Source organism: Nomascus leucogenys, chromosome 12 (genome assembly GCF_006542625.1).
Source record: "Nomascus leucogenys isolate Asia chromosome 12, Asia_NLE_v1, whole genome shotgun sequence".
Lineage (NCBI taxonomy): Eukaryota > Metazoa > Chordata > Mammalia > Primates > Hylobatidae > Nomascus > Nomascus leucogenys.
In genome coordinates this window covers 103,357,913-103,482,965 of record NC_044392.1, presented here as the reverse complement: position 1 = coordinate 103,482,965, position 125,053 = coordinate 103,357,913, and the positions used below count along the sequence as shown (strand labels likewise).

The 125,053-nt window shown below is 39.1% G+C and overlaps 2 protein-coding genes across 2 annotated transcripts; one reads left to right on the top strand and one right to left on the bottom strand.

Moving 5' to 3' along the window:
- Window positions 1-4,644: 4,644 nt before the first annotated feature.
- On the bottom strand, window positions 4,645-94,733 carry ANKRD13C (ankyrin repeat domain 13C). The gene is made up of 13 exons (XM_030823142.1): window positions 93,937-94,733; window positions 79,833-79,874; window positions 68,938-69,042; window positions 59,584-59,669; window positions 57,883-57,928; window positions 50,424-50,490; window positions 45,341-45,485; window positions 40,693-40,824; window positions 36,988-37,149; window positions 20,677-20,756; window positions 18,589-18,687; window positions 14,705-14,805; window positions 4,645-6,888 (listed from the first exon to the last, which is right to left on the bottom strand). Exons 1-13 carry the CDS (start codon window positions 94,364-94,366, stop codon window positions 6,758-6,760), a joined length of 1,626 nt encoding a protein of 541 aa, XP_030679002.1. The 5' UTR covers window positions 94,367-94,733; the 3' UTR covers window positions 4,645-6,757.
- Window positions 94,734-94,762: 29 nt separating this feature from the next.
- HHLA3 (HERV-H LTR-associating 3) lies at window positions 94,763-105,199 on the top strand. The gene is made up of 3 exons (XM_012500407.2): window positions 94,763-95,134; window positions 103,618-103,708; window positions 104,793-105,199. Exons 1-3 carry the CDS (start codon window positions 94,983-94,985, stop codon window positions 104,874-104,876), a joined length of 327 nt encoding a protein of 108 aa, XP_012355861.2. The 5' UTR covers window positions 94,763-94,982; the 3' UTR covers window positions 104,877-105,199.
- Window positions 105,200-125,053: the final 19,854 nt, after the last annotated feature.

The window sequence follows — 125,053 nt, the reverse complement described above, 5'->3', positions numbered from 1 at the left end:
TATTGGGTACATAATGAAATGAAGGCAGAAATAAAGATGTTCTTTGAAACCAACAAGAACAAAGACACAACATACCAGAATCTCTGGGACACGTTCAAAGCAGTGTGTAAAGGGAAATTTATAGCACTAAATGCCCACAAGAGAAAGCAGGAAAGATCCAAAATTGACACCCTAACATCACAATTAAAAGAACTAGAAAAGCAAGAGCAAACACATTCAAAAGCTAGCAGAAGGCTAGAAATAACTAAGATCAGAGCAGCACTGAAGGAAATAGAGACACAAAAAACCCTTCAAAAAATTAATGAATCCAGGAGCTGGTTTTTTGAAAAGATCAACAAAATTGATAGACCGCTAGCAAGACTAATAAAGAAGAAAAGAGAGAAGAATCAAATAGATGCAATAAAAAATGAAAAAGGGGATATCACCACCGATCCCACAGAAATACAATCTACCATCAGAGAATACTATAAACACCTCTATGCAAATAAACTAGAAAATCTAGAAGAAATGGATAAATTCCTTGACAAATACACCCTCCCAAAACTAAACCAGGAAGAAGTTGAATCTCTGAATAGACCAATAACAGGTTCTGAAATTGTGGCAATAATCAATAGCTTACCAACCAAAAAGAGTCCAGGACCTGATGGATTCACAGCCGAATTCTACCAGAGGTACAAGGAGGAACTCGTACCATTCCTTCTGAAACTATTCCAATCGATAGAAAAAGAGGGAATCCTCCCTAACTCATTTTATGAAGCCAGCATCGTCCTGATACCAAAGCCTGGCAGAGACATAACCAAAAAAGAGAATTTCAGACCAATATCCTTGATGAACACTGATGCAAAAATCCTCAATAAAATACTGGCAAACCGAATCCAGCAGCACATCAAAAAGCTTATACACCATGATCAAGTGGGCTTCATCCCTGGGATGCAAGGCTGGTTCAACATACACAAATCAATAAACGTAATCCAGCATATAAACAGAACCAAAGACAAAAACCACATGATTATCTCAATAGATGCAGAAAAGGCCTTGACAAAATTCAACAACCCTTCATGCTAAAAACTCTCAATAAATTAGGTATTGATGGGACGTATCTCAAAATAATAAGAGCTATCTATGACAAACAGCCAATATCATGCTGAATGGGCAAAAACTGGAAGCATTCCCTCTGAAAACTGGCACAAGACAGGGATGCCCTCTCTCACCGCTCCTATTCAAAGTAGTGCTGGAAGTTCTGGCCAGAGCAATCAGGCAGGAGAAGGAAATAAAGGGTATTCAATTAGGAAAAGAGGAAGTCAAATTGTCCCTGTTTGCAGATGACATGATTGTAGATCTAGAAAACCCCATTGTCTCAGCCCAAAATCTCCTTAAGCTGATTAGCAACTTCAGCAAAGTCTCAGGATACAAAATCAATGTACAAAAATCACAAGCATTCTTGTACACCAATCACAGACAAACAGCCAAATCATGAGTGAACTCCCATTCACAATTGCTTCAAAGAGAATAAAATACCTAGGAATCCAACTTACAAGGGATGTGAAGGACCTCTTCAAGGAGAACTACAAACCACTGCTCAATGAAATAAAAGAGGATACAAACAAATGGAAAGAACATTCCATGCTCATGGGTTGGAAGAATCAATATCGTGAAAATGGTCATACTGCCCAAGGTAATTTATAGATTCAATGCCATCCCCATCAAGCTACCAATGACTTTCTTCACAGAATTGGAAAAAACGACTTTAAAGTTCATATGGAACCAAAAAAGAGCCCGCATCGCCAAGTCAATCCTAAGCCAAAAGAACAAAGCTGGAGGCATCACGCTACCTGACTTCAAACTATACTACAAGGCTACAGTAACCAAAACAGCATGGTACTGGTACCACAACAGAGACACAGATCAATGGAACAGAACAGAGCCCTCAGAAATGATGCTGCATATCTACAACTATCTGATCTTTGACAAACCTGACAAAAACAAGAAATGGGGAAAGGATTCCCTATTTAATAAATGGTGCTGGGAAAACTGGCTAGCCATATGTAGAAAGCTGAAACTGGATCCCTTCCTTACACCTTATACAAAAATTAATTCAAGATGGATTAAAGACTTAAATGTTAGACCTAAAACCATTAAAACCCTACAAGAAAACCTAGGCAATACCATTCAGGACATAGGCGTGGGCAAGGACTTCATGTCTAAAACACCAAAAGCAATGGCAACAAAAGCCAAAATTGACAAATGGGATCTAATTAAACTAAAGAGCTTCTGCACAGCAAAAGAAACTACCATCAGAGTGAACAGGCAACCTACAGAATGGGAGAAAATCTTTGCAACCTACTCATCTGACAAAGGGCTAATATCCAGAATCTACAATGAACTCAAACAAATTTACAAGAAAAAAACAAACAACCCCATCAAAAAGTGGGCAAAGGACATGAACAGACACTTCTCAAAAGAAGACATTTATGCAGCCAAAAAACACATGAAGAAATGCTCATCATACTGGCCATCAGAGAAATGCAAATCAAAACCACAGTGAGATACCATCTCACACCAGTTAGAATGGCCATCATTAAAAAATCAGGAAACAACAGGTGCTGGAGAGGATGTGGAGAAATAGGAACACTTTTACACTGTTGGTGGGACTGTAAGCTAGTTCAACCATTGTGGAAGTCAGTGTGGCGATTCCTCAGGGATCTAGAACTAGAAATACCATTTGACCCAGCCATCCCATTACTGGGTATATACCCAAAGGACTAAATCATGCTGCTATAAAGACACATGCACACATATGTTTATTGCGGCACTATTCACAATAGCAAAGACTTGGAACCAAGCCAAATGTCCAACAACGACAGACTGGATTAAGAAAATGTGGCACATATACACCATGGAATACTATGCAGCCATAAAAAATGATGAGTTCATGTCCTTTGTAGGGACATGGATGAAATTGGAAAACATCATTCTCAGTAAACTATCGCAAGGACAAAAAACCAAACACGGCATGTTCTCACTCATAGGTGGGAATTGAACAATGAGAACTCATGGACACAGGAAGGGGAACATCACACTCCGGGGACTGTTGTGGGGTTGGGGGAGGGGGGAGGGACAGCATTAGGAGATATACCTAATGCTAAATGACGAGTTAATGGGTGCAGGAAATCAACACGGCACATGGATACATATGTAACAAACCTGCACATTGTGCACATGTACCCTAAAACCTAAAGTATAATAATAAAAATAAAAATAAAAAAATAACAAAAAAATACAAAATTAGCCGGGTGTGGTGGTGCATACCTGTAATCCCAGGTACTTGGGGGTGGCTGAGGCAGGAGAATCGCTTGTCACTGCAAAACATGATGAAAACCAAGAATGATTAACAAGCACCTTCCTCAGATGTTCTTAAGATTTTGCTTCAATATTTTTCAGTGTGTGGAAAAAGCAAAACTGTAATTCTATGTACCATAGGTACCATTATGACTGAAGTATTACTCTTCTAAAATGAACTATAACAATTAAAAAGCTCATCACAAGGTAAGCTCACTCCGTAAGGATGGTTTGCATGATGTAAAAGATGTGATACTTAACATGTTATGAAATTTTTAGGTGGCAATCAGAGTTACTATTGCCCCAGATTTCTGACATAAAATGCTTTGCAGGAGTAGTTTCGGCTAATTTATAGTATACAAACAATCATGGGCTTTTACCAAGCTTAGTTCTGCTATCTTTACAAGTGACTTAATACCTCCTGTCCATTTCTCTAATAGGGGCAAGTTTTACACCAGTTGTTTTTCTCTAGCATGTTTGTAAATATGGGTAATATCAATGAGCAGAAGGAAGCACCTTTAATTCGGCAGTTAAACAACACAGGTTTGGACTGCACGGGTCCACTTATATGCAGATTTTCAACTGAACCCCTAGCCTCCACGTTGTTCAAGGGTCCACTGTACTTATTTACGTTATTTACTTCCGTCCTTCATGGCCTGGAAACAGGATCTTTGTCTTCTGCAGACTTAGGGAAAACTAGGAAGAGGGCTCATTAAATAATCATTATTCATCACCCTCCCCCAGGGTGTGAATAATAAACCGTATGTGAATAATACTATAAAAACCCATTTTTATTAGCATGAGTGGGGCTTAATTCCAGTTCTGAGCAGAAGGAAACTAGTTTTTCATCTACTAACAAACATGTATCAGCAGACAGATGTGACAGTTTCCAAACCATCATATGTACTTATACTCACAAAAATCAGGGCATCTACTTCATACCACCCTTTTATGAAGTTTGGCAATTCTCTGTATGTGAATGTCTACAGAGGGCAAACTGTCTCATCAGAGAATTATTTTCTCAAAGATGGAAACTGTATCTTCTCTGGATACCATACCAGTGGGCAAGAGTATTAACCATTTCTAAATGGCCACTGAAGATGACTATACAGTGGTCCCCCTTCCCAATTTAAACAGTTTCAAAATCACAAATGGAGAAGAACATAGAATTTTGTGTACCTATATTGCAGAACCTTGATTTTTCATGTGGTATTATGAAAACATATGGTGTTTTGACTTATTCATTTGAAACACTGCATATAGCTTCATTCATTAACTGGATTAAAAGGCACATTTTGAAAAATCTTCATTAAAAGTAATACTGTGAAAAGTTTATTTGCATCGATTAATTCCTTTTTTTCACCATCATAAGAGAGATTGACATTTGTTTGCTCTTTGTGATCAGAGAAAAGACATTTTGGAATGGATAATCTGTTTCTACCATTCTTTAAAGAAAAAAGCTTTAAAGACAAAATTCAAGTGCAAAAATTTCCAGTAGTCTTCCTACCTCCAGTGTACCCCAGCAAAATATTCATAGCTGTGCTGTTAGGAAATTAATCAACCACAAGCTTCAATTACCCACGTTTTTTTCCTCCCTAAGGTGTCTGTACTTATGAAAACATATATAGCATATTCCTGAAAGTATACCATATTCCTACAAAGTAAGGGAGCCTAGAAGCAACAGTGATCACTGCCTTTCAGTGTCTCCAACCCCACGTAACCACTGATAGGATAACTCAGTCTCTAAGTCATTTGATCTACCCATTTCCTAAATAACAGGGATCAACTTCTATTCAACAAAGCTAGTCCGGGTTTACTAACACGTTCCCCCAAAATTCAATAGGTCCATGTAAGGTAGTAATTAGGTCTTTCAGTTTTTAACTATGATTATTTTTCTTCATTATAAAATGTATTTAATGTCAACATATGCAATGCATGTATCAGTATGGAAGATGCAGCTTTAAAGATGTTTATTTAAAATTTTTCTTACGGTTTATGCTTTGGATTCTTAAGTCATATTTTCAGTAAGGGTCTCTAAACTCCTTTCAAAGTACCTAAAATCCTGGAAAAAGTTTTAAGCTACTGGTCAGTCTAAAAAACTTGACAGATGCATTCTTAAGACATTTATCAGGATACATTTTAAAAACATCGATCTAAGAAAGCTCTTTAATACATGATACTTTATAACTGTTATACATTAATCCCCCTAATTTATTTTCATACTTGGACCTTCAAACCATCTTGGAATAAATAAGAAAAATTTTAAGTGCAAAAATGAGTAATACATGTTTTTATCACTTTGGAGACAATGAAATCAATATTTTCCTTGATTTAAAAAAAAAATAGGAGTAATCAATCTTGTGTATACTTCTGGACCTTAACTTGTAACAAATATATTCTGTTAGCATATAAAATGTTTTTATCTTATTTTGAAGTGATTAAATATGTAGGGTTGTCTAAAATATGTGTATTGTTTTTTAAAACTGACACCAATGCATCCATATTCTACTAAAAACAAAATAATCAGACTGATGTGCACTTATTAGGAAGCAAGTTTAAAAATTTGGAATTTTTTTAAAGTGCTGAGATTTGGAAGAGGAATACTTTAAACATGCTAACCATTACCTTATGATGAACGTAACAAGGACTCAAACTCGAGTTTAGAAAAAAAAAAATAGAGGTTCTATGAAAGGAAGATTAGTAACAAACATTCAGGTAAAAACAAATAGCACCACAATGAATTGCACTAAGGTGCTAAAGGAGGTACCTTATTCCCTGCAGAGTGAACGCTCCTTCTGAAATGTATTGCAACATATAAATGCAATTGTTTAATGGTTACCATTTGGTTCATTCATCTACAGAAAATTGCATTCCTTCTAGTTCATTATATTGAACAAACATTCAAATTACTGAACTATACATAATGTTACATAGTTTACATTTTATGAAAACAAAGCTCGAAGGAATATTTATAAATGTCACCTTGCATAAAGATGACAAGTTTAAAGGGGCTCCATATCTCTTAAGACATTTAATTTACGTTAATGGTCCAGGAGTGTTTTAGATATAGATATAGATATATTTATATGCATATATATTTCAACAAGAAGTGTAAAAATTTTTAAAAACAAATCACAGCACTCATAGCTGCTTTACATACGAAGGTCTTAGGGTCATTAATGTGTCAAACTATTACATTTATAATATGTATATTTTTAAAAAGACCAAAAATGGCACATCAGAAAACTCGCTGAAATTCTTAGTAGAGGCCCATTTCACTGTATCATATTACTGATGTGTCGATTCAATGTGCAATTCCCTTTTCTTCACTGAAAGCATTTGTCCCTTCTATTTGGATCCACTTCTAGGGTCTCTGAATTTTCTTTCCTTGGTTTGACGGCATCCTTTTCCACGTCAGTTAAAGATCAGGAAAACGGCTTGGGTCTTCCTTGTAGTCATCAGGTATAGTAAAGATGGAGCCATCAAATTCATCGTATCGAAACTCCTGAAAAGTCACAGTGGCTGTGATTGTGGGAAACACAGGTATATCTACAGAGAGAACATCAATGATAACACTGTAAAATCCAATGTTAATATTCATAGACTACAAAGTACTATTGGAGATGTCCATACTCCTTAAAATGCAAAAAAAAAAAAAAAAAAAAAACTCAAGAGCTAGAAGAATTCAAATATACATAGTACTGAGTGTGTGTTTCAGGGAGAGTTCTGGGTATTGATTAGTGAGGAGAAACAGACATTCAGGCATCCAGCATTATATGAAAACTCAAGATCCCATGCCTTCTTAAGAAGTCTTAAGAATATAATGCCAGATTCTACCAGTCTTTTTTTCTTTTTCTTGGGGCAGAGGGACAGCTACTTTTGTACTTTTTGCATTCTGACTTTTTTCTCTTCAGATTATAGTATATTTACTATTCTGACTCTTTGAGTTGATTTATTTTCATTCTTACTAGCCCAAGTAAAATACTCTAATCCTTTTTTGTTTTAAAACATTAAAAACAACCTATCACTTAAATACGTGGGATAAAAACAGTCTCATCAGAAATGGAAAAATATCATACCACCACAGCCTAATCTTCCAAATGAAATATATTTCTAGCTGAAATTGTAAGTAAAATCTAGCAATTAAAATGAGCAAGTTAATGATTACATAAGAATCAGAAAAAGTAAAATAAATAAAATGAACAAATACATTAAATTAAATGTTTAGTTTTATTCCTCATATGAGTTACTGACATGAGTACAAATCATAAAGCCTGGATTCAGATTCCTATAAATCATTTTACTCATGAGCCTCAGGGATTTCATATGTAAAATAAAGAAACTGAAATTCCCTTAAAACTCTGAAATGAGGTTGGGTGTGGTGGCTCACATCTATAATCCCAGTACTTTGGGAGGCCAAGGCAGGAGGATCACTTGAGCCCAGGAGTTCAAAACCAGCATGGGCAACATAGGGAGACCCTGTCTCTATTTAAAATAATAATAATAAATGATTTTTTACAAAACTCTGAAATGAGTATATGAAAGCTAATTCAAGTGTCTGCCTAGGGTAAGGACACAGAGTAAATTAAGTCTAACTGATATAAGCTAGTATTTTATTGCAGAAAGTTATGTTCTTATGTCAAAAGGAAAACAAAATACCTTAATTAGATTTAAACACAATAAGCAACATAACAATTATAGAGTTTCCAGTTATTTCTGGAGGAAAAAATTATTCCTTTGTACCTACTATATGCAGGTGCTATCCTAATCCAGGGGTCTGTACACTAAGTCCTATTGCCAGGCCTATTTTGGTGGGGCCCATAAGCTAAGAAAGTATTTTACATTTTTAAATGTTTAGGGAAAAAAAAAGAGTAGTATTTCACGAAGTGAAAATTAGGCTGGGCGTGGTGGCTCACGCCTGTAATCCCAGCACTTTGGGAGGCTGAGACAGGTGGATCACTTGAGGTCAGGAGTTCAAGGCCAGCCTGGCCAACATGGTGAAACCCCATCTCTAACAAAAATACAAAAATTAGCTGGGTGTGGTGGCAGGTGCCTATAATCCCAGCTACTCAGAAGGCTGAGGCAGGAGAATCACTTGAACCCAGGAGGCGGAGGTTGCAATGAGCCAAGATTGTGCCACTACACTACAGCCTGGGGAACGGAGCAAGACTCTATCTCAAAAAAAAAAAAAAAAAAATTACATGAAAGTCAAACTTCAGTGTCTGTAAATAGCTTTTTTGGAACACAACATGCCCACTCATTTACTTACTATCTATGGCTGCTCTCATTCTCCAAAAAGAGCAGTTGTGACAGAAACCATAGAGCCCACAAAGCCTAAAATATTTATTATCTTTCAGACAAAGTTTGCTGACCCCATTCTAGGTTTTGGATACACATCACTAAATAAGAAACAAAATTCATGCAATTATAGAGATTATACTGGTTGGGAGGGGCAGACAACAAATAAATGATGATGAGTATCTAGAAAAAAATAAAACATGACAGCAGAATAGGGAGTCTCAGTGTTGGGGGTACGAGCTGTTGAATAGGGTGGCCAAAGGAAAACCTCAATGAAGGGACTTTTCAGTAAAGACCTGAGATAAGAACAAACCATGCAGTTGCCTGGAGGACGAAAATTCCAAATAGAAGAACACAAAGTACAAAAGCCCTAAAAGGAAGTATCTGGTTTATTCTCGGAACAGCCAGGAGGCCAATGTGGCTGCAGCCAAATGCATGAGAGGAAGATTAGCAGGTGATGAGGTCAGAGGGGAAATAGGCTGCCAGATCAGGTGGGGTTTAGGCCAAGAAAAACGACCTCAGCTTTTACTCTGGATCAGGTGGAAAGCCAATGGAAGGGTATGACCGGGGTAGTACTATAACTGGAGTTTTGGCAGATGTAGTGAGAATAGAATACAAGGTGACAAGAGTGAAGAGGGAGATGAGCTCCAGAATGTGCAGCCAGAGAGGGAGGAAGAAAACCAAGAGAGAGTCTATCAGAGAAGTCGAGGAAAGTGCAATGACTTGTCTCAGTTATTTATTGAGCCAAGGACTTCAAAATAAGAAAAGTCAAATCTTGAAGAGATTAATATAAAAACAGAAAAGTTTCTACTACATTTAACAATAAGGATCAATAATAAATAAACAGGAAGAGAGAATCTGTAATGAACTAAGGAAGTGAGTATGCTTTTTATTTTGAGACAATTACAGATTCACAGCAATTTTAAGAAATAATACAGGCCAGGCACAGTGGCTGACACCTGTAATCCCAGTACTTTGGCAGGCCAAGGTGGACAAATCACTTGAACTCAGGAGTTTGAGACCAGCCTGGGCAACAAAGTGATGAGACCCTGTCTGTATGACAAATACAAAAATTAACTGGGTGTGGTGGCTCATGTCTGTGGTCCCAGCTACTTGGGAGGCTGAGGTGGGAGGATGGCTTGAGACTGGGAAGCAGAAGTTGCAGTGAGCCGAGATCATGCCACTGCATTCTAGCCTGGGCAACAGCATCAAGACTCTGCCTCAAAAAAAAAAAAAAAAGAAAAGAAAAGAAAAGAAAAAGGAAGGAAGGAAGGGAGGGAGGCAGGGAAAGAGGATGGAAGGAAGGAGAGAGGGAGGGAGGGAGGGAGGGAGGGAAGGAAGGAAGGAAGGAAGGAAGGAAGGAAGGAAGGAAGGAAGGAAGGAAGGAAGCAAGCAAGCAAGCAAGGGAGATTTCCTGTAGCCTTTATTCAATGTTATCCAATTTCCCCAATGGTAACATCTTACAAATAATACAATATCAAAATCAGGATATGGACAGTATAGTAAAACATGATGAATATTTCCATAAGCACGTTGTCCTCATGTTGGATCCCAGCGTTGCCCTTTTATAGCCCCAGTTGCTTCTCTTATGCCCCTTCTGTAGTCCCTGGCATCCACTCAACTGTTCACTGCCACAGTTGTTTTCACTTTGAATTCTTTATATAAATGGAATCATACAGGATATAATTTTGGGGATTGGCTTTTTTCTACTCAGTGTAATTCGCAAGCAATTCATCTAGGTTGTTTCATGTATTAACAGTTCATCCTTTCTATTGGTGAATTGTATATCCCATGGTATAGGTGTACCATTGTTCATTTACCTGTTGAAAATTGTAGTTTTGGGCTATTACAAATAAAGCTGATTTAAAATAAACATTTGTGTACTTTTTTTGTATGTGTGAACATACTCTTCATTTGTCTGATCTAAATGCCTAGCAAACTAATACAGCTATTCTAGCTTCTTTGCCTTTCCATCCAAATTTTAAAATAATCTTGCCTATGTCTATAAAAATATCTTGCTGGGATTTCTCTCTCAGCACTGCTTTAGCTATGTTCCACAAATTTTGATATGTTGCAATTTCATTTTCATTCAGTTCAATTTATTGTTTTATTTCCTTTGAGACTTCCCTTTGACATATAGATTATTTAGAAGAGTGCTCTTTAAGTTTCCAAGTGTTTGGACATTCTCCTGTTATTTTTCTAATATTAATTCCTAGTTTAATTCCATTGTAATCAGAGAACACACTCAGTATGATTTTCAGTTCTTTTACATATATTCAGGTTTGTTTATAGCCAATATGGTCTACCTTGGTATATGTTCCATGGGCACTTGAAATGTATGTGTATTCTGCTGTTGTTGGGTGGAGTATTCTATAAATGCCAGTTAAATCCTTTGGCTTATGATGTTGTTGATTGTTCTACATCCTTGCAAATTTTCTGTCTGTTGTTATATCAATTGTTGAGAGAAGGGTGTTGAGTCTCCAGTTATAATTGTGGATCTATTTTTCCTTTCCATTCTTTCAATTTTTGTTTCATCTATCTTGCAACTCCTGTTACTTGGTATATATACATTTAGAATGGTTACATCTTCTTCATAGATTGACCCTTTTATCACTAAATAATGTCCCTCTCTGTCTCTAATAATTTTCTTTGCTCTGATATCTGCCTTAATTTTAATATGGCCAATCCTGTTTTCCTTTGATTAGTGTTTGCATGATATATCTTTTTCCATTCTTCCACTTCTAATCTGCCTATATCATTATATTTCAAGTGAGTTTATTGAAAATAGCAGACAATTGGATCATGGTTTTTGTTTTGTTTTGTTTTGTTTTTTTACTGAAACAATCCTGCTCTGTCACCCAGGCTGGAATGAGTGCAGTGGCGCGATCTTGGCTCACTGCAACTTCCGTCAGCCTCCTAGGTTTAAGCAATTCTCCCACCTCAGCCTCCCAAGTAGCTGGGATTACAGGGATGAGCCACTGCACCCAGCCTGGATCATGTTTTTTAATCCACTTTACCAATCACTGTCTTTTAATTGGTATATTTAGACCATTTACATTTAATGGCATTATTAATATGTTAGGGCTTAGGTCTGCTATGTTATTTTTTGTTTTCTGTTCATTCTCTCTGTTCTTCATTTCTCTGTTTTCTTTTTCTTGCCATCCTTAGGTTACCTATTTTTTAGAATTTAATTTATCTATGGTGTTTTTGAGGTATCTCTTTTTACAGCTTCTATAGTGGTACACATTATTGTGTGTATGTGTGTGTGTGTCTGTATCACAATTTCCTGGTGTCATAATTTTACCAACTCAAGTGAAGTAAAGTTGTCTCCCTTTATGTCCCTATACCTTCCCCTCATTTAAAATATAACTGTAAATAGACAGTAAGAATAGAGAGACAAAAGTAGGCTTTCAAATAGCTTGGCTGTGAAAAGCAAAGATTAAAGCAAGTGCTGATGGAATTACAGGTGGTTTTTTTTTTTTCTTTTTAGTTTTTTGTTTGATTTTAAAAGGGGAGAGACCTGAGCAAGCCTAACGACTGAGAGGAAAAATGCAGTAGAGAGAGGTAGAAGGAAAACGAGAAATCTGAAGTGACTCATACAGCTAGCTTTTTTTTTTTCCCCTTGAGACAGAGTCTTGCTCTTGTTGCCCAGGCTGGAGTGCAATGGCGTGATCTTGGCTCACTGTAACCTCTGCCTCCCGGGTTCAAGTGATTCTCCTGCCTCAGCCTCCTGAGTAGCTGGGATTACAGGCACCCGCCACCATAACTGGCTAATTTTTAGTAGAGACAGAGTTTCACCAAGTTAGCCAGGCTAGTCTCGAACTCCTAACCTCAAGTGATCCACCTGCCTTGGCCTCCCAAAGTGCTGGATTACAGGCGTCAGCCACCGTGCCCGGTGATACAGCTAGCTTTTTAAAAGAGCTGGGAGGGGAATAGATCCATAATACAAATGAAGACATTACTCAAGCTAAGAAGAGGGGTGCCACTTCCAGTGAGACAGGAAGATGAAATAAAAGGTTGGGCTTGGGGCAGAAAAATCTGTATGGGGTGTTGGAAGTAGTAAGGGAGGTCCCATTTCTGATATTCTCTTTTTGTATCAAAGGAAGTAAAAATCATCTGCGCTTAGGTTGTAGGAGGAAGTGGTGGGGGAGGATGAAGATTCGATGATGAAAGAGGGTCAAATTTAGTCTTTGAGCAAAATGAGAGAAGAAGCCAAGCAGAGAAAAGACCATTCACAATCAGCACTTAAAGCTCTGGCTGATTCTGAAAACGTGTAATTGTGTTAACAATAATTTCCAAATTTTTATAATTTATCCCAGTTGTGTTTTCTAACCTGAATGTAGAAAAAGAAATGATGAAAGATTAAACATACACAGGAGGAAGTTTTACAGGGTTGGTTCAAAAGAAGGACAGAGAAACAAAAGAGAAATAGTTAAACAAATATCCCATACTTTAAGTATACAAGCAAAAGATTATTCCTTGTTAAAAAATGTGGTTCTACATCAAAGAAATGCCTGCAAAAAGAGGATTGCAGATATTTTTCTTCTCATATAATGAAAATATTTCCTTTGCATAAAAATAAATGTATTGTGGGGTTTGATTTGGGTTTAGAACTTAAAAGTAGATGTGAATACAGAGATTGTTTGAAATTCTCATCTGTTTAACTCCTGTTCTCTATTCTGGTTTGTCATGGGTCTCTTAACAGTACCTAGAAGGGAGTCTAAAACTTGAAATATTTCCCTCACCATAGAAAATGGCAGTGGAGTTCTAAACTTCTGCAGAAATGCTAACACAAAGATCCCTTATGGCTATGGCACACAGCTCTGAATTGCATTAGTTTTCTAACCATTTCTGCCTAAGATCTTAACACTGATTTCTCCAAGCAGACACTGGGTTCCTAGTGCTTTTGAACTGCAAAGGGCAACTAGAGTGACATTTTGAAAATCATTTATTTAAAAGTCATTTTTCATCTAGAAAATATTTATTTCCAAGTGTGCAAAATTGTGAAGATCAGGTTTAATTTTTAGCAATGAAAACATTTTGGCCTAAGTATTCTGAGATGTGGTTTTAAAAATATTGAATAAAACAAGATACATCTGAAGAATTATAGCACTCATTAAATACTGAGTGGTTGAACTGATGGATAGTGTTAAAGGATCTCCTGAAGCTTGAATTAATGCTAAATCTAAATCTAAACACCCAAAACACCTTTTAATAGTGTCTTCTTCCTTGGTTTCTGATATGTTAGAAAGAAAACTATATGCAAAAATGAATGTACTATTTTAAAGATCATTGCTTAAGATGAAATTAAACATTTAGGGCTGAAAAATAAAATGTATGAGTATTACTTTAGCCATCAACAGTAACTGCTTACTCCAGAAACATTCTCACTGCACAGAAACTCGAAGCATAGCTGAAAATCTGGACTAATCTCTAGTCTCCCTATTTCACATGAAAGACATTACTACAATACATCATTAGTTTACCCACACTTTTCTTGTGTGAAATAGATCCCTTACATTTAATTTAAATCAAGTAGAATAAGAATTCTCATCAGGCACTTTAAATATTTGACAAAACATAAATAAATGCATATAATTACTCAAAAACTTTACAAAAATGTAAGCAACTATGAAATCTGTTTTCCTTTAAAACAGCAGCCCCCAACCTTTTTGGCACGAGGGATCTATTTCGTGAAAGATAATTTTTCCACAGACTGGTGGGGGTTGGGGGTGGCTCTGGAATGAAACTGTTCCATCTCAGATCAGGCATTAGATTTCATAAGCAGCATGCAACCTAGATCCCTCACATGTGCAGTTCACAATAGGGTTCATGCTCCTACAAGAATCTAATGCCACCACTGACCTGACAGGAGGCAGAGCTCAGGCAGCAATGCTCACTAGCCTGCCGCTCAGCTCATCTCCTGCGGTGCACCCCACTCCTAAAAGGTCACGAACCAGCAGAGGTGTTGGGGACCCCTGCTTTAAAAGAAATTGCTTATTAAATGCTAATAAACAGCTCCATATTCCTAATGGACACTAAAATTACATCTAAATTTTTCTCTTACCTAATTTTACAGGAAAGCCTGGAGGAAGCTTCATCTGAACAAATTCTCTAAGCTTGTTAAAGTGCTTGAAGGGAGCTATTACTTCTAAAACATTCAATAACCTGAAAAATGGAAGAAGAAAAAAATGTTTTCATTGTTCAAATTGCCTAGGGTCCTTATGCCTTTTAACTACATGCTTCAAACCTGGACAGCAGTATTGACTTCCAGATACTAAGGATGAGTAAATTACAGACTTTATTCCTCCTAACTTTTTACTCTATAATGGTTTATAACTTTTGATTGTGCAGCCATAATTTTCACAATTGTTTGATTTTAGGCCCATATTTAGATGGTCTCAAAGCTAGTAACTATATTCACTGTTTGGGTAGCTGATTTCCACTGTCAATTTATTGTGTGTGTAAAAGGCTCTTATGTGCTTAATATTCCTTGATTTCCTGCATATTTGATAAATGATTGCTTCTTATCTTTATATTTAAAGGGAAACTTGACTCACATAAAATTTCAGGTTATACTATCTTTCCCTCTGAACTACAATTTCATAATATCTCTTAGCATTCTGTATCATATTAGTCATGCTATAATTTCTTTCATCTTTTGGTTGGATGGATTTCTTTGTTAAGTAGTAGTATTTTTCTTTGAAAAAAGTCCTATGACTGCTACGTTTCTTGAATTCGTTTGTGCCTGAGAATATCTTCAGTTGCCTCCATACATAAATGAAAGTTAGAAATACTGACAGATCACACTTTTGTTACTTCAGAAAAGTAAAGATATATGTAAAAATGTAAGGCCAGGCTGATTTTACCCCTTTTCTGCCCAGATGCCTTTGGATTTCTTTATCAACGACTGAAGCCCAATAGTTTGATCAGGATAATTTTTGTTACTAATCATTCTGTATCAATTTTTCATGGAACCTAATGTCATCCTATAGATTTAGTTCTTCATTACAGAGAAATTTTCTTCTATCATATTTTGAATATTATTTTGGTTATACTTGGAGGCCTTTTAAGTAAAACATGAATGACTCATACTGAATCATTTTTGTCCTCCATATCTATTGCTTGTGTAATTTCTTTAATCTCTTCTACTGAATTCACCAAGAGTTGTCAAAATTTAATTTTCAGTTACATCTATTCTGTTCATTATTGTTTCTACTGTATTTGTTTCGTAATAGTGCTCAATTTATTTCCTCAGCTTTACAATCACATTTAGTGCTCAATTTATTTCCTCAGCTTTACAATCTCCTTTTCATTTCATTTTACTGTCTTATATTCTCATCTCAGAAAGATCTACTTTACTGATTTCGTGTTCTTTCTTGTTTACTATGGCATTTATAGGCAATTTTCTTCTTTTTTTTTTTGACCTTTTAGAACAAATTATTTGTCTGGCATTTATATGCTGTGTTCTGTATTTCTTTTTTTTTTTTGAGATGGAGTTTCGCTCGTTGCCCAGGCTGGAGTGCAATGGCGTGATGTTGGCTCAACGCAAACTCCACCTCCCGGGTTCAAGTGATTGTCTCAGCCTCCCGAGTAACTGGGATTATAGGTATGCACCACCACACCCGGCCAATTTTGTATTTTTAATAGAGACGGGGTTTCTCCATGTTGGTCAGGCTGGTCTCGAAATCCTGACCTCAGGTGATCCACCTGCCTCAGCCTCCCAAAGTGCCGGGATTACAGACGTGCGCCACCGTGCCTGGCTCCTTATTTCATTTTCTTTTTCAAGAGTAGTGGTTATAACTGCCACATTTTATAAATTCTAAGATATTCTTTTTTTTCATGTAACATATCTGAAATTAGGATAACTCCTAAAATGGATGACATCTTAATATTAGCTGCAGTTTTCTTCTTTATTAGCAAGTAGAATATAAAATTGGTGAATCTTTGGCCAGGTGTGGGGGCTCACATCTATAATCCCAGCACTTTAAGAGGCCCAGGTGGACAGATCACCTGAGGTCAGGAGTTTGAGACCAGCCTGCCCAACATGGTGAACCCCATCTCTACTAAAAATACAAAAATTATCCAGGCATAGTAGCACATGCCTGTAGTCCCAGCTAGTTGTGAGGCTGAGGTGGGAAGATCATTTGAACCTGGGAGGCAGAGGTTGCAGTGAGCTGAGATTGTGCCACTGCACTCCAGCCTCGGCAACAGAGTGAGACTCTGTCTCAAAAAAAATAAATTAATTAATTAATTAATTAAATAATAAAATAGGTGCATCATTGAGTCAACTGGGTCCTAGATATGACAAATTTTGGCAGATCTCTGTGTGGCTAACTCTCCACATTTTCTGAGACTTATCTCTCTCTGACATAACTTGAGGGCTGTATAGAACAACCTATCTACTTATCTAAAGCCTAGATATGGAGAAATCTCAAGTATGTATGTACTTTTTAAAAAAATATGCACCCTGCTCTCTTCTCCGATCATTTTTTAAAAATGTATTAGGCCGTTAAAAAAAATTAATGCATTAGGCCAGATTTGAAAGGGAAGGAACTAGTAAAAGAAAATCGCCCAGTGCTTCATATCCTCCCTCCCACTTTAGTGAGGAGCCTAAAACTATAGTTGTATCAGTCAGCTCTTGCTACCCATCTCTCATTCCAGCCATCTCTCCAAATTCAGTATTTTTAAAAAGGAGCATCCAATGAGTACATGTTTGAGAGGATATATTCAATACGTTTACCACAATATTGTTGAAAATGGTGACAAACTACAAACAACCAAAATGTTTATCAGTAGATGAATGATAAAACAAACAACAGTATATCAACACTACAAAATACCAAGGAAAAAGAATAGACGAAAATATAATCACTGTAAAACTTCAAGACACACTCATTTTTTCTTTTCTTTTTTTTTTTTAATTTTTTTTGAGATGGAGTCCCCAGGCTGGAGTGCAGTGGCACGAACTTGACTCACTGCAACCTCTGCCTCCTTGGTTCAAGCGATTCTCCTGCCTTAGTCTCCCTAGTTGCTGGGATTATAGGCACACGCCATATGCCCAGCTAATTTTTGTATTTTTAGTAGAGATAGGGTTTCACCACGTTGGCCAGGCAGATCTCAAACTCCTGACCTCAGGTGATCCGCCCACCTTGGCCTCCCAAAGTACTGGGATTACAGGAGTGAGCCACCACGCCCGGCCAAGATACACTCACTTTTAAATGAAAACAAGAAATACACAGAAGAAAACATGAACCATTCCCCCATTTTTATTTTTAAAAATGCAAAAACATGGATAACTCTAGATAAAAATACAACAAATAGTCATTAATACTGATGTGTTAAAATATCACATTTTATTCTGTAAATTTCCATACTTTTGGATTTTTTTAAAACAAGCATGTATTCACGTATTACTTTTTATAATTTAAAAACCTACTTGGCTGGGCACAGTGGCTCACGCCTGTAATCCCAGCACTTTGGGAGGCTGAGGTGGGTGGATCACCTGAGGTCAGGAGTTTGAGGCCAGCCTGGCCAACATGGTGAAACCTCATCTCTACTAAAAATACAAAAATTAGCCGGGCGCGGTGGTGGGCACGTATAATCCCAGCTACTCGGGAGGCTGAGGCAGGAGAATCGCTTGAACCTGGGAGGTGGAGGTTGTGGTGAGCCGAGATCGCACCACTGCACTCCAGCCTGGGCGACAGAGCAAGACTCCATCTTAAAAAAAAAAAAAAAAAATCTACTCAAAACTTTATCTGGTGAAAGTAGTAAAAATCAATACTTTTGTGAACCAGAAAATTTCTAGAACGGTGCACACACTATCAAGGCAATGGCTATTTGCTTTTCATTTCAAAGGTCTCAAATGCACCACTGGGGTGCAAATATTATTACAGCCTTTAGGGTTTAATAGTTTCTTTCATAAACATTTGTAGTTAGTAACAAACTTACAACTCTATCCCTAAGGGAAATTCCTGGCTCATGGCTATCGTAGCTTTAAACGTTTTCTTACTCTCTTTGCACACCAATTCTCTACCCAGATGAGGAGCTCTAAAATGGGAGGAAAAAAAATGTTAGGGAACTTTTTCCATAGTCTATCACCTTCCTAAGAAGCATCTGTCATCTTTCAATGACATTAATTAATATTTCAATTTTTCTTACTCTGTCTATAGAAATAAAATTATGCTAAAAGGGAATAAGATATGTATAAGAAATTAAGACAAGGGCAATAAAAAAGAATAGCAAAGAGTAAAAGTTCAGAAATTATCAGATCTAAACTAATTTCACATTGAATATAATTTTAATAATCACTATTTTTAGGAATAAAGAAAATCATTAGTAAAAAAATTTTTAAGGTATCATTGTATATCTTTAAAGTCACTTATTCAATTCAATCTTCTTTACTATTACAGCCTCTGCATTGATCAATAAGAAATATTGTGAAGAATAAGGAATTCTATATTAACTATTATCAAAAGAAAATTATCAATTTAGCATAAAGATCTAATTGGCTTTTATTTGCAATTCTAGCACAGGACAATACCTAATTCTATAAAATAGAATGAGTGTTCCAATAAGCTGAAAAGAGGAGGTTAGCTTTATAGACCGAAAAGGCTGAAGTGGAAACAGTGGGGAAAAAAGGTGATCTGGTTATTTCAAAGTTGCTTTCCTTAAACAGTTAAAAAAAACAGAAGACTTAGTTACTATGTTGACTCAGGTTGCCTGGAATGTCTTTTTTTTTTTTTTTTTTTTCATTTTAAACTGGCCCATTTCAAAGTTCAGTTTAATTGTAAAAGTTCAGTTTAAATACGTAGTACTTAGCAGAAGTAACTACATTCTGGTTTGGTATGGCCTGCTGCTGCCCAGTGCATGCAGGAGGCTAATCTAATACAATAATACCCTCATAAATTTTGTTTAACACTATAAAATATTAAGGTCAGGCACAGTGGCTCATAGCTGTAATCCCAGCATTTGGGAGGCCGAGGCAGGTGGATCATTTGAGCCCATGAGTTTGAGACCAGCCTGGCCAATATGGTGGAAACCCTGTCTCTACTAAAAATATAAAAATTAGCTGGGCATGGTGGAGCGCACCTGTATTCCCAGCCACTCGGAAGGCTGAGGTGAGAAAATGGCTTGAACCTGGGAGGCAGAGGTTGCAGTGAGCTGAGATCACACCCACTGCACTCCAGCCTGGGCGACAGAGCAAGACTCCATCTCAAAAAAAAAAAAAAAAAAAACTATAAAAATATTAAGATGGAAACATCTTGGAGAATTTAGAAAAATACAACAAAACTTTCAATAAGAAAAAAAAATGACAACTTCTTCATAAATAGGAGTAGGAAAGTCGTATTTTATATTTTATTCTCCACCAAAAGGAAATAATGGCTGGCCAGGATACTTTTTTTTACTTATCTATTTATCTATTTACTTATTTATCTATTTATTAAAAATAAACCCTTTATTCATTCATCATTCTTTTAGTCAATAAACATAAATTGAGTATGAGCTATGTGGTAGGCACTCTACTGTTAGTAAATTACTTCGGCAAAGGTCCTATGGAAGGACAGTGAGAAGTAGTCTAGCACAGGTTGAAATTAAAGGATAATGACAGGTGAGGAGCTTGGAAAGGCAAAAAGAAGATAAATAATGAATGGCCTTGCACACTATGCTAAAAAATCAGGATAATCACAACATAGAAAAGCTCATCATACAATGGGAAATCTCAAATAAGCAACTGTCCTGCACAATTTCCTACATCGTATTTCCTTAGAACAGTGTCCTTTAGTTTTTTAGGTGTGTATAAATTAACAGGAGGCATACAGAAAGATCTACAACCATTTGCAAAGAGGGTACATAATTTGGGACACTTTGCCCTTATCATATTTAATCCATATTTTTAAAAGGTAGAAGAACTGCTTCAGTCAAAAATATACCAATAATTATCTCCAAAATAATTTACACCAAAATATTCACATAATCAGTTTTTACAAATTATTCTTTCTAAAAACCAAATAATACATAAACTAGAAAAAAACTTACTTTCCATTTTCAGCAGATATATATTCTTCCCATGTAATAGTGTTCTGAGGAGGAGGTGTAAGAGACTGTCTTCGAATCGGCTGCCAAAAAAAAAAGAAAGAAAGAAAGAAAGTGGGGTGGGGAAGAAAGAAAAATGTTATTTTTTAAATATAAGATTAAAATACATCATAAACTATTAAAACTAACAATTTACTTAATCTCTTCAATATAATACTTGAAAAGGTTCCTTCCAAGATCGTTCCATGGTGGTTTAAGCTCTATTGGTAATATTTATTATCAATTTTTTTTAAATCCCAAAAAGACAAATATCAAAATAATAACACCCATTCATTCAATGTTTCAATCATCTAAAATGTTCCTGGCATTATACTAGCTGCTGAACATGGGAACTACAGATAAGTGTAAAAACTAACTCTGGGCCAGGCATAGTGGCTCATGCCTGTAATCCCAGCACTTTGGGGGGCCAAGACAGGTGGATCACAAAGTCAGGAGTTCAAGATCAGCTTGGCCAAGATGGTGAAACCCCATCTTTACTAAAAATGCAAAAGAATTAGCCGGGCGTGGTGGTGAGTGCCTGTAATCCCAGCTACTCAGGAGGCTGAGGCAGAGAACTGCTTGAATCTAGGAGGTGGAGGTTGCAGTGAGCCAAGATCGTGCCACTGCACTACAGTCTGGGCGACAGAGGAAGACTCCGCCTCAAAAAAAAAAAAAAAAAAAAAAAACTCTGATTCAAGGAATTTACAATTCAGTTGGAAAGAAAAAAAAAAATACAGACATGAACAGTTAAACAGAAATATAAAAGAGCATATTAATAAAGGCCAAATGAGATTACAGAAAATAGAAAATATATCAGAAAAGATGGCAATCTTCTGTGGGTAATGATCAAGACTATGCAATTGGACTTCAGATTTAAATGAAGATGAAACAGAGTGTTTTTAAGACAGAGAAAATTAAAGGTAAAAAACACAAGACTGATTTAAACTCAGATGGGAAGTTCAAAACGGAGATCAACAGTATATGGTAAAAATTGCAAAGGTCAGATTTTAAAACTTTCACCCTATCTTTGCTAAATAGAATTTCAATCACTGTAAGATGAACTGGCAACAAGGAACTAAACTCTGGAGCAGAAATGGAAATTGGGAATTCCTGGGCCAGGTGCAGTGGCTCATGCCTGTAATCCCAACACTTTGGGAGACAAAGACAGGAGAATCACTTGAGCCCACGAGTTTGAGACCAGCCTAGGCAACATAATGAGGCTCTGTTCCTTTAAAAAAAAGAAAAAAAAAAAAAAAAGGCCGAGCATGGTGGCTTACACCTGTAATCCCAGCACTTTGGGAGGCCGAGGCGGGCGGATCACGAGGTCAGGAGATCGAGACCATCCTGGCTAACACAGTGAAACCCCGTCTCTACTAAAAATACAAAAAAATTAGCCGGGCGTGGTGGCAGGCACCTGTAGTCCCAGCTACTCGGGAGGCTGAGGCAGGAGAATGGTGTGAACACTGGGGGGCGGAGCCTGCAGTGAGCCAAGATCATGCCACTGCACTCCAGCCTGGGCAACAGCAAGACTCCGTCTCAAAAACAAAAAAAAACAAAACAAACAAACAAAAAAAAATTAGCTGAGTGTGGTGGTGCATGCCTGTGGTCTCAGCTACTTGAAAAGCTCAGGCAGGAGGATCACCTGAGCCCTGGAAGTGATGCTGCAGTAAGCCATGATTATGCCACTGCACTCCAGCCCGGGTGACAGAGTAAGACCCTGCTTCACAGGGAAAAAAAAAAGAACTGGTCAGGCCAGGCGTGGCGGCTCATGCCTGTAATCCTAGCACTTCGGGAGGTCAAGGCAGGTGGATCACTTGAGGTGAGGGGTTCAAGACCAGCCTGGCCTATATAGTGAAACCCCCATCTCTACTAAAAATACAAAAATTGGCCAGGCGTAGTGGCTCGCACCTGTAATCCTAGCCACTCGGGAAGCTGAGGCAGGAGAATCACTTGAACCCAGGAGGCAGACATTGCAGTGACCTGAGATCACGCCACTGCACTCCAGCCTGGGAAACAGAGTGACTCTCTGTCTCAAGAAAACAAAACAAAAAACAACCTCGTAAATTAAAAAAGAAAATTCTTTTTCAATTGCTAATGAAAACCTAACAGGACTATGGAGAAAAAGACAATAAGTGAAAGACTAATAAAAATAATAAGATGTTAATAACATTGAGAGGCTCTCATTCAAGAAACGTGGCTTCACATACAATTAGTGTAAGATGCTAATGAGCCATACATTAGAGGTGTTAAAATCAAGGACTGTTAAGACACAAAATTGAGTTAGAACCCCAGCTCCAATACCTGGTAGTTGTGTGAATGTGGGCAAGTTACTTTCTATTATGTCAACTTAACTCACTTGCAAAATGGGAACTGGGCCACTAACTCATAGTTAAAAATTAATGGAGATAACATAGGTAAAAAGCTTAGTGAAGGTCAGGTGTGGTGGCTCATGCCTATAATCCCGGCACTTTGGGAGGCCAAGGCAGGTTGATCCTTTGAGCTCAGGAGTTCGAGACTAGCCCAGGCAGCATGGCAAAACCCCATCTCTACAAAAAATACAAAAAAAAAAGTAGCCAGGCGTGGTGGTGCACACCTGTGGTCCCAGCTACTTGAAGGGCCAAGGTGGGAGGATTAATTGACCCCAGGACGTGGAGGCTGCAGTGAGCCGAGATCATGCCACTGCACTCCAGCCTGTAGGACAGAACACGACTCTGTCTCAAAAAAAATAAAAAATAAAAAAAAAAAAGAGAGAGAAGCAGTAAATGGAGGAAAAGCTTTTTCTCTACCCTCCATTTTCTGCCTAACTACAGAATATAAATTTTGCTTCACTGGAGATAACTCTATACTCTTACTAGCCCAGTGACAGCACCAGAGGAACCTGCAAACAAACCTTACTCCTTTCCTGTCCTTGGAAACCTAAAATCACTTTCATTTGTCCTGTCATTTCTCTACAAATTTATTGTTCTTTGTTGAAGATGCTATATAAGTAGAGTTCTAAGCCACTATTTTGAGTCACTTTTTTTTTTTTTTTTTTTTTTTTTTTTTTTTGAGACACAGTCTCGCTCTGTTACCCAGGCTGGAGTGCAGTGGCACAATCTCGGTTCACTGCAACCTCCACCTCCCAGGTTCAAGCAATACTTCTGCCTCAGCCTCCTGAGTTGGGATTACAAGTGTGCATCACCAAGCACAGCTAATTTTTGTATTTTTAATAGAGATGGGGTTTCACCATGTTGGCCGGGCTGGTCTCAAACTCCTGGCCTCAAGGGAACTGCCCAACTCAGCCTCCCAAAGTGCTGGGATTACAGGCATGAGCCACTGTGCCCAGCCCTTGAGTTACTTTTCACTGGGGTTTCTTGTGTGGTGTGCAGCACGCATTAATAAACTTGTTTGCTTTTCTCTTACAAATCTGTCTTTTGGTACGAGAGTCCATCTCAACTAAGAACTAAGTTTAGAAGAGGTAAAGTTTAGTTTCCCTTACAGTATAATGGAGGCCAAAAGAAAAGACTGTTTCAATATCACACTACAGAGACTTTCAGGAGCAAGAAGCCTGAAAAAGGCCATACATTTTGTTGGTTAGAAGTCATTGATGATCTCTGAGCAGCAGCTGAGGGATGTGGAAAGAAAGGAAACAGAGTTTTTGAGTATCAGGCAAGATGAAAGACAATGCTCTTTCCCTGAGAAGCTTATCAAGAGGCACAAAAAGTAAATACTTATAATTGAGGGTGACAGGGGCTATGATACAATTGAGGGTGACAGGGGCTACAGAATGATATAAACATGCACATAAGAGGTTGATGACAGACTAGGGTAGCCAAAGACATGGACTGGTTGACTCCTGAGTTGAGGAGTCTAAAAGAATAAAAGAACTGGTTGAAGGAACTGGGGAAAGGAGAATGGTGAGAGAAAGCATGACATACTGGGAAACTGCAAGTGTGGTGTGTCTAGTTGTACGAGTAGTATACATGAAGATTAGTAGTAAGAGATAAAAGTGGCCAGACACAGAAGAGAAAAAGTAGCCTGAAAGGGTTTTACATATGAAGTAGATCACATTTTACTCAGGAAGCAATGGACAAATATTTTGAGCAACACAATATAGTAGCTAAAACACCAATTGTGGAGCCAGAGTGATCCAATTCTGACTTCAACAACGACTGGCTGACTTCGAACAAATTGTTCAACCTCTTTTGCCTCAGTTCAGTCAACTATATAACCTCAGAGGGTTTACTGTGATGATAAAAATGGGCTGTTAAACGTAAAGTGCCTAAAACAGTGCCTCACACACAGCAAGTACTGTATACATTTTAGTTACTGAGCATAGCCAGTACATGATTCAGTCCATCTCCGGGTGATTACTCTGGTGGCAGTGTATTTAGGAAGCTATCTCAGTAATCCAAATGAGAAATGATAAGGGTATGTTGTTTTAAAATGGAAGGACAGAAAATAGACTAAATAGACTCAAGAGATCCTTAGGATTTTGTGATTGATCAGATATAGAGATAACAGGAAAGCTAAGAAGTCTAAAGAAGAAATTTCAGGTGGCCGGCTGGGGTAAATAGGGAGATGATGGGGTTACTACCTAAGACAGAGAAAAGACGAAGGAGGATGGCCGGGCGCGGTGGCTCACGCCTGTAATCCCAGCACTTTGGGAGGCCGAGGAGAGCGGATCATGAGGTCAGGAGATCAAGACTACAGTGAAACCCCGTCTCTACTAAAAATACAAAAAATTAGCCAGGCGTGGTGGCGGGCGCCTGTAGTCCCAGCTACTCGGGAGGCTGAGGCAGGAAAATGGTGTGAACCTGGGAGGCGGAGCTTGCAGTGAGCCAAGATCGCGCCACTGCACTCCAGCCTGGGCAAAAGAGCAAGATTCTGTCTCAAAAAAAAAAAAGAGGAAGGAGGAAAGAAAGCATTATCTGATTTAGACACACTAAATTTTAGACATCTATGTTTATCCAAGTAGAGGTAGGCAAAAGCACCATAGATGTGGTGATATGAAGGAAGAATAGAGTTAAAGGTACATATCTGGTTGACAGTTACCAGTGTTTATGTATTCCCTGATGAGATGTCAGAGATTGCCAGTTGTCTCCCTGGTATCTGTTCTCCCATTAGTCTTTGTAAAAGAACCTCTCTTCCAAATTTTTGGATGAGCACGTGACTTCCTAGAATAGACTTCTAGTCATCCTTGCAGCTAGGTGTTATCATGTGACTAAATTTTTTTTTTTTTTTTTTTGAGACAGGGTCTTGCTCTATCACCTACACTGGAGTACAGTAACTCAATCACACCAAACTGTAGCCATGACCTCCTGGACTCAAGTGATCCTCCCACTCAAGCCTCCTGAGGAGCTGGGACTACAGATGCATGCCACCATGTTCAGCTTGTTTTTACTTTTCTTTTGTAGAGACAGAGTCTCACTATGTTGCCCAGGCTGGTCTTGAACTCCTGGGCTCAAGCAATCCTCCCACCGTGGCCTCCCAAAGTGCTGGGATTACAGGCATGAGTCACCATGCCCGGGCTAAATACTAACCAATGGGATGTGAGCAGAGTGATGTGTACAACTTCAGAATGGGTTCTCAAACAGAATAGGAATGCCTTCTCCTTTCTAATTAGCACTTTGGGAGGCCAAAGCGGGCAGATCACCTGAGGTCAGGAGTTCGACAACAGCCTGGCCAACACAGTGAAACCCCGTCTCTACTAACTACTCAAGAGGCTGAGACAGGAGAATCGCTTGAACCCAGGAGGCAGAGGTTGCAGTGAGCTGAGGTCATGCTACTGCACTCCAGTATGGGCAACAGAGGGAGACTCCATATCAAAAAAAAAAAAAAAAAAAAGAATTACTATTCCTGCTGACTGGAATATGTAACTGGTACATATCATCTTTTTGTTTTTTTGTTTTGTTTTGTTTTGAGATGGAGTCTCGCTCTGTCACCCAGGCTGGAGTGCACTGGCGAAATCCCGGCTCACTGCAAGCTCTGCCTCCCAGGTTCACGCCATTCTCCTGCCTCAGCCTCCTGACTAGCTGGGACTACAGGTGTCCGCTACCACGCCCGGCTAATTTTTTGTATTTTTTAGTAGGGACAGGGTTTCACCATGTTAGCCATGCTGGTCTTGATCTCCTGATCTCGTGATTGCCCGCCTCAACCTCCCAAAGTGCTGGGATTACAGGCATGAGCCACCGCACCCGGCAATATAAATCACCTTATACCATGTGGATGGAAGGCCACATCCTAGGAATGGCAGAGAAGACAAAAGAAAAAAAGCTGTCTGGGATTAACTCACAGAGCAGAGAAAAACCACACAAACTCAGATTTTTACATGAGAGAAAAATAATCTTTTATCTTGTTTAAGTCACTGTTCTTTTGAGATTTCTTATAAGCAGCCAAACTTGTATCATAACCAATACCAAATTCCAAATTTACAGTGGGAGATTATACATAATCCTATGACATGTAGCAATGGCTTATCAGTAGAATGATGAAGAGGCTTAAAAGCTAGTTAATGACCCTCACAAATGCTGTGGCAAAACATTAGGTAAAATAGTATTTAGTGATATGCTAGAAAGCAGAGAGACATGTGTTAATAGAACCTTTAATTTTAGGGGAAACCGTTGGAAACATTTAAGATTGCTGCTCCAACCTAGAACCACAGCAAAGACTAATCCCATACCCATTGAAATCTCTATCTATTAATATTTTTAATATTATATATATAACATTTTCATGGTAAAGACACATTTGTCACATGATTAGATAACATGGCATGTCACATCATTATATTTTTTAAGGTAATAACTTTTCCAAGTAAGTTTCTACCATTTCCAAATAAATTCTTTCTAAACAGTACATTATACATTCCCCATCTTAGTAAAGACTGTAATCAGTGTAATTTAACCTTTTATTGAGCACTTTATCTCATCATTATAAATATCAATTATCATATTCTAAAAATGTCTTTCTAGTTTAAGTTTATTCTAATTAGTCCTTTTTTTTTTTTTTTCAAGGAATCCCAAATAGATTCAAAGTCCTTTATTATATACTGACACTTCTAGCTGAATCCTTCAGTGCCTCCTCTATACTGATGCCATGGCTATCTAATGAAACAGGAAGACATAAAGGTTGGTGCGATACCAGAAAACTCTTTAATGTTATTTTGCCAAATCAATTGGCTCTGTAACTGAAATGCCTTCAAGCCTTTCCCTCATAATTAAATGTAAAACTTCTGACGACTATTTTCCTTGAAGCATATAGGAAATACTTTATTCCTATGTTTGTTATTATTCTAATATTTTATACGGCAAAGCTTTCTGAAAGTTTAAGATATTCATGTATTTTATTATGTATTCCTATTTAGATTTTTAAATAAAGAAAAAAAATCCATGCCGGGTGCGGTGGCTCACGCCTGTAATCCCAGCACCTTAGGAGGTCAAGGCGGGTGGATCCTGAGGTCAGGAGTTCGAGACCAGCCTGACCAATATGACGAAACCCCATCTCTACTAAAAATACAAAAATTAGCAGGGTGTGGTGCCCGTAATCCCAGCTACTCAGGAGGCTGAGGCAGGAGAATTGCTTGGAGCCGGGAGACGGAGGTTGCAGTGAGCTGAGATCATGCCATTGCACTCCAGCCTGGGCAACAGCAAGAGTGAGACTCCATCTCAAAAAAGAAAAAAAAAATCCACAATCATGAATAGGGCTTAACCCAATATTCTGAACATATAGTTGGCACAGTATAAGTGCTGTTATCAATGACTCTAAGGTATAAACGGAGCATTGTTCCCTACTCCAATGATAACTGGTTACAACAAGTAGCTAAAAATACAAGAGCAACTACCCATGATTTAAGAATTTCTGAGCACTTAAATTTCGCTATCAAAAATTTTGTCAAAAATATACACTAAATACTAGAACTACATCTGGGAAGGAAGAGAAAAAAAGGCAGAAGAGGCACAGTAAAAGTAGTCAAATGGCAAATAATTCCTTCTAAATACTACCTATAAGCCATTTCTTGCAGAAATTGAAATAAAATTTTGGCTGGGGATGGGGGACAAGAAGAAACCCAAAAGCTATTTATTTATAATAAAGCATATAAATTCATTCCAAAAAGGAGTAGACATTTATTTTTAAGAATGGAAATTCTATTAAAACATGGCTTTAAAATATATAATTTTAATGTATTTTGAAAAAAATAAGAAATCACATATATTTTCCAGATTTTTGAAACTTTTACTAATTCTCCAAAATCAAAAATATATTTTTTACTATTATGTGCTCTACTAGTTTTTACTACATTTACCAGTAACATATTCCCAGGATTATTTCTTAAGGGTTTCCCCACTCTTTCCCGACTTCAACTTGCCAGTATTTTGAAAGAATTGCTAAGATGTGTTAATACCTGGATATACAGAAAGAAGAAACTATAACCAAGACAGACTAAGAAGCCAAGAACTTAGAGCAAGAACAGGCTTGCAGTCAGGTTCCTAACATAAAAGCCCATCTCTGCTTCTCTATCTTCGTAACTCACACTAATTAACTTACTTAAACCTCAATCTCTTTTTTGTAGAATGGGCAGTGGCATTCACCTCTTTAGGTCATTACAATAACTAAACCAGATAATATATGGAAAGTACTTAGTACAAGGCCCATGCTAACAACTTCAATGTTTTAAGCCAATATCAATAAGAAAGAAAACTTTGTTGAGGTGTATATGAATTCAGTTTTTGTTGCTGTTGTTTTCTTTTTTTAGCCAGCTACGAAAGACATCCAATAAATGTCATTTTTAACCTGCAGAAGCTGAAATTGAGCTTATGGCACTCAACTCAGAGTAGGCCACTGGAGAATCCTTCATTACTCTCTGATAAAATATAATGCTTTCCACACAACTGCCATTAATTAAATACATCTGAGTTACTAACCTACAGTTCACCATGACTTAAAAATGAATATAGCATATGTCTATTTCTACACTTGATTTGTTCTTATATTGTCAGCTGCGACCTTGAAAACATCAATTTTCAATATTGATTTATAATGTCTTTTTTTTTTTTTTTTTGAGATGGAGTCTCACTCTGTTGCCCAGGCTGGAGTGCAGTAGCATGATCTCGGCTCACTGCAACCTCTGCCCCCTGGGTTCAAGCAATTCTCCTGCCTCGGCCTCCCGAGTAGCTGGGATTACAGGCACGCACCACCATGCTCATGAATTTTATTTGTATATTTAGTTGACATGGGGTTTCACCATGTTGGCCAGGCTGGTCTCGAATTCCTGACCTCAAATGATCCAGTCGCCTCAGCCTCACAAAGTGCTGGGATTACAGGCGTAAGACACCGCACCCAGCTATAATGTCTTTTAAAACTTTAAATTTTTAAATCTAGTTCACCATTAAAATGGGAATGTCTCTTGAATTTATTTGATAGGTCTCTCCTCTTTCACCCCCTATTGTTTAACCTCACATTAAATAATAAACTTTTTTTTTTTTGACAGTCTTGCTCTGTCGCCCAGGCTGGAGTAGGGTGGAGTGATCTCAGCTCACTGCAACCTCCGCCTCCCAGGCTCAAGCAATTCTGCCTCAGCCTCCAGAGTAGCTGGAATTACAGTGTGCCACCACGCCCAGCTAATTTTTGTATTTTCAGTAGAGACGGGGTTTCAGCATGTTGGCTAAGCTGGTCTCAAACTCCTGACCTCAAGTGATCTGCCTGCCACCGCTGTGCCGCCCAAGTTAAACTTATATATACCTTTCTTAAAAAGCTTATTATGTAGGCTTAAAAGAACCGTACTCCTAAAATTATAAACAAAATGCATACAAACATTTATTTTCTTCTTTAATGCCCACTGTTATATATATATAAACTGCTAACAGTTCCTTGCTGCTTTCCAGGTGTTAAATTCTGTGTCTGTGTCGAAGAGAAAAAACAACACACAGCTACCGGTATCTTTCTATAATTAGACCTATCAATTCTATTTTGTTGCTCTTGAATCCTATACCTTACCTAATTAAACCAAATCAAATTATATGTATTGATGAATATCTGATAGAATTACTATTAATATTTTCTTTAAATTTCTTCTAAAAAGATTTATAATTGAACTCTGAGAAGATTCTCAAATGCAATTCTTCGATTCTTCCTTATCAAAAGTCCAAACAACATATAACAAGGCACATTTTCTTTATTCAGAAAAAATTTAAAATATAATCTTAAAAGGATTACTATGCTGACAAATAACAACAAAATCTTGGTTCCTAGTAATTATTAAATGACTTAAGTCAGGTTGAAAAATAAGAATAAGTTTAAAAAAAAAATTAATGGAAAAAAATAAAAATAAAAAAATAAAAGATAGAAAAAAATTCATGTTAGTATAAAAAAGTCCTTTCTAAGATCAAGAAAAAGCCATGTGCACCTGCTCATACCATTTTTATTCACTATTATACTGGCGTTACTTCCCAGTACAGTGAGGTAAGAAAAACAAATAAAAGAAATAAGAACAGGCAAGAGAAAAGTAAAACTATCTTTATTATCTGATGACATAAGCATTTGTAGAAAATCCTAAGTAACATACAAAAGACTATAGAATAGGCCAGGCACGGTGGCTCATGCCTATAATCTCAGCACTTTAGGAGGTCGAGGCAGGCAGATCACCTGAGGTCAGGAGCTCTAGACCAGCCTGGCCAACATGGCGAAACCCCGTCTCTACTAAAAATACAAAAACTAGCCGGGTGTGGTGGTGGGTACCTGTGATCTCAGCTACTCCGGAGGCTGAGGCGGGAGAATCACTTGAACATGGCAGGCAGGGTTGCAGTGAGCTGAGATTGTGCCACTGCACTCCAGCCTGGGGGATAGAACGAGACTCTGTCTCCAAGAAAACAAAAAATAAAAATAAAATAAAATAAAAACTATAGAATATATAAATGTAGAAATATAAAAATTACATTTATTTCTATATATAAAAACAAACTGGGAAATGAAATTTAAAGATAATCTTTTATGATAGCCTCAAAAATATTAAAAATTTACAAGATAAATTTAATAAAATATATGTAAGATTTATACACTGAACACTTCTGAGAGAAATTATAGAGAACCTAAATAAATGAAGAGATACACCATGTTCATCAAACAGAAGATTCAATTGTTTGATATTGTTATATCAATTGTTAAGATATCAAGTCTCCCCAAATTGATCTATAGATTCAACACCATCCCTATACAAATCTCAGCAGGCAGTACAATGGAGGAGGAACAGACTTCTCAAAAAATGATGCTGGAGCAACTGGGCATCCAAGACAAAAAAAATAAATAAACCTTTGACCTAAACCTCATACTTTCCACAAAAGTAACTCAAAATGGTCATTTCCTTAAATGTAAAATATAAAGATATAAAACTTTTAGAAAAAAACACAGGAGAAAATTCTAGGAACCTGGAGCTAGGCAAAAAGTTCTCAGATTTAGCATGTGACATAAGATAAAAAATGATAAACTGGATGTCATAAAAACGATAAACTTTTTTTCAATGAAAGCCCACTTTGAGAAGATGAAAAGACAAGCTACGGAGTGAGAGGAAATATTTGCAAAACACCTATCTGATGAAGAATTAACATCTGGAAAATATAAAGAACTTTGGGCCAGGCATAATGGCTCATGCCTATAATACCAGCACTTTGGGAAGCTGAGGTAGGAGGATCCCTTGAGCCCAGGAGTTTGAGACCAGTCTGGGCAACATGGTGAGACCTTGTCTCTACAAAAAAATAAAAAATAAAAATAAAAAGTTAAGTAGGCATGGTGATGCATGCGTGTAATCTCAACTACTTAGGAGACTGAGTGGGAGGATTGTTTGAGTTGAGGCGGTCAAGGCTGCAGTGAACCAAGATTGTGCCACTGCACCACAGTCTGGCCAAAACAGTGAGACTCTGTCTCAGAAACAACAACTTTGAAAACTCAACAGTAATGAAAAAAAGAAAATCCAATTAGGAAAAGAGCAAAAGGCATGAAGAGACATGCTACAGAAGAGGATATACAGATAGCAAATAAGCCATGAAGAGATGACCATTCAGTATCATTAGCCATTAGGAAAAGGCAATTAAATCAAAATGGGATAGCATTAAACACTACAGAATGAGTAACACAGAAAATAATGACAATACCAAAAGCTGGCAAGGATGTAGAAAAACTGGATCATTCATACACTGCTGATGGGAATGTAAAATGAAAAACACTTTGGCAGTCTCTTACAAAACTAAACATTCGACTAACTACCATATGACATAGAAACTGCACTCTTGGGCATTTATCTCAGAGAAATGAAGACTTACATTACATTCATACAAAAAAATATATGTGAATGTTTTTTGCAGTTTAATTCATTATGGCCCAAAACAACCCAGATGTTCTTCAACATGTGAATGGTTAAACAAACTGTGGTACACTAATACCATGAAATACTACTCAACAAAAAAAAGAACAAACTATTGATACATACAACTTAGATAAATCACCAGGGAATTATGCTAAGTGAAAAAAAAAAGCCAATTTCAAAAGGCTAAGTACTATATGATTCTATTTATAGAACATCCTTGAAACAGCAACACTAAAGAAATGGAAGAACAGATTAGTGATTGCCAGGCATAAGGGACAGAGCGAGGCTAAGGGGGCAGCAAATGTGCCTATAAAAGAGGAACATGAGGGATCGTATGATGGTAGATATCTTCTGTGTCTTGACTACAAATGCCAATATCCTCGCCATGATACTGTTCTACACTTCGGTAAGACGTTATCATTGGGGGAAACTGGGGGAGGCATACATGGAATCCCTGTATGATTTCATACAACTGTATGTGAATTTACAATATTTCAAAATAAAAAGTTTAATTAAAAAAAATCCAAACAGGCTTTTACGTTGAACCTGATTTATCTACAGATTCAACATTATCCCAATCAAAATCCCACTAGTTTTTATCTTTTGTAGAAACTGACAAATTGAATTTAAATATTCATCAAGTATAAAGTTCAAAATCCTGTGGTTCATATGGGAAGTGTTTCCTTTAATTTCTGATTAGAAGTTGAAAGCTTAATTATTTAACTTAATTAATATTAATTTGTTCCATTATGTAGCTATCTGGCATTAAACTATGTTTTAATTTCAACTTGCAAAGTACAGCTGCTTAAAATGCTACTTAAAGACCTCTTTAACTATTCAAATACATCTGGTTACAATCTCTGCCCTTAAGAAAATCAAGTTGTCTATCATAAGTTTAAATGTACATAAATCAGACCAGAAGAGGCAACTGGCAAACAGTCCATGAAACAGCATTCTATAAAGTCTTACTTCCATATACTTATCCCAAATTAGTTTGTTGCCCAAATTATTATTATTATTTTTTTTGAGACAGTCTTGCTCTGTCACCCAGGCTGGAGTGCAGTGGCGCGATCTCGGCTCACTGCAAGCTCTGCCTCCCGGGGGTTCACGCCATTCTTCTGCCTCAGCCTCCCGAGTAGCTGGGACTACAGGCGCCCGCCACCACGCTCGGCTTTTTTTTTTTTTTTTTTTGTATTTTTAGTAGAGACGGGGTTTCGCCATGTTAGCCAGGATGGTCTCGATCTCCTGACCTCGTGATCCACCCACCTCGGCTTCCCAAAGTGCTGGGATTATAGGCCTGGGCCACCATGCCCAGCCTGTGTTGCCCACATTTTTTAAAAAGTAGCAATAACCACCAACACAACAAAATCACTTTTTTCAAAAGAACTCTAAAAAAATTTAAATCACAATATAAGTCCAAAGAGATGGGCTTTTGTCTGGTCAACAATGGGAGAAGACAGAAGCCCTGTCAAAGACTGAGCTCAGCATTCCCACTATTAATTCATCTCCATTTCTATTTCCTGAGTGCATTTTGTCCAGTATTTCCTACTGACTGAGAGATCAGTAAACACTAGCAGACTCCTGGAAAAATGAAGTCTGGTGACGCTTTATCCCAAAGTCAGAAGAAAACTGAGGAGCACAAATGAGATGTGGCAGGAAGGGGATAGGATCACACTAAAGTGGCATGATCACAATTTTAAACATTTTACATAATGTACTCAACTAAACTATGGCTGATTCACTCAACATATGATCTCTCTAAATATTAAAATGTTTTACTGACAAACACAGTATTACCATGAACTAGTTGAAACCTGGCATACTACTCTGGAAACATTGACCATCACTAAAACATAGAATCCAGGACAATACTATAGGGAAAGGACAAAACATTCCAGGAATTCAAGCCTCTTTGTAGTACGTAGTAGCCTTTTAACCTCTTTATAACTGTGACTCACAATTTATATTACAATCCGGCACTCAAACATAAGCATGTTTATACAACACACACACTCTTGAAACTATTGTTTCATGATGTAGTAATGACTCTCATTACGTGTAATGTGCTCTGATTTTTCTCCTTTTTCTTTTTTTTTTGTGACAAGATGTCACTGTGTCACCCAGGCTGGAATGCAGTGGCAGTGGCATGATTATAGCTCATTGTAGCCTCAGTCTCCTGGGCTCACGTGATCGTCCTGCCTCAGCCTCCCAAGTAGTTGGAACTCCAGGCTCAAGCCACTGCACACAGCTGATTTTTAATTTTTCTTATTTTTATTTTTTTGGTAGAGGCAGGGTCTTGCTCTGTTGCCCAGGCTGGTTTCCACCTCCCGGACTCAAGCAATCCTCCCACCTTGGCCTCCCAAAGTGCTGGGATTCCAGGTGCGAGCCACTGTGCCTGGCCTACCATTTTTATTTAGATACTAATTTTTTTAAGTATTGCCAACAACTGAGGGAGGAAAAGAAAAAAAAAGTAGTCATGGCCCACTAAATTAGTTTCTTATAATCTACTAAAGGATCCCTATATTGCAGTTTGAAAAAGAGTGCTATACAAATGTCAGTAAAATGTTAACATCTGGGAAATTTTTTTTTTGAGACGGAGTTTCGCTCTTGTTGCCCAGGATGGAGCGCAATGGCGCAATCTCGGCTCCACAACCTCCACCTCCCAGTTTCAAGCAATTCTCCTGCCTCAGCCTCCCAAGTAGCTGGGATTAAAGGCATGTGTCACCATGCCCAGCTAATTTTGTAGAGGTGGGATTTCACCATGTTGGCCAAGCTGGTCTTGAACTCCTGACCTAAGATGATCCGCCCACCTTGGCCTCCCAAAGTCCTGGGATTACAGGTGTGAGCCACAGCGCCCTGGCCCATCTGGGAAATCTTGATGAAGGTGTCCAAGAATTATTTGTATGACTCTAGTATTTTTTTGGAAATATAAAATTATACAAATAAAAAATGAATTTAAGAATGCATCTAATTCACTTCACAGAGGAATAAGATTTAAGGAGCAGCTACCATGTCTCATACATCTTTTATTTCCTAATTTCTCCTCCCCTTTCCTTACTGTCACACAATTCTTTGCATATAGCATGCTTTCAGTAAACATATGCTAAACAAGAAATATATGGGAAGGTATAAGTCAGAGATGACACCATAAAGTAGGTGGATCTTTAGCTGGGCCTTCAAAGCAGCAGGTTTTGATTAGCCAAGCAGAAAGAATTAAGCACCTGTAATCCCAGCTACTCGGGAGTCTGAGGCAGGAGAATCGCTTGAACCCGGGAGGCAGAAGTTGCAGTAAGCCAAGATTTTGCCACTGCACTCCAGCCTGGGCGACGGAGGCAGACTCCATCTCTAAATAAATAAATAAATAAATAACACTAGGGGCCAGGCACGGTGGCTCACATCTGTAATCCTAGCACTTTGGGAGGCCGAGGCAGGCAGATCACTTGAGCTCAGGAATTTGAGACCAGCCTGGCCAACATGGTAAAACTCTGTCTCTACTAAAAATACAAAAATTAGCCAGGCCTGGTGGCAGGGCCTGTAATCCCAGCTACCTGGGGGGGATGACACAGGAGAATCACTTGAACCCAGGAGGCAGAGGTTGCAGTGAGCCGAGATCGAGCCACTGCACTCCAGCCTGGGCAACACAGCAAGAATCCATCTCAAAATAATAATAATAACGTTAGGTTTCATGCTTTTAATCTATTTATTAATGAAGACTCAAAGATAAAGTACAGATTCACAAAAAAATCCCAAAGGACATTTTTTTCTTTTTCGTCGTCTTCATAATAATGACATCAACGAAATGAAGATTCACAGAAAAAGTTAACACATAGCAAATAAAAGCTGTGAGTATATTTATATACTTACTGAATGCTACCAAGAATGAAATCTATCCCCTCTCTTCTTAGAAAACTACAAATTAGGAGAATTAAAAATTATACCTCAAAATTCTGTTCCATTATGTTTCCACCTTTACTCAAACTCTCCATGATGGCCTTATTTCGAAGAATATCCTCTTCACTGAGATGTTCTCTTCTTTTCCTTGATTCTAAAACAAGTCCATTCACCAGATAAAAGTCTGCCAAAAAGTTTCCTACTCTTTCCTAAAACAAAACCAAATATTTAAAAGTAAAATTTCTAAGTTAAAAAAAGCGTCAAGGTAATATATTTTTCCATAAATATGTAACATGTAGACGAAAATAAATATTCCTTTGGTACTTGAAATTATCAAATTATCTTACATTTTCTAGGTTTATACAACATATACATCTAAGTTATTCAATAAGTTAAAAAATACACAAAAGCATACATTTCAAATCAGTAAAGAGAAATTTAAAATACACAAAAATGTATGGTAGTTAATTTGCAAATGATTTTAAATAAAATTGCCACATAGCATTTCTTTAGATCCTACTCCCAAGTAGCACAAAGCTATCTCAAAACTATTAAGCTGGCAGTCAAATATCACGAGTAACAAGGAGGGGTCAGGGATAACACTGTTCCCATTTTATAGATAGAAAAAAAGTGGAATAAAAAGAAATAAATAGCCCACGTCACATAAGAATCTCTAGTACAACGAGAATTGATGACCTGTTCAAATTCTCTATTCTCTTAACAGGCACCAAACTTCAAGTTATAGCTGCTTGTTTTCAACAAAGAAAAGCGTACCCTTGCTCACCAACACACTTAAAGTGTTTTAGGGAAACTTAAGTGGTGTAAAGGACATCAAGAAAAGTCATTACTTTCTCTCAATAAAGTCCTCTTAAACCTTCAACATTAACTTTTACCTTTTTCAGACCCACAGGTATTCAGAGTTTGAAATACTTAAAAAAAAAAAACAAAAAAAAAAAGATAAATAACTCACTGAAAACAAGCTTCCCATTTCTATCTGCATGCAAATCACATGTCTCCACCCTGCTGCTGTTTACTGACATTCCAAAACTACATGTTCAGAGTTGTTGCAAAAAAAGCAAAGCATTCTGCACCTGTTTCTACCTACAAAATGGGAACCATAAGTATTACTGACTCCCTCCTTACCTGTCAAAGATTTAAGAAGATCACCTAGGTGCTTCAAGAGCTTTGAGCTGCTTAGCAGTAGTACTAGATGATTAGCAGTTTCAATTTTTATCTTCTCTTGAAGTGATCCATCTAATGCTGCCCAGAAGAACAAAGTACAAACAAGTAAGACTTTAAAGCCAACAAATGGACTGCAATGTAGGACCTCACAACTGAGAATGCTATAATGCCATTAGGCTTAGAGAGGAAAATCCGTGAGCTTAGATTTCCTAACGGAATTTATCTGTGGCTGGGAAATAACCAGGTGGTAATCATCAGTTTTTGAAACCTTATAATGAAAAACCACTTAGTAAATGTAAATTATCATATCAACAAAATGTTAAGTGTGTATTCCCCATTATCCAGCCACTTAATTTCTTGCTACTTACAATAGGCAAAGGCATGTAAAAGGATGATAAACACGTCATTTATAATGGCAGAAAACTGAACACAAAAATGTGTCTATTCATTTAAATGTCCAAAAACAAGACTGAATAAGTTACAGTATACCCATCATACAGAATACTATGCAATTGCTAAAAAGAGTGAACTAGCACTACATGTACTGGTAAAAGAAGACTTCTACGACATACTAAAGAACAAGGAAAAAAGCTAGCTGCAAAACAGTAGATACGATACGACACGACACTTTATGAAAAAGTAAGCATCAACAACAAAAGGCTATCTATTATTATGAGCTCATATTTATGTATGGAGAGCATAAAAAAGGTCTGGAGGATATCAAAACTGGTGACGTTCTGCAAGGGGATGTGGGACAGTGGGCAGTGGCCAAGGAGGGCTTTTTAGCTTTATGTATAAAGTTAAATGATAATTTTATGTGTCAGCGTGGCTACGCTATGATGCCAGGTGTTTGGTCAAACACCAGTCTAGATGTTGCTGTGAAGGTGTTTTTTAGATGTGATTAACAATCAATGGACTTTAAGTAGAGCTAATTACCCTGCATAATGTCGGTGGACCTAATCTAATCAGTTTGAAGGCATTAAGAGCAAAAACTGAGGTTTCCAGGAAAAAAAAAAACAATTCTGCCTCAAAACTGCAACAAAGAAACCCTGCTTGAGTTTCCAGCCTGCATATTTCTTTTTCTCTCTTTTTTTTTTTGGACAGGGGTTCACTCTGTCACCTGGGCTAGAGTGCAGTGGTGTGATCACTCACTGTGGCCTCAACCTTCTGGGCTCAAGTAATCGTCTCACCTCATCCTTCCAAGCACCTGCGACTATAGGCTTGTGCCACCTCAGCCATCTAATTTTTAAATTTTTTGTAGAGTCAGGGTCTTGCTATGCTGCCCAGGAGGCCAAGCCTGAACATGTCTAACTCAAGAGCACAGTATCCACTCTTGACTAAATTTCCAGCCAGCTAGATCGCTCTACATTTCAGATTTGCCAACTCCTACAATTTCATGAACCACTCCTCAAAATAAATCAATTCCTCCCTCCTCCTTCTCCTCTCCCCCTCACTCTTTTTTTCTTCCTCTCTCCACTGTCCTTCTCTCTATCTATTGGTTTTGTTTCTCAGAGAACCCTAATAATGCTATTTTTTTATTTCTCCAGTGAGAATATATTCATTTCACTGTGTATAATAAAAATAAATATAATTTTTAATAGAAGTCAATCATGACCCTGACTTGATGTGGTCACTTATTGCTAAATTTAAAATTTTATAAACATGCTTCTTCACACAGCTCATTCAATTTTTTTTTTTTTTTTTTTTTTTTTTTTTGAGACGGAGTCTCACTCTGTCTCAGGCTGGAGTGCAGTGGCACCATCTCGGCTCACTGCAACCTCCACCTCCCAGGTTCAAGCGATTCTCCTGCCTCAGCCTTCCAAGTAGCTGGGATTACAGGTATGCACTACCACGCCCGGGTAATTTTTGTATTTTTAGTACAGACAGGTTTTCACCGTGTTGGCCAGGCTGGTCTCGAACTCCTGACCTCATGATCCGCCGGCCTCGGTCTCCCAAAGTGCTGGGATTACATGCATGAGCCACCATGCCTAGCCTCAAAATTTTTCGAATATATATTTGAATAGTCTTATATATCCTCTTGCTGACATACAATGGGAATTATGGAAATAATTTACACTAATGGGGAAACTTCCACTGAGATTTGATTTAACATTTCTACAGTGTTGCAGAAATGTAAGGTTATTTAGTCATATGTATAGAATACAAGAAACAAATATTAAGTAAATGAGAAGTCTGAAATAGGGAGAAAAACAGGTTCAGGGAAATGAAGTCAAATGTATCCCTTTTTGTAGTCTTCTTATCAAATAAAGCACTAGAAATATAATGGAATCATGTGAAAACATTGTCCCCTGTATAATAATAAGGCAGCTAGCAGTAAGAGTCCTTCCTGACACAGAATTCAAATGAGCTCCGCTTTCTTTCCTGAATTCTCCAAGGACACATTCTGACTCTAACCATCCATTATAATCCCTTATCTGGATTCAAGGAAGAGAGAAAAAAACTACTTGGAGACAATTCTGTAAGCTACTTCTTGCATTTCCATCACATTATTTTGGAAATATTAAATACCGAACAATGCTTAAAGCTTAAAAGTCTAGATTTGCACATACTGTTTTATCTTCCCGAAAAAGCCATCCTGTCTGGGCACGCGTGAACGAAATTGATTTTGTTGATAAAGTTGCAGAGTAAATATCACTGCTCATTAAAATATCAACCTCTTCTTCTGTTTCCATCTCTGATTCCTGGGATGGGAGCAAAAGTTAAATATAAAAATCTAGGTTTTTCAAAAGTTCTTAGTGCTACATAGGAAAATACCAACAATTACAATGTTACCAATTTTTAAAGACAAAAAGGATAGTTTCTAAATAGTGTGAAGTGTTACTCTAAAAAGAATTAGATGTTTAAATTGTACATATTAATATCTTCTCTAAGTTAGCATTATGACTAATTATGAATCTATAAAAGCAGGACACATGAAATACAGTACTATTACCCTGTTATAGATATGTAATGGAAGCAGTACTAGATTACCCATTATAAAACTATATAGTCCATAGAGCAATTTTTGAAAACAACTTCAAGAATTAAGTTGACAGATCTGAGAAAAAAGCCCAGATAAAGGATATTTTTCTTTCAATACAGATTAATCTTACTTTAGTTCTTTTTAATGCAAAGATCCACCACTGTCATTTGAGCCTTTCTTTCCCAATAAATTGTAAGTGGAAGAAAGAAAGGAAGGAGAGAACAGAAGGGAGGGATAGAAGAAGGGAAGCAGCAGAGAGGGAAGGAAGGAAAAGAAGAAGGACTCTTTTCTGTATTCCTTATAAAATGGAAAGGAATCCATAAATATCAACCGTGATTTCTAAACTTAATGAGCAGCCATGCTTCAGGTTTTATCCTGTACCTATTCCCTAGTGCTGGTATATAATAATTGAGCAATAATTATTTTTTATATGAGAAAAAAGGAAAGTTTTGTGCTTGCTTCAGGGACAGAAGAGTAAATGATCAAGTAGAGAAGAGTAAGTGAGCAGGTATAAGATGAGATTCTATTCCATAAAAGGCCAAGAGAGATACCCTAATATTTAAGACGTTATAAGGAAGAAAACAGGCAAAACCTAGGGAGTTGTCTGGAGAATAACTGTCCCTAGGGTTTACAATAGTTAGAGGCTCCATTCTCCAAACCTCCTTATTTGTAGGTTCCAAAGAGGCCCATTTTCTATTCTTCACCATCTAACTTTAACCTACGTATAGTCCCTTTCTGTTTTTTGTTTTTGTTTTGGTTTTGGTTTTTTGAGATGGAGTCCCGCTTTGTTGCCCAGGCTGGAGTGTAGTGGCACAATCTCGGCTCACTGCAAGCTCCTCCTCCTGGGTTCACGCCGTTCTCCTGCCTCAGCCTCCCGAGTAGCTGGGACTACAGGCGCCCGCCACCATGCCCGGCTAATTTTTTTATTTTTAGTAGAGGCGGGGTTTCACCGTGGTAGCCAGGATGGTCTCGATCTCCTGACCTCGTGATCTGCCCGCCTCGGCCTCTCAAAGTGCTGGGATTACAAGCATGAGCCACCACGCCCGGCCCATATAGTCCCTTTCTGAATTTCCAAAAACGATACCATTGGCGACCAGGCTAGGTGGCTCACGCCTGCAATCCCAGCACTTTGGGAGGCTGAGGCAGGCGGATCACGAGGTCAGAAGACAGAAACCATCCTGGCTAACATGGTGAAACCCCATCTCTACTAAAAATACAAAAAATTAGCCGGGCATGGCGGCACGCGCCTGTAGTTCCAGCTACTCAGGAAGCTGAGGCAGGAGAATCACTTGAATCCGGGAGGTGGAGGTTGCGGTGACACGAGATCAATCACGCCTCTGCACTCCAGCCTGGAGACAGAGAGAGACTCCGTCTCAAAAAAACAGAAAACAAACAAACAAAAAAATAGCAATGGCTTGGGCCTGGGACAGTACCATTTCCTCTACCCCTACAAGTAAAGAATGCAAAATCTTGGTATTACTGCTAAAGCCGTAATAGGTGAAAATGTATTCCTGGTAACCCAAATTAATTCTGAACACAATTTTCTTTAAAAAAAAGTTAGGTTGCAGTAGTTAAACAGAACTGTTAAACACTATACTTCAAATGTATTATGAATCAACTAGAATTTTATATATTAGCTTGCAAACTGAACACTGTATAACCCATTGTCTGTGAGCAAATTTGCCTTACATTTCAAACATCCTATTTTCAATAAACTTTTGGAACAGAATTCTTACATAAATCAGAGACTATCTCTTAACCACATCACTGAAAAAGATCTGCTGTTTTAATTAATTACATTGCATCAACATTTAATGAAGTTATTACTTATACATACACACATATTAGGATAAACAACGAGTATTCTCTGCCCTGAGGAATACTGCTCAAAATCTATCTTTCCTGTATTGTAGGCATTATAAAATACATAATACATATATGTATGTATACATACATACCCTAATACCAGTACATACACACCTTAATACCTTAAAACTGGTACCCTTAATACCAGTTCTTCGGTAATACTATGACATCCACAAATACGTATGCACTACTAGCCTTAACTTCTAGCTTCTCTTTCAAGACCCTATTTCCAATTCACTTATTGCCTAGTTGGCTATCCTGTTGTCATTTCCTAAGTAAGAGGTCAAATTATTTAATAAATATCTGAGAGTCTCACATATGAGTAAGCAAACTATAATCAGCTGCCTGTTTTTATGAATAAAATCATAATGGAATATACTCATTTATCTACATATTGTCTGTGGCTGCTTTTAACAACAGCGGAGTTGAGTAGTTGTGACAGAGGCCATATGGCCCACAAATATATTTCAATATCTAAAAATATTTATTATCTCTTCCTTCACAGAAAGAGTTTACCAACCTATAGCGTAGAATGTACTGATGCTGTATTAGATACCAGGGAATACAACAAAAAGAACCCTATGCCCTTGAGGAGCTTAGACCAACAGAAGGGAAAAAAGCCATGTCAGTAAATGTAACAGTGGAAGCTTTATGGTTCCAGATTTAATAGGAGCATAAGGACAACAAAAGTCATTTGGCAGGAGAGAAAGTAACACCAAGTGCATGCCCTACAGGTGTGAGGGTGCAAAAAGAAAAGCATTCCAGGAAGTGGAAAGAACATGAACAAAAGAATAAAGGCCCAAATAGCCTGGCACATCTGACAAACTGCCAAGAGTGCAGTATGAGGGTATCTAAAATAGCAAGGTAAGAAAAAGGCTAGGAAGGTGAGCAAAACTCAGGTGACCAAAGGAACCATGCCATGCTAAGGAGATTAGATTTCACTCTTTAGGTAATGGGGAACTTTTTAAGTATCTTTAAGTAAGTAAGGTTTCATAAATGTGTTTCTAAAGTTTAATGTATCTCCAACATGTGGGATAATTTAGAAGCAGATGAGAAGAGAGCCAGGAAGATCATTTATAAGACTTTCCAATGGTCCAGTTGAGAAATAATGAATATTTAAATTACAGTAGGGACAGTGTGAATAAAAGAGGAATAATAATGAGACATTAAGGAGAAAGAAATGACCAGATATGTGCTCTGATGAGAAAACATAGAGTACAAGAAAAGATATCAAAAATAACTCCTAGGTTTCTGACTGAATAAAGAATGACATCATTCTTCAAAAGAGGAAAAACAGGAAAAAGAGCAGGTTTGGAGGAAAAGTAGTAAGGTTAGTTTTAAATAAGGTGAATTTTGAGGTACCTGGGAGACACACATGATATCCATTAGGCATTTAAACAGATAAGCCTCTACTCAGAACTGTCCGGACACAAACGTATATTTGTAAATCATCAACCTATAGGACTGTGGGAATGGAAGGGATTATTCTGGCAGTTTGTAAAAATGAGAACCACATCAAGGGCATATCAATGGTCTTTTAACACAAAGATATGGCATGAGAGAGGGAAAATCATGTCATACTCGAAGAGGGAAAGGACAGAGAAAGGAAAGGCAGCCAAAGAGTTAAGAAAAGTAAGACTGCAGACAGAGCCAAAAGAAGTATTCATATTAAGGAGATAAAATAAAGATGGTCAACAACATTAAAAGAAGGTAAGATAAAAAGATAATATATGGTAAAGGTCCAGCACAGGTTCAACAAATGAAAACTGTAAATGAGAATGAAGAGAAGCTGGAGTTCATTGATCTAGGAGATAATCAGTTGAATTCTCAGCAGGCTCAATGGACTGGTCAAGATGGAGACCAGAGGATAGAAATATAAAAAATGAAAATAGGCCGGGCGCAGTGGCTCACGCCTGTAATCCCAGCTCTTTGGGAGGCCGAGGTGGGTGGATCATTTGAGGTCAGGAGTTTGAGATCAACCTAGCCAACATGGTGAAACCAAGCCTCTACTAAAAATACAAAAATTAGCTGGGCTTGGTGGCGGGCGCCTGTAGTCTCAGCTACCCTGGAGGCTGAGGCTGAAGAATTGCTTGAACCTGGGAGGCGGAGGTTGCAGTGAGCCTAGATCATGCCACTGCATTTCAGCCTGGGTGACAGAGTGAGACTCCAGTCTCAAAAAAAAAAAAAAAGAAAAAGAAAAAAGGAAAAAGAAAAGAAAGCTAGTGGTCAGGAAACTATAGCTTTAGGAACAAACCATCTCAATTATACTTTGAGCTTTTAAGCAAATTATACTGAGGTTTGGCTAAAAACCTGTACTTTTTTTTTTTTTTTAATGATTTAAAGGAATATTGATAAGACAACATGCTCACCTCATGATGTATTCGCTGATAAACTTTTTGTTCATTGTCTAATACTACAAAAGATTCAGAGGGCGCCGCATCCCCATTGAAAATGAAGCTTAGATCCCCTCGTTGGCACTTCATGTCAGTAAAGTCTATAAGAGTTGTGTCAAGCCTGTGAAACATGGGTAGATGAAAAACTCTGACAAATATAATTTTGATAAAACTTCACTAATAATTAAATAAGCTGTTCCTTCTAAACTCAAACCAAGATGCTAATATCATATTGCAAAGTCAGATTTATAGATAAAAACAAATTTATAGATAAAAACTAAATGTAAAATATTCTATTAAAAAAACTACTTAAAGATATAATCCATTTTAGCTATATTTCACTTTTCTGAATATATATATATATTTTCTGAATATATATACACACACACACACACACATATTTCATTGACCCAGAAAAAAAGATGTTTCCCCATATTTCGGGTATTTCCCTTTCTGCTCCCTTGTTTCCTACCATTTCCCTTTACTGTAGCTACTCAATAAAAGTGAACAGGGAAGGAAGAAAAGGAACGCAGACCTGTCTGACATTATTCGATTCCTTTAAGACCAGGTTGCTAGCTCAGCAGAGTATTTAAGACCAGACAGCAATGGATGGACCACATTCTTGGAATTGAGAACTCCTCTTTTTGATATACACCCATACCTTATGCCTAACCATCTGATACCAAACCTTGCTTTATCCTTCAACTTGATAAACCATTTAAATTCTTGGCCTTTCTATTTGACTTCTCAGATTTGGACTAATACTCTCTTTCCCAGCCAGTATCTCCACACCCTGGAAACCTTACAGATCATTCTGTATCTAATACTCATGGATTCACACATTTGTGTGTTTACTGTGCTCTTTGGTAACCTGGACCTGTCGTGGTCTAGCCTAATGCGCTGGTGTCAAACAGTATTCCACAAAGCACTACTTGCTGAAATTAGGAAAAATACTGAAAATAAAAAGTTTACAATACACTGACGTGCTTCAATCTTGCACATGGCTTTATAAATCACCAGATCAGGATCACTCCAGCTAATGGCTGCTCAAAACACACTGTCCTAAAGCCAAGAAACTGGATGGCCCTGCTGTCAAGAGATGCTGATCACATCCCCAGGAAGCTCCTTTAAGGCTCCGTGAAAGATCCACCCTACTGAATTTCTAATGCAACTGTAAGAATTCGTTACTCTGTACGTTTTTCAGTTCTCATCACAGACAAGGCAAAGTGAGTTGGTGTTCTTGGTTTCCCTAGACAGGAAAAACAGAAATAAAACATGCCTCACATGCTGCATGAAAATAATAACTAGGGTTACATAGAATTTATCATCAAAATTAATAAATCTAAGAATGAAAGTGACACTACTGATAATTCTGCCAGGAAAACAGGGGTGAGCCAGAGCAAAGAGGGAAGTATGGTTGCCCTATGTATCAAGAAGCCCTAAAAAAGTAACTCATCAACTTACACGGGGGCGGCGGTGGGGGCCTGCCTGTTGCTTTATAGCTGAATTCTAGCTTTTAGTCAACTCCCAGAAGCTAGAATTCAGCTATACTATTAAATAACACCTACCATTGCTTGAGCATGTGTCCTAAAAGAAAATAGTATTAAAAGGGACTCTTCCCCTATCTCTATAAGATGTGGGCTCCTGATAATACCAAAAAGGAACAGATCATTTTATATGTAAGTGCACTATTTGGGCTCCAAGCTTCAGCTATCAGGGAATGCAATGCTCTACATAAAAGAAGAAATGGGCTAAAATAGTCTTCTGCCTCCATTCCCTGCTTGCCCATCGTAGGTGAAAGTGGTAGTGGGTTGTCAGGAGTGGGGATGAAAAGGTGAGTAAAGAGATGCACAGAAAGACAGATAAAGACAAAGACAGACTGACATGGTGACCTTTGAGATTTTAGATCTAGCGATATGTAAAATTAGTTATAGAAACTTCCCAGTTATATAAATTAATACAGCCTATTTTAATTTCATCTGTGTTTCTACAATTTTGCAATAAAAAGGGTAATACATTTTCTGTATATCCCTGACATATTAGATGATCTGCTAATCTGCATCACATATGCCTCAATAAATAATGTTAATTATCATGACATTTTAAAGTCCTCACTAGTCCTTGGCTTTAAGCCTATGAACCTAAATATTTTTAATTTTTCCCATGTAATTAGCCATGAAGAACAATAAGTTCTTTATACAAATGCAAAGATTTGAATAGAAAGTATTATTTTTAAGAAGAAAGCCTGAAAAAATGCCAAATAACACTGAAGAAAGGAACTAAAGGCTTCACTTCAGACAAGAAAATCCTGAAGTAAGACAAAGTGTGCAAATATACTTTGCATCAGTGGTTACAGATTACCTCTTAATTATTTGTATTTCTGGTCAAAATCTTTGTTAGTACTCTCAAGAGTAATGGTGCTCACACTCTCCTATTTCTACTCAAGTATTAGTTTCTCTTTGATACCAGAGAAGACATTTCAAATGATTACATGGCTGCCATGAAATAAAAGTCAACTTAAAGATTTCTCTTTGAATATATTTTAAAATTTAGCTTTATTGAAATGGTGCTAAAAAATTGTCTTGTGACATTTAAAATAGCAAGTTTTTATTTAATGTTAACAGGTTTTTTCCTTTAGATTCTTATCACCTAGGCAAAAAACCTTTTGTCATACATCCTAAAAGCTATCCTCTCCATTAATCTGGTAAGCCTTGTTTGATGAGAGCTTTAGAACCTATCACATTTGTCCTTCATCCTTAGTTACTAGTAAGCCCCATGTCTAGTATCTTGCTAAGTTACTAACTTCCCCTTAACCTACAACCTTTCTCACAATTTTTCTCCCCCAGGCTTTTGCCCTCATGTTCCTGTTTTAGCTTTTGTGTGTGTGTGACAGGGACTCACTCTGCCACCCTGGTTGGAATACAGTGGCACAATCTCGGCTCACTGTAGCCTCAAGCTCCTGGGCTCAGGTGATCCTCCCACCTCAGCCTCCTGAGTAGCAGGGACTACAAGTGCGTGCCACCATGCCCAGCTAATTTTTTGTATTTTTTGTATAGACAAGATTTCATCATATTGCCCAGGTTGTGTTTTAACCTTTTTGGTTTTATTACCTATAGTTATTATATAATGTGTACCAAAACATTTACTTTAAAAAGTCACATATAAATGTGAAACAATTTTTTTCAAAGAGATTCCTTTTTGCCTAAACCTAGGACTCAAACAGAATAAAAACTTTATTTTTTCTGAGACAAGGTCTTACTCTGTTGCCCAGGCTAAAGTGCAGTGTTGTGATTACGGCTCACTGCAGCCTCAACTTCCTGGGGTCAGGTGATTCTCCCACCTCAGCCTCCCAGGTAGCTGGGACTATAGGCACGTGTCACTATGCCCAGCTAATTGTTAATATTTTTTTGTAAAGATGGGGTTCTGCCATGTTGCCCAGGCTGGTCTCGAACTCCAGGACTCAAGTGATCTACCTGCCTCAACCTCCCAAAGTAATGGGATTACAAGCATGAGTCACCACACCTGGCCTAAAACTAACTTTTTAAACTATCACATGGAAGATAATAGTATCCTCCAAAATTGCCTACTATCTTTCGCAAGCGCCTATATTAAAAATGTCTAAGTTAATGAAACCATAATAATTGCTAACAAAAGGCTGCTGAATTAAATCCACATCAAAAATCCTTTTCTACTTAATTTTTCTTCTATTTTTCTGTATCTTCCAAGTTTTCTGTAATGACAATGCATTTAAGGTACATGAGCACTTTTATAATTAGAAACACCTGAAGACGTTTTATAAAACACACGCTGGGTGTGATGGCTCACACTGTAATCCCAGCACTTTGTGAGGCCAAGGTGGAAGAATCACTTGAGCCTGTATGTTCAAGACCAGCCTGGGCAATATAGTGAGACCCTATCTTTATTATCTAAAAAAAGAAAAAAAAAAAACAAAAACAGAAACATCTACCTTAACCAAATTCTATTGCTTAAGGATAATTACCCTAGAATTTACTTCCAACTAAAAGTTATTGCTTCACTAATTCAAAATACTAAACAATAAATTTCTCAGAAATAGCTGATTTTTAAAAACTTCTGCTTTGTGTCATGGTGAGAAGAACAAAGAACGAGAAGTCAGAAGTCCTGGTTCAGCCATTAATTTGTAAAATGCTCTTGTAAAAAAAATCACTTCACTTCTCTGAGCTTTCTCATCTCTAAATGAAGACTTTATATGAGATAATCCTTCAAGTTATTTCTAGTTCTAGACCCTTAAACATTCAAATTAATATTCTGGTGATATATAGACACACACTTACACAAAATTATATATATACATGTATACTATTTATAAATATATCAATATATGCACACATATATAAGTTGGCATATTAACTAGCATTATATATACTTTACAAATAGATAATTTATAGATATGGCTCTATTATTATAAAGCAAAATAAAGAATGATAAATGTAAAATTCTCATGTAAGTTAAATAGATGTATTTTCCATCAGATTCAAACATTAATCTTAGTTATAAAAGGAAAAGAATAGAAGGAAATTAAAATTAGCCTCAAAGTATTCACTGGAATGGATAGATCAATGAATGAACAGATGAACGGATGCATGGATGAGTAAACAGGGGAAGGAAAGATATGAAAGAGATGGAGAAAAAGGCAAGAATTGGGTCTTCCTTATGCGTCCCTTATTCCTTAATAAATCCAGGATCAGGAAGGTAACGACTGTAAATCTTCTTAATATTACATCAAGATCCTCACTGTTTGCCTTCTAGATAGTCTGTAGTTAAATAAGAATAGTATCTTTGCTTTAGTCAAGATTTTATATCTTTTCCATTTTGAGTTTGTTCTCTAAGTAATAAAAAAATAAAAAAAGGTTCTATGTCTTTGGTTTTTTATCTATTATGTCTCAAATGAGATAAAATATTGTGACTCTGTTACAGCATTTTAACGTCATAAAACACATGTAAGTTATGATTACAGGGAAAAAAATCTTCCTCTAAATCTCAACTTTCTTTTACTGAGAAAAAAATCAAATCACCTTACCTGATATTGATACCTTGTTTGTATATTTTACATGCATCGGAAGGCAGAATTCGGGAAAGTAAAGGCACTGTATTTTTAAAAACAAAAGGTAAAAAATAACTACCTAAATTTTTAGATATTTACAAACTTTTAAATTAAAAGAGTAATGTGACATTTTGTTATCAAATTATAATAATTTCCTTTCAAATAGTATTTTTCCATTTAAAAATAAATAAAATACAAAAGGTAATTTTGAGCAACTTCAAATATCTACTATTTACTTGTAATTTCTGTATAGTTTACTGTACTCCCATCCCACCCACAAACAACGGTAGCAGAGTCAATATGATGCCACTCAGGTACAGACTGCATATTACAGATGAGTAAACAATACCGTATGGTAACTAAACCCTCCTGAATGGGTAACCAGATAGACTTGAACCTTATCTAATTTTGTAAATAAAATTTGGAAAAATTGCAGTAAAGTAACGTGTATAATAGAAAGAGACATCTTTGAAGTGAGACCGTTAAATTTGAGTTTGAATCCCAAATATGTGCCTTGCGGTTATTTAGACTCAATGCACCTGAGTTTCAAAATCTGTAAAATGGGAATCATACTATTTATCTACAGATTTCTACATTCCTATGTTGCTATCTATAGCTCATATACATGCTACAAGCCATATTCTGATAGTTTTTTATTATTTATTATCTGCTATTTTGGGGAGATATGAGTTATTCTACGGATAAATAAAGCTGCATAACAGGCTATAATAAACTACCATGTACAAAGAAATGAAAAAAGTGTGAAGCTCAAAATTCTTGAAATTAAGACCATATCGGAGGTATATGTGTACATAAGTGTGTGTGTATCTGTGTGCGTATAAGATATAGCAGATATATCTTACAAAATTAAGTGTTTTTAAAACGGGTGATAAATTAAGCTGAGTTAAAAACAAAGATTGTAGAGAAAATTAAAGGCTAATTTCTTAGTTAACTTTTTCAAAAGCATCAACATTTTCTAATTAACATTAAAGATAAATACCTAATGCAGGCTCGGTATGATAGCTCACACCTGTAATCCCAGCACTTTGAGAGGCCAAAGCGGATAAATCGCTTGAGCCCAGGAGTTCAAGACCAGCCTGGGCAACATGGCGAAACCCCATCTCTATCAAACATACAAAAATTAGCCAGTCTCATAAACCAGTCTTAAAAAAATAAATAAATAAATAAAATTTTAAATGCTGTAAAAAAAAAAAAAGTAACTAATGCTTCATGACTCCTTTAGATCCTTAGGAACCATTTAATCCAAAATGACTTCCAGCACTGAAAACTGTTTTCTGAATTTTAGTGCAAAAATAAGAAAAGTTTATTGTCCAGAGAGAATATCAACGAATTGTTGCCCTAGTGAAAGAATATAAGAAATCTTCTTCTGACAAAGCTTTTCCTTTCTCAGCTGGGCACGGTTTGGCTATAACTGCAGCCATATGGGAGGCCAAGGCAGGAGGACTGCTTGAGCCCGGGAGCTTGAGGCTAGCCTGGGCAACATAGCAAGACCCTGTCTCTACAAAAATAAAAATAGAAAAATTAGCCAGGTGTGGTGTCAGGTACCTGTAGTCCTAGCCACCTGGGAGACTGAAGCAGGAGGATCACCTGAGGCCAGGAGTTGAAGGCTGAAGTGGGCTATGATCATGCCACTGCACTCCAGCCCAGTGACACAGCAAAACCCTATCTCTTTGGATAAAAAAGAAAGAAAGAAAAAACTTTTTTGCAACAAAAATTGAGAAGAGCAATAATAGTGTAATTCTATAAATGATCAAAGTTCTTTCATGCTCATTAATTGAGATCTATCCTGAAGTAAGTATTTGCTGTAGCATGAACCAAAGATGATTAAAAGTAGATAGCACTCCAACTTAAGTTAATTTAACTTCATTATATCTCATTACTTATTTATTTTTTTAAAGATGGGAGTCTCCCTATATGGGTCAGGTTGGTCTTGAACTCCTGGCCTCAAGCGATCCTCCCACCTCAGCCTCCCAAAGTGCTAGGATTACAGGCACAAGCCACCACACCCAGCCAACTTTATTATATCTTTTGAAGTAATTATAACACCCTACAAAAACAGAATTTAATATCATACACTAATACTTTTATTAAAAGTCAGGAAAGGAGGAAAATGGTAAGGCAGAGAGAAAACAAGTTGAGGATTGAGAGCAAAAGCTAAGAAAAAAAAAGAAAAGGGCCGGGCACGGTGGCTCACGCCTGTAATCCCAGCACTTTGGGAGGCTAAGGAGGGCAGATCACGAGGTCAGGAGATCAAGACCGTCCTGGCTGACACGGTGAAACCCCATCTCTACTAAAAATAGAAAAAATTAGCCGGGCGTGGTGGCAGGCACCTGTAGTCCCAGCTACTCGGAGAGGCTGAGGCAGGAGAATGGCATGAACCCAGGAGGCGGAGCTTGCAGTGAGCCGAGATTGTGCCACTGCACTCCAGCCTGGGCAACAGAGCGAGATTCCATCTCAAAAAGAAAAAAAAAAAAAAATTAAAGAAGTTAAATTATTGAGCCAAAAAAAAAAAAAAGATTTCTGATAGATTTTAATGCATTCCAAAACATATCAATTTATATTTTCCCAAGTCCGAAATAACTCTTTTTCTCCCCCACGTAAGTTAAACAACCAACCTATCTCCTATACCTCAGTATAAGTTTAGCACAGTATTCCAAGAGTAGCATAATTCACTAAACAGAAAATAAAAAGAGAGTTTTTAAATTTAAATTTTCATTTGGCTACCACTTACTCCCCAATTTTCTTTCTTTCTTTCTTTCTTTCTTTCTTTCTTTCTTTTTTTTTTGGAGACAGAGTCTCGCTCTGTCACCTAGGCTGGAATGCATGGAATGCAGTGGTGCAATCTCAGCTTACTGCAAACTCCGCCTCCCAGGTTCAAGTGATTCTCCTGCCTCAGCCTCCTGAGTAGCTGGGATTACAGGCACCCGCCACCACACCCAGCTAATTTTTGTATTTTTAGCAGAGACAGGGTTTCACCATGTTGGCCAGGTTGGTCTCAAACTCCTGACCTAAGGTGATCCACCCGCCTCGGCCTCCCAAAGTGCTGGGATTACAGGCGTGAGCCACCACGCCCAGACTACTCCCCAATTTTCAGAAGAGTTTCTAAGATTAATGTTTTCCAACTATAATACACAAATAATAGGCAGGGCGCGGTGGCTCAAGCCTGTAATCCCAGCACTTTGGGAGGCCGAGGCAGGCGGATCACGAGGTCAGGAGATCCAGACCATCCTGGCTAACACGGTGAAACCCCGTCTCTACTAAAAAAAAAAAATACAAAAAATTAGCCAGGCATGTTGGCGGGCGCCTGTAGTCCCAGCTTCTCGGAAGGCTGAGGCAGGAGAATGGCGTGAACCCAGGAGGTGAAGCTTGCAGTGAGCCGAGATTGCACCACTGCACTCCAGCCTGGGCGACAGAGACAGACTCTATCTCAAAAAAAATAAATAAATAAATAATAATAATAATAATAATAATATACAAATAGTCTCAAATACAGGATGGATTGATTCTGTAGACAACGAATAAAAATAGAAAATAAGTTTTTTAGTTAAAACATGCTATATGCATAATGCAAAATTTAAAGTAGTGATCATATTATAAATTATTTGACACTTTATAGTATACAAAGGGCTTTCTTCAAAAAAAGATTTTATTTCATATACACCAAAAGAAAGTTTGCAACAGGTGGGGTAGTTAGTATTATCCTCATTTTAAAAATGAAGAATCAAGCTCAGAAAACATATAAAATATGTGATTTGCAACGTCAAATACTTAGGGGCCGGTATTTCTGATTCCAATTCAAAGCTTTTCTATACCTAAAAACCCAGGCTGGAATATTTCAGTTACCTTCAAACTTGTTACTAAGTCTGTGGCTATTTTCTCCAAAGTCTGAATATAAGTAACAGCATAAAAAAGAGCGTGCTCTACTATCTCAAAAGAAAACTCACCCTGATTTCAGTATTTCTTGGCTTCCCCTTATTTCTCGCTTGCCTTTTTAAAAAATATTATGTGTTTTGACAAGGGAAAGAAATATGCCAAAACTCTAAAGTTTGATCATAAAATCTAATAAAAGATCTAGGATATGTATAAGCCAATGGGTTTTGTTTTAGAATTATACATGACATCTAATCATCACATATTAATAGTTGTGACTTTAAATCAGTATAATCCTTTACTAGCAATGAAACAGATGTGCTGACTTTTTGCATCAAAGTTCTCAAAGAAGAAATACTTTGGACAACTGTCTCAGTGGTTACTTCAGGAACTCAATTATGCAACATTTATAATGTATTGTTTATAACTGTAGATATATACACAATTTTAGAAGTGATTGCATGTATTTATATTTTAGTATAATTAAAATACCACTTTTAAAACATTTTATAACATTTTGTTCAGCAATATACATTGACTATTTTAGAATTCAAACCACTAATGATTACTAAGAGAATCAGTTAAAGAGCCAAAATACTCAAGGGACAACCCAGTTTAGGATCACAAAGCAGGACTGGGGTCTCCCCAGATGGGAAAAAAATGGGGTAAAAAAGATAGTATTCAGGTTTTAGATCAATCTAACTTGGAGCTCCTTTACTACACAAGGCTACTGTCAACCTGTTTTTCTATGTGTTCTAGGACACCAGGACTCCTGAATGATATATAAGGCATAAAAGCAAGATGGCACTATTAGAGTAACAAGACTGCATAATCTTTAATAGAGAGAAACTATCCTGATGAGCTAGAGTTATACACATGTCAGAAAAAACTGATTAAATTTAGAATTTAAAATTCTCTATACAAGGATTAAACACACTAGAAAACCCTTAATCATCCATGCCATAAAGTATTATGCAGCTGTTAAAATTAGTGAAGTATTTCCACTTGAAATATGGTAAGATGCCTATTATGGGTTGAATAAAAATGACGGCTGGGTGTAGTAGCTCACGCCTGTAATCCCTGCACTTTGGGAGGCCGAGGCGGGTGGATCATCAGAGGTCAGGAGTTCGAGACCAGCCTGGCCAACATGGTGAAACCCTGTCTCAACTAAAAACATAAGGCGCACACATGTAGTCCCAGCTTCTCTGGAGACTGAGGTGTTAGGATCACTTGAACCCGGGAGGTGAGGTTGCAGTGAGCTGAGATCGCGTGACTGCACTCCAGCCTGGGTGATAGAGTGAGAGTCCCTCTCAATAAATAAATAAATAACTATGTCAACTTGCATAATGATATAACAGTATGATTCCACAGGAGAAAAAAAACCTAATTCTGAGGGGTTGTGTGTGCATAGATATATACACAAACACTTTAGTAAGCACTGAAAAGCATCTGAAAGTAGTCATACCAAATGTTAACAATAGTCACCTCTGGGAAGCGGTAACAGGGAAACTTAAAAATACCGGATTAATTTTCTATAATATTCAAAACTTTTACAGTGAATATTCTATTAAAAATAGATTAAAATCTTAGTAAACTGAGGATAATTTTAGTATTAAATGATAACTTGTATTAGTCAAAGCTAACTAAAAAGCATAATACAATTTTTAGAAATGTATACAGATGTTATAAAATCAATGTTTAAAATTTACGTAAGCTGTAATTTACATAAGCTGGGGAGGAAGTCTGATTTGTATCTAAAAGCTCCAAATAAAGAAGGCAGTTTATCAAAAATATAATTTGTAGAAAATTATTACTTGTTGAAAAGAGGCCAGATTCTTTCTCAAGACAATAGAAAACTACTATTTTTTTCATACAGTAGAGAGAAATAAGTGTTAATGGACTTCAGATTTATGGCTGCGTTTACTTTTTCAGAAGAAATCATAAGATGTAAGAGAATTAGAAGAAATAACAAGCATAACTGTTAATTAAAGTTTAAATCTGGTAACTTCCTAGGCATTTTACTGCTATATGGTATATTGTATAACCTATTTTCTTACTGACGAGTTGAAGCTGAATTTGCAAACCCAAGTGTATTGTGAGAATATCATAACTTCCTCAAGGTTAACAAATGTCAGAATGTAATGTTTTAAATTAAGTTGCATTTATTGACCTCCCATAGACCAGGCCTAAAACTGAAATTTCTATTACTCTGGAAATCCCACTACAAATTGCCTGGGCAGAGCAGTAGCAGCACTGGATGGGGCTAAGTACTGTAAGCAATTTCCACTTCACAGTCTAGAATTTGTTTTTAAATGTATAGAGAAAACCATAGAGGCACAGAATGTAGAACTGAAAAGAAACAGATTTGCTAGTTCAAAATTCCTATTCTACTGACTGAATTCTTTGCCCAAAGTTCCTCATTTGGTATAATATGCATACGTGCCTGGGCGACAGAGTGAGACTTTGTCTCAAAAAAAAAAAAATAATAATTTAGATGCTTTAACAAAAACTCACATAATAAGCTCATTATGTCTAAACCTTTAGAGATTACATTTTTTTAAATATTTAAAAACAACAAAATTTAGTTGTTTAGTTAGTAAAATAAAGGTCACTAGAATCAAACTTCATATTTGGATATGAAAGTTTTCTCTCTAGTGGACTCATGTTTAAAATGAGGAGGAGAAAAACCTTGTTAAGGTAAGTCAATAAATGACTGCAAAAAAATCTAGGGCAAAATTAGGGTCTTTCATAAGTCACTGGAATCAATGTTCAACCAAATAGTATGTAAAGAAAGTGGCTATAAAGTATGCAAGAGGCAAAATAACGGAAAGACAACAAAATATACATAAACAAAAAATGTTAACTAAATTCTCCACATTCAGAGATCTAAGTACTAGATTTCAAATGTCCTTAAATTCAGTAGTCCCATAATCCCATAATTATTTTCTTTTCTGAAAACTCCTTGCGTTCTATTATTAAATTTTAAATGCTGTTTGTAAAACATTTTTAAAACTAAAAGTACCATTTTCAACCTTAAAAATATAAACTATTGGCCAGATGTGGTGGCTCACTTCTGTAATCCCAGCACTTTGAGAGGCCGAGGTAGGAGGATAGCTTGAGCCCAGGTGTTCTAGACCAGCCTGGGAAACACAGTGAAATTCCATCTCTACAAAACATAAAAATAATTAGCCAGGTGTGATGGCATGTGCCTGTGGTCCTAGCTACTCAGGAGGCTGAGCGGGGAGGATTGCCTGAGCCCAGGAGTTCGAGGCTGTAGTAAGCTATGATCGTACCACTGCACTCCAGCCTCGGCAACAGTGAGAACTTGTCTCAAAAAAAAAAAAGATTTATTAAAGTTACTAATCAAGTTGGAATAATTAAATATTATAGGGCTTTATAATGATCACAGTCAATGTCATGAAAAATACTTTTCCTCACAGCAAGTATTAAATTTGTTATCCTAACATTTCTATATGATAGGTATTTTTGTACTTGCATTTCTGCATGAGTACATATTTTATAGTAAAACATAGCATATTCTTACCCCAGCTTTGAAAATCCCAGTGAAGTTCTAGATAAAAGTCACCTAGCTGAAAAATGAAATATGAATAATTACTAAATGCACCTTAGTTAAAAGCTCTCATGCTTTAAAAATATGGCTATTCCTTAAAACATTATAATACATGCATTACTATACTTAATTACAAAGGAAAATATGCACCTGTATATTTTATAAGAATATTTTAACTACATAGTAACATATCTGAAACTGGTAAGCCTTTAAATTTGTATCAATAAATGTTACACTTCCCAGTATAAACAAAATAACAATAATAATAAATATTATTTTTTAAATAGTTAACTTTAGAAATGTTATTAAAAATTACTACCAAAATGATTATTTGTATAACCTAATAATGGCATTTAAAAAATGGCCCATTGTAATAGAAGATATTTTTCTGTAAAGGGATAATACAAGTTTATTAAATCTGAAACATGTCATCATATAATATCTATGAAAAAAAATTTTTTTTTCTTGAGATGCAGTCTCACTCCATCGCCCAGGTTGGACTGCAGTGGCATGATCTCGGTTCACTGCAACCTCTGCCTCCTGGGTTCAAGCAATTCTCCTGTCCCAGCCTCCCAAGTAGCTGGGACTATAGGCGCCTGCCACCATGCCTGGCTAATTTTTTTTTTTTTAAATTTTTAGTAGAGACGGAGTTTCACCTTTTTGGTCAGGCTAGTCTCGAACTCTTGACCTCAGGCGATCCACCCGCTTCGGCCTCCCAAAGTGCTGGGATTACAGGCATGAGTCACTATGCCTGGCCGAAAAAAAATTTTATTTTGCAAATTAGAAGCTAGACACCAAAGATTATAACTGTTAAGAGTATATGTTCTAAATACAAGTAGAGCATTACAAATACAGCAACATCAACAAGTTAGTCTTTTTCAAAAAGTGATAAAAGTGAATATTAATATTAGATATCACTGCAATATGAGTAAAACATTTTTCTGGCTTTTTCTATTTCTTCAGATCTAAAAAAAAAAAAAGCACCACTAACAGAGACAAGCTGTCATCATATCATCATGACAGGTCTGTCTTTCTCCCACAGTTCTTTCAGGCAGCAGAAATACAGAGGAAGAGAGTAACAATAGAAAACAAACCACTCTCTTTTGTGTGCCAGCATACCCAGCTCTTAGCACAAGGAGATAGGACAGATAAAAAGAGTTTTTGTTACATAAAGAATATACAGGCCGGGCACGGTGGCTCACGCCTATAATCCCAGCACTCTAGGAGGCTGAGGCAGGCGGACTGCTTGAGCTCAGGAGTTTGAGACCAGCCTGGGCAACATGGTGAGACCCCATCTCCACTAAAAATACAAAAAATTAGCTGGGCGACAGAGTGAGGCGCCGTCTCCAAAACAAACAAATAAAAAAACCTGCCACTTCTCGTAGCAATGGCTTTAGCTGTAGAGAATCTTAACTGTGACTTACCTGCTTTTTTTTTCTTTAGAGCTCTTATCTAATTTATTGAAAGTAATAAATCTTTATCTTCCTAGTTCAAAGTGAGGTGCTTCTACTAAGATCACATTCATACACTATAATTATTGCTTAATTTAAGCATGATTTTTACCATTTTTTGGCCCTTACTAAGTGAGAATTTAAATTGTATTAAGAAAAAAATGCTTAAAACTCACTTATAATTACTCCCAAGGTGCAAAATTAACAAAGAAATATAGCTTACCTCTTTCAGGGCTTTTAATAATCGAGGTCTTTTTTCTTCAACACTTTCCCTGGATTGCTGCTTAAGCTTCCTCAAAAGAGCTGTAACTAAAGTTTAAATTTCAAAAATAACTAATTTAAATTTTCATCATGCAATAAAAACACCACTGGCTTATTATACATATAGATAATACATGTACACATATGTGCATGTGCATGTGTGTGTGTATGTGTGTGTGTGTATCTACATCTACAATATATTTTGAAAGGCCAAAAATCAAAGAGCAATGTTTAAATTACTGAAGGCCTCTTGGAACAGTAAAAGAAGCTGAGACATAGAAGTCAGAGAACATGGGACCTATACAGATAGAATAAGTTAGTAAGTTTAATAAAACTGGTATGATCCCCAAAGAATAATGAGAAGAGATATTTCAACATCAACCTACACCATATTCACACTAGCTTTTACTAGTTTTTAATTATCAGTAACGATTTACCTAACTGTGCCAAGATAAGCAAACTCATTCAAATGATGCAATGTCCTAATAGAACACTGACCTCAAGGAAGATCTCAAAAACAACAGATCTCAAAAATCCCACTGGAAGCCACTTTTCTAAAAACATGTAATTACCTGCAATTGTTACCAGGTGTATCTGTTGTTTTATCACTGGAGGATATACCATCACATACTACCAGCACAGTATAAAAAATACAAAAATGAATCTTATTGTACCTGGAAAAAGAACTTCTGAATCTAAGCAAACCTAAAGTCCTCCATAGTGTATTTTCAATTACTGAGATTTAAGCACATTGCTGAAGTTCAAACCCCAGCTTTACCACTTAGTGGTTGTGTGTAAACTTGGACAAGTTACTACTTAATTTCTCTAAACTTCCTTTTTTTTCCTCTCCTTTGTCAAGTAAGAATAGAAGTAAGGGCACAGTGGTCTGCACCTGTAGTCCCAGCTACTCAGGAGGTTAAGGTGAGAGGATCACTTGAGCTCAGGAGTTTGAGACCAGCCTGGGAAACATAGTGAGACCCCCATCTCTATTAAAAAAAAAAAAAAAATTAGCCAGGGCTTGATGGTGTGCACCTGTGATCCTAGCTACTTGGGAGGCTGAGGCAGGAGGACTGGTTGTGCCCAAGAGTTTGAGGCTGCAGTGCGCTATGACCACTGCACTCCAACCTGGGTGACAGAGCAAGACACTGTGCCTGTAATTAACTAAATACAATTTTTATCTATTAGAATGAAGGTCTAAAATTCACTGGCAAAATCAATCAATTAATCCTTAATATTTGTCAAAATAAGAAAAAATATTAGACTTGAATGAAATAAGCACAGGAAAAAATAAGAACATGGAAAAATGTGCATCGGGGGAAATATACACATCTATACATGCTAATTTCCTCCTGATTCTAACATATTTTTCATATACATACATATACATATGCATTCTGAGGGCTTTTTAAAAATCAGTAAAACATTTTTACTATTTCACAGTATGCATTCTTATAAACCACTTCAAGTCCCATGTGGAATGCAGAAGCAGAAGGCGAATAAAAAAAGAAGGTAGTGAAAGCTTGGACTAGATTTTTCTTTTGTCCACATAGGCCCAAAATTAGGAAAAATCTAGGGAAGCATGTAAAAATAGTAGGAGCTATTCTTATTTTTAACCACAGGTCTAACTAAATTCCAATATATTTTAAAAAGCCAAAAATCAAAGAACAATGTTTAAATTACTGAAGGTATCTCAAAATAATCAAAACTGAGACACAGAAATCAGGAAACACAGGACCTAGTTTCAGTTCTACCATATACTAGCTTGGTGACCTAAATCAATAATTCCCAAATACGAACCTACATTTCTGTGCCCCATTATTTGAGTTTCCAATGATATGCAGAAAATGAGAAAAAATGTGTACTAGAATGAGTTTTTTCTTAATAAATTTTTTTAAAGACTATTCTTCCTACTTTTGGTGTCAAATATCTTTTTTTAAAAATAAAATGTGGATCACAAAAGACAGTAGTTACCGTTTTTATAAAGTTCTGATAGTCTAAAATGGAAAAGTTAGATTCCCTATATCAATCACAGTAAAAAATTTTTTTTCTGGTCTGTGAAATCCAAAAAGTCTGAGAATCAATGACTTAGATAATCATTTAAAGATTCAAGTATGAATCTGACAAACCTTCCTGTTCATTATAATTTAATGTCAAAGTTATATTACCCAAATGTAGTACAATTCTTTTTAATAGTCATTGTTTTCCACTATAAGCTCAAGTACCTTAATAAATCTTATTCAATCTACCTTGCCTTCAGATTGAAATGGGCCTCGGTTGAACGTAGAGAATGAAAAGAATTCAATTCCTAGATAGAAAGGGTCTTTCAATAAAAAGCAGAGACTACATATTTTTTTATCAGCCTGATTTTATTAACTAAATATAATTGTAACTGACTGAAGGCATTCAGTAAATAATGACCAAACATCATTAAAAAAGCTGAAGGCATTCAATAAATAACGACCAAACGTCATTAAAAAGGTAATGGCAACCACTGTATATAGCATAGTATAACAACATATGCAAAGAGATTCCCTTTTCTATATAAGGCTTCATATTGAAAAATACCATAAACTCAAACTTCCTATGGATGCACATTCAGAAAGCAATTACACAAAATTACCAGTATCCTTTTTAGGGATCAGTATTTGTATTCCCATATTGTAAGAATTTTACTAATACTGATTAATAATGAAGATTAAAATTAGCTTTAGAGGATTTAGGTGATAAGAGAATTCATACAAAGACTCAAATGCAAAAGTCCATAAACCACAACTGATTTTACTTTCTCCTTCCTCCTTCTCCAACTGAAGTTTACAGTCTGACCTAAAGCTTTTGGAACTGTGCCCTACTGCTCCAGGTATTACTTAAATCTGTTATCTTTTGTGCTCCTCTTCCTTCTAAGCTCCAATCTATTTCCTGCTTCCCACTTGGACAGTTCTACCTGATGTACTACAGTTGATTCAAACCCAACAAATCTAACACAAATTAAAGACCATACTGCTCTTGCTCTTATAGTCTATATATCAATTAATTAATGAAATCACCACCATTAATCCATAACAGAGACCTTAGAGTTACTCTGAATCATTCTATCATTACCCATATCCAAGGGATAATCCATTCTGTTAAATCAATCTTTTTTTTTTTTTTTTTTTTTTGAGATGGAGTCTCGCTCTGTCGCCAGGCTGGAATGCAGTGGCGCAATCTTGGCTCACTGCAACCTCTGCCTCTTGGGTTCAAGCTATTCTCCTGCCTCAGCCACCAGAGTAGCTGGGACTACAGGCGCACGCCACCATGCCCAGCTAATTTTTGTATTTTTAGTAGAAGCGGGGTTTCACCATGTTGGCCAGGATGGTCTCGATCTCTTGACATGGTGATCCACCCACCTCAGCCTCCCAAAGTTCTGGGATTACAGGCATGAGCCACCACGCCCGGCTAAATCTTTCTTTTAATTACTTTCTGATCTATCCCTTCCTTCTCTAAAAACACTATGTCTTTAAGTCAAGCTTACCTCATTTGTTCCAAAAATGTTTTTTTCTAAATATCTCTTGCCTCCCTGACTCCACTGTATTAATTAGAAAGTCTTTTCACTTATCTAATAATATCAATCCCTGCTTTGAAGTCCTCTGGGGTTTTCCAGAGACTGGAAATTGGGATTAACATCTTGAATAGCACATAAAGCTGATATCAACCTGGTCCTTTTATCATTACAACTTCATTTCCCAACACTGGTCTTTGCCCCTTCATCCATCTTTGCCATGTATCATTAAGAAGCCAAACAGAGGGCCACGGTGGCTCACACCTGTAATCTCAGCACTTTGGGAGGCCGAGCCGGGTGGATCGCCTGAGGTCAGGAGTTCGAGACCAGCCTGGCCAAGATAGTGAAACCCGGTCTCTACTAAAAATACAAAAAATTAGCTGGGTATGGTGGCGGGTGCCTGTAATCTCAGCTACTCGGGAGGCGGGGGCAGGAGAATTGCCTGAACCTGAGAGGCGGAGGCTGCAGAGCCAAGATCGCGCCATTGCACTCCAGCCTGAGCAACAAGAGGGAAAACTCCATCTCAAAACAAAAAAAAAAAAGAAAGAAAGAAACCAAATACATATTGTTCCCTAGCATATGCCTTGTTTTTTTATATTTCCATGCTTTATACACATTCCATTCTCGCACAGTAGAATGCCTTTACCCACCTTTTTAACTCCTAAAATCCTTTGAAACAGCTTTAATAACCAAACACCTTGCTAAGAACCTGAATAACTTTTCCACTCATCTGTTTCCCCCGGGACTTTGTAAATACTTCAGAATGCCACAGAATATTCACTGGTCTCTCTCCCTAAAGTAGGATGACTTCTTCAACATCAAAGTTAATGGCACATCCTGACTATGTTTCTGACACATCTAGTAGGTATTCAGAACACAAAGAGACAATTCCTGGCCTCATACACTCTGCCTAAAGGGAATGGGCAGAGTTCTGACACAGTATATGAGCAGAGAAAACTTCCTTGTACTTGAGCTGAGATCTGAAGAATCTTAAGGAGCTGTGACAAAAAGAGGGGGATATATAAGTATGAGGAGTATGAGAAACCAAAAAGCCAGCAGAGCTGACACATAGAAAGCCAGATGGAAAGAACAAGATGAGGAAGGAGACAAAGAAGTGATACATACTATCATACTGGACCTTATGAACAAAGTTAGCAATTTTGGTCTTTGTCCTCAGAACAGGAGGTTTTAAAGAATTTTACACAGAGAATAATATGACCAGAAGACGAAACTAAAATATAACAAAATATTAACAGTGGTCGTCTTTTTTTTTTTCTTGAGACAGGGTCTCGCTTTGTCCCAGGCTCCAGGCTGGAGTGCAGTGGCACAATGTCGGCTCACCACAGCCTCAGCCTCCCAGGCTCAAGTGGATCCTCCCATCTCAGCTCCCAAGTACCTGCGGCCACACGCACAGATCACCATGCCTGGCTAATTTTTGTACTTTTTTGTAGAGACAGGTTTTTGCCATGCTACTTAGGCTGGTCTTGAACTCCTGGGCCCAAGCGACCCACCTGTCTCGGCCTCCCAAAGTGCTGGGATTACAGGCATGCCCCACCACACCTGACCCAACAGTGGTTATCTTTGAGTGATATTATTTTCTTTTTTTCTCCTATAATTCCTAATTTCCTACAATGAATGTCATCATTTTCTTATAAGAAAAAACATTACAAAGTTTTGAAAACTCAGGAGAGTTGTGATAAATAAAAGTCCTACTATAATACTTAGTTTTTTCTTTTTTTTTTCAGACAGGGTCTCACTCTGTCACCCAGGCTGGAGTGCAGTGGCGTGATCTCAGCTCACTGCTACCTCCACTTCCCAGGGTCAAGCAATCCTCCCACCTCAGGCTCCCACGTAGCTAGGACTACAAGCACACACCACGCCAGCTAATTTTTGTACTTTTTGTAGTGTTGGGATCCCCCTATGTTTCCCAGGCTCAAGCAATCTGCCTGCTTCGGCCTCCCAAAGTGCTGGGATTACTGGCATCTAATATAATACTTTTAAGAAAAATTTTGATTCTTGATACACAGTCTCGAATTTTCTTTGCAGTTTTTATTCATCTCTTCATTAATTCATTAAACAAATATTGTACCAGAGATAAAGGGGTGAATAAGACAACATATGCATGACTTGAAGTCTCACAAAGCTTATGTTATCAAGATACACAGAGTAGGGAACACATACTGAAAAATTAATTAGAAGTATGCAACATATTGCAAAGGAAAAGAGTAAACCACAATGAAAATGTACAACAAGAACTTAACCTACTCTAGAAGTTGAGGAAAGCCTTCTCTCAAAAAGAAATATAAAATTGAAGACTAAATGAAGACTTCTAGTTCAATGTAAGATGGCAAACCAATACGAACTGCTGTCTCTCCCTCCACATTAACACTTTTGATGTGCCACGAAAATAAGACAAAGGCCGACAGAATTCCCAAAACTACCATAAGTATACCATGACATAAATCTGCACAAACTGTGAGCAACTTCTGGAGAGACAAAAGACAACTAGATCACAGACTGCATAAAGAAACCAGAGCTGTCTAGATCAGAGAAAGCTAGGAACCATGGGTGAGGGATAAATTGTGGGGAAAAAAGGCTTTTTAGTTGTATCCATATCTCTATCTCATACTGGTCTGGGCTGATCACTGTTTACCAGGTAACCACTGTAAGGCAGAAAAGCAACATAATCTTGAAATTTTATCACTAATTAGTGAAATGATTCTAAACAGTCTCTGACAAGTAGTTTGCATTGTCTGTCTTGTGGTACAAGAATGTTAGCAAAATTATCAGAAATCAGAAAAAATGGACAAATAGGTCACAAAGTTTTTGCCAATAATTAATAATATTAGATTACCTCTGATTTTTCAAAAAACATAATTTTCTGAGCCCAGAAAATGTTAATGTAACACAAGTCAAAAAATCAAAAACTTAAATCACAGTGCTTAAGATAATTTCAAAGTACAGACATAGCCGGGCACGGTGGCTCACGCCTGTAATCCCAGCACTTTGGGAGGCCGAGGCAAGTAGATTACCTGAGGTCAGGAGTTCAAGACCAGCCTGGCCAACATGGTGAAACCCCATCTCTACTAAAAATACAAAAATTAGCTGGGCACTGTGGCAGGCACCTGCAGTCCCAGCTACTCAGGAGAATCGCTTGAACTCGGTCTCAAAAAAAATAAATAAATAAGAACAGACATATGTTTAATACCATTATACATTTATATTAATATTTCTAATAAACCGTAAGAGATATTCAATTAATTATCCTTTAAGTTAGCAGTTAAGTATTTGTTTCATGTGATGGAAAGTCATGAAAATAAAAGCACTGAGCAATTATGGTTATATAACTACATAATAATGGACAATGGGATATTATTTAGAATGGCTTAGATATCACTCTACATAAGAAAATCACTTTAAGAACAGACCTCAACTATCTGAGCCTCAATCTTTTACCTTTAAATTGATTGTTAAATATCCTTTAACTAATTTTCCAGGAAAATTTTGTTTACTGGCCTTCCCAATAATTATGAATTCTTAAACAGAAGAGACCAGGTCTTTTATTCTCCACATCTTAATACACACACATGCTTTATAGTAAGGACTCAGTAAATACTGATTCTGAGTAAAAGAATCCTTGAGGCCGGGCGCAGTGGCTCACACCTCTAACCCCAGCATTTTGGGAGGCCGAGGCTGGTGGATCACCTGAGGTCAGGAGTTCAAAACCAGCCTGACCAATGTGGAGAAACCCCATCTATACTAAAACTACAAGATTAGCCGGGCATGGAGATGCATGCCTGTAATTCCAGCTACTTGGGAGGCTGGGGCAGGAGAATCGCCTCAACCCAGCAGGCAGAGGTTGCGGGTGAGCCTAGATTGTGGCATTGTACTCCAGCCTGGGCAACAAGAGTGGAACTCCGTCTTAAAAAAAAAAAGAATAATTGAAAGTCACAAAAGTCACACTAGACAGAAACCCAGAAGCCAATCTCATTTCCTCTCCACTCTGTTAATTAGTTAGAAAAATCAGAAGAAGTTTCTTCAGACCAGTTGTTGCAACTCTTACTATCAGTTTCTTTTGGATTTGCACATTTTTTATCTTTTCCTTGAAACAATTCTAGGTTCAGCATTGTTTCTTGCTCTCATAAGGGTCTCCTGATATTTGTCCAGAAAGGACAACTGTCAGTGTATAACAAATAAAAAAAAATACACTCATTTTAGTTGTTAAAATATTACAATTTTATCTTAGTAAATCTTAGACCCAAATATAACTTCACCATTAAAAGTTGTTTATAGGCTGAGCACGGTGGCTCATGCCTGTAATCCTAGCACTTTGGGAGTCTGAGGCAGGCAGATCACGAGGTCAGGAGTTTAAGACCAGCCTGACCAACATGGTGAAACCCTGTCTCTGCTAAAAATACAAAAATTAGCCAGGCGTGGTGGCAGGCACCTGTGATCCCAGATACTTGGGAGGCTGAGGCAGGAGAACCCCTTGAACTCAGGAGGCAGAGGTGGCAGTAAGCCAAGATTGTGCCATTGCATTCCATCCAGCTTGGGTGACAGGGCGAGACTCCGTCTCAAAAAAAAAAAAATTTTTTGTTTATAAAGTTCAGGAAGTCCACAAAAATGTATGTGCGGTACAATATACAGCTAAATAATTTTTTTTTTTTTTTTTTGAGACAGAGTCTTGCTCTTGTCGCCCGGGCTGGAGTGCAATGGTGCAATCTCAGCTCACTGCAACCTCCGCCTCCTGGGCTCAGGCAATTCTCCTGCCTCAGCCTCCCGAGTAGCTGAGATTACAGGCGCCCACCACCATGCCTGGCAGTTTTTTTGTATTTTTAGTAGAGACAGGGTTTCACCATGCTGGCCAGGCTGGTGGTGAACTCCTGACCTCAGGTGATCTGCCCACCTCGGCCTCCCAAAGTGCTGGGATTACAGGCGTGAGCCACCGCACCCAGCCTGCCAAATCTTAAGAAAGCGCCCAGAGGAGCCCAAAATGTAGCATCAAAATAAGACTGAATCTATGTAACATCCTAGGAGAGTTCCACATTATGCATTTCTTTAATAAAACTGCCAACTTTTTCATTTCCTTCCACAAAGTTAGATTTAATTGATCATTTTCAGCCTAAAACTATAAAGATAATATTATCAGCAAGATAATATTCCCATTCATCCAGATTAAGTTTTATAAAATTTTCCACTATTGAGATATACTTGACAAAAATGAGATCTGTATGTGAAGTTGAAAAAAATTATGAGTAGGAGGAGGGAGAGTGGAATAACTCAACATTCAGCATATTATCAAAAAGAATATGACATGTTTTGGAAATACTCTTTTAATGACTAAAAATAGAGACAGTCTTTTTCCTTGCTTCCAGCAAAATCTATACCTACCAACTAAAGCAGATAACTATTGTAACACTACGGTTATTTTTAGTTCCAATAATGGCCTAAATAATTAAGCAGTTGCCAAAAAGGACAGTTAGGTATCAATTTTTTTTTAAAGTCCTGTATTATGGATGAATAAAAAAAAGTCAGAGAACATCAGTAAGGTAGAATGCTGCAAAAGAAAAAAAATTCATAATTTTAAACATGATTCTTCAGTTCTTTCTGTGTTCCACTCAATGTTCGAGTTCCTAAGTCATGAATAATTCACATGTAAGTTTATACATAATTGCAAAAGCTCATATTATGGCAAGTTACAATGAATGGAGAATATTTCAAATGCATCACTTCGTATTTTTAGAAGCTATATCAACAACAGTAATTCATACTGCTTACTCATCTGTCTATCTCCATAGCTGATGGCTTCCGCCAGAGGGCTCCATCCCTGAGCATTTTTCACCTTGACTGGAGCATTGTGAGCCAAAAGTAAATGGGCACATTCTGCAATATAAAGTAGTAATAATATCAAACATCATGCAATTTTTAGAATCTCTAAATATAAATATATAAAAGTTTAATATACCAAATTAACATAAATAGATGAAATAAACACTGTACCATGTAGAATTACGTAATTTGAAAAATTTCTATGTATCTAACTAAATCAGGTAATTTCAGATCCCTAGATTTAAAAAGTATCCATTCTACTACTTAAAAATAAATTGGATCTCTCTGCAAAGAAGGTATCATGTTCCCTAATAATTATTCCCAAGAGTATTTTTTTAATGTTTTCATACTCTAAAAGATAACCCAAGAACTTCAAGAGTGATTTACATGCAAATACCTATCAGCTAGTAAGACCCAAAAGAGGATTTGTATGTCCATAATGTCAAATAGAAAGTTCATTTTTTATTTCAGAAACAAAAGTGCTTTCAAAAAGAGTCAGTAATGTTTCCAATAAACACTTATTTTTCAAATTTTATAATTGCTATGGTTTGGAAAAATGTTCAGAAAAACAGCAAAACTCAGCTTATGATACAATGACAAATCTAGATAGTTTTTCAAATAATCAAAAGAAGTCTAATGTATAGACCTTTCTATAGGTTGAGAAAACTTTTTCTTTAATTAAAAATAAAAAGTTGGCCGGGCGTGGTGGCTCACGCCTGTAATCCCAGCACTTTGGGAGGCCGAGGCGAGCAGATCATGAGGTCAGGAGATCGAGACCATCCTGGCTAACACGGTGAAACCCCATCTCTACTAAAAAATACAAAAAATTAGCCAGGCATGGTGGTACATGCCTGTAGTCCCAGCTAATTGGGAGGCTGAGGCAGGAGAATCGCTTGAACCCGGGAGGCAGAGGTTGCAGTGAGCCAAGATTGCGTCACTGCATTCCAGCCTGGATGACACAGCGAGACTCCATCTCAAAATAAAATAAAATTAAATTAAAATTAAAAAATAAAAAGTTTATTTAACAGGAAAAAAGTTAAAAAACTGAGGCCCACGCTGGGCGCAGTGGCTCATGCCTATAATCCCAACACTTTGGGAGGCTGAAGTGGGCCGATCACCTGAGGTCGGGAGTTCCAGACCAGCCTGACCAACATGGAGAAACCCCATCTCTACTAAAAATACAAAATTGGCCGAGCATGGTGGCACATGACTGTAACCCCAGCTACTTGGGAAGCTGAGGCAGGAGAATCGCTTGAACCCGGGAGGTGGAGGTTGCAGTGAGCTGAGATTGCGCCATTGCACTCCAGCCTGGGCAACAAGAGCCAAACTGCTTCTCAAAAAAAAAAAAGACAGCCATCCATCCATTCATTTGATCAATAATTCAGCAAATATTTACCAAATGTCTATTATACGCAATTTCTAAATACCAGGTACTAGATAAGGTATTGCTATCGAAGAGCATAATTCCTATGTTGGAATATAGCATGTAAATTAATAACTAGAAAAGAAAAGTAATGCAAGATAATGATAAGTGCTTTAAAAGAAATAAGAGTGTTAAGATAGTGTAATGTGGGTTGGCTAAGGTGGAGAACAAATGGCACTACTTTATACTTTAGCACTATTCCTAGTGATAGAAGAAATAAATATACTAGCAGGGAACTTTATTACAATCATGTAAAATAAATACAGAAATTTCATAGCAGTGTTTCAATCCGGTAACACTATATAAGAATATATGTACACGAATGTTTATTTTAGTGTTGTCTGTATGGCGATTATACTGGAAACGAAGTGAATGTACACAGTAGGGCAATAATAGACATGTTGCATCTACATTACAGTAATAATATACAGTAATTTTTTAAGACTGGAGTCATATCAAAAGTACAGAGAAGGCAGCTTGAATGGTTAGCCAAATTTGGGAAATTTAGCATCAAAAAGAATAATGGCTAACTAGTTATAACACATTGAAAAAAAAAAAAACTGATAAGCCCATAACAACATCAAGAAATAAAAGGGAGGGCAATAAGTTCTTACTTACAGAATAATGCAATGCTACCTAATAAATGTAGAAGAAATGATAAAATTAGAAAATTTAACATAATACCCCATGTAATAACTGGTTTAGGCAAAGGTCTTTATTGAATGCTAAAGCCACTAGGTAAAAAGCTTTATGCTGGGAATAGGATATTCACATGGAACCAAGGTATTGTCCCAAGAATACTTACTAATAACAAACAGAAAACTGTTCCTTTACAATGGGTATATTTGAAGATTATCACTTAAACGATCTTAGTGGCAATTAATTATGAAAAAATCTGATATTGTGTTTCCAATGTGATATATGTAAAGTTCCTAATATCACCTATGAAATATTCTATCCAGAAATGTTTAACCTGAATCTATAAAGCCTCTATAGCTGATTTTCAATTCACGGAAAAAACAAAGGATAAAGAACAGGTTAAGAAACATGGAGAGAAAATGATCAGGCAAATCTGAGAGAAAGGACATTCTACAAGTTAACTGGTCAAGACTTTTCAAAAAGTTGGGCACAAAGGTGGGGAAAAGGTGAGCAAATTGCTCTAGATTATAAGACATAACAACCAAATGCAATGAGTGACCCTCAACTGGGTCATGTTTCAGTATAAAAAACCTATAAATGATATTCTGGGAACAATTGGAGAAATCTCAATATGCATTGGGTATGAGATAGTATTTTAACAATATCATTAATTTTCCTTGGTGTGATCATGATAATGTGGTTATTCATGAAGGAGAATATATGTATTCTTAGAGGTGCATGCTGAAGTATTTGGGGGTAAAATGTCATGATATCTACATTTAGTTTTCAAATGGTATAACAAAAACAATATATAGAAATAAAGGCCAGGTGCAGTGGCTCATGCCTGTAATCCCAACACTTTGGGAGGCTGAGGGGGGCAGATCATCTGAGGTCAGGAGTTCGAGACCAACGTGGCCAACATGGTGAAACCTGTCTCTACTAAAATACAAAAAAATTAGCCAGGCATGTTGGAACTGGCCTGTAATCCCAACTACTATGGAGGCTGAGGCAGGAGAGCTGCTTGAACCCAAAAGGCGGAGGTTGCAGTGAGCCAAGATTGTGCCACTGAGCGAGACTCTGACTCAAAAACACAAACAAATAAGACAAATAACAACAACAAAATTTATATATATAAAACATACAAAGATAAAATATGAAACAATGTTAATTATTGAGTCTGTGGAAAGCATTTGAGTGTTTGTTGTGATAATCTTTCAATTTTGGGGGTATATTTAAAATTTTTTATAATAAAATATTCAGAAGGATAAAGGAATTAAATAAATCAAAAAAAGGAATCAATTAGAGCCATCCCAACAGGCTTAAAGGAATTGTCACGGTGTACTGCTAAGTGATACAATTCATCTGCTCACCACAGAAGCATATAATGATTGCATGGTTTAAAAAGGAATGAGTAAGCCTAGGTGCAGTAGCTCACACCTATAATCCCAGGACTTTGGGAGGCCAAGGTGGGCAGATCACCTGAGGTCAGGAGTTCAAGACCAGCCTGGCCAACATGGTGAAACCCCATCTCTACTAAAAATACACAAAGTAGCCAGGTGTGGTGGCACACACCTGTAATCCCAGCTACTCGGAGGCTGAGTCAGGAGAATCATCTGAACCCCGGAGGCAGAGGTTGCAGTGTGCTGAGATAGCGCCATTACACTCCAGCCTCGGCAACAGAGAGAGACTCTGAGTCAATAAATAAATAAATAAATAAATAAATAAAAGGAATGAGTAAAAAACTACATACATGAATGTGTATGTGCAGACACATGCACAAGTATTTCTATATAATAATAAGCATAGAGAAATGTATGTAAGAATATCCAGCAGGTTTTAACATGCGTTACCATATTTATTGAGAAGGGGATTAGTAAGAAGAGGGCATGATAGCCAAGATAAAAAGAAAATTTTTTTTAAAAGAATAAAAACAAACGGACCCATCTCCCAAAAAACCACTGGGTTTTGTAAATATGTTTGTATGTATACATGCATAGGGGAATGTAAACATGTAAGATATCTACAAATTTCTATAGCTATTTCATGGTAGACTTTTAAAAGAAAGGAAAAATATGGCAAATTACCATCTGTAGGGATTCTACTTACATGAAAACAAACAAAGTCTCTGTGTTGTAAGTAAAGAGTACAATATGAAAGGATATCCATGAGGCTTTAATGTTAACTACATAAGAAAAAAAAAAGTAGAGAGATGATGCTTTTATATATCTATGTATTGTATGATTTCAACTGTTTCAACATGCATGTATTAGTAACCAAAAAAATCGTTAAAGAAAAAAATGGGCCAGGAGCAGTGGCTCACACTTGTAATCCCAGCACTTTGGGAGGCTGAGGCAGGTGGATCACGAGTTCGAGACCAGCCTGGCCAACATAGTGAAACCCCGTCTCTACTAAAAATACAAAAATTAGCTGGGCATGGTGGCGCATGCCTGTAGTCCCAGCTACTCATGAGGCTGAGGCAGGAGAATCACTTGAAACCAGGGAGCAGAGGTTGCAGTGAGCCGAGATCACACCACTGCACTCCAGCCTGGGTGGCAGGGCGATATTCCGTCTCAAAAAAAAAAAACAACTAGATCAATCGAATGTCTTCTCTCAGTAATGTTAACAACGCATAATACTAAAAGAAGGTAGTTAACAACTAGGCACTAAGGCATAAAGAATGCATAAATGTGCCAGGAAGAACTCAAGCAAAGGACTGTGAAAAATGCAAATTATGAGGAATAGAAATCACACATTTAGGCCGGGAACAGTGGCTCATGCCTATAATCCCAGCACTTTGGGAGGCCAAGGTGGGCAGATCACCTGAGGTATGGGGTTTGAGACCTGTCTGGCCAACATGGCAAAACCCTGTCTCTACTAAAATAAAAACCGTAGCTGGACGTGGTGGCATGCACCTATAATCCCGGCTACTCAGGAGGCTGAGGTAGGAGAATTGCTTGAACCTGGGAGGTGGAGGTTGCAGTGAGCGGAGATCATGCCACTGCACTCCAGGCTGGGTGACAGAGTGAGCCTCTGTCTCAAAAAAACAAACAAACCAAAAAAAAAAAAAAAAAAAAGAAATCACACATTAATAAGTAAGAACTATAAAGATGATCAAATATAGAGAGAACCAGTGAGAAAAATAGGACAGTTGGAAACAAAAGAATATCTACAGTTATTAAAGTTAGAAACCATATTAATTCTAAAGTTACTTTAGGAAAAAAATAAAAAATTGCAGATCCAAAAAAGACTGAAAATGAATTAAAAGTTGCAGCAACTGGTTTGAAAAATCTTTCTCTCATATTTTCAACCAAAAGGATAATAATTAAAGATTAGTTTTTCTATATCATCTCGTAAAACTTCCTGAAACCTTCCTTAATTAAGTATAATATTCTTCATCTCCATCCAAATCCACAGTTCAATAATCTCCCACATGACATCACTAATATTAGTCAATGGGCTCAGAAATTCAGAAAAAAAATCAGTCGTCTGTGGTGAAAAACTAACGTTATTCAGTAGGTTAAGATGAGTGAGATAGGGAAAGCATGTAGAAGTATAAAAGATTCTCTTTACCTCAATTAAAATATTATGTGAAGGCCCTGGGAAATTTTGTTGTGTTTACAGACAAGTACAGAAACAGAACGTGCCCTACAACAATGAAATCACTAAAGGTACAGTGTATCTTAAAAGAAGATAAAAGAGAATAGACTATCTAGGCTGAACAATGATATAATGTAAAAGCAATGTATAGAACACTAAGTAGGCCAGGCGCAGTGACTCACACCTGTAATCTCAGCCCTTTGGGAGGCCGAGGTGAGCAAATCATCTGAGGTCAGGAGTTTGAGACCAGCCTGGCCAATATGGTGAAACCCTGTCTCTACTAACAATACAAAAATTAGCCGGGCATGGTAACACATGCCTGTAATCCCAGCTACTACTAAATGAAATCACTAAAGTTACAGTGTATCTTAAAAGAAGACAAAAAGGAATAGACTATCTAGGCTGAACAATGATATAATATAAAAGCAATGTATAGAACACTAAGTAGGCCATGCACAGTGGATCTGTAATCTCAGCACTTTGGGGGCTGAGGTGGGTAAATCACCTGAGGTCAGGAGTTTGAGACCAGCCTAGCCAACATGGTGAAACCCTGTCTCTACTAACAATACAAAAAATAGCCTGTAATCCCAGCTACTACTAGGGAGGCTGAGGTGGGAGAATCGCTTGAACTCAGGAGGCAGAGGTTGCAGCCGAGATCATCCCACTGCACTCCAGCCGGGGCAACAGAGCGAGACTCCGACTCAAAAAAAAAAAAAAAAAAGAAAAAAAGAACACTAAGTATAAAGTAGATGTTTTATTTTCCACTACATATTCCAATCTCGCTGGGCGCGGTGGCTCACGCTTGTAATCCCAGCACTTTGGGAGGCCGAGGCGGGCGGATCACGAGGTCAGGAGATCGAGACCACGGTGAAACCCCGTCTCTACTAAAAATACAAAAAATTAGCCGGGCGTGGTGGCGGGCACCTGTAGTCCCAGCTACTCGGAGAGGCTAAGGCAGGAGAATGGCGTGAACCTGGGAGGCGGAGCTTGCAGTGAGCCGAGATCGCGCCACTGCACTCCAGCCTGGGTGACAGAGCGAGACTCCGTCTCAAAAAAAAAATTCCAATCTCACTCTTGTGCAACCAAATATAAAAAATATCAACAGACTTTCAAGTTTGTTTATTTTAAAAAGAGAACTATACAAACACATACGTAAAGATCATAAGAAAAAAAGCAAAAAAAGGGTGCACAACTGGAAAAATGTTAATGGATCAGTATGTAATCGGTTGTGTCTACTCTATTCGAAAAGGATTCAGAAACAACAAATACCAACATTATTTGCAGATCCTGAATCATCTAACCAAGTGTTTCCCAAAATACATCCCACAGAACTCTAATCTGTCAAGATACTTATAAAAAAGAGCAAACATCAAATAACTGTGGGGAACTCTGACCACTACGTCCAACACATGCCCCAACTTGAAACATTACAATGCATATTAGCATATCAAATTTCTAACAAGTTCCACAACGAAGAAAACTTTTTAACTTTTATTTACCTAGTATTTTTCAAATTGATTTGCTCTGGAAACTCTATTTTCTTCTAAATACCTTTCAATATCCCATAAAACTAATGTGGTTTTTCTCCTGTACTTCAATGGATGCAAAGAAACTAATGTTTTATGAAATATATTTTAATTTGTTGTTGTTGTTGAAACGGAGTCTCGCTCTGTTATCTAGGCTGCAGTGCTGTGGTATGATCTCGGCTCACTGCAACCTCCGCCTCCTGAGTTCAAGTGATTCTCCTTTCTCAGCCTCCCAAATAGCTGGGATTACAGGCATGTGCCACCATACCCAGCTAATTTTTGTATTTTTAGTAGAGATGGGGTCTTGCCATGGTGCCCAGGCTGGTCTCAAACTCCTGGCCTTAAGTGATCTGCCCGCCTCGGCCTCCCAAAGTGCTAGGATTACAGACGTGAGCCACCACGCCTGGCTGAAATACATTTTAAAACAGGCTGATATAAACCTATGATGAAGCATAATAGCACATCTATCTAAAATTAGAATACCCTCTGTGAGAATATATTTGAGTGGAAAAATAAAATAAAATTAGAACCCTAAAACAGAGATGGCAGATAGGCTTCATTTCACATTCAAATCCATATTAACTACTAAAGTGCTAAATTAGGAAGGATTCCAGAATAGCAATCAGATTCGGCAAGTTGCATGTTGGCCAACTTTGATCTAGACCATATCCTTTCTGAATGATTCTTAGTGAAAAAGAGGGCAAAGCAATACACCATTAAAACAGATTTTAAACTTGGCTACTTTACTCTGGGCAAGTTTTGGGGCTAATGTTTTTCTTCCATAAAATGGCAATAATAATAGCACTTCACTCACATGGTTGTTGTAAGAGTTAAATGAGTAAATACGTGTAAAGTACTAGGAAAAGCATCTGGCATATTGTAAATAATAAATTCTAGTTATTTTCTAAAGTTCCAATCCAATGTTCTCTGAAAAAAAAAAAGCGTAAGTTTTTATTGATCAAATTCAGCTGACTATATCTGACATATTTTCACCAAGGTTGCTAGAGATGTCAATCATGGCCTGCCCTATCCACATTCCTGCTAAAGTAAACATACCTCCTCTGTATTCCGGATTCCCTCTCCTACCCGCAAATCTCACCCAAGTCAGTCTAGCTAAAGCTAATTTCACAGAAGCAAATACCTATCTTAAAGACAGATAATTCATAAGTCTGCCATCACCCATCACTTGTGGCTTGGCTGGAGATAAACTGGACCAATCAAACTTTTTGCTCAGAAATTTGGGAACCTAAGAAACCCATCTAGCCAGAAAGTCATTAAAACTTAGGATCCTAAAAGAATTATTTTAGGTCTGTTCAATTTCAGTAAACAGAAAAAGTCAATCACGAAAAAAGAGAATACCGCGGATATAAAGAACAGCAAACAAACCATAAGAGATTGAAAGATGAGAAGGAAATAGGAGAATGACTGATGCCTCCAAACATCATGGTTCCCACTCTTCCTGAGACCTGGCTGGGCCCTACTTCTTGAGTTTCTCTAACATGTAGCCTTTTAATGAATACTTCTTTAATTAGAAGTTACTCTAGTTAATCTTCCTTGTTAAGAAGAAAAAAAAAGCCATAACTGTAACATTGAAGATACAGATATGAATCACCAATTATATAGAATTAAAATAAAAATTAAGGTCAGGCACAGTGACTCACATCTGTAATCCCAGTGTTCTGGGTGGCCCAGGAGGGAGGACTGCTTGAGGCCAGGAGTTTGAGAATAGCCTGGGCAACATAGCGAGACCTCATTTCTAAAAATAAATTTAAAAGTTAGGTATGGTGGCATGCGCCTCTAGTCCTTGCTACTTGGGAGGCTGGAGACGAGAGGATCACTTGAGTCCAGGAGTTTGAAGCCGCAGTGAGCTAGGATCGCACCACTATACCCCAGTCTGGGCAACAGAGCAAGACCCTGTCTCTAAAATAAAAATTATATTATCCTGTGGATCACATGCTTCATCTAAACATTTGAACTTAAAAATCAAACTAGCAAAAGAACTTTGTTTTTCAACAAAACAAGTTCAAGCCAGGGCAACACAGTGAGAAGCTGTCTCTACATAAAATGAAAAAATTAGCTAGGCATGGTGGCATGTGCCTACAGTCCCAGCCATCCTGAAGGCTGAAGGAGGATCACTTGAGCTCAGGAGTTCTCAAGACTGCAGTGACCCATGATTGCATCACTGCACTCCAGCCTGGGGAACAGAGCGAGACCATGTTTCAAAAATAAAATAAAGGCCAGGCACGGTGGCTCATGCCTGTAATCCCAGCACTTTGTGAGGCCAAGGTGGGCAGATCACCTGAGGTTGGGAGTTCGAGACCAGCCTGACCAACATGGAAAAATCCCATCTCTACTAAAAATATAAAATTAGCCCTATAATCCCAGCTACTCCAGAGGGTGAGGCAAGAGAATCGCTTGAACCCGGGAGGCAGAGATTGTGGTGAGCCAAGATTGCACCACTGCACTCCAGCCTAGGCAGTAAGAATGAAATTCTGTCTCAAAATAAATAAATAAATAAAATAAAATAAAAACAAGTTCTAGCAATATCCCTAAGCCCATACATTCAGATCAAACATTTACACTGACAGATACATTATACCATATAACAACAACAGATGCTCATAATGATACTTCTAGATCATTGAAAAAAAATCTTAATAGAAGTTCATTAGCCTGTCTAAAAATATACAATTATATTTCTTTAAAAAATCGTATCAGCTGGACACGGTGGCTCACACCTGTAATCCCAGCACTTTGGGAGGCTGAGGCAGGCAGATCATGAGGTCAGGAGATCGAGACCAGCCTGGCCAACATGGTGAAGCCCTGTCTCTACTAAAAACACAAAAAATTAGCCAGGCGTGGTGGCACGCGCCTGTAGTCCCAGCTACTCAGGAGGCTGAGGCAGGAGAATTGCTTAAACCTGGGAGGCAGAGGTTGCAGTGAGCCGAGACTGCACCACTGTACTCCAGCCTGGGCAATAGAGCAAGACTCTGCCTCAAAAAAAAAAAAAAAAAAAAAAAAAAAAATTTTACCAAACACATTTAAAATACAAAAATCTAGTACTCAAAGGATTGCTATTCAGCTATCTAAAATTCTCACTTTCCAGAATAACCAGGGATCTAAATAACTAAAGTTTTACTGCACTTAGGAATAACCTATAAAAGTAGGTATCTTTTAAATCACCTGCCTATAAGGTTTTTTAATTAAATAATGAATACTTTAATAAATACTTAATAAACAAGTATTAAGTTTTTACAATTATCTACTATACAAAGGGCTCAACTTATGACTTTATATATATAAAATATCATATATTAAAAATCATATACAACTCTAATATGAAAAGTATAATAATTAATAAATCTTAATATTTGGAAATGTCTTCTAAAATTATAAATTTGTTTGATAAAACAACCTAGTAAGGGGAAAAAAACATAGTTTCAAAAGACATAAAAGTTAGTAGAGGATTTCCACCAACACTTTTTAAAAAGGGCTATGGAAAACAAGAAAATATTTACTAATTTCAATATACTAAATTCTAAGTTCAATTAACAAATAAAACGAGTTTTTAAAAACTCAAAAGACAAAATTGATCTTAAAAATTTTAAACTGACTATACATAAATGAAGTTAAACATAAAAAAGAAAATATTTACTAACCTTTATTTCCTAACATCACAGCAAGGTGTAAAGGAGTATTTCCTAAAAAAAATAAAATAAATAAATTAGAAGGTGTAAAAACATAAGAACATTTACTTAAAAGTGGTTTCAGCTCCTTCAGAAATTTCAGTGGCAGATTTTAAGCAAAAATACTGTGACTGCAAAATAATATTGCTTATATAGCAAATTTAAAGTCAGAAGATACCATGATTTCTGAGTACAATGTACTCTCCAACCCCTCCAAAAAAAGGATATCCATTTTGAAATTTATTTTTCAAACAGATTTCATAGATTCCTTTTGCTGCTAATTTCTCTTTCACATTATTCTTTGTTGATTTAGCAAACAATTTAAATATCTAGTCATCCTTGGGGACAAAAATCAGTAAGACTGAATCCCAGTCTTCAGGTTGTTCAGAAAGTCTTCTGTTAGAGACAAATAGGAAAATAAATAATAATAATTATTTACTAAATAGAAGGGAGTATAGCCTGACCGTGGAACATAGGGCAGCGCTCATAACTTTGCAGAGAGTTCAATATTGAAGAATGGACCACACTGAAATGAGCCGTAAAGAATCTGTTAGAAATCTGTAGGCGAACAAAAGCAACACTGCCTAGCATTCCAGATTTTTTTTTAAGTTATCCAAATCACCACTCAAGTGCAGAAACAATTTATATTTGGGAAACAAACAAACAAAAAGTTATTATTAGTGGGGGTGAAGAAGTTATAGAAAACAGTAAAGAATGATATTGGAATGATGAGCAAAAGACAAAGACTTGAAAGCTGTGCTAAGAAGTTTGGACTACATCCTATATTTCATGTTATAGAATGACCAGTTTAATTTCAAAATGATACCCTAAGCCATACTTATGATCTAAATATTAAACAGTAATATTTGAAATTAAAAAGTCAGTAAATAAAATTTGCTAAATTTCACAACTAGCAATTTTACAAAAGTCATCACATTAACAATTATGACCAAAATAATAAGCGAAACATTATCAAGGGATCACATGCAGGACATAAGAGATGTGCATGTGATAAATTGCACTCTCAGCTTGACAAGACATCGGCCATGATTCAAACACACACACACACACACACACACACACACACACACACACACAGACTTTTGCTCACTAAAGGCAGAATGGAATGGGAATTGTTGGCAAAGTCAGCAAAATACTATCTTGAGCAAAATTTAGAAAACAGCACAAATAAATTCACTACACTAAAGTCATCTCCATGGCCGGGCACGGTGGCTCACGCCTGTAATCCCAGCACTTTGGGAAAGTGGCAGGCGGATCACCTGAGGTCAGGAGTTCAAGACCAGCCTGGCCAACATGGTGAAACCCCATCTCTACTAAAAATACAAAAATTAACCAGGCATGGTGGCACCCGCCTGTAATCCCAGCTACTCGGGAGGCTGAGGCAGGAGAATTGCTTGAACCACGGGAGACAGAGGTTGCAGTGAGCCAAGGTCACTCCATTGCACTGCAGCCTGGGCGACAAGAGTGAAACTCTGTCTCAAAGTAACATAACATAACATAACATAACATAACATAACATAACATAACATAACATAACATAACGTCATCTCTGTAAGTAATTTTACCAAAAACAAAACCCTGGATTACAGAAAATCTCTTGATCTTAACTAGGGACAAAAAAATAAGACGGATTTGGAGATATAAGTGACATTATGTTTTTCAGAAATAAGAACTGGAGGTACAAATTTCCATTGGTACTTAGTACTTTAATATGAAAATAATGCAATGAAGAAAAGCATCTTTCAGCCGGGCATGGTGGCTCACGCCTGTAATCCCAACACTTCGGGAGGCGGATCACCCGAGGTCGGGAGTTCAAGACCAGCCTGACCAACAAAAGCATCTTTCAGCCGGGCGTGGTGGCTCATGCCTGTAATCCCAACACTTCAGGAGGCGGATCACCCGAGGTCAGGAGTTCAAGACCAGCCTGACCAACATGGAGAAACCCCTTCTCTACTAAAAATACAAAAGTAGCCAGGGGTGGTGGCGCATGCCTGTAATCTCAGCTACTCAGGAGGCTGAGGCAGGAGAATCGCTTGAACCTAGGAGGCGGAGGTTGCGGTGAACCGAGATGGCGCCATTGCACTCCAGCCTAGGCAACAAGAGCAAAACTCCATCTCACAAAAAAAAAGCATCTTTCATTATAGGCAGTTTTATATATGAATTTAGTAAAATTGATTTCTCTCTCCTTCCACGTAGAAATTGCATACCTATCTCATGAAGACATTAAAGAAACCACCGCTCCCCTCACAAACAACTCTATGTCTGCAATTTTTCAATTTTATCCAAGGAACTTATAAAGTTAGAGACACTCAAGTGAATTTTCCGCATTAGGAACTCTCAGTAAAGCACAGTTTTCCTCCTACTACTAACTAATATGTTCAGTTCAAATAAAATGAAAATGTTTAAGAACAATTTTTTTTTTCTTTTTTTTTTTGTGAGACAGAGTCTCCTTCTGTTGTCCAGGCTGGAGTGCAGAGGCCGATCTGGGTTCACTGCAACCTCCGCTCCCGGGTTCAGGTGGTTCTCCTGCTTCAGCCTCCCGAGTAGCTGGGATTACAGGCAAGTGGCACTACGCCCGGCTACTTTTTATATTTTTAGTAGAGATGGGGTTTCATCGTGCTGGCCAGGCTGATCTCAAACTCCTGACCTCAGGTGACCCGCCCGCCTCGGCCTCCCAAGGTGCTGGGATTACAGGCATGAGCCACCACGACCGGCCCTTAAGAACAATTTTAAACACAGTTATACACTGATAGATTAGGAGCCGTCTGTGGGTCAGATTCATAAACTATTCAGTGCCTCCAGTCTTCAGCATAATACAAGGTTAAAAAAATCAACATCAGCAAGTAACAATTTCCAATTTGATTGGTCTAGAATAAGGTCCTCTTCCTTCTTTTCAAAATATTGAACTAAATTTCCTAAGTTTGCATTCACGTTCGATGATAATTTACCAAGACCTAAAAGTGGTCCTAAAAACCAAACAGCCACCATACTTTGGAAAGCTGAAGTGAACATCTCACTTGAGGCCAGGAGTTCAGAATAGCCTGGCCAACACGGCAAAACCCCGTCTCTACTAAAAATAGCCGGGTGCGGTAGCGCACACCTGTAATCCAGCTGCTTGGGAAGCTGAAGTAGAAGAATCGCTTGAGTCCGGGTGGCAGAAGTACCCTGAAAGATAGAGAAGTGAAGAAAGGGAACTATTGCTACCTCTTCCACTATTGAGACAAAAAGGGATATTCAGGAATTTATACATTTGATTGTAAACGTCTCCTCTTTTTTATTCCCCCCTCCACCGAGTTGGAGTCTCACTCTGTCACCTAGGCTGGAGTGCAACGGGCGATCTCGGCTCACTGCAACCTCTGCCTCCTGGGTTCAAGCGATTCTCCTGCCTCAGCCTCCTGAGTAGCTGGGATTACAGGCATGTGCCACCACGCCCGGCTAAATTTTTTATTGTTAGTAGAGATGGAGCGCCATTGCACTCCAGCCTGAGCAAGAAGAGCGATACTCCGTCTCAAAAAAAAAGACTGCAATGTGAAATCTAAAATCGTATAAATAAGTTTTTTGTACTGTGTTACAATGAAATATATTGGTCTGTCTTGTGCTTTGAATGGATCTTGTACTGATGCATGATTCTGTAACACCATGCATTGATCATTTGAAAAACACTGGTTGACCAGGTTATGGAAATCTTCAAATGTTTTCATACTTCACTGTATAATAGCAAAAAAACCGTATTTGGCAGTATCACCTCCAATCTGACTAGAACAGTCTTTTATGTACTGGGAACCCATCAAGCTTACCATGGTAGAGATAAGTTCTTCAAATTTCTACTTTTCATTTGAAAGCTTCAATTTTTTCATTCACAACAAATAACTGTCACTTGTTTTCCTTCAAGTCATAGGTTTACTTCATTATTTTCCAAAAAATATTTGCCATATATTCAAACTGTGATTAACTATAGTTTGTCTGCAAACTTCTTTAAAGTAAAAATGGTGTTCCATGAAAAAGGTGGCTAGCTCAGCTTACACTCAAATACCCCTCAAACTTTTTTCTAATACTTTTTTTTCTATTTTTCTTTTCTTTCTTTTTAATAGAGACGGGGTCTCACTATGTTGACCAGGCTGGTCTCGAACTCCTGACCTCAGATGATCCTCCCATCTCGTCCTCCCAAAGTGCTGGGATTACAGGTGTGAGCCACTGTGCCTGGCTTCCCCACTCAGTTTAACAATGTTTTCCCTTATTTACCCAGTCAGTATGCAGCAGAGGAGCAAAAGGCACAATCCCAATTATGTCACAAATACCAAAAAAGCATGTACTCAAGATTAGGATGTAATAAAATTCATAATTTTTACAGTTTCATCAAAAACATTAAGTAAAATTGGCTTGTTTTAATTTTTAAAAATTAAAAATTAATTTGCGTGGCAGTGAACAATACAATGACTACCAGTCCAGTTTGGTACTTTGACTTGCACTAGGATGTCAACAATTTTACTCACCAATGCTTTTGAACCACCAATGAAAATGTCTGCAGTGTGGCCGGGCGCGGTGGCTCACGCTTGTAATCCCAGCACTTTGGGAGGCCGAGGCGGGCGGATCACGAGGTCAGGAGATCGAGACCACGGTGAAACCCCGTCTCTACTTAAAATACAAAAAATTAGCCGGGCATGGTGGCGGGCGCCTGTAGTCCCAGCTACTCAGGAGGCTGAGGCAGGAGAATGGTGTGAACTCGGGAGGCGGAGCTTGCAGTGAGCCGAGATTGCGCCACTGCACTCCAGCCTGGGTGACAGAGCGAGACTCCGTCTCAAAAAAAAAAAAATAAAAAATAAATAAATAAATAAATAAATAAAAAGAAATGTCAGCAGTGAAAAAGGCAAGCAATGGCTAGATATTATAAAAATAGTTTTGACTCTGTGCACCCCCTAACTATAGAACAAAGCAGGAAATTACAAGTACTAGTACAGAGCTCCAGGTTCTACAGACTCCTTCAAGTCTCACCCAAGCAAGCAGTAAAAGGGGATAATTTCTGCATTTTCTCTCAAAAATGCTAATATACTACTAAAATATACACACCGTATCATCTGACATCAAATCCAGCATCAACTTCTACCAGCTCTATCTTCTTATCACCCTCACAGCTTCCCCCAAATATAGTAGCTTTTTATACTGACCCTTGCCTCACACAACAGCCCGAGTGAGCCTTTTAAAATCAAATTGTGTCGGCCGGGTGCGGTGGCTCACGCCTGTAATCCCAGCACTTTGGGAGGCCGAGGTGGGCGGATCATGAGGTCAGGAGATCGAGACCATCCTGGCTAACGTGGTGAAACTCCATCTCTACTAAAAAATACAAAAAATTAGCCGGGCGTGGTGGCGGGCGCCTGTAGTCCCAGCTACTCGGGAGGCTGAGGCAGGAGAATGGCGTGAACCCGGGAGGCGGAGCCTGCAGTGAGCCGAGATCGCGCCACTGCACTCCAGCCTGGGTGACAGAGCGAGACTCCGCCTCAAAAAGAAAAAAAAAAACCATCAAATCGTGTCACTCCTCTGCTCAAAACCCTTTAACAACTTCCCACATTGCTCTGAGTAAAACCCCAAATCCTTAACAAGGGTCTAGAAAAGTTGTGCCTCTCAAATCTCTTATCTCCTACCACCCTCCCCCTTACTTTGTTCCAGCCACTTCAACCTTCTTTTTTTCCTTGAATGTGGTACCTTTGCTTTTGCTATTTTCTGCTTGAAACTCTGTTCTGCCAGATATCTGCTCCCCAATTTTCTTTAGGTAACTGCTTACATTTCTTATTCACTGGTATCTTTCCTGACTCTGACCTCAAGGAAATAATTACTATTTTTCCTTCCCCATACTCTCAACACTCTTTATCCTCACTCTGCTTAATTTTACTCTATAATACTTATCATTATCAGTCATATCATATACTTATTAGTCTGTTTGTCTGTCTCTCCCATTAGAATGTAAGCTCCATGAGAATAGATACTTTGTCAGTTTTGTTCACTGCTGTAACCTCAGTACATAAAACACTGTCCATCACATATTATTAGAAGCTTAGTATCTGCTGAATGAATGAAACAAAAGAAAAAAGAAACTATAAAGAACCAGAAGAGCATTGTCAAAATCTGATTTTACTCTCCAAAAAGCATTTCATACTAGGACAATGCAGGTCTCCATCTAATTCTGTATGAAAACCAAACAAAAGCTATATATGCATAAGAGGATATGTAACACAGCACAAGTTTTTACAGAACTCACTACAGTGCTAAGAAAGGGCACGCATTAACTGCCTGATAAGATATTTGCAGCCAAGAATCCAACTTCACAGCCAGGAGCGGTGGCTCACACCTGTAATTCCAGCACTTTCGGAGGCCAAGGCGGGCAGATCACCTAAGGTCAGGAGTTCGAGACCGGCCTGACCAACATGGGGAAACCCCGTCTCTACTAAAAATACAAAATTAGCCGGGCATGGTGGTGCACGCCTGTAATCCCGGCTACTCGGGAGGCTGAGGCAGGAGAATTGCTTGAAGCTGGCAGGCGGAGGTCTTGGTGAGCTGAGATTGCGCCATTGTACTCCAGCCTGGGCAACAAGAGCAAAACTTCGTCTCAAAACAAAAAAAAAAAAAAAAAAAACCCTCAATTGAAGTCCTATCTAAACCTCAAAAAGCAAGAGTAGCTTCTGAAGGATGGTACTTAATACCAACATATGATACCAGTATGAAAGCCACATACAGATATTAATTGGTATTATACGAACCTTCAGAGTTAAAATATTTGTCCATTTTCCCATTTGAGACTGCCTCCAAGAGGCAGATATTATTGTATCTGCTTATTTCAGAGGTTAAATAATATCATTAAAACCAGTTCATGGCCAGGCACGGTGGCTCACACCTGTAATCCCAGCACTTTGGGAGGCCAAGGCGGGCAGATCACGAGGTCAGGAGATGGTGACCATCCTGGCAAACACGGTGAAACCTTGTCTCTACTAAAAATACAAAAAAATTAGCCGGGCATGGTGGCGGGCCCCTGTAGTCCCAGTTGCCCAGGAGGCTGAAGCAGGAGAATGGCGTGAACCCGGGAGGCGGAGCTTGCAGTAAGCCGAGATCGCGCCACTGCACTCCAGCCTGGGTGACAGAGCGAGGCTCCATCTCAAAAAAAAAAAAAAAAGACAGTTCATAGAGAAGCATGGTCTCAAACTCAGATCTGACTCTGATCAATACAGAAAAGGCAAAAGACATTTTCCCTTTTTCCTATCCCTATTTTACATATTTCAGTGTTGCTCTAAAACTGATCACCCAGCTCTCCCTCAAGAAAATAAATGGTATAGGAACAGAACCATACTGTTTGTCTGCCTGGCCCCCATCCAATTCTCTAGGAACTGCACTCATTTTCTGGAACCCAAGCATTCTGATAATTACACTGTACTCTGAATTAAAGTAGATTTCTATGACTTAAGAATCGCATTCACTTGGGGCAGCTATCCTACCGAAAACTCAATTCTCCAACGAGTCCTCTAGAATTCTCCTACATCACTCAGGATGCCCAGGACCCAACATCACCAAAAATCACCCATTTCTGCTATCTTTTTTGCCAAAGCTAATAATTTCTATTCCTATTGCAGCCCAGTGCAGAAAAGGGGAGAAGAGGATCCTCCCTCCCTTTTAAGACATAGCTCTGCAGATGTGTTCTTATCACAACATTTGTAAGCAGTGGGTGAAGTTCTATAGTACTAATGGTGACACCATCAGGAAACACAGCCACTTAACCCAAGGACAGTCCTACTCTGTTGGAGATGCACATGGGGAAGAAAGACAAGAAAGAAGGAAGATGACATTCATCTAATAATGACGATCAACTAAATCAACCCTCATCAATGGAGTAACATTTCACCATCAAATCACCCCCACACCCAGGTAAGGTGTATAACACACTTTAATGTGTTATAAACTTGAGCCTCTAGACACCACTTTCTTCCTAAGGGAAACTGAGGTCTGTCCTACAGAAACAAAGTTTAAAAAAAACCCTACAAAACATAAAGCAAACAAACAAACATAAAACTACTAATGTTCTTTTAAACACAAGCCATAATTTTAACCCTCTCCTGGTTAAAATTGTTCACCAGTAGCTTAAATTTTTTTTCCATGCAGAGATTAGCTTTATAGTCACCTCTTCTAAAAGAGATCTATTACGTATTATTCTTTTGTACCACCCATCATGAAGGTTTTAGTGACTAAAAGTAGAGAAAAAAATATCAAAAGGAAGATACGAGATTTATACAGAATAAACCAAAATAAACACACCGTATGGCCATCAAATAGATTATCCTATCTTCTCAATCCTCAAATGCACATTTTTTTTTTTTTTTGAGATGGAGTTTAGCTCTTGTTGCCCAAGCTGGAGTGCAATGGTGCAATCTCAGATCACCCCAACCTCCACCTCCCGGGTTCAAGCGATTCTCCTGCCTCAGCCTCCCGAGTAGCTAGGATTACAGGTGCGTGCCACCATGCCTGGCTAATGTTTTGTATTTTTAGTAGAAACGGGGTTTCACCACGTTAGCCAGGCTGGTTTTGAACTCCCAACCTCAGGTGATCCACCCGCCTTGGCCTCCCAAAGTGCTGAGACTACAGGCGTGAGCCACCACGCCCAGCCTGCACCTTTTTAATCTTACTGAAATTGAGATTTTTTCCAATCGCTGGCTAAAGAAATCTGCCAGCCATGAGGCAGAGATTTTACACATTAATCATTTCACTATTACTTCCCTGAGGTACCTGCATCAGCAGGAATATTCTCAACTGAATTTTAACTTAAATTCGAAATCTCTAACATTGTGTGAAATAGCTTCAAGAACATATTACAATGAAAATATTACAAGTAAATATGAAAATTAACGAGGAAAAATGAAAATTAACCATATATAGAGAAGATGGCTTGTCACCTGCCAGGCAATGTAATTAAAGGCAGGAGAAACTACCAAATTTCTCAGAATAAATCAGAAATTTTTCACATCTAGGAAAGGCTGGCTTGAGCAATTCATATGTTCAGGACTTTCATCACTTTGGCACCTAAAAGCTTCTGACTAGCATCCAAAAGAAGCTGCTTAGCTTCTTAAGGACATTTAACTCAAGGGAAAAAACAAAATTACAAGTCTAACCAATCGGAAGTACAGTCAAACCAAGAAAATCTTCTATATGTTTCATATTCTCAATTCTCAATAAGTAAAATTATTATCAATTATAAAAAATGTCTTGTCATCATGATCCTTTGCCAAACTATCAATGGCAAAAATTGATTCAGAAAAATCCTTACACTCTGACTGTGGAAAAAGGCTTAGATTCGATCTTTTAATTTTACACTAAAGAAAAAAGTGGTATATAACCAAAGACATAGAGTTCCATAATTTTGTGTACTTTTAATATTTCTTCCCCACCCAAAAAACAGCTGTTATTGAGTGATGAGTCACAATCATTTGGCATATTTGAATACAATGTATACATGATTTTATAGCTGTTACTGTACTCAACGTACCTCAAGAAATATGTTTGGACCCAGAATACAATACTTCACAAAATAATTGATGACTCAAAAAAAAAAATTCCTACTCAACCAATATTTTACCACTAAAGTAAAAGCTCTATCCTTTCTTCTATTCAATTTAAGTCAATAACTTGCAAATGCACACACACACCAAAAAATTTTACCAAATCAGAGATAGTTTAAACTGAAATAGCTTATGAACTGAACTAAACAGTGACCAAATCAGGATTCAACAAGCTCTACAGGTACAATAAAGGACCAAAACTAACAAAATAAAATGTAATAGATCTAAAGTCCTGCATTGAGGTTAAAAAAATAAACAAATACAAGAAGGGATAGAATGGAAAGACAGCAGATCACTTGAGAAAAAAACATAATTAAAAAATTAACATACTCTTGGCCAGGCATGGTGGCTCATGCCTGTAATCCCAGCACTTTGGTAGGCTGAGGTGGGCAGATCACTTGAGGTCAGGCGTTCCTGACCAGCCTGGCCAACATGGTGAAACCCTGTCTCTACTAAAAATACAAAAATACAAAAATTAGGCAGTGTGGTGGTGCATGCCTGTAGTCCTAGCTACTCAGGAGGCTGAGACAGGAGAATTGCTTGAACCCAGGAGATGGAGGTTGCAGTGAGCCAAGATTGCACCACTGCACTCCAGCCTGGGTGACAGAGTGAGATTCCATCACAAAAAATAATAAATGAATTAACATACTCTTGCACTGCATAACTAAGTATGTGTTGCTTTACAGCAATATAGTCTCCCTGTTGTCTTGGCTCACGAGGCTAATATATCTCCAGCAATAAAGTTAGTTGGGGGCACCATCTTCTAAGGGAAGAATTAACAAACAAGTTCTACTAAACGATGATGGAGATTTTCATTTACTTATTTAACACACATAAAGTATTTACTATGTTTCAGGGACTATTCTAAATACTTTACAAACAATGGGATGAGGAATGGATACAAAAGTTAGGAATATTTAACCTGAAGGTAATCTTGCCAAGTATCTAAAGGGCTATCATGTGGACAAAGTAGCCCATTTATTTGGGCCGTTATATAAAAAAGAAATAACAAACAGGGCTAAGAGATCTGGGCTCCACAGAAAAGCCTGGGCTGTCCAATGGTAGAATCTCTTTACAAGACTCTTGTAAGGAACAAATGAGAACCAAATATATTTAAAAAATACATTAAAGAACTTTGCTATAAAACACCAAACGCACATTATGAGAATTGACTTCCTTGCAATATAGTGGGTCCCAATCAATAGAAATACTTACAAAGAGGTTCATGATACGCTTTGGAGTCCTTGCTATGATTCATGGCTTTGAGATTTATACTACATAACTTTAGTGACATTTCCTTGCCTCTCTAGGCTTTACTTTTCTTATTTTTAAAATGAATATAAAACTATCTGCTTTGGGCTGGGCACGGTGGCTCACGCCTGTAATCCCAGCACTTTGGAAGGCTGAGGTGGGTAGATTACCTGAGGCCAGGAGTTTGAGATAGGCCTGGACAACACAGTGAAACCCAGTCTCTAGTCAAAATACAAAAATTAGCCGGGCATGGTGGCACACGGCTGTGGTCCCAGCTACTCAGGAGGCTGAGGCAGAAGAATCGCTTGAACCCGGGGGGCAGAGACTACAGCAAGGGCAGATCATTCCACCGCACTCCTTTGCAGGGCTGCTGTGAGGATTAAATGTTACAGTGTTTGTAAACACTTAGCACCCTGCTGACCCACTGGATAAATTGTAGCTACAATAAGGACAATAATCATCACTGTCATCATCATCATGTTGTGAAAGGAATCCTTCTGGTGAACGTAAAACTATGTAATACATGGTGTAATTGTCTGGCTCTGCTACGTACCTGTATGAGTGTCTTATTCTGCTATGCACTTATGTTAAAACAATCCAAAGAGAATATACAGCATTTATTTAATTAATTAATTAATTATTTATTTAATTTATTTATTGAGACCGAGTCTCACTCTGTTACCCAGGCTGGAGAGCAACGGCGCGATCTTGGCTCACTGCAACCTCAGCCTCACGGGTTCAAGTGATCCTCCTGCCTCAGCTTCCCAAATAGCTGGGATTACAGGCATGCACCACCATGACAGGCTAATTTTCATATTTTCAGTAGAGATGGGGTTTCACTATGTTGGTCAGGCTGGTCTTGCACTCCTGACCTCAGGTAATCCAGCCACCTCAGCCTCCCAAACTGCTGGGATTACAGGTGTCAGCCACCACACCTGGCCAAGGTTGCTTTTAAGTGATTTTATAAGTATTTATCTTCTATAATTTTAAAGGAAACATATCCTAAAAATCTAAAAGCATCCAGGTTAGTAAAATGTCAAGACTAAAAGTAATAATGTATCAGAAAAATCTATAGGCTATGGGAGAAAAAAAGACTAAATAAGAAGCACATTAAATTGAAGCCACAGTTCCTAGGACACCTCACTGTAGGAGATGAGCATGTACACATTACAGGGGGGAAAACAATTATATTTACCCCAGGTATGTGAACCACTGGTTACATTAATCAGAAACATCAATGATATAAGGTCAGCTAAACACAATAAAACCTTCCTTTAAAAAAATGAATTTCAAGGCCAGGCGCGGTGGCTCAGGCCTGTAATCCCGGCACTCTGGGAGGCCAAGGCGGGCGGATTACGAGGTCAGGAGATGGAGACCATCCCGGCTCACACAGTGAAACCCCGTCTCTACTAAAATTACAAAAAATTTAGCCGGGCGTGGTGGCGGGCGCCTGTAGTCCCAGCTGCTCGGGAGGCTGAGGCAGGAGAATGGCGTGAACCCGGGAGGCGGAGTTTGCAGTGAGCGGAGATTGCACCACTGCACTCCAGCCTGGGCAACAGAGCAAGACCCCATCTCAAAAAGCAAACAAACAAAAAAAGTGAATTTCAGTGGGCTAAGGACAAGAGTTTAAGAGTATACAGGATTCTAATTACTTTGAACAGAATTTGAACTTAAACAAATGTACTCCTAAATGTTGGGTTGAAGAAGACACGGAAGCCCAATAATCCTGTAATTCAATACCTTCAGTGATATTCATCCATCTCTTCTTTCAAAGGGAGTTAACTCTCAAACCTTTTATCTGTTTTAGGGATATTTCAAGGTAATGTAACTATGGCTACTATGTAGACCAAATTTGAAAAACTTCCTAATAATTGACTAATAAACTGAAGCTACAACCCATCTCCCACTAACAACTGTTTTCCAGAGAGTTAGCATAGAATTACCATCATCAACAAACAACGTTATCCTTCTACTATAATAGTAAAATAATTAAGTAATTTAAATGTAGGAATGAAAAACTGGCTGCAACTTTAACATACTTTTTTGGGGATTACGATAAATGATAGGTGGTGATTGTATTACAATTACAACATTATAAATTCTGAAAACAAATGCAGTTGTTAGAGAATTATACAGCCAAGAGAAATCTTACTCGCTTTTTTTATCTGAATTTTTGTCCTAAAAAGCCTACGATCCAATGGAATTAAGGGAGCTTATTTCACAGGCAAATATTTCATTGATACGTATATCATTCTGAGCACAAAGTTGGTTGAGTGTGTTCTAACTGAGTGTATACAATTTTCATATTAATAGCAGAGCGATCAACAATATTTGCCAACTACCCAGTTTAAAGCGGCCTATTAAATGTTAAAATGTCAGTGTTCACATTAGTCTTCAGCAATAAATTTACTGTTGCTTAAAAGTCAACTCAGTCACATTATTTTTTAGAATTAAACAAAAAATTCAGCTGACAAGGCAAAAAGGAATGGTCAATATAGACTAAGATAAAATTACTATAAAAATCATAATACTATTTTTAGTCACAGTCATCAAGATGAGACATTACTGTTAGCAATTATCTACTTAAAACAAGCAAAAAATCAAATCTCTACTCCAACAAAAATCGCCTGTTGAGAAGTCACTTTAACTGTTCTAGGTATCAAATACCAACAAATTTCTACTGTGTGGCTTTCAGAAATCAAACATTCTAAGTTTACAGAAAGCAGACAAAAAAGAAACAACCCGGCGGCAGGCAGAATCACAACCAGTTGCAGTCAAGACGGGATCTGCATGTGAGCAATGAAGGGAGGAGGGCAATTTATGTGTTCAAAATTTAAAATGCCAAGGTGGGAGGAAGGGAGAGAAATAAACATATATAGCTCCATAAACAAAGGGAGAAAACCAGGTTGGGTGAGAGGCAACCTAAAATTTCTGACAGTCCAGAATCAGCAAATCGAAGGCCTGTCTCAAACAAAACAGCTTCTCACGACAAACTTTGAAGTGGGCAAGGAGGATACATTCCTTTGCACCCACAAGAACCAACCCCCTGACCACTGGCACACTATTACTGAGTCGATCATGATTTACCGAATGGCCCGGATGATGGGCAAAAAGAAGAGTCCGCTGGAGGGGGCCTAGGATTCCAGAAGCCTGGGGAGGCACACCCTAGGCTCGGGGAAGGAGAGAGGTGGAGAGGGGCTAGCACTCCTCACCGTGATTATCTTTCTGTCCGATATTGTGCGTGCGGATGAGAGAGGAGAGTCTCCTCACATCCCCCTTGAAGACGCACTCGTGCACCGGGTAGTGTGCGGGGCAACTGCCTCCATCCGCGACGACAGCAACGGGGTTGGTGCCGGCCAGAAGGGCCGGGGACTGGGAGGTGGCAGTCACGGAGGAATTGTGCAGCGGCAGAGCCGGGGCGCCGGGGGCATTGGAGGAGGCCGGAGCTGCCTTCAGCTGGAGCCGGTGGTGATGGTTACTGAAGATCTTATGACAAGCTTTGCCGCCCTTGCCAATCCTGCTTCTGGTAAAGGTGCCGCCGAGGGCAGCCGCCGCTTCCTCATCCCCGGGCTCCAGCAGGTCCCCTTCTTCTTTGCTGGGCTTGTGGTCCCTCCGCAGTGAGCGGATCTTCTCCCCGGTCATCGCCGCCGCCAGGGGCAAGGGGGGGAATCGGGAGGCTCACCGCTGGCGACGGAGCTGGCGCTGCGGCGGCACAAGGCGATTAGAGCGGTGGCCAGGAGCCTCCAGCGCAGCATGAACTCCCACCGAGCCCCCGAGCCTGGGACAAACGCATCTCCCGGGGAAGAGCCGGCTCTCGCCTAGGCACGAAGGGACGCGCGCTCGCTGGGGGGAGCTAGAGCTCAGGTGCCCACGACACCAGGATCTCAGTCCCGCCGTCGCTGCCTCACACCGAAAAACAGGGCACGGCCATCTTCCTCTGGCTCCTCTCGCGAGAGCTGCCCCGGGAGTGAAGAGAGAGGAAACACCGCGATAAGTGAGCCACCCGCTCCCTCCCTCGCACCTTCTATTCCCAGAATCACTAGGCGCCGGCGCTTCCGAGGCAGCGTGTTTCCGCCCAGAGCTGGAGTCTCCCAGCTGCCAGCCAACCCCGAACCCGCACTCCCGCCAACCGCGCTTTTTGTGGGCGGTCGGAAACCACAGCCTGCGTTGGATATGTTCGGTGCATGTTATAAACAACCACTTAAACCCTCCGGATCTGAGCCTCCCGCAGAGGAGTGCAGGATGTGATGTCATTGAGATGCACAGGATACTCAGTCAATCAACATTTACTGAGCATCTACTTCGTGCCATATGTACAAAGCTAGCAAATATGTACAGCACCAGTACTGATTGCAAGGAGCACTGTAGAAGAGGAATGACAGCCAAACAATTAAAAGCGGAGGCGGGGAGGTGGGTTGCATACAAAAAAGGGAGGGACGAATTTTAGTGTTGAGCTGTCAGTAAAGTCATAGAAGAGTTTAGGTGCTGACTTTGGAAAATGATGGGCTGTCCAGCAAACGGAAAGAGGGGAGGCCACTCAAATATTAGATGGATGAATTTCGGGCAGATGTCAGAGTTAACATGTATGAGGGTGGGGACACTCAAGGAGGGCAAAGAATCATGTAACTGAAATACAATTGTATTAGTTCATGGCCAACCTCAACCTAGTGTCAAACTCTGAAGAAACGTAAACCTGCCAACCATAAAACTTTAACAAAGTAACTAAAGCTGGCCACTGAGGACGTAAGGATGGGAGTTAGCAAAACATCCTAAAGATCTTCACCCATTTAACTCTCCAAAGTCCCCCTATATTCTGAGAGCAAATACTTCAGATCTTTTTTTTTTTTTTTTTTTTTTGACAGTCTCTGTAGTCCAGGCTAGAGTGCAGTGGTACAATCTCCGCTCACTGCGACCTCCACCTCCCAGGTCCAAGCGATTCTCCTGCCTCAGCCTCCAAAGTAGCTGGGATTATAGGCCCGCGCCACCACACCAAGCTAATTTTTGTATTTTTAGTAGAGACGGGGTTTCACCATGTTGGCCAGGCTGGTCTTGAACCCCTGACCTCAGAGATCCGCCAGCCTCAGCCTCCCAAAGTGCTGGGATTACAGGCATGAGCCACTGCGCCCGGCCAGATCTCTTCTTTCTTAAAGTTTATACTACCGCTAACTCATCTCCGCAAACAAACAACTCTATGGGCCGCTCTTAATGCTCCCGGGTCACTCAACTTTTCACCTCCAATTTTCTTCCCAGTCTGTTCAGATAAATCTCTTTCTTCCTCATCTTTCTTTTTCGGTGGAGTGGAGAGTTCCGTTTATGTTAAAACATTACCCAATCAGCAGTTCAAAGCATCCTCTTGAGACAGCAATAGAGACTGAACAAACACATGCAATAATATTTGTTTCTTCCACAATAGCCAATATTTACTGTTAACGCTAAGCCAGGCAGTATGCTTGGCACTTTATATGCTGTTATCTCCCCCTGATTAGTATTAATATCCTCACTTGACAGTTAAAAAAACTTGCCCAATACTTCAATGCTAGAATGTGGTACAGTCAAATCTGACAGTAAGGCTGGAGAGAGAGGAAGGGCCAGGTCATGCAGGGCTTTGTATGTCATCTTAAAAGTTTACACTTGGCCGGGCGCGGTGACTCACGCCTGTAATCCCAGCACTTTGGGAGGCTGAGGCGGGCGGATCACGAGGTCAGGAGTTCCAGACCAGCCTGGCCAATATGGTGAAACCCTGTCTTTACTAAAAATACAAAAATTAGCTGGGCGTGGTGGCTTGCGCCTGTACTCGCAGCTACTCGAGAGGCTGAGGCAGAAGAATCGCTTGAACCCTGGAGGTGGGGCTGCAGTGAGCTGAGATCGTGCCCCTGCACTCCAGCCTGGGGACAGAGTGAGACTCCATCCAAAAAAAAAAAAAAAAGAATAGTCTTTTTAGAGATCTTTAAACAAGGAATAGCATAATGCAAGTACCTTTTTAGAAAATTCAGTCATTCAGGCTGGACGCTGTGTCTCATGCCTGTAATCCCAGCACTTTGGAAGGCCGAGGCAGGTGGATCACTTGAGGTCAGGAGTTCAAAACCAGCCTGGCCAACATGGTGAAACCCTGTCTCTACTAAAAATACAAAAATTAGCCGGGCGTGATGGCGGATGCCTGTAGTCCCAACTGCTTGGGAGGCTAAGGCAGGAGAATCTGTTGAACCTGGGAGGTGGAGGTTGCAGTGAGCCAAGAGCGTGCCATTGCACTCCAGCCTGGGTGACAAGAGCAAAACTCGGTCTCAAAAAAATAAATAAATAAATAAAAAGAAAATTTAGTCACTCATACTTTAGAAAGGTATGCATCAAGAACAGAACTTTAATGAAGTATGCAGTAAATCAGATGATTTACTGAACCAAGTTAGTAACAGTGAGGCAGAAAAAGGTTTAAGAGTTTTTTAAAAATGAGTTCAATCTTAGCATATTGAGTTAAAAGTTGCTTACCTGTAGGGAGTTAGATGGTCTACATTTTAGATATTTGCAAGTGATCCTTAGGCTGGATTCAGAAGTTATCATTACACAGTAATTAATGCTCCAGAAGTGGGTGAGTTCCCCAAAGAAAAGTTTATAGAATGAGAAATTAAGAAGGTCTATATAGAACAAAATCTTGAAAACACCAATATTCGAAGCGTGTGTATAGGGAAAGTGGCCAGCATCCTATTACTAAAAGCCTACACCAAATAATATCCCATTATACTTGTGAAGTATTCTATCACTAGAGTCTGAATTTGAAATTTCTTTATTAGTGGCTGTCACCCATGGATGTCACCCATGGAATGTGGAAACTCATAAGTATCCCTCCAGTAAAGTCAAACACCATACATATCAAAAATAATATTCAGGCCAGGTGTGATAGCTGATACCTGTAATTCCAACACTTTGAAAGGCCAAAGCAGGAGGATCACTTGAGGTCAGGAGTTTGAAACCAGCCTGGGCAACATAGTGAAAACCCACCTCTATCAAAAAATATAAAATATTAGCCACCTGTAGTGCTAAACACCTGTAGTCCCAGCTACTCCGGAGGCTGGGGTGGGAGACCCACTTGAGCCTGGGAGTCCAAGGCTGCAGTGAACTAGGATTGCACCACTGCACACCAGCCTGGTGTGCAGTGGTGCAATCCTGTCTTTAAAATAAATAAATAAATAAATATCTTTTTTTTATTTTTTCCTGTCTTTAAAAATAAATATATAAATATCATCCTTTTTTATTTTTTATTTTATTTATTTTATTTTATTTTTGAGACAGAGTTTTGCTCCTGTTGCCCATGCTGGAATGCAATGGTGTGGTCTCAGCTCACTGCAACCTCCGCCTCCTGGGTTCAAGCAATTCTCCTGCCTCAGCCTCCCAAGTAGTTGGGATTACAGGTCTCCACCACCATGCCAAGCTAATTTTTGTATTTTTAATAGAGATGGGGTTTCACCATGTTGGCCAGGCTGAGTCTCGAACTTCTGACCTCAGGTGATCTGCCCACCTCGGCCTCCCAAAGTGCTGGGATTACAGGCATGAGCCACCACCCCAAGACTTATTTTTTGTTGTTTTTTTGAGATGGAGTCTCGTTTTGTCAGCTAGGCTGGAGCGCAGTGGCGTGATCTCAGCTCACTGCAACTTCCACCTCCCATGCTCAAGTGGATCCTCCCGCCTCAGCCTCCCAAGTACTGGGACTACAGGGCCCGGCTAATTTTTGTATTTTTTTGTAGAGACTGGGTTCGGCCATGTCACCCAGGCTAGTGTCAAACTCCTGGACTCAAGCCATCAACCCACCTCGGCTTCCTGAAGTGTTGGGATTACAGGTGTGAGCTACTGCCCCCAGCCCATTCATTATTATTATTTTTTTTTTTATAGAGACTGTGTCTCACTATGTTGGTCAGGCTGGTCTTGAATTCCTGGGCCCAGGCGATCCTTCCACCTCGGCCACCCAAAGTGCTCAGATTACAGGTGTGAGCCACTGCACTTGGCCCCATCCATTATTTTTAAGGGCTCGTAAAAATGACAGAAATGTAAGATTACAATATATCATAAAAAAAGATAGAAATATGATTGTAATACATTATGAAAAATACAAGGATTGAAATTGTATAAGCTCCCAATACAATATAGAAAAGGAAGTCATTAACTCTATTTGGGGAAAATAGAAATTGGATGATCAGAAAAGCGTTCTGGGGCTGGGCGTGGTGGCTCACGCCTGTAATCCCAGTGCTTTGGAAGGCCGAGGTGGGCAGGTCACTTGAGGTCAGGAGTTCAAGATCAGCCTGACTGACATGGTGAAACCCCATTTCTACAGAAAAATACAAAAAGAATCAGCCAGGCATGGTGACGTCTGCTTGTAGTCCCAGCTGTTCGGGAGGCTGAGGCAGGAGAATGGCTTGAACCCAGGAGGCAAAGGTTGCAGTGAGATTGTACCACCGCACACCAGCCTGGGCGATAGAGCCAGACTCTGTCTAAAAAAAAAAAAAAAAAAAAAAAAAAAAAAAGAATTACATCACATTTTATCTCTTCTTAGCACAAGTATTTTTTTTTTTAACTTGCCATAGAATTCAGAGCCAGGAAATTGTGTTGAACTAACTTTCCCAGTAAAATTTAGCATGTCGTTCTATTATGAACATATGCCACCAACCACGATAGTATTAGCATTAGTAGTACCTGTGACTTCACAACCAAAAAAACCACAGGTATTTTCATTTCACATACCAGTTGCTGCAGACAACTCAAAATTTCATTTATAGTCATTAGTACCGCTAAAATTATCTTAATAGGTATGCTCATTGCTGTATCTTGTTCTTTAGTTAATAAAGAAGCATATACATTACTGTATTACAAATATGCTTTTAAAATATTTTGTTAGCTATTTCAATACTCAGAATTTCCTTTTAACCCAAAATATTTTATGCATTTAAAAACACTGTTCTGAAAATGGGTCCCTAGGTTTCTCCACACTGCCAAAGAGTCAATGGCACAAAAACAGAAGTTAGCAACTTCTTAGGAATCTTTGATGATACATGCCCATTCGTCTCTTTTTCTTTCCTACCCAACAAACCCATCGTTCTGAATTAGGTGTCCCTCCTTTGTCTTCTTTCTGATTTCCCATTGTAACTTCTGCATGCCTCCTTGATATTCTTGTCTGGTCTCAACTAATCCTTGGAGCTCTCTGAGCACTGGAATCATGCTGATCATGGCTGAATTCTGCCAGAAATTTATGTATCTGTATTAGCCCTACACAAAGCACCTAATCCCTGTCCTGGTGTCTTCATTTAACAAAAGCAGTAGTATGGTAACATGAAATACAGAACAGCAGTACTGTACAAAATAAAATCTCCCTCGTTATATTTTTTAAATGTATCAACAGACTTCCATTTAGGATCTGTAATTACTAACCTTACTCAATTCTCATTGCATTGCATACCAATAATGTTTCTAACGTAAACATTAGTGCAAGTTTAGTCTACATCTTTTTTCTTTCATCTTCTCTGAAGATTTGTGTTTTATATTCTCACAATAATCTGGAATATGATTTCCTACACTCCGCAATGGTTGAACAAGATCTAGGAGTATTTTGTTTGATAGATGATTGAGCTATCTAACTAATGAGGTAATTGTCTCTGAAATCTGACGACACAGCAGTACACTGACAGATGAAAATAACAAACCATGTAAATCAATACTTTCTTCACACATTTTACTTCCATCTCCCTGGGTCTCAGTATTTCTCTCTTTCCTCTATATCTGCCCCCTTCCTTTCTCAGAGGCAATGCAGAGCACTTTCTCTTTCTTTTTTTTTTTTTTTTTTTTTTTTTTTTTTTTGAGACGGAGTCTCGCTGTCACCCAGGCTGGAGTGCAGTGGCACGATCTCGGCTCACTGCAAGCTCCGCCTCCTGGGTTCACGCCATTTTCCTGCCTCAGCCTCCCGAGCAGCTGGGACTATAGGCGCCCGCCACCACGCCCGGCTAATTTTTTATATTTTTAGTAGAGACGGGGTTTCACCATGTTAGCCAGGATGGTCTCGATCTCCTGACCTCGTGATCCGCCCGCCTCGGCCTCCCAAAGTGCTGGGATTACAGGTGTGAGCCACCGCGCCCGGCCTCTTTCCCTTTCTTCTACAGTTTCTGATCAGTGGTTATCAGTGATTTTGTAAAATTTCTCTTAAGTAATCAGAAAAAAAATCTGAGAAGCAGGGGTTGCCAAGGAAACCAGAGCCAATAACAGCCAGAAGTTCCTGAAGGAAGAAATTCCTTTGAGACAGATAAAACCTACAGACTGATTTGGAGGAAGAGGGAGAAAAAATGCCAGGAGCACAGTGAAAGCCTGAGTCAATGAGATGAAAAGGAAAAGATAAAGTAAAACATTCATAATTAAAATTATTTTTAGATTGACAAAGGCTAGAAATGAGAGAATTAGAACAGAGACAGGAACGGGTTTTTTTTGTTTTGTTCCCTGGGACACCCAGGCTGGAGTACAATGGTATGATCTCGGCTCACTGCAACCTCAGCTTCTTGGGTTCAAGCAATTCTCCTGCCTTGGCCTCCTGAATAGCTGGGACTACAGGCATGTGCCACCACACCTGGCTAAATTTTGTATTTTCAGTAGAGACGGGGTTTCACCATATTGGCCAGACTGTTCTTGAACTCCTGACCTCAAGTGATCCACCTGTCTTGACCTCCCAAAGTGCTGGGATTACAGGGCTGAGTCACTGTGCCCGGCTTATAGGTATATTTAAACATTTTCTGGTTGACAATTGGTTGGGTTTGTCTAAACACCTAGAATTAATAGAAAGGATTGTCTGGCTTAAGATAAAGGATTGTGGAGACCCGAGTTCTTATTTTCAGAGGAAGCCTTCAAATACTAGGCTTCAGAGAGAAGAGATTGTAAAATGTTTCTTATCAGACTTAAAGTCTGTGCTGATGTTAATGATGAAGAGGTATAATGAGGCATGTTCGACCACCACTTCCCATCAGGACCTGAAACAGTCTCTGCAGTTAAATTTTAAAAGAGCCGTGAATGTGGAGGAAGTCCATTCAGATAGATGGTTGGAAGGGGGATCTTAGAATTTTATTTTTGGTTTATACCACTAGCCATATTTGGATTCAGGCTACTGTCACTTGAAACTGTCTCCTAACTGATCTGTGACTCCCATTTCCCACCTGTGCTTGCGCACACAAAACCTCACATCATTCATCCCTTGGATTGCCAGATGTATCAAATAAAATTACAGGACACCCAGTTAAATTTAAAGTTCAAATATACAACTTTTTAGTATAAGTGTATCCCAAATAGGACAGGGATATTTGTAATACTTGAGATATTGTCCCGTGCAATATTTAGGATGTACTTACACGAAAAAAAAAAAAAATTGTTGTTGGCCAGGTGCAGTGGCTCATGCCTGTAATACCAGCACTTTGGGAGGCCGAGGTGGGTGGATCACGAGATCGGGAGATCAAGACCATCCTGGCTAACACAGTGAAACCTCGTCTCTACTAAAAAATACAAAAAATTAGCTGGGCATGGTGGCAGACGCCTGTAGTCCCAGCTACTCAGGAGGCTGAGGCAACAGAATGGCATGAACCCAGGAGGTGGAGCTTCCAGTGAGCTGAGATGGTGCCGCTGCACTCCAGCCTGGGCGACAGAGCAAGACTCCGTCTCAAAAAAAAAAAAATTGTTGTTTATCTGAAATTCACATTTACCTGGGCACTTCTGTAAACCAAAAATAAAATTGTAAAGTCCCCCAGTCATCCGAATGGACTTCCTGCATGGCCAGGGTGCTCTTAAAATTTAACCTGAGAGGCTGGGCACAGTGGCTCATGTCTGTAATCCCAGCAATTTGGGAGGCCGAGGCGGGTGGATCACCTGAGGTCAGGAGTTCGAGACCAGCCTGGACAACATGGTGAAACCCCGCCTCTACTAAAAACACAAAAATTAGCTAAGCATGGTGGCAGGCGCCTGTAACCCCAGCCACTTAGGAGGCTGAGGCAGAAGAATCGCTTGAATCCAGGAGGTGGAGGTTGCAGTGAGTTGAGATTGTGTCATTGCTGTCCAGCCTGGGTAAGAAGAGTGAAATTCTGTCTCAAAAAAAAGAAAGAAATTAACCTAAGAGACTGCTTGAGGCCATGATGAGAAGTGGGGGTCGGACCTGCTTCATGATACCTCTCAGACATTAACATCAACACAGACCTTAAATCTGACAAGAAGCATTTACAATCTATTCTCTCTGAAGCCTGCTACCAGGAGACTTCATCTGCATATGATAAAACTGTGGCTCTGCAAGCCAGACATTTCCTTTCTATTGATCCCAGGTATTTAGATAAACTCAACCGTCAACCAGAAAATGTTTAAATCATACTGGAAGCCCTCCCCACCCACCACTTTGAGTTGTCCTGCTTTTCCGAACCAAACAATGTATTTTTTAAATGTATCTGATTAATGTCTCATGTCTCCCTAAAATGAGTAAAACCAAGCTGCACCCCGACCACCTGCGGCACATGTTCTCAGGGCCTCCTGAGGTCTGTGTCACAGACAATGATCACTCATATCTGGCTGAGAATAAATCTCTTCTAATATTTTACAGCTTGACTCTTCTCCGACACCTTGTATTTCATCTGGCAACCTTACTCACCCCTCAACCATTTGTTTGAGCCGTTTAGTTACGGATGTAGTTAAAGTACAAAGCCAAATGTGTGGGAATAATAGCACCAAATTCAAGATAGTGGTTTCAATGGAGCACGAAGGAGAAAAACACCATCAGGGGTATATAAGAAAATTCTACTGTGTGTGTTTGTATTGTGTATGTATTTTTAATTTTTGCTTTTTAGGTTTTTCCTCTTTTTAAAGAGTACTTATGTGTTTTTTTTTTTTTTCTGTGATAGGTCGTCGACAGAAAGGGGTCCTATCCAGACCCCAAGAGAGCATTCTTGGATCTCTTGCAAGAAAGAATTCAAAGCAAATCCACAGCGTAAGGTAAAAGCAAGTTTATTAAGAAAGTAAAGGAATAAAGAATGGCTACGCCGTAGACAGAGCAGCAGCACAGGCTGCTCAACTAGGAATACTCAGTTATTTCTGTATACCCTAAACACGGGGCGGATTATTCATGAGTTTTCCAGGAAAGGGGTAGGCAATTCCTAAAACTGAGGGTTCCTCTCCTTTTTAGAACATATAGGGTAACTTCCTGACATTGCCATGGCATTTGTAAACTGTCATGGTGCTGGAGGGAGTGTCTCTTAGCATGCTAATGTATTATAATTAGCATATAATGAGCGGTGAAGGTGACCAAGAGGTCACTTGTGTTATATATAAAGTTTTGGTGCCGCAAAAGAAGTAGCGCTCGAATATAAAATTTTCTTTTTAATTCTCAGCAAGGCAAGTTACTTCTATATAGAAGGGTGCACCCTTACAGATGGAACAATGGTAAGCGCTCATTTGGACAAGGGAGGGGAAGGGGTTCTTATCCCTGAAGCCCATGGCCCCTGTTGCTGTGTCATTCCCCTATTGGCTAGGGTTAGACTGCACAGCCTAAACAAATTCCGATTGGCTAATTTAAAGAGAATGACGGGGTGAGTGCTTTGGCAGGAGTCAGGGCAGAGCAGGTAGCAGGTAATTGGAATGAGTTAGGGTGGAGCCAGTGATTGGAATGTAGGGTGGAGCAGGTGATCAGAATGAGTCAGGGTGGAGTAGGTAATTGAAAAAGATTGCTTTACGAGGAAGTTAAGTTTAAAAGTAGAAGGCAAAGAATTGAACATGCTGACATATTAATTTTTTGAAAATAAACTTAGAACTCATATCTAACACCATCCTGCTTTTGGTGGGTTTTGGCTGGCTTCTTTACCGCATGCTATTTTATTAGCAAGGTCTTTGTGACTTGTATTGTGCCGACCTCCTTAACCTCCTGGGAATGCAGCCTAATAGGTCTCAGCCTTAGTTTACCCAGCCCCTATTCAAGATGGAGTCACCCTGTTTCGAACACCTCTGACAGGCTTGCTCTGTCACCCAGGCGGGAGTGTTGTTGGTTCACTGGAACATGAGTACTTATGTTTTACTTCTTAAGCTTAGTGATGTGTGTCAGGCCTCTGAGCCCAAGCTAAGCCATCATACCCGCTGTGACCTGCATGTGTACATTCAGATGGCCTGAAACAAGGGAAGAATCACAAAAGAAGTGAAAATGGCTGGTTCCTGCCTTAACTGATGACATTCCACCATTGTGATTTGTTCCTGCCCCACCTTAACTGAGCAATTAACCTTGTGAAATTCCTTCTCCTGGCTCAGAAGCTCCCCCACTGAGCACCTTGTGACCCCCGCCCCTGCCCGCCAGAGAACAACCCCCTTTGATTGCAATTTTTCTTTATCTACCCAAATCCTATAAAATGGCCCCACCCCATCTCCCTTCGCTGACTCTCTTTTCAGACTCAACCCGCCTGCACCTAGGTGATTAAAAAGCTTTATTGCTCACACAAAGCCTGTTTGGTGGTCTCTTCACAGGGACGTGCATGACATTTGGTGCCGTGACTCAGGGGACCTCCCTTGGGAGATCAATCCCCTGTCCTCCTGCTCTTTGCTCCATGAGAAAGATTCACCTGCGACCTCTGGTCCTCAGACCAACCAGCCCAAAGAACATCTCACCAATTTTAAGTTGGGTAAGTGGCCTCTTTTTACTTTCTTCTCCAACCTCTCTCACTATCCCTCAACCTCTTTCTCCTTTCAATCTTGGCACCATCCTTCAATCTCTCCCTTCTCTTAATTTCAGTTCCTTTCCTTTTCTGGTAGAGACAGAGGAGATGCGTTTTATCCATGAACCCAAAACTCCAGTGCCAGTCACGGACTAGGGAACACAGTCTTCCCTTGGTGTTTAATCACTGCAGAGACGCCTGCTTGATTATTCAACCACATTTCAGAGGTGTCTGATCACCATGGGGATGCCTGCCTTGATCCTTCACCCTTAGTGGTAAGCACCACTTTCCTGGGGGGTAAGCACCCCCCACCCCTTCTCCGTGTCTCTACCCTCTTTTTTCTCTGGGCTTGCCTCCTTCACTATGGGCAACCTTCCACCCTCCATTCTTCCTTCTTCTCCCTTAGCCTGTGTTCTCAAGAACTTAAAACCTCTTCAACTCACACCTGATCTAAAACCTAAATGCCTTATCTTCTCCTGCAATACACTTGACCCCAATACAAACTTGATAATGGTTCCAAATACCCAGAAAACAGTACTTTCGATTTTTCCATCCTACAAGATCTAGATAATTTGTATTGTAAAATGGGCAAATGGCCTGAGGTGCCTGATGTCCAGGCATTCTTTTACACATCGGTCCCTCCCTAGTCTCTGTTCCCAATGAGACTTGTCTGAAATCCTCCTTCTTTCCCTCCTGCCTGTCCCCTCAGTCCCAACCCTAAGTGTCACTGAGTCTTTTCAATCTTCCTTTTCTACGGACCCATCTGACCTCTCCCCTCCTCCCCAGACTGCTCTTCCTCAGGTCACTCCCCACCAGGCTGAATCAGGCTCCGATTCTTCCTCAGCCTCCACTCCCCCACCCTATAATCCTTCTATCACCTCCCATCCTCACACCAGGTCCAGCTTACAGTTTCATTCTGTGAGGAGCCCTCCCCCACCTGCCCAACAACTTCCTCCTAAAAAGGTGGCTGGAGCTAAAGGCATAGTCAAGGTTAATGCTCCTTTTTCTTTATCTGACCTCTCCCAAATCAGTTAGCATGTAGGCTCTTTTTCATCAAGTATAAAAACCCAGCCCAGTTCATGGCTCATTTGGCAGCAACCCTGAAAAGCTTTAGAGCCCAAGACCCTGAAAGGTCAGAAGGCCGTCTTATTCTCAATATGCATTTTATTACTCAGTCTGCTCCCGACATGAAATAAAGCTCCAAAAATTAGATTCTGGCCCTCAAATCCCACAACAGGACTTAATTAACCTCACCTTCACAGTGTACAATAATAAAGTAGAGGGAGCCAAGTAGCGACATATTTCTGAGTTACAATTCCTTGCCTCCACTGTGAGAGAAACCCCAGCCACATCTCCAGCACACAAGAACTTCCAAATGCCTAAGCCGCAAGCGGTCAAGCATTCCTACAGAATCTCCTCCATCAGAATCTTGCTTCAAGTGCCAGTAATCTGGCCACTGGGCCAAGGAATGCCCGCAGCCCAGGATCCCTCCTAAGCCGCGTCCCATCTGTGCGGGACCCCACTGGAAATCAGACTGTCCAACTCCCCTGGCAGCGACTGCCAGAGCCCCTGGAACTCTGGCGCAAGGTTCTCTGACTCCTTCCCAGATCTTCTCGGCTTAGCAGCTGAAGACTGACGCCACCCAATCACCTCGGAAGCCTCCTGGACCATCACAGATGCTTTCGGTAACTCTCACAGTGGAGGGTAAGTCCGTCCCCTTCTTAGTCAATACGGAGGCTACCCACTCCACATTACCTTCTTTTCAAGGGCCTGTTTCCCTTGCCTCCATAACTGTTGTGGGTATTGACGGCCAGGCTTCTGCCTGCCGCAAGGCTTCACAAACAGCCCCCATTACTTCAGTCAAGCCCAAATTTCTTCCTCATCCATTACCTATCTTGGCATAATTCTTCATGAAAACACACGTGCTCTCCCTGCCGATCGTGTCTGACTGATCTCTCAAACCCCAACCCCTTCTACAAAACAACAACTCCTTTCCTTTCTGGGCATGGTTGGATACTTTTGCCTTTGGATACCTGGTTTTACCACCCTAACAAAACCATTATATAAACTCACACACAAAAAAACCTCCTAAAACTCCCCAACTCTGATGCCAATTTGGACAACATTCTTTCATGCACTCCTTTTTAGTTATCCCCACCTCCCCAGCTCCCTTATTAGGTCGAGACATTTTAATTAAATTATCTGCTTCCCTGACTATTCCTGGGCTACAGCCACACCTCACTGCCATCCTTTTCCCCAATTCAAAGCCTCCTCCGCATCCTCCCCTTGTATCTCCCCACTTTAATCCACATGTATGGGAAACCTCTACTCCCTCCTTGGCAACCGATCATGCACCCCTTACCAGCCCATTAAAACCAATCACTCTTACCCTGCTCAACACCAATATCCCATCCCACAGCACACTATAAAAGGATTAAAGCCTGTTATCACTCACCTGTTACAGCACGGCCTTTTAAAGCCTATAAACTCTCCTTACAATTCCCCCATTTTACCTGTCCAAAAACCGGACAAGTCTTACAAATTAGTTCAGGATCTGTGCCTTATCAACCAAATTGTTTTGCCCATCCACCCCATGGTGCCAAACCCATATACTCTCCTATCCTCATACCTCCCTCCACAACCCATTATTCTGTTCTGGATCTCAAACATGCTTTCTTTACTATTCCTTTGCACCCTTCATCCCAGCCTCTCTTCACTTTCACTTGGACTGACCCTGACACCCACCAGCCTCAGCAACTTACCTGGGCTGTACTGCCGCAAGGCTTCACAAACAGCCCCCATTACTTCAGTCTAGCCCAAATTTCTTCCTCATCCATTACCTATCTTGGCATAATTCTTCATGAAAACACACGTGCTCTCCCTGCCGATCGTGTCTGACTGATCTCTCAAACCCCAACCCCTTCTACAAAACAACAACTCCTTTCCTTTCTGGGCATGGTTGGATACTTTTGCCTTTGGATACCTGGTTTTACCACCCTAACAAAACCATTATATAAACTCACACACAAAAAAACCCTAGCTGACCCCATAAATCCTAAATCCTTTCCCCACTCCCCTTTCCATTCCTTAAAAAACAGCCCTAAAAGCTGCTCCCACACTAGGTCTCCCTAACTCATCCCAACCCTTTTTTCATTACACAGAGCCAAAGTGCAGGGCTCTGCGGTCAGAATTCTTACACAAGAGCCAGTACTGCACCCTGTAGCCTTTCTATCCAAACAACTTGACCTTACTGCTTTAGGCTGGCCCCCACATTATTCTGGATACCACACCTGACCCCCATGACTCTATCTCTCTAATCCACCTGGCATTCACTCTATTTCTCCATATTTCCTTCTTTCCTGTTCCTCACTTTGATCACACTTGGTTTATCGACGGCGGTTCCACCAGGCCTAATAGCCACTCACCAGCAAAGGCAGGCTATGCTATAGTATCTCCCACATCTATCATTGAGGCTGCCTCCCTCCATTACCTCTCAGCAAGCTGAACTCATTGCCTTAACTGGGGCCCTCACTTTGCAAAGAGACTATGTGTCAATATTTATACTGACTCTAAATATGCCTTCCATCTCCTGCACCACCATGCTGTTACATGGGCAAAAAGAGGTTTCCTCACTACACAAGGGTCGTCCATCATTAATGCCTCTGTACTAAAAACTCTTCTCAAGGCCGCTTTACTTCCAAAGGAAGCTGGGGTCATTCACAGTAAGGGCCATCAAAAGACGTCAGATCCCATCGCTCAGGACAACGCTTGTACTAAAGAAGCAGCTAGCATTCCAACTTCTGTCCCTCGTGGCCAGTTTTTCTCCTTCTCATCGGTCACTGCCACCTACTCTCCCACTGAAACTTCCATCTATCAATCTTTTCCCACACAAGGCAAATGGTTCTTCAACCAAGGAAAATATCTCCTTCCAGCCTCACAGGCCCATTCTATTCTGTCGTCATTTCATAACCTCTTCCATGTAGGTTACAAGCCGCTAGCCTGTCTCTTAAAACCTCTCATTTCCTTTCCATCATAAAAATCTACCCTCAAAAAATCACTTCTCAGTGTTCCATCTGCTATTCTACTACCCCTCAGGGATTTCTCAGGCGCCCTCCAGTCCCTACATAACAAGCTTGGGGATTTGCCCCTGCCCAGGACTAGCAAATTGACTTTACTCACATGCCCCGAGTCAGGAAACTAAAATGCCTCTTGGTCTGGGTAGACGCTTTCACTGGATGGGTAGAGGGCTTTCCCATAGGGTCTGAGAAGGCCACCGCGGTCATTTCTTCCCTTCTGTCAGACATAATTCCTCAGTTTTGCCTTCCCACCTCTATACAGTCCAATGACGGACCGGCCTTTACTAGTCAAATCAGCCAAGCAGTTTCTCAGGCTCTTGCTATTCTGTGGAATCTTCATACCCCTTACCGTCTTCAATCTTCAGGAAAGGTAGAACAGACTAATGGTCTTTTAAAAACACACCTCACCAAGCTCAGCCTCCAACTTAAAAAGGACTGGAGAATACTTTTACCACTTGCCCTTCTCAGAATTTGGGCCTGTCCTCGGGATGCTACAGGGTACAGCCCATTTGAGCTCCTGTATGGACGCTCCTTTTTATTAGGCCCCAGTCTCATTCCAGATACCAGCCTAACTTGGACTGTGCCCCAAAAACTTGTCATCCCTACTGTCTTCTGTCTAGTCATACTCCTATTCACCATTCTCAACTACTCGTAAATACCCTTCCCTTGTTTACACTGATGGTTTACACTTTCCCTTCAAACCATCATAACTGATATCTCCTGGTTTTAACTCAAACTGCCACCCTTAAGTCTCTCTTAAAGTGGATAGATAATCTTTGCTGACAGGGTACACTCCAATACTTTCACCCTGATGAAGTCCTATTCTTTACTTTTATACTCACTCTTATTCTCGTTCCAGTTCTTATGCCACCCTCTACCTCTCCCCAGCTATCTCCACCACACTATCAATCTCACTCTCTCTCTCCTAGCCGTTTCTAATCCTCCTTTAACAAACAATTGCTGGCTTTGCATTTCTCTTTCCTCCAAAATTGCCAAGGCCTCGACTTACTGCTAAAAAAAAGGGGGGGACTCTATATTTTTAAATCAAAAGTGTTGTTTTTATCTGAATCAATCTGGCCTGGTATATGACAAGATAAAAAACTCAAGGATAGAGCCAAAAAACTTGCCAACCAAGCAAGTAATTATGCTGAACCCCCTGGGCACTCTCTAATTAGATGTCCTGGGTCCTCCCAATTCTTAGTCCTTTAATATCTGTTTTTCTCCTTCTCTTATTCGGACCTTGTGTCTTCCGTTTAGTTTCTCAACTCATCCAAAACCATATCCAGGCCATCACCAATCATTCTATACAACAAATGCTCCTTCTAACAACCCCACAATATCACCCCTTACCACAAAATCTTCCTTCAGCTTAATCTCTCCCACTCTAGGTTCCCACGCCGCCCCTAATCTCGCTGGAAGCAGCCCTGAGAAACATTGCCCATTCTCTCTCCATACCATCCCTCAAAAATTTTCGCTGCCCCAACACTTCAATACTATTTTATGTTATTTTTCTTAATATAAGAAGACAGGAATGTCAGACCTCTGAAGCCCAAGCTAGGCCATCATATCCCCCGTGACCTGCATCTATACATCCAGATGGCCTGAAGCAAGTGAAGAATCACAAAAGAAGTGAAAATGGCCGGTTCCTGCCTTAATGATGACATTCCACCATTGTGGTTTGTTCCTGCCCCACCTTAACTGAGAGATTAACCTTGTGAAATTCCTTCTCCTGCCTCAGAAGCTCCCCCACTGAGCAACTTGTGACCCGTGCCCCTGCCCACCAGAGAATAACCCCCTTTGACTGTAATTTTCCATTACCTACCCAAATCCTATAAAACGGCCCCACTCCTATCTCCCTTCGCTGACTCTCTTTTTGGACTCAGCCTGCCTGCAGCCAGGTGAAATAAACAGCTTTATTGCTCACACAAAGCCTGTTTGGTGGTCTCTTCACTGGACGTGCATAACAATGTATATGCAGATTTTTGATATTACTGTGCATTTTGTGTCTGTGAAATATTTATAATATTTTTTTAAAGTCTTCAATAGAGCGCTAGACAAACTCTAAAGAATCTAACATGGATTACAAATGCCTCCCCAGTTTTGCTGACCTTGTTTATGTCTCTAATCTTGCCACTTCCAGTCTGTACACTATAGTTGGGTCATTCGCATTTATTCCTCAGAAGATCTCCAAGCCTGTGCCTGTACTCTGCTCTGTTTCTCTTCCTCTTCTCATTGAGTCTCACTTTAATTGTCAATATCTTCTCTGGCACCTTGTTTGTGTCTAGGTTAAGTACTTCTATGTACTCCCAGCATATTCATTGTTTTCTTTTGCTTTCCTTTTTTTTTTTTTTTTTTTTGCTCTTGTTGCCCAGGCTGGAGTGTACTGGCACAACCTCAGCTCAGTGCAACCTCCGCCTCCTGGGCTCAAGCGATTCTCTTGCCTCAGCCTCCCGAGTAGCTGGGATTATAGGCGCCCGCCTCCATGCCCAGCTAATTTTTTGTATTTTTAGTAGAGACGGGGTTTCACCATGTTGGCCAGGCTGGTCTCAAACTCCTGACCTCAGGTGATCCATCCGCCTCAGCCTCCCAAAGTGGTGGGATTAAAGGTGTGAGCCACTGCACCCAGCCCAGAATATTCATTACTTTCACCGTCACTTATTCATATATTGTAATTGCTGACTTTCTTCTCTGTATCTCCCATTACAATATAAGTGTCAAAAGCATGCAGACTGTGTCTTATTCACCCTAATATCCCTGGCCCCTGCTTAGTGTCTTGGACTAATGACCTCAATAAATATTTGCTCTAGGAATTAATTAATAATGGGATGGTTTATTTCACATTCTTGAGGCAGCTATAATTTTACTTTTAATGTGAAGCCATTTTATAATCAGTATTTAGATGAAATCATAAAGTCCTATTATCCCATAGTGTGTAGATTAGAAATCACTACTTGGAATAAAGTTCTCTCCTGTCATTCGTATTGCAAAGTTTGGTTTCAACATCATCTGTCACCTAAACTACATCTTGATTTAGTTATTAGGATTAGCACATCATTTAAGTGTTCATCACACTCTATTTTGCAGCTTCCAAAATGGTATTATCTGGGTCATTTTGAGGCATGATCAAGAGTAGAAAAATAAGTGAAGTGATCATACAGTTAATGAGGGCATCCTGTTGCTAAAATCAAAATCTAATGTGGATCCTTGACCTGCTATGAACATTTGGCTCAGGGAATGCAAAGAGCTATTGTTTGGAGAATAGTGATTGACAGTCAAGAGACTTATATGGTGGCTCTTACTACAATGGACTTACCATTTTCCGTAAGCTGGTCCTTAGTGTAACAAGTAAAGAAATCTAATTTTGTCAGCACATTAACAATGGGTCCATTTTCCAGGGATGGGCTCGAGATAGGCAAGAATAAAAGACTAATACATCAGAATTCCAATCTAAAATTAATGGTTGAGTGGACTGGAATCACTCATCAGCACATCCCTGTAGATAAACTGCATACAAAGCCAAATAAGCAGAAGGCTGCTTGGTGAACATGGGATGCAGAATAACAGGAGTCAGTTGTTTCATTATAATGTTTAATGGCATTGCATTTTGAAAGCCTGATGTGTCCTGTCCCATGGGAATGAAATTTCTGTGACTCAGATGAAGACTCACAAAACCTGAGAAGCACCATCCCCCTCTTCACCAACCACACCTTGCCAGATGGCCACTGACAGCTTGGGCATCTGTGACCCCTTTTTCTTTGCATTCCTGGATGAATAACATCCCATCCCCCATCTCATATGCATCTGCTTGTCAGTTTTTTCTTTTTGTTGTATTAGAACATTCAGTGTGGTTATTGCTGAGTTGGTCCCAGGAAGCCATTATGTCTCTTTAGATGATTTTGCAGATCTCTATTCCAATTCACTGTGTGATCATTTCAAATTTTTAACTTTCAAATAACTTTGCTTATTTCTATGATTCTTGTATTTTGAGGAAGCATTTCACTTCAGTGTCTGTACACTGAAAACACAAAATTAAAAGCAGAATATTTTTAATGTTTCATCTTAGGGAATAGGACTATTACTAATGATGGGATCTACTCATTAGAATATTTATTAGATATTTTAAACTATTCTGCATGGGCATTCATATACACACACACATATATGCACACAATATAGGGCAATTATTCTTAGTTCTTAAAGCTTTTCTAATTAGCTCTTAACCACAGATAACACAAGAGGAGGGGGAAGGAGAGCAGAAAGAAAATGGGAAGGAAAAGAAGAAGAAACTTAATCATCCAGATTTATATTAAACAAAATATATTGCAATGTGTGTATAGCTTCAGTTTGACGAATCAGTCTCTAATATTTAAGCCCCATCCAGCTGGTTTTTTGTTTGTCTGTTTTTGAGATGGAGTCTCACTCTGTCGCCCAGTCTAGAGTGCAGTTGCCCAATCTCTGCTCACTGCAAACTCTGCCTCCCAGGTTCAAGCGATTCTCCTCTCTTAGCCTCCCCAGTACCTGGATTACAGGTGTGTGCCATCACGCCAGGCTAATTTTTGTATTTTTAGTAGAGACAGGGTTTCACCATGTTGGCCAGGCTGGTCTCGAAATCCTGACCTCAAGTGATCTGCCTGCCTCCCAAAGTGCTGGGATTACAGGCATAAGCCCCCATCTAATTTTTTAACACCATCTTTTCCAAGTATCCTTTCATACTAACAAGCATGTTTTTCTTCTTTTTTTCTTTTTTCTTTTTTTTGAGACAGAGTCTCCTTCTGTCGCCTAGGCTGGAGTGCAATGGTGCGATCTTGGCTCACTGCAACCCCCACCTCCCATGTTCAAGCGATTCTCCTGCCTCAGCCTCCCAAGTAGCTGGGACTACAGGTGCGTGCCACCATGCCCGGCTAATTTTAGCAGAAAAAGGGTTTCATCATGTTGGCCAGGCTGGTCTCAAACTGATGACCTCAGGTGTTCCACCTGCCTTGGCTTCCCAAAGTGCTGGGATTACAGGTGTAAGCCACTTCCCTGGCCTGCTTTTTGTTTTTTTGGTTTTTTTTCCCAGACAGGTGTGACTCTGTCATCCAGGCTGGAGTGCAGTGGCATGATCTCGGCTCACTGCAGCCTTGGCCTCCTGGGTTCAGGCAATTCTTATGCCTGAGCCTCCCGAGTAGCTGGGACTACAGGTGCCCACCACCATGCCTGGCTAATTTTTGTATTTTTAGTAGAGATGGGGTTTCACCATGTTGGCCAGGCTGGTCTCGAACTCCTGACCTCAGATGATCCACCTGCCTTGGCCTCCCAAAGTGCTGGGATTACAAGCGTGAGCCACCAGGCCTGGCCTAACAAGCATTTTCTATTGTTCTTTATTTCTGAATTTTCAACAAGTCCTAGATATGTGCTGTTGTTTCTTTTGATGCTCTATTGTATGCTGTACAAGGATTATTTCATTTTGAACATAATTTCAGTTTGATGCTATGGCTATTTACCATATGTGTTGTTTTGCTGTACCTATTTTTTTTTTTTTTTTTTTTTTTTTTTGAGAGCGAGTTTCACTCTTGTCACCCAGGCTGGAGTGCAACAGCTTGATCTTGGCTCACTGCAACCTCCGCCTCCTGTGATCAAGCAATTCTCCAGCCTCAGCCTCAGGAGTAGCTGGGATTACGGGTGCTTGCCACCATGCCCAGCTAAATTTTTTTTGTATTTTTAGTAGAGATGGGGTTTCGCCATGTTGGCCAGGCTGGTCTTGAACTTCTGATCTCAGGTGATCCGCTCACCTCGGCCTCCCAAAGTGCTGGGATTACAGCCGTGAGCCACCACGCCCGGCCTGTACCTTTTTTTTTTTTTTTAACATCCAGCTTACGTTACTTCAGCATCTCTTTACTTTTATCTTCACTGAAGCCCTTTTTTTTTTGCTAGGAAAATGAAAAATTTAAATGTCATACAACATTGTATTAGATTGATTTGCTTTTTTTTTTTTGAAATGGAGTCTTGCACTGTCGCCTAGGCTGCAGTGCAGTGGCACAATCTCAGCTACCTACAACCTCCGCCTCCTGGGTTCAAGTGATTCTCTTGCCTCAGCCTCCCAAGTAGCTGGGATTACAGGCATGTGCCACCATGCCCAGCTAATTTTTGTATTGTTAGTAGAAACAGTGTTTCACTATATATTGGCCAGGTTGGTCTCAAACTCCTGACCTGGTGATCCACCCACCTCGGCCTCCCAAAGTGCTGGGATTACAGGCATGAGCCACCGCACCTGGCCCAGCTTACTTGCATTTATTCAGATAATTAATGGCAAAGACCAAATTTGTACCCAGGATCGATTCCAGGTTCTGAAGTTTTAAATAAGCATGATATAATAATTCTGTTCTTTAACGGTTTGACAAGAATTCTAAACTTGTGCTGCCCACTAACTGCTAGCCACACATGGCTTTTTAAATTTAAATTGATTGAAATCATAAAAACTAATTTTATTTCTTCAGTTGCACTAGTGACATTTCAACTACTGAAAAGCATGGACGTCTAGTGGCTACCATATTGGATAGTACAGATAGCATTTGCATCCTCACAGAACGTTCTATAGGACTGCCCTGCTCTAGTATATCAATAATTTCTCTTAGAGCTCATTTGTTTAACTTCTAAGTTTGTGTTAGATACTTTTGGGTTGCATGGTTGGCACACAACAACACTCCCTCCCTCTTCATGAAATTTCCCTTTCATCCCTAAACAATAAAACAAGGCAGGTTTTATCTTCCATGACTTCTGACCCATCTCATCAGTCATGGCTGATTGAACCAGCTAACGCCAAGCCAGATACATGTGTCTTTTATCTTTAGGAGAAAATGTACAGAGATTTTTAAGTAATTTACTCTGGTTGAAAAAGTAATAATAATTTACTGATTTGCTAATTAGCTAATCCCAATTATGTTGGTTTTTTGTTTGTTTGTTTTGTTTTGTTTTTTGAGACAGTTTCACTCTGTCGCCCAGGCTGGAGTGCAGTGGCAGATCTTGGCTCACTGCAACCTCTGTCTCCTGGATTCAAGCAATTCTCATGCCTCAGCCTCCCCAGTAGCGGGGATTGCAGGTGCACATCATCACGCCTGGGTAATTTTTTGTATTTTGGGTAGAGGCAGGGTTTTGCTGTGTTGGCCAGGCTGGTCTCAAATTGCGGACCTCAAGTGATCCACCCACCTCAGCCTCCTGAAGTGCTGGGATTACAGGTGTGAGCCACCATACGCGGCCCCAATTATGTCTTAAGAGGAAAAAAAAATAATAAAGGCCTATAAAGGGAAATTGGACCTAGGGTCTCAAAGAATACTCAGTCTCAGGTGAAACAACTATAGTCAAAAGATGAGGCTGCATTGTAATAACACCGGCGCATGTAGCACTCTGTGGATGAGATGAAGGAGGGGTAGTTACCAAGGAAGAGGAGCTAGTCATGAGCTTTGTATGTGTACTTATAGCCAACAATGAGTTATGTACTTACTACCTACTAAACTTTTTTTTTTTTTTTTGAGACATAGCCTCACTCTGTTGCCCAGGCTGGAGTGCAGTGGCGCCATCTCAGCTCACTGTAACCTCCACCTCCTGGGTTCAAGTGATTCTCATGCCTCAGCCTCCCCAGTAGCTGGGAGTACAGGTGTGAGGCACCACACTTGGCTAATTTCTGTATTTTTAGTAGAGACGGGGTTTCACCATGTTGGTCAGGTTGGTCTCCAACTCCTGACCTCAAGTGATCCACTGGTCTCGGCCTCCCGAAGTGCTGGGATTACAGATGTGAGCCATAGCACCTGGCCTACCTACAAAACATTTTTAAATTTTACATTCATTATTTCATCCAAAGATCCAAACAATCCCAAGTTTATAAATGAAGGAAATGAAGCAACTGAGACTTACAGAATGTTATAAGGCATAGTTAAAAGCCTTGGTGGTTGCTGAAACTTCATACTACTGCTGTGGGAAATTGAGGACCTGAGAGACCCATATGGAGAACAGGAGGATTGTTTATTTAAGGTACGTATCGGCTCAGTGGATTCACATCTAAAGAGCTGAGCATTGAACAAAGACCGAGCGGGGTTTTTATGAGCAGCCTTACAAAAGCAAAACAGAGGCAGTTAATTATATGATAGGTCACATAATCTATAGCATAGCATAACCTGTGGCCTTGCATAGCTGGTGGCCTCGTAGCTGCATTGAAAGAAAAACAAGAACTGACTAAATACAGACATTTGTAAAACATAGTCATGCTTAAGAAGCCAGGGACAGGAGTAACAGTAAAGGAATTTGTCTTTCTCTTTTTTTTTTCCCTTTTAACCTTGCTCTGGAGGGGCGGGGTGTCTGGAGCCCATTCCTTTGGCCTTGGCTTCTCAAACAGCGTTATCTTATAACTGTCCTTGAAGTGGGCTTGCTAGGCAGAGGAAAACATATTCTTTTCTTTTTAACTCTTACCTTGCTTTTTACTTTTCTTGGAGTGAGTGAATGCATATTTATTTTTAAATTTCTACCTCAATACAAGAAAAGTAGTGTACAACACCATAAACTACTGAATGGGAAAAATCAGTGTGAATTCATAACCTTACAAAGAAATGCCATTTTCCATTTCTGTACTAAAAGCAGCTATACCAGTAGTAGCACTTTTGCCTAATATCAAAACTCATGTGCACTCCTAACAGCCCAGACTTTTGTCCCCCATGTTATTTTAGGGAAAAAAATAAGATTCCTGGCTGGGCGTGGTGGCTCATTCCTGTAATCCCAGCACTTTGGGAGGCCAAGGCAGGCAATCACAAGGTCAGGAGATCAAGACCATCCTGGCCCACATGGTGAAAACCTGTCTCTAGTAAAAATACAAAAATTAGCCAGATGTGGTGGTGTGTGCCTGTAATCCCAGCTACTCAGGAGGCTGAGGCAGGAGAATTGCTTGAACCAGGGAGTCGAAGGTTGCGGTGAGTCAAGATTGCGCCTCTGTACTCCAGCCTGGTGATAGAACGAGACTGTCTAAAAAAAAAAAGATTCCACAGAGGGTGACTGATTCTAAGTCTTGGGGTAGAAAAAAAAATTGAAATTTATTTATCTGTCTATTCATCTGTCTATTAATAGTATTACTAAAAAGCAAGGATAATTTCCAAAATTTTAGTGACAATGTTTAAAGGACAAAGGAGACATCTTAAAGCCGTTCCCACCCACCACATTATTGTTAATTGGAACAAATTGCGTATATAAAGCTCATGAATTAATGATTATACTGGAAAAATAAAGATTAGTATAATATGTGCAAAAGTTAGTTTTAATATAAAAGTGTGAATAGGAGATATTCAATTTTTACTGATTTTTTTTTTTTGAGACAGAGTCTCATTCTGTCACCCAGGCTGGAGTACAGTGGCACGATCTCAGGTTCAAGTGATTCTTCTGCCTCAGCCTCCTGAGTAGCTGGGATTACAGGCATGCACCACCACACCCAGCTAATTTTTGTATTTTTAGTAGAGATGGGGTTTTGCCATGTTGGTCAGACTGGTCTCGAACTCCTGACCTAGTGATGCGCCCACCTCGGCCTCCCAAAGTGCTGGGATTACAGGCGTGAGCCACCACGCCAGGCCAATTTTTACAGATATTAATTTAAAAAGGAAACATTAATATATAGGTGTTCTAGAACATGTGGAAAAGATGATAAAAAGAAAAAACCACGTATTTTAAGTATGCATCTGTTTATAAAATATAGGTGTTTACTTTTTTCTAGCTGTGTAAACAAGATATAACTACATAGAGAACTCTAACTGACCCAAATGCTTCCTGAAAAAGTAGATACTATGTCGGAATGAAATAGACTGATCAGCCCCATTGGTAATATATGATAACCAAGCAGAAAGTAGATTTAGCAAGTGATTAGTACTAGTAGTGGTCATAATAACTACTTTGAAGGGGATTCATATAATATTCCAAAATATGATATAACCAGCTGTCCCAAATATAAGAATTAACTGAAAGGTTGATCTTCTGGTAGATAAAACCTTTAAAAGACCTTTAGATGGCCCTATTTACTGAATTATAAGTGAGATTCTGATATGGCCTATAAAGTTTCCAGTATTTGTTTCAGACCAGACCCAGTATATTACAATGACATCATCTTACAGAGCAGAGAGGGTCAGTGATTGTATGAATAGGGAATTGTCATTCACAACTAGTTGGGTTGTGCTCAGACTAACTTCTTTAGGCAAGTTATTTGACTTTTCTGTATCTCAGTTTCCTTATCTATAAAAGAATTATAGTAGTTTCCATTTCATATGGTTATTATGAGGATTAAACGAGTGAATACATATGAAGCACTTAAAATAATGCTTTGTGCATAGTATGTGTTAACTATCGTGATTTCTGGGAAAGACCCAGATATTTTACTGAAAACACTGAAATCTGTATAACCGTGTGCATTTACAGCTTCATTGAGAAGACTCATGAGGCTTTATTTTAAAAAGTGCACTATTTAAATTACTCACAGCTCAAAAAAACTAAGCAAATGGCCGGGTTCAGGTGGCTCAAGCCTGTAATCCCAGCACTTTGGGAGGCTGAGGTGGGCAGATCACTTGACGTCAGGAGTTCCAGACCAGCCTGATCAACATGGCGAAAGCCCGTCTCTACTAAAAATACAAAATTAGCCAGGTGTGGTGGCAGGCACCTGTAATCCCCAGCTACTCAGGAGGCTGAGGTAGGAGAATTGTTTGAACCCGGGAGGTAGAGGTTGCAATGAGCCAAGATCGAGCCACTGCATTCCAGCCTGGGCGACAGAGCAAGACTCCTCTCAAAAAAAAAAAAAAAAAAAAAAAAGGCTTCTGTCTAATGTCTGTCTAATGACCATGGCTTGGATATGAGTTCCCTTGGACTATACAAGGCTCTATCCTGACTAAGAACCAGTGAACCGCAACTGATATGAGATTGTTGAAGGATGTGCAGCGAGGTCAGAAGAATATGGTAAGTTTATTGCAACCTTAGAGAGTGTGAAAATACTATTTGGCAAACAAATGCAACACCTTATTGAACTGGTGTCAGGACTCACGCAGTGAATAACAAACCACCACCCCTAATTCCAATACTAGTGGCCAACTGAGAGGATAAGTGTAATTTTTTCAGCTGTTGGCATGCCCTTCATAGGTTTCTCCTTCAGGGATCTTTCCCCATCTCGGATAACTTTCTCAGGATTTAGCTCCCCCACCCTCCAACCCTCTATCCGTCTTCCATCTCCTCTGCTTTCCAAAGAAGGGACTCTCAGGAACTTCAGAGTACTTAGGTAGTGGGTTGTAATTCTTTATCTGGGCAAAATGTGTTTTGTTGCTCTTACCTGAAATCTTACAATAACATAATTTCAGGGACTTAAAGGAAACAAAATGACAATGACAACCAAAGAAACAAAGTAAAAAGATTGGACAACAGCAACCCTTAGCACACTATCACAGGACCCTAAAAGTAGGTAACCTTTCCTTAACTTGGGAATCTTCATTGTTCTTTGTAGAAATAAAAGTATTACTCTCATTCAGTTACTGACCAATCTTTACATACTGGATCTGGACTGTGGATTCTGTACTAAAAATACATTTAAGTTTTAATTAAGTCAATCTCCTGTAATTGTTCACTGCTTGCCAATGAACCCTGCCTTCCACTTACAGTTGCCTCTGGGAATGTATCCATGATCTGTTTCCTTAAATACTTTCTCCTTCTACTAGGTTTTTTGTGGTGAATCTTTAACTTTAGATCAAATTCTCACTTCCTCCTTGATTTTTGCAGCCTGCTGTCACCCAGGACCTTGCAACTAAGGGCTACTTTGCACTCGTTCCTGTGTCTTTCACTGGTCTTGTTAGTTATTTCAAGTTTATGGCAACATTTATTGAGGTATTACTATGTAGGCTTTGCCTATATTAACTCATTTATTCCTGTGAGTTAGATACCATGATTACCCTCATTTAAAGTTAAGTAAATTGGGCTTCAAGATTTAAAAAAAGGTATACATGGTAGAACCAGGTTTGGGTTGGGCAGTCTGGGTTCAGAGTGATGTGCTTATTACTGTCTTCACCCCAGCAAGATACAGTCTATTCTGCTATAGCATATATATGTAACAACAATTAGCTAATACACAATTGGCATATAGGACATCTAATTTGAAAGTTGAATAAATTCAGAGCAATTTTTTGTAGGCAAAGGGAGCTGTATAACAATAACAGAATTATAACCTATTGCAGGAATGATAAAATACCCTCAGCTTGGATGCTGCACAGGCAGGAATCCTTTCAGCTCTATTTTAAGAAATAGAAAAATGAGTACTTGGTTTCACAGCCCCTCCCCAGAGAGGTGCACCTCTAGCCTTGCTGAGCTATCAGCTTGTAGAGGTTGTACTTTCTCCTCTGCGTACCTTTACAGCTGCCCCTCTATACCTCAGTGGTCTTCCATCTACACTGTCTTCACAACTGCATGCCAGCATTTGTACTCTATTGCTTTTTTGCATTTTTAGTATCCCCTGAAGCTGTTTGCAGATACAACGAGCTGCCTACTTGACCGTCCAAAGTTTCTCAGGGGATAAGGGTGGGGGGGGGGGGGACCAATTGTTTTTTGAGTTTTTTTTTTTTTTTATAGTAGTTTGGCCATAGATTTGCATAGGTTTTGAGTGGTCTTCCCCAATCCCATTTTGTTATTTTTATTGCACAGCAGATTGTGAGGCTCGTCAGTGGTATATATGTCATACATAGGTTATAGCATCAACTCAAACATCCCAAATTAATCATCATTCCAAACTTGTAATTATCATCCCAAGCTTAGCATTTCACCATAATAAATACATTTTTATGGGGTCAAGGCACTAGACTTATTGTTTGTTTTATTAAGAACAATATTATGAGGGTAGTTTATCACTCCTGCAATAGGTTATAATTCTATTATTGTTATACATCTCCCTTTGCCTACAAAAGTGATACAAAATTTATTTAAAAAAGGTTTCTGCCAGAAGGATGCTTAAAATCTACTAATGAAGAGAAAATATGTACATTAAAAACACAAATAGTAAGGTTGTTAGTGATAGCCAAACATGACAGCTAAGCAAAATGTATGGTACCTTTACGATATTGTAGGAGAGACACTAAACTTATAATCAGACAAGTTGGATTTGAATCTAGACTCTATCACTTGCTTTGTGACTCTGGAAAAACATGTAAACTTTATAGGCACTAGTTTTCTTAGCTTTAAGACAGGAATAAGTCTAGGCATGGTGGCTCACGCTTGTAATCCCAGCATTTTGGGAGGCTGAGGTAGGCAGATTGCTTGAGGCCAGGAGTTCGAGACCCGTTTGACCAACATGGCAAAACCCTATCTCTACAAAAATACAAAATAAAAGTAGCCAGGTGTGGTGGTGCAGGCCTTTGGTCTCAGCTACTTGAGAGGCTGAGGCATGGGAATTGCTTGAACCCGAGAGCTGGAGGTTGCAGTAAACCCAGATCATGCCACTGCACTCCAGCCTGGGTGAAAAAGCGAGACTGTTTCAAGATAATAACAATAATAATAAAATAAAAATAAATAAAACAGGAATAATAATACAAAAAATAATTAAAAATTAAAAACAGGAATAATAATACCTGTTTTACATAATTTTGCAAGAATTAAATGAAAAATATATGTCAAAGTGCCTGACACTTTCAATGCAGGCACTGAATAAATGTTAATTTTCTTTCTTTCTCTCAAACAGTGCACAAACATCATTCAGGTGTCTCAGCATATGTTTCTAAGGGCTGTACATAAATACAGCAGAGTCATTATTTTGTAGTAATTAAGAGTATGTTATAGATCTGTGCCTTCAATGCTCAGCAATGAAGTCACTGCAAAGTCAATCGGGGTTTTTGATCCCTGGGAAGTTAAAGTTGTGTCCTGACTCTGTCCCATTCTTCTTGGTTTTTGTTCTTTGTTTTTAATTACAGCTTTATTGAGATATAATTTATATACCATATAATTTACTCATTTAAACTATACGTTCAATGTTTTCTCATATATTCAAATAATTGAGAATCATCATCACCACAATCAACTTTAGAACTTTTTCTTTTTTTTTTTTTTTTTTTGAGATGGAGTTTTGCTCTTGTTGCCCAGGCTGGAGTGCAGTGGTGTGATCTTGACTCACTGAAACCTCCACCTCCTGAGTTCAAGTGATTCTCCTGTTTCAGCCTCCCGAGTAGCTGGGATTGCAGGTACCTGCCACCATATCCGGTTAATTTTTGTATTTTTAGTAGAGACGGGGTTTCGCCATGTTGGCCAGGCTGGTCTCGAACTCCTGACCTTAGATGATCTGCCTGCCTCAGCCTCCCAAAGTGCTGGGATTACAGGCGTGAGCCACTGCGCCTGGTCCCAGAGCATTCTTATCACCACAAAAGTAAATACTGTATGCATCAGCAACCATTCACCATTTGCCCCCTGTATTAGTCCAATTTCACACATCTATAAAAAACTACCTGAAACTGGGTAATTTATAAGCAAAAGAGGTTTAATTGACTCACAGTTCTGCATGGCTGGAGAGGACTCAGGGAATGTACAATCATGGTGGAAGGTGAGGGGGAAGCAAGGCACTTCTTACATGGTGGCGGGAGAAGAGAGAGAGCACAGAGAAAACCGCCACTTTTAAACCATCAGATCTCATGAGAAAACTCTCTTATTATCACAGGACAGTTTGGGGGAACCACCCCATAAGGCAATCACCTCCTACCAGCCTCTCCCTAGACACATGAGGATTACAACTGGAGATGAAATTTGGGTGAGGACACAGAGCCAAGCCATGTCACCCCCAAACCCTTTATGAATAATTCTATATAACCTGGAAAAACCCCTGAATGTCTCACCATTGCCTCAGCTTAGTCTAACGACCTGCCGCATTTTGAAATGTGCTCTTTTCTTTCTAGCATGGTTTGGGTAGATATGCACAGAATGGATGGAAACAAGGCAAAGATCTTATACCAGCCACTGGTCAATGGCTACAGTGCTGAAGGTGATGAGCAGGGCAAATAGGGAGCATGGTCTGGTAGCTCTGTTTTCAGCCTAAGGCCAATTCTTAAGGACTCAACATGCAACCAGAAAGGAATCCGGTGAACAGCTATCCTGATGACCAGTAAAATTGACTCACATGTGATATTCAATATGTATGTATAACGCTTTACTGACTCCTAAACAAATATCTACTTCCCTCTTGTGTATCTAACCTGAAATACAGATGGGAAGTAGACATTTCTGCCTGCCTGTTTTTCTTACTAAATTCTTTAATTTTTCTGTAACCAATACAATTGATTCACATGTGATATTTGATACATATGTATTACTCTTTACTGACTCCTAAAGAAATATTTACTTCCCTCTTGTGTATCTAACCTGAAATACAGATGGGAAGTAGACATTTCTATCTACTTGTTTTTCTTACTCAATTCTTTAATTTTTCTGTAATTTTTATAGATAGATCAAGTATTATGGATAAGCATTAACATTTGGAATCACAAGACCTGGGTTTGAGTTTGGACACATTCATTTACTTATTGGTTGTATAAATTCAAGCAAGCTACTTAACT

Bases quoted from the DNA above. Each gene is read 5' to 3' on its own strand.
- ANKRD13C (XM_030823142.1), bottom strand. From the start codon at position 94,366: ATGACCGGGGAGAAGATCCGCTCACTGCGGAGGGACCACAAGCCCAGC. The intron at 79,875-93,936 runs GTGAGGAGTGCT...TATTTTTTTTAG, and splicing joins CGGACAGAAAGATAATCACG to GAAATACTCCTTTACACCTT. The intron at 20,757-36,987 runs GTATAATTTTTA...TTTTTTTGGCAG, and splicing joins TAATGGAACAGAATTTTGAG to CCGATTCGAAGACAGTCTCT.
- HHLA3 (XM_012500407.2), top strand. From the start codon at position 94,983: ATGCACAGGATACTCAGTCAATCAACATTTACTGAGCATCTACTTCGT. The intron at 95,135-103,617 runs GTGGGTTGCATA...TTTCTGTGATAG, and splicing joins TTAAAAGCGGAGGCGGGGAG to GTCGTCGACAGAAAGGGGTC. The intron at 103,709-104,792 runs GTAAAAGCAAGT...TTACTTCTTAAG, and splicing joins AAGCAAATCCACAGCGTAAG to CTTAGTGATGTGTGTCAGGC.